At 43.1% G+C, this 144,179-nt stretch overlaps 1 protein-coding gene across 1 annotated transcript; it reads right to left on the bottom strand.

The window, feature by feature from the left end:
* Positions 1-23,489: 23,489 nt before the first annotated feature.
* Positions 23,490-84,376, bottom strand: SLC1A1 (solute carrier family 1 member 1). Its single transcript, XM_032206289.1, has 12 exons — positions 84,245-84,376; positions 67,417-67,557; positions 47,344-47,436; positions 45,962-46,076; positions 43,925-43,967; positions 42,470-42,577; positions 40,973-41,157; positions 38,888-38,995; positions 30,811-30,933; positions 30,086-30,280; positions 29,409-29,543; positions 23,490-25,432 (listed from the first exon to the last, which is right to left on the bottom strand). Exons 1-12 carry the CDS (start codon positions 84,333-84,335, stop codon positions 25,186-25,188), a joined length of 1,584 nt encoding a protein of 527 aa, XP_032062180.1. The 5' UTR covers positions 84,336-84,376; the 3' UTR covers positions 23,490-25,185.
* Between the last annotated feature and the right edge of the window lie 59,803 nt (positions 84,377-144,179).

Here is a 144,179-nt window from a genome sequence, read left to right as displayed (position 1 = left end):
GTGGCCTGCGCATCGTGACTGTGCTTATGGGGTATGAAGCTGTGGGGCACTGATGGCTCGTGCATGCTTCTTCACATGCGCCTTCTTTTCTCGGTGAGGGATACAAGTCAGCTGCGAGTTTGCAAGTATGTCAGCAGGGATGCGGGAGGCGTTGCCTTGCCTTCCGTGCCTTAAAGCCACACAGAATACTGAAGATGCCGGGCCAAACTTGCGCAAGCGTCCACAGCATCAGAGAGCGTGCAGCAACCTAACAACAGGGCTCAAAGGCCCCGACTCTGCAGGGGCTCTTCCGATGGGACATTTGCTAGAAAGAAACTCCAAAGCTGCCAGAACTGCAGGCAGTTGAAGACGGCTTGCTTTACCCATGCACGGTGCCCTGCAGGCTCTTGTGCGTGCTCTCTGGGGCCTGCAGCTTCCCTCAGCACACATCGACCCGCGCCGGCGTGCTCTCTTGCAAGGGTTGCGCTGCATTAGAATTTTGATTCTGGCGCCAGAACCACCCCCTGCTCTTCCTCCTCCTCCTGCTCCTCCTCCCGTTCCTCCTCCTGCTCCTCCTCTTGCTCGTCCTGACCCCCCAAAGCCTTCCTCCCCCTCCTTACTCCCGCTCCGACTCTCACCTTGGCCTTTGCACAGCTGTTTCTCACACTTTCTCCTCCTCACTCCCCACTGCTGAGCAGCATGTTGCCCTGTTTGGCGGTCCTTTCCAAGCATGCTTTCTCCTAAGGCACCGCCTTCCTGGCTGCCAGGCTCTGCCCTGTCCTGCGGCAGTGCCGCTAGAACCGGCATTGTCACAATGCATGGGGCCGATACCGGCTTCTTCTCAGAGGCCACCAGCTGCCCTTGGTGCCAGCACGTGGGCAAAGAAACCAGCACGGCTCTAGAGAAACATAAACATTTCCTACACGTGAGACCTTCCCGGTCTGGAAGCAGGCAGCCAATCAGAGGGAGGAATGAGAAGATGACAGGGTTTTATAAACAAAGCTGGCTAAGCCAATCAGGGAGCGGCGCGGCAACAGGTGGGCTGGGCGCTTTCACAAAATGGCGGCTCCTCACTGTAGAATGCGGCATGAAACAAAATGGTGCCCGCCACTGCAGGGTGGTGGGAGGGATTGCCTGTCCTGGCCCATCCCAAATCCAGGAGGGCCACTCAGCAGCGTAGTCCTGCCCTTGATAAATGGCCCTTTCCCCGCCCTGCCATGCGGTGTATGCCCAGCGCCTCCAGCTGGTGGCCGGGAAGAGCTTCAGGCTGCAGCCGTGGCGCTGTGGAGCTGTGCTAGCAGCAGAAGCGGCACCTGTGCCTGCTGCAGTGCTCGCCATCTGACAGGCCAGGTGGTAGCAGGTGCTGCACAGGACACCACGCAGAAGCAAAGGGTCCTGCAACTGTGAATTTGGGGTGTGGAAAGGCTTTAGGTGTCAGTTTTGGGGACGGGGTGTGTGCGCATTTCAAGACAACCAGGCGGACTGTTCCTGCTCTTCGCAGGGAATGTGAGAGAAGAGGTGGCCTGCGCATCGTGACTGTGCTTATGGGGTATGAAGCTGTGGGGCACTGATGGCTCGTGCATGCTTCTTCACATGCGCCTTCTTTACTCGGTGAGGGATACAAGTCAGCTGCGAGTTTGCAAGTATGTCAGCAGGGATGCGGGAGGCGTTGCCTTGCCTTCCGTGCCTTAAAGCCACACAGAATACTGAAGATGCCGGGCCAAACTTGCGCAAGCGTCCACAGCATCAGAGAGCGTGCAGCAACCTAACAACAGGGCTCAAAGGCCCCGACTCTGCAGGGGCTCTTCCGATGGGACATTTGCTAAAAAGAAACTCCAAAGCTGCCAGAACTGCAGGCAGTTGAAGACGGCTTGCTTTACCCATGCACGGTGCCCTGCAGGCTCTTGTGCGTGCTCTCTGGGGCCTGCAGCTTCCCTCAGCACACATCGACCCGCGCCGGCGTGCTCTCTTGCAAGGGTTGCGCTGCATTAGAATTTTGATTCTGGCGCCAGAACCACCCCCTGCTCTTCCTCCTCCTCCTGCTCCTCCTCCCGTTCCTCCTCCTGCTCCTCCTCTTGCTCGTCCTGACCCCCCAAAGCCTTCCTCCCCCTCCTTACTCCCGCTCCGACTCTCACCTTGGCCTTTGCACAGCTGTTTCTCACACTTTCTCCTCCTCACTCCCCACTGCTGAGCAGCATGTTGCCCTGTTTGGCGGTCCTTTCCAAGCATGCTTTCTCCTAAGGCACCGCCTTCCTGGCTGCCAGGCTCTGCCCTGTCCTGCGGCAGTGCCGCTAGAACCGGCATTGTCACAATGCATGGGGCCGATACCGGCTTCTTCTCAGAGGCCACCAGCTGCCCTTGGTGCCAGCACGTGGGCAAAGAAACCAGCACGGCTCTAGAGAAACATAAACATTTCCTACACGTGAGACCTTCCCGGTCTGGAAGCAGGCAGCCAATCAGAGGGAGGAATGAGAAGATGACAGGGTTTTATAAACAAAGCTGGCTAAGCCAATCAGGGAGCGGCACGGCAACAGGTGGGCTGGGCGCTTTCACAAAATGGCGGCTCCTCACTGTAGAATGCGGCATGAAACAAAATGGTGCCCGCCACTGCAGGGTGGTGGGAGGGATTGCCTGTCCTGGCCCATCCCAAATCCAGGAGGGCCACTCAGCAGCGTAGTCCTGCCCTTGATAAATGGCCCTTTCCCCGCCCTGCCATGCGGTGTATGCCCAGCGCCTCCAGCTGGTGGCCGGGAAGAGCTTCAGGCTGCAGCCGTGGCGCTGTGGAGCTGTGCTAGCAGCAGAAGCGGCACCTGTGCCTGCTGCAGTGCTCGCCATCTGACAGGCCAGGTGGTAGCAGGTGCTGCACAGGACACCACGCAGAAGCAAAGGGTCCTGCAACTGTGAATTTGGGGTGTGGAAAGGCTTTAGGTGTCAGTTTTGGGGACGGGGTGTGTGCGCATTTCAAGACAACCAGGCGGACTGTTCCTGCTCTTCGCAGGGAATGTGAGAGAAGAGGTGGCCTGCGCATCGTGACTGTGCTTATGGGGTATGAAGCTGTGGGGCACTGATGGCTCGTGCATGCTGCTTCACATGCGCCTTCTTTTCTCGGTGAGGGATACAAGTCAGCTGCGAGTTTGCAAGTATGTCAGCAGGGATGCGGGAGGCGTTGCCTTGCCTTCCGTGCCTTAAAGCCACACAGAATACTGAAGATGCCGGGCCAAACTTGCGCAAGCGTCCACAGCATCAGAGAGCGTGCAGCAACCTAACAACAGGGCTCAAAGGCCCCGACTCTGCAGGGGCTCTTCCGATGGGACATTTGCTAAAAGAAACTCCAAAGCTGCCAGAACTGCAGGCAGTTGAAGACGGCTTGCTTTACCCATGCACGGTGCCCTGCAGGCTCTTGTGCGTGCTCTCTGGGGCCTGCAGCTTCCCTCAGCACACATCGACCCGCGCCGGCGTGCTCTCTTGCAAGGGTTGCGCTGCATTAGAATTTTGATTCTGGCGCCAGAACCACCCCCTGCTCTTCCTCCTCCTCCTGCTCCTCCTCCCGTTCCTCCTCCTGCTCCTCCTCTTGCTCGTCCTGACCCCCCAAAGCCTTCCTCCCCCTCCTTACTCCCGCTCCGACTCTCACCTTGGCCTTTGCACAGCTGTTTCTCACACTTTCTCCTCCTCACTCCCCACTGCTGAGCAGCATGTTGCCCTGTTTGGCGGTCCTTTCCAAGCATGCTTTCTCCTAAGGCACCGCCTTCCTGGCTGCCAGGCTCTGCCCTGTCCTGCGGCAGTGCCGCTAGAACCGGCATTGTCACAATGCATGGGGCCGATACCGGCTTCTTCTCAGAGGCCACCAGCTGCCCTTGGTGCCAGCACGTGGGCAAAGAAACCAGCACGGCTCTAGAGAAACATAAACATTTCCTACACGTGAGACCTTCCCGGTCTGGAAGCAGGCAGCCAATCAGAGGGAGGAATGAGAAGATGACAGGGTTTTATAAACAAAGCTGGCTAAGCCAATCAGGGAGCGGCACGGCAACAGGTGGGCTGGGCGCTTTCACAAAATGGCGGCTCCTCACTGTAGAATGCGGCATGAAACAAAATGGTGCCCGCCACTGCAGGGTGGTGGGAGGGATTGCCTGTCCTGGCCCATCCCAAATCCAGGAGGGCCACTCAGCAGCGTAGTCCTGCCCTTGATAAATGGCCCTTTCCCCGCCCTGCCATGCGGTGTATGCCCAGCGCCTCCAGCTGGTGGCCGGGAAGAGCTTCAGGCTGCAGCCGTGGCGCTGTGGAGCTGTGCTAGCAGCAGAAGCGGCACCTGTGCCTGCTGCAGTGCTCGCCATCTGACAGGCCAGGTGGTAGCAGGTGCTGCACAGGACACCACGCAGAAGCAAAGGGTCCTGCAACTGTGAATTTGGGGTGTGGAAAGGCTTTAGGTGTCAGTTTTGGGGACGGGGTGTGTGCGCATTTCAAGACAACCAGGCGGACTGTTCCTGCTCTTCGCAGGGAATGTGAGAGAAGAGGTGGCCTGCGCATCGTGACTGTGCTTATGGGGTATGAAGCTGTGGGGCACTGATGGCTCGTGCATGCTGCTTCACATGCGCCTTCTTTTCTCGGTGAGGGATACAAGTCAGCTGCGAGTTTGCAAGTATGTCAGCAGGGATGCGGGAGGCGTTGCCTTGCCTTCCGTGCCTTAAAGCCACACAGAATACTGAAGATGCCGGGCCAAACTTGCGCAAGCGTCCACAGCATCAGAGAGCGTGCAGCAACCTAACAACAGGGCTCAAAGGCCCCGACTCTGCAGGGGCTCTTCCGATGGGACATTTGCTAAAAGAAACTCCAAAGCTGCCAGAACTGCAGGCAGTTGAAGACGGCTTGCTTTACCCATGCACGGTGCCCTGCAGGCTCTTGTGCGTGCTCTCTGGGGCCTGCAGCTTCCCTCAGCACACATCGACCCGCGCCGGCGTGCTCTCTTGCAAGGGTTGCGCTGCATTAGAATTTTGATTCTGGCGCCAGAACCACCCCCTGCTCTTCCTCCTCCTCCTGCTCCTCCTCCCGTTCCTCCTCCTGCTCCTCCTCTTGCTCGTCCTGACCCCCCAAAGCCTTCCTCCCCCTCCTTACTCCCGCTCCGACTCTCACCTTGGCCTTTGCACAGCTGTTTCTCACACTTTCTCCTCCTCACTCCCCACTGCTGAGCAGCATGTTGCCCTGTTTGGCGGTCCTTTCCAAGCATGCTTTCTCCTAAGGCACCGCCTTCCTGGCTGCCAGGCTCTGCCCTGTCCTGCGGCAGTGCCGCTAGAACCGGCATTGTCACAATGCATGGGGCCGATACCGGCTTCTTCTCAGAGGCCACCAGCTGCCCTTGGTGCCAGCACGTGGGCAAAGAAACCAGCACGGCTCTAGAGAAACATAAACATTTCCTACACGTGAGACCTTCCCGGTCTGGAAGCAGGCAGCCAATCAGAGGGAGGAATGAGAAGATGACAGGGTTTTATAAACAAAGCTGGCTAAGCCAATCAGGGAGCGGCGCGGCAACAGGTGGGCTGGGCGCTTTCACAAAATGGCGGCTCCTCACTGTAGAATGCGGCATGAAACAAAATGGTGCCCGCCACTGCAGGGTGGTGGGAGGGATTGCCTGTCCTGGCCCATCCCAAATCCAGGAGGGCCACTCAGCAGCGTAGTCCTGCCCTTGATAAATGGCCCTTTCCCCGCCCTGCCATGCGGTGTATGCCCAGCGCCTCCAGCTGGTGGCCGGGAAGAGCTTCAGGCTGCAGCCGTGGCGCTGTGGAGCTGTGCTAGCAGCAGAAGCGGCACCTGTGCCTGCTGCAGTGCTCGCCATCTGACAGGCCAGGTGGTAGCAGGTGCTGCACAGGACACCACGCAGAAGCAAAGGGTCCTGCAACTGTGAATTTGGGGTGTGGAAAGGCTTTAGGTGTCAGTTTTGGGGACGGGGTGTGTGCGCATTTCAAGACAACCAGGCGGACTGTTCCTGCTCTTCGCAGGGAATGTGAGAGAAGAGGTGGCCTGCGCATCGTGACTGTGCTTATGGGGTATGAAGCTGTGGGGCACTGATGGCTCGTGCATGCTTCTTCACATGCGCCTTCTTTACTCGGTGAGGGATACAAGTCAGCTGCGAGTTTGCAAGTATGTCAGCAGGGATGCGGGAGGCGTTGCCTTGCCTTCCGTGCCTTAAAGCCACACAGAATACTGAAGATGCCGGGCCAAACTTGCACAAGCGTCCACAGCATCAGAGAGCGTGCAGCAACCTAACAACAGGGCTCAAAGGCCCCGACTCTGCAGGGGCTCTTCCGATGGGACATTTGCTAAAAGAAACTCCAAAGCTGCCAGAACTGCAGGCAGTTGAAGACGGCTTGCTTTACCCATGCACGGTGCCCTGCAGGCTCTTGTGCGTGCTCTCTGGGGCCTGCAGCTTCCCTCAGCACACATCGACCCGCGCCGGCGTGCTCTCTTGCAAGGGTTGCGCTGCATTAGAATTTTGATTCTGGCGCCAGAACCACCCCCTGCTCTTCCTCCTCCTCCTGCTCCTCCTCCCGTTCCTCCTCCTGCTCCTCCTCTTGCTCGTCCTGACCCCCCAAAGCCTTCCTCCCCCTCCTTACTCCCGCTCCGACTCTCACCTTGGCCTTTGCACAGCTGTTTCTCACACTTTCTCCTCCTCACTCCCCACTGCTGAGCAGCATGTTGCCCTGTTTGGCGGTCCTTTCCAAGCATGCTTTCTCCTAAGGCACCGCCTTCCTGGCTGCCAGGCTCTGCCCTGTCCTGCGGCAGTGCCGCTAGAACCGGCATTGTCACAATGCATGGGGCCGATACCGGCTTCTTCTCAGAGGCCACCAGCTGCCCTTGGTGCCAGCACGTGGGCAAAGAAACCAGCACGGCTCTAGAGAAACATAAACATTTCCTACACGTGAGACCTTCCCGGTCTGGAAGCAGGCAGCCAATCAGAGGGAGGAATGAGAAGATGACAGGGTTTTATAAACAAAGCTGGCTAAGCCAATCAGGGAGCGGCGCGGCAACAGGTGGGCTGGGCGCTTTCACAAAATGGCGGCTCCTCACTGTAGAATGCGGCATGAAACAAAATGGTGCCCGCCACTGCAGGGTGGTGGGAGGGATTGCCTGTCCTGGCCCATCCCAAATCCAGGAGGGCCACTCAGCAGCGTAGTCCTGCCCTTGATAAATGGCCCTTTCCCCGCCCTGCCATGCGGTGTATGCCCAGCGCCTCCAGCTGGTGGCCGGGAAGAGCTTCAGGCTGCAGCCGTGGCGCTGTGGAGCTGTGCTAGCAGCAGAAGCGGCACCTGTGCCTGCTGCAGTGCTCGCCATCTGACAGGCCAGGTGGTAGCAGGTGCTGCACAGGACACCACGCAGAAGCAAAGGGTCCTGCAACTGTGAATTTGGGGTGTGGAAAGGCTTTAGGTGTCAGTTTTGGGGACGGGGTGTGTGCGCATTTCAAGACAACCAGGCGGACTGTTCCTGCTCTTCGCAGGGAATGTGAGAGAAGAGGTGGCCTGCGCATCGTGACTGTGCTTATGGGGTATGAAGCTGTGGGGCACTGATGGCTCGTGCATGCTTCTTCACATGCGCCTTCTTTACTCGGTGAGGGATACAAGTCAGCTGCGAGTTTGCAAGTATGTCAGCAGGGATGCGGGAGGCGTTGCCTTGCCTTCCGTGCCTTAAAGCCACACAGAATACTGAAGATGCCGGGCCAAACTTGCACAAGCGTCCACAGCATCAGAGAGCGTGCAGCAACCTAACAACAGGGCTCAAAGGCCCCGACTCTGCAGGGGCTCTTCCGATGGGACATTTGCTAAAAGAAACTCCAAAGCTGCCAGAACTGCAGGCAGTTGAAGACGGCTTGCTTTACCCATGCACGGTGCCCTGCAGGCTCTTGTGCGTGCTCTCTGGGGCCTGCAGCTTCCCTCAGCACACATCGACCCGCGCCGGCGTGCTCTCTTGCAAGGGTTGCGCTGCATTAGAATTTTGATTCTGGCGCCAGAACCACCCCCTGCTCTTCCTCCTCCTCCTGCTCCTCCTCCCGTTCCTCCTCCTGCTCCTCCTCTTGCTCGTCCTGACCCCCCAAAGCCTTCCTCCCCCTCCTTACTCCCGCTCCGACTCTCACCTTGGCCTTTGCACAGCTGTTTCTCACACTTTCTCCTCCTCACTCCCCACTGCTGAGCAGCATGTTGCCCTGTTTGGCGGTCCTTTCCAAGCATGCTTTCTCCTAAGGCACCGCCTTCCTGGCTGCCAGGCTCTGCCCTGTCCTGCGGCAGTGCCGCTAGAACCGGCATTGTCACAATGCATGGGGCCGATACCGGCTTCTTCTCAGAGGCCACCAGCTGCCCTTGGTGCCAGCACGTGGGCAAAGAAACCAGCACGGCTCTAGAGAAACATAAACATTTCCTACACGTGAGACCTTCCCGGTCTGGAAGCAGGCAGCCAATCAGAGGGAGGAATGAGAAGATGACAGGGTTTTATAAACAAAGCTGGCTAAGCCAATCAGGGAGCGGCGCGGCAACAGGTGGGCTGGGCGCTTTCACAAAATGGCGGCTCCTCACTGTAGAATGCGGCATGAAACAAAATGGTGCCCGCCACTGCAGGGTGGTGGGAGGGATTGCCTGTCCTGGCCCATCCCAAATCCAGGAGGGCCACTCAGCAGCGTAGTCCTGCCCTTGATAAATGGCCCTTTCCCCGCCCTGCCATGCGGTGTATGCCCAGCGCCTCCAGCTGGTGGCCGGGAAGAGCTTCAGGCTGCAGCCGTGGCGCTGTGGAGCTGTGCTAGCAGCAGAAGCGGCACCTGTGCCTGCTGCAGTGCTCGCCATCTGACAGGCCAGGTGGTAGCAGGTGCTGCACAGGACACCACGCAGAAGCAAAGGGTCCTGCAACTGTGAATTTGGGGTGTGGAAAGGCTTTAGGTGTCAGTTTTGGGGACGGGGTGTGTGCGCATTTCAAGACAACCAGGCGGACTGTTCCTGCTCTTCGCAGGGAATGTGAGAGAAGAGGTGGCCTGCGCATCGTGACTGTGCTTATGGGGTATGAAGCTGTGGGGCACTGATGGCTCGTGCATGCTTCTTCACATGCGCCTTCTTTACTCGGTGAGGGATACAAGTCAGCTGCGAGTTTGCAAGTATGTCAGCAGGGATGCGGGAGGCGTTGCCTTGCCTTCCGTGCCTTAAAGCCACACAGAATACTGAAGATGCCGGGCCAAACTTGCGCAAGCGTCCACAGCATCAGAGAGCGTGCAGCAACCTAACAACAGGGCTCAAAGGCCCCGACTCTGCAGGGGCTCTTCCGATGGGACATTTGCTAAAAAGAAACTCCAAAGCTGCCAGAACTGCAGGCAGTTGAAGACGGCTTGCTTTACCCATGCACGGTGCCCTGCAGGCTCTTGTGCGTGCTCTCTGGGGCCTGCAGCTTCCCTCAGCACACATCGACCCGCGCCGGCGTGCTCTCTTGCAAGGGTTGCGCTGCATTAGAATTTTGATTCTGGCGCCAGAACCACCCCCTGCTCTTCCTCCTCCTCCTGCTCCTCCTCCCGTTCCTCCTCCTGCTCCTCCTCTTGCTCGTCCTGACCCCCCAAAGCCTTCCTCCCCCTCCTTACTCCCGCTCCGACTCTCACCTTGGCCTTTGCACAGCTGTTTCTCACACTTTCTCCTCCTCACTCCCCACTGCTGAGCAGCATGTTGCCCTGTTTGGCGGTCCTTTCCAAGCATGCTTTCTCCTAAGGCACCGCCTTCCTGGCTGCCAGGCTCTGCCCTGTCCTGCGGCAGTGCCGCTAGAACCGGCATTGTCACAATGCATGGGGCCGATACCGGCTTCTTCTCAGAGGCCACCAGCTGCCCTTGGTGCCAGCACGTGGGCAAAGAAACCAGCACGGCTCTAGAGAAACATAAACATTTCCTACACGTGAGACCTTCCCGGTCTGGAAGCAGGCAGCCAATCAGAGGGAGGAATGAGAAGATGACAGGGTTTTATAAACAAAGCTGGCTAAGCCAATCAGGGAGCGGCACGGCAACAGGTGGGCTGGGCGCTTTCACAAAATGGCGGCTCCTCACTGTAGAATGCGGCATGAAACAAAATGGTGCCCGCCACTGCAGGGTGGTGGGAGGGATTGCCTGTCCTGGCCCATCCCAAATCCAGGAGGGCCACTCAGCAGCGTAGTCCTGCCCTTGATAAATGGCCCTTTCCCCGCCCTGCCATGCGGTGTATGCCCAGCGCCTCCAGCTGGTGGCCGGGAAGAGCTTCAGGCTGCAGCCGTGGCGCTGTGGAGCTGTGCTAGCAGCAGAAGCGGCACCTGTGCCTGCTGCAGTGCTCGCCATCTGACAGGCCAGGTGGTAGCAGGTGCTGCACAGGACACCACGCAGAAGCAAAGGGTCCTGCAACTGTGAATTTGGGGTGTGGAAAGGCTTTAGGTGTCAGTTTTGGGGACGGGGTGTGTGCGCATTTCAAGACAACCAGGCGGACTGTTCCTGCTCTTCGCAGGGAATGTGAGAGAAGAGGTGGCCTGCGCATCGTGACTGTGCTTATGGGGTATGAAGCTGTGGGGCACTGATGGCTCATGCATGCTTCTTCACATGCGCCTTCTTTACTCGGTGAGGGATACAAGTCAGCTGCGAGTTTGCAAGTATGTCAGCAGGGATGCGGGAGGCGTTGCCTTGCCTTCCGTGCCTTAAAGCCACACAGAATACTGAAGATGCCGGGCCAAACTTGCGCAAGCGTCCACAGCATCAGAGAGCGTGCAGCAACCTAACAACAGGGCTCAAAGGCCCCGACTCTGCAGGGGCTCTTGTGATGGGACATTTGCTAGAAAGAAACTCCAAAGCTGCCAGAACTGCAGGCAGTTGAAGACGGCTTGCTTTACCCATGCACGGTGCCCTGCAGGCTCTTGTGCGTGCTCTCTGGGGCCTGCAGCTTCCCTCAGCACACATCGACCCGCGCCGGCGTGCTCTCTTGCAAGGGTTGCGCTGCATTAGAATTTTGATTCTGGCGCCAGAACCACCCCCTGCTCTTCCTCCTCCTCCTGCTCCTCCTCCCGTTCCTCCTCCTGCTCCTCCTCTTGCTCGTCCTGACCCCCCAAAGCCTTCCTCCCCCTCCTTACTCCCGCTCCGACTCTCACCTTGGCCTTTGCACAGCTGTTTCTCACACTTTCTCCTCCTCACTCCCCACTGCTGAGCAGCATGTTGCCCTGTTTGGCGGTCCTTTCCAAGCATGCTTTCTCCTAAGGCACCGCCTTCCTGGCTGCCAGGCTCTGCCCTGTCCTGCGGCAGTGCCGCTAGAACCGGCATTGTCACAATGCATGGGGCCGATACCGGCTTCTTCTCAGAGGCCACCAGCTGCCCTTGGTGCCAGCACGTGGGCAAAGAAACCAGCACGGCTCTAGAGAAACATAAACATTTCCTACACGTGAGACCTTCCCGGTCTGGAAGCAGGCAGCCAATCAGAGGGAGGAATGAGAAGATGACAGGGTTTTATAAACAAAGCTGGCTAAGCCAATCAGGGAGCGGCACGGCAACAGGTGGGCTGGGCGCTTTCACAAAATGGCGGCTCCTCACTGTAGAATGCGGCATGAAACAAAATGGTGCCCGCCACTGCAGGGTGGTGGGAGGGATTGCCTGTCCTGGCCCATCCCAAATCCAGGAGGGCCACTCAGCAGCGTAGTCCTGCCCTTGATAAATGGCCCTTTCCCCGCCCTGCCATGCGGTGTATGCCCAGCGCCTCCAGCTGGTGGCCGGGAAGAGCTTCAGGCTGCAGCCGTGGCGCTGTGGAGCTGTGCTAGCAGCAGAAGCGGCACCTGTGCCTGCTGCAGTGCTCGCCATCTGACAGGCCAGGTGGTAGCAGGTGCTGCACAGGACACCACGCAGAAGCAAAGGGTCCTGCAACTGTGAATTTGGGGTGTGGAAAGGCTTTAGGTGTCAGTTTTGGGGACGGGGTGTGTGCGCATTTCAAGACAACCAGGCGGACTGTTCCTGCTCTTCGCAGGGAATGTGAGAGAAGAGGTGGCCTGCGCATCGTGACTGTGCTTATGGGGTATGAAGCTGTGGGGCACTGATGGCTCGTGCATGCTTCTTCACATGCGCCTTCTTTCTCGGTGAGGGATACAAGTCAGCTGCGAGTTTGCAAGTATGTCAGCAGGGATGCGGGAGGCGTTGCCTTGCCTTCCGTGCCTTAAAGCCACACAGAATACTGAAGATGCCGGGCCAAACTTGCGCAAGCGTCCACAGCATCAGAGAGCGTGCAGCAACCTAACAACAGGGCTCAAAGGCCCCGACTCTGCAGGGGCTCTTCGATGGGACATTTGCTAGAAAGAAACTCCAAAGCTGCCAGAACTGCAGGCAGTTGAAGACGGCTTGCTTTACCCATGCACGGTGCCCTGCAGGCTCTTGTGCGTGCTCTCTGGGGCCTGCAGCTTCCCTCAGCACACATCGACCCGCGCCGGCGTGCTCTCTTGCAAGGGTTGCGCTGCATTAGAATTTTGATTCTGGCGCCAGAACCACCCCCTGCTCTTCCTCCTCCTCCTGCTCCTCCTCCCGTTCCTCCTCCTGCTCCTCCTCTTGCTCGTCCTGACCCCCCAAAGCCTTCCTCCCCCTCCTTACTCCCGCTCCGACTCTCACCTTGGCCTTTGCACAGCTGTTTCTCACACTTTCTCCTCCTCACTCCCCACTGCTGAGCAGCATGTTGCCCTGTTTGGCGGTCCTTTCCAAGCATGCTTTCTCCTAAGGCACCGCCTTCCTGGCTGCCAGGCTCTGCCCTGTCCTGCGGCAGTGCCGCTAGAACCGGCATTGTCACAATGCATGGGGCCGATACCGGCTTCTTCTCAGAGGCCACCAGCTGCCCTTGGTGCCAGCACGTGGGCAAAGAAACCAGCACGGCTCTAGAGAAACATAAACATTTCCTACACGTGAGACCTTCCCGGTCTGGAAGCAGGCAGCCAATCAGAGGGAGGAATGAGAAGATGACAGGGTTTTATAAACAAAGCTGGCTAAGCCAATCAGGGAGCGGCGCGGCAACAGGTGGGCTGGGCGCTTTCACAAAATGGCGGCTCCTCACTGTAGAATGCGGCATGAAACAAAATGGTGCCCGCCACTGCAGGGTGGTGGGAGGGATTGCCTGTCCTGGCCCATCCCAAATCCAGGAGGGCCACTCAGCAGCGTAGTCCTGCCCTTGATAAATGGCCCTTTCCCCGCCCTGCCATGCGGTGTATGCCCAGCGCCTCCAGCTGGTGGCCGGGAAGAGCTTCAGGCTGCAGCCGTGGCGCTGTGGAGCTGTGCTAGCAGCAGAAGCGGCACCTGTGCCTGCTGCAGTGCTCGCCATCTGACAGGCCAGGTGGTAGCAGGTGCTGCACAGGACACCACGCAGAAGCAAAGGGTCCTGCAACTGTGAATTTGGGGTGTGGAAAGGCTTTAGGTGTCAGTTTTGGGGACGGGGTGTGTGCGCATTTCAAGACAACCAGGCGGACTGTTCCTGCTCTTCGCAGGGAATGTGAGAGAAGAGGTGGCCTGCGCATCGTGACTGTGCTTATGGGGTATGAAGCTGTGGGGCACTGATGGCTCGTGCATGCTTCTTCACATGCGCCTTCTTTTACTCGGTGAGGGATACAAGTCAGCTGCGAGTTTGCAAGTATGTCAGCAGGGATGCGGGAGGCGTTGCCTTGCCTTCCGTGCCTTAAAGCCACACAGAATACTGAAGATGCCGGGCCAAACTTGCGCAAGCGTCCACAGCATCAGAGAGCGTGCAGCAACCTAACAACAGGGCTCAAAGGCCCCGACTCTGCAGGGGCTCTTCGATGGGACATTTGCTAGAAAGAAACTCCAAAGCTGCCAGAACTGCAGGCAGTTGAAGACGGCTTGCTTTACCCATGCACGGTGCCCTGCAGGCTCTTGTGCGTGCTCTCTGGGGCCTGCAGCTTCCCTCAGCACACATCGACCCGCGCCGGCGTGCTCTCTTGCAAGGGTTGCGCTGCATTAGAATTTTGATTCTGGCGCCAGAACCACCCCCTGCTCTTCCTCCTCCTCCTGCTCCTCCTCCCGTTCCTCCTCCTGCTCCTCCTCTTGCTCGTCCTGACCCCCCAAAGCCTTCCTCCCCCTCCTTACTCCCGCTCCGACTCTCACCTTGGCCTTTGCACAGCTGTTTCTCACACTTTCTCCTCCTCACTCCCCACTGCTGAGCAGCATGTTGCCCTGTTTGGCGGTCCTTTCCAAGCATGCTTTCTCCTAAGGCACCGCCTTCCTGGCTGCCAGGCTCTGCCCTGTCCTGCGGCAGTGCCGCTAGAACCGGCATTGTCACAATGCATGGGGCCGATACCGGCTTCTTCTCAGAGGCCACCAGCTGCCCTTGGTGCCAGCACGTGGGCAAAGAAACCAGCACGGCTCTAGAGAAACATAAACATTTCCTACACGTGAGACCTTCCCGGTCTGGAAGCAGGCAGCCAATCAGAGGGAGGAATGAGAAGATGACAGGGTTTTATAAACAAAGCTGGCTAAGCCAATCAGGGAGCGGCACGGCAACAGGTGGGCTGGGCGCTTTCACAAAATGGCGGCTCCTCACTGTAGAATGCGGCATGAAACCAAATGGTTCCCGCCACTGCAGGGTGGTGGGAGGGATTGCCTGTCCTGGCCCATCCCAAATCCAGGAGGGCCACTCAGCAGCGTAGTCCTGCCCTTGATAAATGGCCCTTTCCCCGCCCTGCCATGCGGTGTATGCCCAGCGCCTCCAGCTGGTGGCCGGGAAGAGCTTCAGGCTGCAGCCGTGGCGCTGTGGAGCTGTGCTAGCAGCAGAAGCGGCACCTGTGCCTGCTGCAGTGCTCGCCATCTGACAGGCCAGGTGGTAGCAGGTGCTGCACAGGACACCACGCAGAAGCAAAGGGTCCTGCAACTGTGAATTTGGGGTGTGGAAAGGCTTTAGGTGTCAGTTTTGGGGACGGGGTGTGTGCGCATTTCAAGACAACCAGGCGGACTGTTCCTGCTCTTCGCAGGGAATGTGAGAGAAGAGGTGGCCTGCGCATCGTGACTGTGCTTATGGGGTATGAAGCTGTGGGGCACTGATGGCTCGTGCATGCTTCTTCACATGCGCCTTCTTTACTCGGTGAGGGATACAAGTCAGCTGCGAGTTTGCAAGTATGTCAGCAGGGATGCGGGAGGCGTTGCCTTGCCTTCCGTGCCTTAAAGCCACACAGAATACTGAAGATGCCGGGCCAAACTTGCGCAAGCGTCCACAGCATCAGAGAGCGTGCAGCAACCTAACAACAGGGCTCAAAGGCCCTGACTCTGCAGGGGCTCTTCCGATGGGACATTTGCTAAAAAGAAACTCCAAAGCTGCCAGAACTGCAGGCAGTTGAAGACGGCTTGCTTTACCCATGCACGGTGCCCTGCAGGCTCTTGTGCGTGCTCTCTGGGGCCTGCAGCTTCCCTCAGCACACATCGACCCGCGCCGGCGTGCTCTCTTGCAAGGGTTGCGCTGCATTAGAATTTTGATTCTGGCGCCAGAACCACCCCCTGCTCTTCCTCCTCCTCCTGCTCCTCCTCCCGTTCCTCCTCCTGCTCCTCCTCTTGCTCGTCCTGACCCCCCAAAGCCTTCCTCCCCCTCCTTACTCCCGCTCCGACTCTCACCTTGGCCTTTGCACAGCTGTTTCTCACACTTTCTCCTCCTCACTCCCCACTGCTGAGCAGCATGTTGCCCTGTTTGGCGGTCCTTTCCAAGCATGCTTTCTCCTAAGGCACCGCCTTCCTGGCTGCCAGGCTCTGCCCTGTCCTGCGGCAGTGCCGCTAGAACCGGCATTGTCACAATGCATGGGGCCGATACCGGCTTCTTCTCAGAGGCCACCAGCTGCCCTTGGTGCCAGCACGTGGGCAAAGAAACCAGCACGGCTCTAGAGAAACATAAACATTTCCTACACGTGAGACCTTCCCAGTCTGGAAGCAGGCAGCCAATCAGAGGGAGGAATGAGAAGATGACAGGGTTTTATAAACAAAGCTGGCTAAGCCAATCAGGGAGCGGCACGGCAACAGGTGGGCTGGGCGCTTTCACAAAATGGCGGCTCCTCACTGTAGAATGCGGCATGAAACCAAATGGTTCCCGCCACTGCAGGGTGGTGGGAGGGATTGCCTGTCCTGGCCCATCCCAAATCCAGGAGGGCCACTCAGCAGCGTAGTCCTGCCCTTGATAAATGGCCCTTTCCCCGCCCTGCCATGCGGTGTATGCCCAGCGCCTCCAGCTGGTGGCCGGGAAGAGCTTCAGGCTGCAGCCGTGGCGCTGTGGAGCTGTGCTAGCAGCAGAAGCGGCACCTGTGCCTGCTGCAGTGCTCGCCATCTGACAGGCCAGGTGGTAGCAGGTGCTGCACAGGACACCACGCAGAAGCAAAGGGTCCTGCAACTGTGAATTTGGGGTGTGGAAAGGCTTTAGGTGTCAGTTTTGGGGACGGGGTGTGTGCGCATTTCAAGACAACCAGGCGGACTGTTCCTGCTCTTCGCAGGGAATGTGAGAGAAGAGGTGGCCTGCGCATCGTGACTGTGCTTATGGGGTATGAAGCTGTGGGGCACTGATGGCTCGTGCATGCTTCTTCACATGCGCCTTCTTTACTCGGTGAGGGATACAAGTCAGCTGCGAGTTTGCAAGTATGTCAGCAGGGATGCGGGAGGCGTTGCCTTGCCTTCCGTGCCTTAAAGCCACACAGAATACTGAAGATGCCGGGCCAAACTTGCACAAGCGTCCACAGCATCAGAGAGCGTGCAGCAACCTAACAACAGGGCTCAAAGGCCCTGACTCTGCAGGGGCTCTTCCGATGGGACATTTGCTAAAAAGAAACTCCAAAGCTGCCAGAACTGCAGGCAGTTGAAGACGGCTTGCTTTACCCATGCACGGTGCCCTGCAGGCTCTTGTGCGTGCTCTCTGGGGCCTGCAGCTTCCCTCAGCACACATCGACCCGCGCCGGCGTGCTCTCTTGCAAGGGTTGCGCTGCATTAGAATTTTGATTCTGGCGCCAGAACCACCCCCTGCTCTTCCTCCTCCTCCTGCTCCTCCTCCCGTTCCTCCTCCTGCTCCTCCTCTTGCTCGTCCTGACCCCCCAAAGCCTTCCTCCCCCTCCTTACTCCCGCTCCGACTCTCACCTTGGCCTTTGCACAGCTGTTTCTCACACTTTCTCCTCCTCACTCCCCACTGCTGAGCAGCATGTTGCCCTGTTTGGCGGTCCTTTCCAAGCATGCTTTCTCCTAAGGCACCGCCTTCCTGGCTGCCAGGCTCTGCCCTGTCCTGCGGCAGTGCCGCTAGAACCGGCATTGTCACAATGCATAGGGCCGATACCGGCGCCGTGGCGCTGTGGAGCTGTGCTAGCAGGAGAAGCGGCACTTTTTCCTGCTGCAGTGCTCGCAACCTAATGTTTCAATGCCTAGAGTGTTAGTGAAAATTATCTCTAAATTAATTAGTCTATCTCTTAAAAAATTTAAATTCTTTCCAAATATACAACTGGCTACATTATGAATATAATAGAGTCCTACTCTGTGCTGGTCTGGCGTCACCTCGAGTACTGTGTGCAGTTCTTGGCACCACAGTAGAAATAGGACATTAAACTGTTGGAGGTGTCCAGAGGAGTGTGATGAATATGGTGAGGGACCTAGAGGGGTAGACGTATGAGGATCGGCTGAGGACACTTGGCCTGTTTAGCCTGGAGAAGAGGAGATTGAGGGGGGACCTTACTGTGGTCTACAACCTCCCGCAAGGTGGCAGGTGACCTATTCTCTAAACACCAGTGATAGGATCCGTGGGAATGGTGTTAAGCTGAGTCAGGGGAAGTTTAGGCTTGACATCAGGAAGAGGTTCTTCACTGAGAGCTGGTTGCGCACTGGAACAGGCTCCCCAGGGTTGTAGTCACTGCACCAAACCTGTGTGAATTTTAAAAGCAATTGGACTATGCACTTAGTCACATGGTCTAAACTTTTGGGCAGACCTGTGCGGTGACAGGAGTTGGACTTGGTGATCCTTGTTTCCCTTCCATCTGAAGATATTCTATGATTCTATGATGATGATAACTTTGGTGGTTTACTGTGTTGGGAAGATGATCTTCATCGTAGCCATCTCTTTCCCCCTCCTCCAAGGAAAAGTGGGAGAAAACATGATGGAAGTGGCCCAAGGGTTGAGATAAGGACAGCAGATTTGTTCACCACTTATCGTTCTTGGTCAGAAAGTCTCAAAATAGGTAGATTAATATAATTTATTGCCTATTAGTAGTGTACTAGAACAGTGATAAACTAAAACCATACTAAAAACATCTTCCATCCCACCCATCATCTTCTGTGTCTGCCCCATCATCTTCTATGTCTGCCCCTCAAGCAGCACAGAAGAATAGGAAATGGGGGTTGTGCTCTGTCCATAATTCTTTGTCTCCACCACTTGTCCGTAGTCACTGTCTTCCCCTCCTCCAGGATGAGGCCTCTCCCAAAGGATGTCATCATTCCTGAAGTGATCCTATACGGGCTTCCCACACACAGCAGCTCTTCAACAACTGCTCTAGTGTGGGTCTGTACCATGGGGTCCATCCACCAGGAGCAGACTGCTCCAGCATTGGTCCCCCATGGGTGGCAGCTCTTGACAGGTCCTCTGCTCCTGAGTGGCTTCTTCTCCACAGTCTGCAGACTCGGCCTGGGGTATAAGCATAGAATCACAGAATTGAAGGGGTTGTAAGTGACTTCGAAAGATCATCGGATCCAATCCCCCACCACAGCAGGTTCTTTAGAGCAGGCTGCCCAGCTACGCATCCAGATGGGCCTTAAATATCTCCAGAGAAGGAGACTCCACAACCTCCCTGGGCAGCCTGTTCCAGTGCTCCGTCATCCTCACCGTGAAGAAGTTCTTTCACATGTTAATGTGGAACTTCCTGTGCTCTATCTTGTAACCATTACTCCTTGTCCTGTCCCCGCAAACCACTGAAAAGAGGTTGGCTACATCCTTCTGTCTCCCACACTTCAGGTTTTTATACACATTGATGAAATTCCCTCTCAGTCTTCTTTTCTTCAGGCTGAACAGACCCAGGTCTCTCAGCCTTTTCTCCTAAGGAAGATGCTCCAGGCCCCATATCATTTTTGTGGCCCTCCACCTGACTCTTTCGAGGAGAACCCTGTCTTTTTTGTACCAGGGAGCCCAGAACTGGACACAGTACTCCAGGTGAGGCCTGACCAGGGCAGAATAGAGGGGGAGGATCACCTCCCTTGACCTGCTGGCCACGCTCCTTTTAATGCATGCCAGGATCCCGTTGGCCCTCTTGGCCATGAGGGCACAGTCCTGGCTCATGGTCAACCTGTCGTCCACCAGGACCTCCAGATCCTTCTCGTCAGAGCTCCTCTCCAGCAGGTCATCCCCCAGCCTGTACTGATACATGTGGTTGTTCCTTCCCAGGTGCAGGACTCTCTACACTTGGTCTTATTAAACCTCATTTGGTTTCTTCTTACCCATCTCTCTAGCCTGTCCTGGTCTTGTTGAATGGCAGCACAGCCTTCTGGCATGTCAGTCACTCCTCCCAGCTTTGTGTCATCAGCGTACTTGCTGCAGGCAGACACTATTCCCTCATCAAGGTCGTCAATGAAGATGTTGAACAAGACTGGACCCAGCACCAACCCCTGGGGAACACCGCTAGTCACAGGTCTCCAGCTGGACTCTGCGCTGCCGATCACCATCCTCTGAGCTCAGCCAGTCAGCGAGTTCTCAATTCACCTTACTGTCCACTCCTCTATCCCACACTTTCTCAGCTTTGCTATCAGAATGTCATGGGAGAAAGTATCAAAAGCCTTGCTAAAGTCAAGGTAGCTGACATCCATTGCTCTCTCCTTATCTACCCAGCTGGTGATACCATTATAGAAGGCAACAAGGTTGGTTGAGCACAACTTTCCCTTGCTGAATCCATGCTGACTACTCCTCATAACCTTCTTCTCTTCCAATTGCTTGGAGATGGCATCCAGAACAAGCTGTTCCAACACCTTTCCAGGGACAGTCACCTCTGACTGGCCTGTAGTTTCCTGGATTTTCATTCTTGCCCTTCTTGAAGACCGGAGTGACATAGGCTATCCTCCAATCTTCAGGCACCTCTCCTGTTCTCCAGGACCTTTCAAAGATGATAGAGAGTGGTTCAGCAATCACCTCTGCCCTTAGCACATGCAGATGCATCCCATCAGGACCCATGGATTTGAGTGCATTGAGCCCACTCAGATGCCCCTGAACCACTCCCTTGTCAACAAGGGGGGAGATCTCCACTTCCCAGACTCTTTCTTCTCCCTCCAGGATCGAGGAGTCCTGGGGGGGAAGTCCTTCAAGCAAAGACTGAAGCAAAGAAAGCATTCAGTATCTCTGTCGTCTCAGCATCTCCCATTACCAGGAAACCCCCCTTGTTCAGCAAAGGACCCACATTATCCCTAGTCTTCCTTTTACTGTTTACATACTTTAAGAAAAAAACACCCTTCTTCTTATCTTTGATCTCTTTTGCAAGCCTCATCTCTAGGTGGGCTTTAGCCTTCCTTGTCGCGTCCCTGCAGACCCTGACAACACTTCCTTGCAAGAGGACAGGCCCTTTTTCCACATTTCATAAACCTTCCTCTTCCTTTTGATCTTATTGATGAGCTCCTTGCTCATCCACGGAGGTTTCCTGCCCCTCTTCCCCAATTTCCTACTCTTAGTGATGCACAGATACTGAGCTTGGAAGCAGTGCTGTTTAAATGTAGCCCAGCTGTCACATGCACACTTGCCTTCTAGCAACATAGCCCATGAGATACTCCCAAGTAGTTCCTGGAAGAGGTCGAAGTTGGCTCTCCAAAAGTCCAGGGTTGCTATCCTGGTTTTAGCCTTATAATCCTGCAGGGGCTCTCCATGGGCTGCATACTCCTCCAGGCCACATCCAACTGCTCCACTGGGGGCTCCTCCATGGGCTGCATCATGGCGATCTGCTCTGCCGTGGCACCCATGGGCTGTACAGGGACAGCCTGCTCCACCATGGGCCTCTCCACAGGCTGTGGGGGAACTTCTGCTCCAGTGCCTGGCACACCTCTTCCCCATCATTCTTCACTAACCTGGGTTGCTTCTGACTCCTCTCTCTCCCTGCTGCTGGTGCACAGCAGAATTTTCTCTTTCTTAAATATGCTCTCACAGAGGTGGAACCAGCATCGCTCAGTGGCTTGGCTCTGGCCATCAGCGGGTCCCTTTTTAACTGACTCCTATCTCACATGGGGCAGCTTCTGGAGTCTTCTCACAGAAGCCACCCCTGCAGCTCTTCTGCTACCAAACCCTTTCCACATACACCCAAGACAGTTAATTAAATTATAATCTCATCCAGTTTTTCTCACTATAGCTAAAGGAACACAGCGGGTAAAGGAGGCTACAGCAAGAGCAAAGGAGAGAAATTTCTGATATAGAGCATGTTAGGAACACAAGTCAGAGTGCATCAAAACAGGGTGAGTACATAAATGGGTATGGGTGATAGTAAAAGGGCAACTTAAGCAACGGAAAGACAGAACACTTATAGAGTCCTTTCTATATTTCTAGTATATATAAATTGTATATATAGTTGTGACTGTCTAACCTTGGACAGTAGCCAATGTGCACCCAACCACTCTCCCTCTGTCCTCAGCAAGATGACAAAAAAAAAAAAAAAAAAAAAAAAAAAAAAAAAAAAAAAAGGGGGGGAAGTCACAGGCAAATCAGACTCAACGTGGTTAAAGTTAATTTATTTTATTGCAAAGTAAAAACGTACACTTTCCCAGTCCAGCCCCTCCCTCCCCCAACTTCTCCCCTCATCCCTTCATCTCAAACTCAGTTACACTCCTTCATCCATGACTCTTCAATTTCCCTCCACCCCAAACTGTCTCACAGGCCTGGGAGTTTGCAGTCACCCTATCACTGCTCCGCTTGGAAACTCTTTCCTCCTCAGACTTCTCCCCTGCTCTACTGCAGGCTCCCTTAAAGCTGCAGCTTCCCTTTGGACACATTCACCTGCAATGTCATGGTCCCCTCCAGGGTTTGTGCTGCAGGGGAATCTATTCTATGGTACCTACAGCACCTCCTCTTAACCTTCTTGCTCGTCCTCTAGCTTTTGCTACTACTACTCTTACATCTCATCTTTTGCAGGGCCGTTTCTCATAGCAGCATCTCAGCATCTAAATGCAATACAGTTGTATAGAAACATATGTGTTCTTACATGTAAGCACTTGCTCAGCTTAAGGAAATGGACAGCCAATCAGTTAGACACCTGAGATGGGATTTCCTGTCCTGGCCAATCGCAGCTGCAGGCAGGCCTATGGGCCATGTAGCCCTGCCCTTCACCCATGGCCCTTTCCCCACCCCAGCAGGTGGTCTGCCCAGCACTGCCATCTGGTGGCTTGGTAGAGCCACAGGCTGGAGGCGTGGCTCTGCGGAGCAACAGCAGTGGCAGCAGTTGCACCTGTTGTGGTGCTTGGCATTTTACCGGCCATGTGGTGTCAGCAGGTACTCTGCTGCACATCATGTGTAGTCAAACAGGCCTGAAATTGTAAATTCAAGGAGAAGGAGAGGGTCTAGCCATCATTTTTTTTTTTTTTTGAGTGTAATAAGGATTGTTCCTGTTCTTGACAGAGAAGATGAGAGAACAGGTGACCTGCATATAGTGGCTGTGTTTCTGTGGTTTAAACTCTTGTGGGGCTGCTACAGATACATACATGTATATACAGTGTACAGTTACACACATAATACTGTAGATTCAGAGCCAAACTTGCGTGAGCTTCCACAGCCTCAAAGAGTGTATAGCAACCTAACAACAGGGCTCAAAGACCCAGAATCTGCAGGGCATATTCCAGTGGCACATTCTCTAAAAAAAATCTCCAAGGCTGCCAGAGTAGCAGGCTGTGGAGAAGAGAACGCTTTGCTTATGTACAATGTTTCCACCTATGCAGAATATAAATAGTTTGAACGGGATGTCAGGAAAAGCATCCTTGGACTGAAGCAACCAACATCCTTGGACTGAAGCAACCTTGTGGTTGGGTGTCTTGGTGGTAGGTGGATGTCAACACAGCACCATCAACCCTGAATCCGATCAATATAAATAAATAATCTGCTACTTAGCATGTGTTTAAAAGTATACCACCAACCCAAATCCTCCATATTTAAAGGGTTTTATTGTAGTCTCACTGCCATATTATTGTGAGAGCAATATTTTTATTTTATTGTAAGAACAGATTAATTCTTGCCAAAGCTACAGCTAGATCAATAGTGAAGGGAACCTAAATCATAAACTCACACAGTTTTGCTTTTCCTGCCATAGCTAATGGAACTCAATATTCTACAGTGAGGAGAGGATGGGAAGCTACAACAAGAACTAAGGAGAGAATTTATTTATTTAGAATATATTAGGAACATTATTCACAGTACATCATAGTAGGGTGGTTACATAATGGGGTAATGGTAAATAGGTAACGAAAAAAAAAAAGCAAAGGAAAGACAAGACATAGATCATAAGCTAATTATGGGAAACTGGTGGGTTTTTTTGTTTGTTTGTTTTGTTTTTGTTTTTGTTTTTTTTTCGTTTCATAAGCAAAGCCATAAAAATGTTTCATACTATTTCAGCACAGGTAAAAGATTGACTTATTCAATCTGTACATTTTCCTTATTATGGATAAACATAATTATATTTGGATTAACATTATCACATATGTTACAATGTTTAATTTAAACATGGTATTATGTTTCATTGACTTGTTGGTTTAAGGTGCAATTTATCAAATTCTACAGTAAATATGTTCTTCTTAATTGTTGTTCTTTGGCACGCTTCTGGTTTATTTAAATAAAAAAGTGTAGGCCTGACTCAAGTATAGTACACTGCCACGAACAGCAGAATCTGCAGGGTTTTTTGTTAACATATGAGTGCAATTTTAGGTTTCCTATAATCTTACTTACAAACAACTCTATATGAATTTCAGTTTACAAGTAAAATGGCTAATGAATGGCAAAATGCAAGGGAAAAAAAAAATTTACAGCAATCCCTCCCTGGGGAGAGTGATTTCGCACCACAAAAATCTTGTATAAAATGTTTTAGACAATGGAGATTTCTTATTAGGAAATTCTTGTTGCTTCTTATCCTACAGCAAGCCAACAGAATACATGACTTTCTGGGTCCAGAAATGCTTCATGAGATACAATGTAGCTGATAATATATGTTGGCACTCTAAGTGGTGTCACAGCTACAAACTTGCATGCTTACACAGCCAGTCTGTGCAAAGAGCTTAGTGACAGTGGCATCTGTCTACAAAGAGGCATGCCTCCTACTCTTCATACCATACCTGTTTTTGTTCTAAGGAGGAAAGTTTTAGTTTGCATTATGTGTTGCTTTATAGCCTGTTTTCATCTTCCTGACCTCTGGCTACTTATGGGCTGATTAATATTTGGTTAGAATCAAGGGTGGACAAGAGTAAAGTACCATTTCTCCGTCTGCTGTCTATGTATCAGGATGCCACTGAAGTGGACCAAAACTGGTGAAGTTTCACTTTATCAAAACTCTTCAAATGCCAGAAGCCAAAATCCACAGCAATGTGTTTCACATTGGAAGGCCAGCAGCTGGCATTCACAGGGAACACAAGGGGAAGTCTAGCAATGTAAGCAATGGCAGCTCTTCCATGCCCAATTATTTCACAATTAAAGAAAAATGAAACCCCATTCACACTAGAATATTTACTACAAGGCCTTGTTCTGTTCCTTTCTGACTCAATTTGCCCTAGAGGTGATCTCTCAGCTGCAGAAAGGAGTATTTTGGCACATGATCAAGTTACAGTAGGTTTCTGGTACAGTGCAATGTGTTTAGAAGGCAAAGATGTTAAAAGAGATTTTGTAAAGGTGTTTTGTAATGCAGGTGAGATGTGGAATGCTGTGCTACTCCTGAGAAAAACACGTTTGGCTGTTCCAGCTATTGATCCCCATATATGAGCAAGCTGATTCCAGAGAGGCAATTCATAGCCTCACCAAGCGTGTATACCACCAAGTATTTTACAAATGTCTTTTTCTTCAACATATCAGCAAGGAGCAAAAGTGGTGAGTTCAAATTGTTGACAGAGGTGATTAGTAGGGGCCAGAACCAGTGAAGAGAATCAGTCTGTGCAGTAAATCAAATATATGTGAGATGTAATTCATTTTCAGTTACCCTTTAACTTTTTAAGAATGCATATGGCCACGTCCTTTAGTGCTCCTGTTTCATCTGAAAGCTACTTACTGGCTTTAGAACTGAGATGTCTGCGTGAAGGATATGGTGTCAGACTTATCCACAGCAAAGCCTCCATTGACATACGATTTCTTGGTCTCTGTTTCATCATTATCAAGTGTTGTTGTTTCCAAGGCAAAAGGGTTGACTATATTAACTTCAGAATTGACATCCATCTGCTCCAGCTCCTTTTTAGAGAGCTTCTCCACTATCCCTGTACCAAAGGCATCTCCCAAGACATTAACCATTGTTCTGAATCGATCCCTGTGGAATAAAAATGTCAGAGAAATCATTCAATATGTTACCTAGAAAATCCTTTTAGTAAACATAAGTGATGTCACCAAATGGCGAGCTCATGTTTTTTTTCCCAGTGTGGATTCTAGGCCATTCTGGCCTTAAAGGCAAAAGTGCGGGAGGACAAGGGATCAAAGGGGAGAATTTTTCCCATGTGAATTTGAACAAACCTAGTGTGACTTCCAAAATGAATGCCTTTGTACTGAATGAATGAAGCTCTAAGTCACATAACTGGTCAGTTAACAGCAGAAATCAAACTGCTGTGCAGAGACTTTAAGAAGTCTTATGGAGAGCACTTCTCAGGCCCTGGAGTATGCTACACAGCTGGCTTTCTTTGCGATGAGACCACTTTTGGAGGAGTGGGAGGAGAGACTGTGGGGCACAGCCCCAAAGTGTTTGCCTTTTGCCTTTTTGATAGTTATTTCCTCAACTATAGAAGTGCCTAGCCCAGTATTTTGGCCTAAACTCTTGTTAAAGAATTGATGTACAAAGTTGTGTTAAGTCACATTAAGAAACACGATGCTTCTGTGCTGCAAATTTTTCTCCCAAGAGAAATGTGACCTGCAGGCCTTAAAAATATGCCACTGCTTGGCAGAAAAGCAGGAATACCATGCAAAACGTGAAAACTGGCATGGGAGACTTCAAAAACAATAATGCAGTGAATCAGTTCCCAAACATAATTCTACAACAGCTGCTGAACTCTAGCATGAACACGTGGCTATGGATTCTTCATGTGGGAGGGGTAGGAAAAGGAAGAGGGAAGGATGTAGTAAATGTCCAGTATGATCAGTAGAATGAGTGAATCACACATTAAACTCATTTTTCATAATAATCATATTCTACTTCTTAATTATGAACATGGAAAATCTCCTCAAGCCTACATAAAAAAAAAAAAAGAAAACCTTGATGAGTTCAGAATTAACTAGAAGATTGTTAATAAGCACAACTAGCAGGTTACAAAATAATACATTTTAGGCAGTAAGTACAAAAGGCAAAAATGTTAATCTACATGTCATCATGATGTGCATCCCATCTGCTGAAGTGCAAAATGCACTGCCAATGATCCCTTGTTCATGAAATTAATCTTTAATTTTCTTTACACAGCAAGACACCTTCATCTGAAACATATGTCAATTAGAATCAAAGACAGTTCTCTGTTTCATGGTGGAACAGGTATCTTCTATGTACTATTATTGTGCCTAAGAATCACCTAAATTGCAGATTGAAGAAAAGACAGAAAGGCCCTGCAGAGGGAACTGGTTGGGTCAATGGGCTGAGGCCAACGGGACGAGGTTCAACACGGCTAAGTGCTGGCTCCAGCGTTTTGGTCGCAATCCCGTGGAGCGCTACACATTTGGGGCAGAGAGGCTCAAATGCTGGGCAGAGGAAAAGGATCCGAGGGTGTTGGTCGATGCTTGCCTGAACATGAGCCAGCAGTGTGCCTATATGGCCAAGAAGGCCAACAGCGTCCTGGCTTGTATCAGGAATAGTGCGGCCAGCAGGACCAGGGAGGTGATCGTTCCCCTGTACTTTGCTCTAGTGAGACCACACTTTGAGTACTATGTTCAGTTTTGGGCCCCTCGAGAAGGACATCGAGGCCCTGAAACATGTCCAGAGAAGGGCTACAAAGCTGGTGAAGGGTCTGGAACACAAGTCCTATGAGGAATGGCTGAAAGAACTTTTTTTATTTTTTATTTTTTTATTTTTATTTCTTGTTTTTTAGTCTGGAGAAGAGGAGGCTCAGGGGAGACCTTATTGCTCTCTACAACTACCTGAAAGGAAGTTGTGGGGAGCTGGAGGTCAGCCTCTTCTCACAGAAAAGTAGAGATAGGATTAGAGGGAATGTCCTGAAGTTGTACCAGGTGTGGTTGACGTTGGAAATTAGGAGAAATTTCTTCTCAGATAGAGTAATTAGGCACTGGAACAGGTTGCCCAGAGAAGTGGTGGAGTCACCATCCCTGGAGGTGTTTAAGGAAAGGTAGCATGGGGTGCTTGGAGACATGGTTTAGTGGGTGATATTGGAGGTGGGGGAATAGTTGGACCAGATGATCGTGGAGGTCTTTTCCAACCTTGATGATTTTATGATTCTATGATAGAGTGCATTAAATTATGATTACCATAGTAAGTACAGAATGACTGTTCTCTTTCTGTCTCATTCTCATGAAGAAATTAGAGGAAATCAAGTAAAAGGATTATGAGATGGGTTAAAAAAAAAGTATTTTGTGCAGCACATTGTTAGGTTGTGGAATTCCTTTTCACAGGACATCTGGATGCTAGAAGTTGATATGGGTTCCAAAAGAAACGAGGCAAGTTCATGTCAGAAGAAATCTGTTGAGCACTGTTAAAACAAAAATCACTTCTAATGTGGGAACTTTTTGAGTTGCCACTTCCTGAAGGCTAAGAAAGCACTTTGGGAAAAGTAACAATATACATTTGTTTTGCTCTTACATTCTTCTTTAGATACCTGCTCTGAGACAATGATTTGGACAGATCTTCACCACCCTTAACAAAACTAAATGAGCACTGGTAAAATAGCTGGAGAAAACAAAATGGTTGTGGAGCACAGCAAACAAACCTATTAGACACTGTTGCAGACAGCTGATGGGGGAAATGTACACTGTTTGGTGATGGTTTTTTTTGAAGGTATGATGTTTATACTGAAATTTAATTGATTCTTGGATCCATTCAATGGCCTTGCTTTTCTGAAGAACAGTTTCTCTACAGATAGAAAAATTGAGTTAAATAATCAAATAAATTAAGTGTATCTGTGAAATACATAGGTTGCTGCCAAGAAATCCTTCAAGAAAATCATTGAAAAAGGTGGGCAAGGAAAAGGAATGAACTTATTTCGAGGGTAAATATAAGCCTAAGAAAATGAAATGCAGAGTCTATGAAATGATTAGTATCTGTGGATTGGTACCAGTAAAGTATCACCCATGATGAGTTAATGCTGGTGATTAAGACCTCAGTCTGAGCATGACAAGCTGAGTGCCCAGTCTGATAAGCTAAGTGTCCAGTCTGAGCTTGGACACTTTAGGAGGCAGAAAAAAGCTGTATTATAAACTAAAGTTATACTCCTTTACTTGGGAATCTTGTTATCCTTTCCCAGTGAATCATGGGACAAAACTGAACACCTATTCCTTTTTGAACTCCAGAATACATGATGTCATTCTTTGGGGTTGTTGCAGAAGTTTCTTAGAAATGTCTTGTTTGAACAGAAGACTTCTTGTTAAGTGCTTCTTTCCAGAAGGTGATGCTTAATGGGACTGAGGTTTTTATGTGCTCTAAGGTGAAGTGGTTGGAATCAGGGATAAGTAGTGCTTTCTGAATTTGCATGCGTGCTTGCTGGTCATGGGGCTGTATCCTTAAGAAACTGTCTCACTGAAAAGCAGCTCAAGCAAACTGATGCTGGCAGAATGTACCCTTGTAGAGCCTGTCATGTGTGTGCATATAGAATCAAGGTCCAACTTTGCTTAGTTCATGTGCTGCACTCCATCTTCACCAGCGTATGGCATTTATGTACTTTGTTAAAATCAGCTGAGATGATTCTGCTTGTGGCTGCATTTGATTTTTGTGAATGGTGTATCTATTTAGTAAAATATGGTAGCAGTTGAGAAACTCCAAAGGTGCTCCTTAGTACTGTGAAACATGCCTTTCCTGAGCGTTACACTAACAATTTAACAATGTTGTGCCCACTGGCTGAACAGAATCTCTGGATGTGAGGTTATTAACTTCCATCCCACACTGTAGGACTTCTCATAGAATTATAGCCATGGCTACATCCAATTCTATATTGAACAAGGCCGGCCACAAAAAGAATCTTTGCCCAATTCCTGCAGCATTCCTGCATGATTTTGTTCTTTCACAGGCCCACATGTTGCTGAAAAGCTTGTGTAAGAATTAAACATAATAATAAATAAATAAATATCAAGTGCCTTAAACTTACAGGAGCCAGTCAACTGCAATGATCAGAGTAACATCTTCGGCTGGCAGGCCAACAGCACTCAGTACAATCACCATGGTGACTAGTCCAGCTTGGGGGACACCAGCAGCTCCAATGCTGGCTGCTGTAGCTGTGACACTAAATCCCAAATAAAGACAGAAAAATGCATTCAGGATACATTCTGCTCACAGTAGCTCTATTTTCTGGCACAAATGGGCGTATTTCACTGCAAGGAAGAAATCCAAATGTTCCAGTTTTCCTGTTGAGTAGTATCTACTCAGCATGTGGGGACAAGTCAATTGGACAAGTTTGAAACAGTGCCATCACAGTTCCTAACACTTGAAGCAGAGTCCATTGCTCCTTGAGCAAGCAAACAACTGTTAGGATTACAATGCAGAATAAATAGATAAATGCATGTCCAACATACAACTTAGATCAAATGAAGATGTTGAGTTGGGTTTGCAAGTGCTTACTGTGAGATGATAACAGCAATTTCCCAATATACCTTGGCCTAGCCCACCTTCTCACCTGGATAAATAGGCTCTGGAACAAGATATGAGAATTATTCTGTTTTCTTCTGTGCTGTGAATGATAGCTTCAACTCTCCCATAAGGTATTCAAAGTAAAATCATTCATTAAGAAAAACACCAACAAAATGCGTGTCTTGGCTTTAGTCTTACCTAATGGTAACTATTTGGCCGATGTCCAGTTCCAAGTCATTCAGTTGTGCAATAAATACAGCTGCTACTGCTTCGTAGAGAGCTGTGCCATCCATGTTGATGGTAGCTCCAACTGGAAGTACAAACCTGGTAATTCTTTTATCAATGAAGTTTTTTTCTTCTGCACAGCGGAAGGTGACAGGCAAAGTTGCTGAACTGGCACACAGATAGACACAGAAAGTAAGCACAGGTGATATACCATTTCCTTTATCTTTCCTTTCCCTTACAGCCTGATTTGCAGACAGGAAGGCTGCAATATGAAAGTGAAGAGTTGGGTTTTAAAGCAAAACTATCTTTGCTCTTTCTTCAAATTACAGGAAGAGATAACAAAGTCTTGGTTATCCTCAAAAATACACATTAAAATTTTCAGAATGTATATAACACTGAAACAGCCTAAACTCTAACAAGTCCATGAGTAATTAACTGAATGGCAAAAAAATGTTTCCTGAATTTGTATCTGGAAGACCAGACTCTACTTTGGAGAAAGGCCAGCACAGCTTCACTACAATCTATACTTCCCTTTTGGGTACTGCAGAAATAACCTCAAAAGTAATATTTCAACCCTCCAAGGTATTTACAATTGTCCAGGTGAAACAGATATGTAACAAAGTGACAATAAAATCAGAGCACAAACAATGCAATTACTACTATAAACATTACAGAAAATAAATGTTACTTTTGTTTACCTGGAAGAAATCATGAGGGCTGTCAGAAGTGCCTGAGCCATCCCCATGGCAAAACGAAAAGGATTTTTCCTTACTATTATTAAGTAGATCAGTGGCAGAATTACAGTGGAATGGATTGCAAGGCTGCAAAAGAAAATGGAATAGTTAAATTGATGGATAGATTTCATTGCCTTGTTTCAATGATAAGACGGTCATAAATGACATCTAATTCTGTCTTCAAATACAATTGTGAAACTCTCAGAGACTTTAGTTACATCTATCTTTAATATTTAGAGAACAATATTCTATTTAAAAGTCCACATCTATTTTGTGGAAAATTGTGTAAGCCGAGGTCTACAATTCAGACGTCTACAATTCAAACATGGCTATTTTACATTGATTCTATATATTAAACTGAGATATTTCAGACTGTACAAATGCCATATATGTAGTCTTACGTATATCTTTCATGTTGTAAGGTGCTGAAATACTGTGTTTTGAAACTATTACTTTTTAAAATTAAGTGTGTAGACATGCAATGATGAAATTGTCCTGACTTTACACACTGCTCAGGTACCTTTGTTTGGATATTTGAGTGTGTTTCAGGGACATAGTCATCCTTCGAACATTGTGCATTAATCCTGAATGCATATGCTGTAGAGTTTTGTGGCCATTAAGATTATAGGCAAACAGTCTACTATGGGTATATTTGAAATTAAATATATGTGAATAGTCTGTGAAATATTTCCTATATTCCAAAATCAAAAGCCATCATGGCAACGTCAGCTTTTTTGAAAAGAAATTATCACAGCATGGAAACACAAAACCCAGAAGTGTTGCATATATGACCTTGGTATTTTTATTCTGTCCTCACAAGATATTCTTGCAAATGTTACTGTGCTGTAACAGTGCTTCATGATTTAGAGTACTTGATAAAGATGACAATAAATCATAGTGCCATTTGTTCCGCCAAAGCCAGGCAATTAAGAGCAAGAGCCACAGCACAGAAATTTACAAAACCAGTAAAAAGGCCCTGACATCTAGCTACTTGTTTCCTTGGAAAAATGATCTTGTTAAAGACAATGGGAATTAAGTTTTCACTCTTAATGTGAAAAATGTTTTATTTATTGGAATGTAAAAGAGAGCACACAACATGTATCAAAAAAAATCTATAAAGAACTCTAGAAAGAAACATAAAAATTCATAAAACAGTGCCTGAGAACAAACTGAATTACGCAGAACATGTAGAAAAAATATAAAAACTTGGATATTGTTGGGTGTCTTAACCAAAGTGTTGATGCGAGTAAACTTTTCAAGTAATGTCTACATCTACAAACATAATGACTTCCAAATAAAGTTATTTTGAAAATTTTAGATCTGCACTTTGCAGCATAAACATGGCATTATCCAAAATAGCATTTGTGCATATCTATTTTGTTACTACTGATTTTCATGAAACAAATTTGAAGAAATATTTATTTGCATGTATTAAACACAACACATAACAAGCAGCAATTTTTATTTCTCAAAATAGCATTCTTTCAGCATTCATGTAACTGTCTTGCTGCTTTCAGAATAGACAAAGGCAAAGACATGGCCAGACGGCTTGCTGCAGCTTCCTTTCTCTTTTAGGCTGAGAGTTCTCTGGTAATTGCATTATGCCTCCTATTTTGATTTTTCTCCTCTGTATCTGCTAACATATCCTAATCCTGACACTGCTGCTCTAAAAAGTGATGGGATGAAGATATTTTCTGGGCAACTGGAGCAGAGGTATTAGGGGAAGATTATTGCTTTGTGTTGACCTAAATAGAGGCTGAGATATGTCGCAGACAATGGTGGGAAAGAGCTGGTAGGGTCAAGGATGTAAAAGGTCATGAATAAGAAAGTTGGGAAGAAAGTGAGGTGTATAATGAGTTGGAGAGGGAAGAAAACGGAAAGGAAGAAGAGGATAAGACATACAAGCTCTTGTGATCTTGCACACTTTTCTTGCTAGTGAAAACAAGGAGTATGTTTGAGACATCCTGTAACTCTTAAGAGTTACCTTAAAGGAAGGATAATAGAGAAATGGCTACAAAAGATGTACATGAACAGAAAAAAAACACAAACATGAGGCAAATAATGATGAAACCTAAAATGATGGTGGGAAGAGAATCCAAAACAAAGAAAAAGCACAACTCCTACGGTTTGAAGAGCGATGGAAAAAAGGGCATTCCTGAAGGCCAGAAAATATAGAATGGCTTAGACTGGAGGGACCTTAAAGATCATATAATTCCAACACCCCTGCCAACACACAACCTCACACTAAAATAGGTTGCTTGAAGCCCCATCCAATCTGGCTTTGAACACTTCCAGGGATGGGGCATCCACAACTTCTCTCAGCAACCTGTTCCAGTGCCCCACCACCCTCACGGGAAAAAATGTCCTCCTTATATAATCTAAACTTAACCTCTGTTAGGTTAAAGCCATTACTCCTTGTCCTCTCACTACACTCCCTGACAAAGAGTCCCTCTCCAGCTTTCCTGTAGATCCCCTTTAGGTATGGGAAGGTTGGTATAAGGTTTTCCTGGAGCCTTCTCTTCTCCAGGCTGAATAACCCCAACTTTTTCAGCCTGTCTTCATAGAAAAGGTGCTCCAGCCTCTTGATCATGTTTGTGACTCTATCCTCTCAACTCCTTTTAATACATCCATGCCCTCCTTGTGTTGGGGACCCCAAAGCTGAATGCAGTATTCCAACTGGAGTCTCAGGAGAGCAGACTAAAGGGGCAGAATCACCTCCTTCAACTTGCTGGCCACGCTGCTTCTGATGCAGCCCAGCATATGGTTGGCTTTCTAGGCTGTAAGCGCACACTGATGGCTCATGTCAAGCTTCTTGTCAACCAGTACCCCTAGATCATTCTCATCAGAGCTGTTCTCGATCCATTCTCCCCCCAGCCTGTATTTGTATTTGGGATTGCCCTGACCCAGACACAGAACCTTGCACTTGGCCTTGTTGAACCTCCTGAGGTTCGCACAGGCCTACCTCTTAGGCTTGTCCAGGTCCCCCCGGATGGCATCTCTTCCCTCCAGTGTATTGACTACAGCTTGGTGTCATTGGCAAAATTGTTGAGGGTGCACTCAATCTCACTCTCTGTGTCACCAACAAAGATGTTAAATAGTGCTGGTCCCATTACTGACCCCTGAGGAACAACACTCATCAATGATCTCCACCTGGACATTGAGCCATTGACCACAACTTTTTGTGTGCAACCATCCAGCCAAAGCCTTACCCACCAAGTGGTCCATCTGTCAAAGCCATGTCTCTCCAATTTAGAGACAAGGATATCATGGGGGATACTTTGCGCAAGTCCAGGTAGATGATGTCAGTTGCTCTTCCCGTATCCACCAATACTGTAAGCCCCTCTTATAAGGTCATCAGATTTGTCAGGCACAATCTGCCCTTAGTGAAGCCATGCTGGGTGTAACCAATCATGTCCTTATTTTCCATGTGTCTTAGCATAGTTTCCAGGAGGATCTTCTCCATGATCTTGCTGGACACAGAAGTGAGACTGACTGGCCTGTAGTTCTCCAGGTCCTCCTTTTTTCCCTTTTTGAAAGTGCCACGACTTCTCATATATGATGGGGAGAGGCTTAGCAGCTGCATCTGCCAGTTCCCTCAGGACCCTTGGATGCATCTCATCAGATTCCATAGGCTTGTACACCTTACAGTTCCATAGATGGTCTTAAACCAGATCTTCTCCAACACTGGGTGGCTCATCATACTTCCTGTCTCTGCCTTTGCCTTCTGGGGCCTAGGCCTTGTGCCTGGTGCTCTTGTCTGTGAAGACTGAGACAAAATATTCATTAAGTAGCTTAGCCTTCTCCATATCCTGGCTGACCAGGTCTCCTGTTTCCTCCTGGAGAGGGCCCACAATTTCCCTCATCTTCCTTTTATCACCACTTCATCTACAGAACCCTTTCTTATTGCCCTTGATGTCTCTAGCCAAATTTAATTCTAAAAGAGCTTTGGCATTCCTAACCTTATCCCTGGCTGCTCAAGGTCTCTGTATCCCTCCCAGGTTATTTATACTTGTTTCCACTCTCTGTAGGCCTTCTTTTTGAGCTTGGTCAGGAGCTCCTTGTTCATCCATGCAGCTATCCCGGCATTTTTGCCCAATTTCCTCTTTGTCAGGATGCATTGCTCCTGAATTTGAAGGCGGTGGTACTTGAATATTAACCAGCTTTCTTGAGTTCCTCTTCCCTCCAGGGCTTTGTCCCATGGTACTCTACCAAGCAGATTCCTGAACAGAGCAAAGTCTGCTCTCACAAAGTCCAGGATAGAGAGTTTGCTGTGCTCCCTCCTCGCTGCCCTCTGAATGCAAAACTGCACCATTTCACGATCACTGCAGCCAAGGCTGCCCTTGAGTTTCACATTCCCTACCAGATCCTGCCTGTTGATGAGAATGAGATCCAGCACTGCACCTCTCTTCTTTGGCTCTTCTGTCATTTGGAGAAGGAAGTTGTCATCAATGTATTCCAGGAACCTCTTGGTTTGCCTCTGCCCTATTGTGTTGTCACTCCAACAGATATCGGGGTTGTTAAAGTCCCCCATGAGAATCAGGGCTTGTGAATGTGAGGCTGCTTTTATCTGTCTATAGTGAGCTTCATCCGCTTGGTCTCCCTGATCAGGTGGCTTGTAGCAGACCCCCACTAGGATGTCCCCTGCCCCTGCCCTCCCTTTAATCCTGACCCATATGCTCTCTGTCAGCTCCTCTCCCATCCCCTGGCAGAGTTCTATGCACTCCAGCTGCTCATTGACAGAAAGGGCAACACCGCCTCCTCACCTCCCTTGCCTATATCCTTCCATCCTAACACTCCAGTCCTGGGAGCCATCCCACCATGTCTCTGTAATATCAATAAGATCATAGCACTGCAGGTATGCAAACACCCCTAACTTCTCTTGTTTATTTCCCATGCTATGTGTGTTAGTATAGAGATATTTGAGTTGGGCCCCTGATGAAACTAACTTACTGGCTAGAGTGGCTGGAATTACTTTGTGCTGCTCTTCAGGTGCTTTCCTGCTGACCCATGATCCTTCTTCAGGCTCTGGACATCTATTGCTGACACTGGCATCAAACTGGGAGAAGCAGGTTCGAGGTTCCTGTCACCTGGCAACTGTAGTTTGAAGCCTTCTTCACCAGCTTGGAAAGTCTATGACCAAAGATGCTCTTCCCCTTCTCTGAGAGGTGGATCCCATCAGCCCCCAGCAGACAAGGTTTCTCAAAATGAGTCCCACAGTCTAAGTAGCCAAACCCCTGTCTGTGGCACCAGTCCTACAACCATCTCTTGATTTGCCAGAATCCATTGGCCCTATCAGTCCCCTTGCCTTTGACCAGCAGGGCTGATGAAAAAAACTACCTGCATTCCTGTGTCTTTTACTGCTGCTCCCAGGGTTCTGCAATCCCTCTTGACACTCCTCAGACTGCTCTTGGCTGCATCATTGGTGCCCACGTGAAACAGCAGCAGTGGATAATAGTCCTTATGCTGTATGAGGCTTGGCAGATAGGACAGGCACCTTTTTCCTGCAGCCTACAACCTTGTGAGTACAGAGTCATCTTTGCTTCTATGATTTAATATACCCTTCTTGCTGGTCAGTTTTGCAGGGAATGTTTGCCATTCTCTACAACACCCTGATTATCAACCTCTGTAGGCCTTCCCATAAGAGACAGAAATGCTGTACTAGCAGCCATCAGGGAAAACTGTGACCTGCGTAATGGAGTTCAGTGGAACACATACTTTTTCTTGCCAAGGATATAATGGTGGGCACCCTTGCTGCATGCATTGTTGCTTGGTTGTTACCAGGTAAACAGGTGTCTTTATGTGGTGATACTTAGCAAAGTATCTGGAGAAGGTACTGTGTCTTCACGCACATCCTAAGGAAGACATGTCCTGTTACAGTGCAAACAGTAACAATTAATAGGTAAGCAACCATAAAGTTTGCTATCTGATCTAAAATTGAAGCCGAATGGTAGTCAAAATCCATCTAACATATTCCTCCTCTGAATTAACAGGCTTTAATAACATAGAAAACCTGCAGAAGTTATACAGTGTCATTCTATGAATGACTTCTGGCTAATTTCTGGTCACGATCTCATTTATAGTTTATAAAGAAAGTATTAGACTCATGATTTATAGTCTCCTGGTAAACATCAACGTGTGCATCCTTTAAAAATTAGATTTATTTTCCAAGATGAAACAGAAAATAAGAAAGAACCAGCGTAGAAAATAAGAAAAAAACTTTATGTATTAGACAAACACAACTATCACTCATCTCTATACCATTTTTGAAAGTGATAATTCACTGCTATTTCTGCAGCTGTAATTTTTATTTCGAAAGTCATTACTTCTCAAATAAGTTTTGAACAGCTAGTCCAAACGTGCTGGCTTATACACAAAACAACACAAAAACTCTGAAATAAATATTATCTAGAAAAAAATCATGCAAAAAAGAGATCCTTCCTGATTCTTTATAAAGAATTTTGCAATTAAGACTAAAATATTACCCTACTCTTTGCTTGTTAGTCAGAAAGCGTGTGAATAACATTTGAAGAAAATATCACGGATATGTATAAAGCAGTGGGAAAGAAGCTCTTGAACAACTTTGGATCTAGCCTCTAGACAAAATATGAATAAATCCATAGCATACTGAAGGAATTATAGGAGTGAATGAATGAATGAAGCAATGAACCAAGACAGCCTAGAAGTTATGTTTCACTGAAATGGAAATATAAATTTAAATGCATTTAATGTATTAGGACCATAAAATCTTTTTATCTTTCCAAAGGTTTCTTTGTAATAATTTTCTTCAGAGATGTATAATGATCTAGTATTACGACAAATACCATTTGAAGCAGTTAAGTTGCCCTTTCTAAGGTTCTATACCTGCAAAAGAATTTCTGCAGGTGTAACTGCTTCAGCCTCAGACTGTTCTACACAGTCAAGCGTATACAAAAAAAAAATAGCAAAAATGTTTTGGTGCTTGTTTATGTTATGCAGATAGCAACTGCTACTTTTCCAGCTTTACCAGCTATTTTTGTGCTGATGGAACAGTGTGATCCCCAGAGCTACTCTCAGTGTTAGCTGCCTTCTCTGTGTTGGAGTGGGATAGGATTGATTTCCTCTCTGGCATCATTTCTCATGTAGTGCATTTACTTTGCATTTGTATTGGGCAGTGCAACTGATATAAATTGGTCCCAGAGGTCCCATAGATATTTTCAGCTTTATACAGATGCTCATGTATGTTCATTGGCCTGGAAATGCCCTCTAAGTCATGATTCACCTTACCCTTACCCTTTTCCAATTTTTTCTAGTTTTTAAAAGAAGCAATGTGACTTTCAAAAATCATAGAATCATAGAATATCCCGAGTTGGAAGGGACCCATGAGGATCATCAACTCCAACTCCTGGCACCACACAGGTCTACCCAAAACTGTAGACCATATGACTAAGTGCACAGTCCAAACCCTTCTTAAATTCAGACAGGCTTGGTGCTGGGGAGCCTGTTCCAGTGTGCAACCACTGAAACTTCTTGGTGAAGAACTTCTTCCTGATGTCTAGCCTAAACCTCTCCTGCCTCAGCTTGACACCATTCCCCTAGGTTCTATCATTAGTGACTAAAGAGAATAGATCAGTGCCTTCCCCTCCACTCCGTCTTGTGAGGAAGCTGTAGACCGCGATGAGGTCTCCCCTCAGTCTCCTCTTTTCCAGGCTTAGCAGGCCAAGTGACCTCAGCTGCTCCTCGTATGTCTTCCCCTCTAGGCCAGTCACCATCTTCGTAGCCCTCAAATACAGTGATATTATCTGTTTCAGCATCACGTTGAGAAGATGAAATAGTGAATACAAGAACAGCCTTTTTTTTTTTTCCTAAGAATTCAAGGCACTTAGATTTTAAAACAAATCATACATTCAACAAAACGTGTATTCAAAACATTCTCATACAATTTGCATTGACAGGATTTTTTGTCTCTGACCTAGGAGACACTGGTTGCTGTAGATAATTACGTTGTAATCAACTAAGCACCAAAATTGATTACATTTAATTTAATCTTTACAATTTGACATACCCACTTAACACTGTAGCCATATAAAGACCCAGTTTACGAAAGATTTCCCAGTCCTCAACTTCTATTATCTTCCCAGCAATTAAAAACACAATACCGATTGGCATATACCTAGAAAGCAAAAGTAAAGCAATTAAAAAGGAATTCTCCAAAATACTGCATGCTCAACAAGTCACAATTTCTTGTACAGTAAAGGTTTTTGCAACAGATTGAATGATTTGCTTTGATGTTCTGTTACATAATTGATCGTACTCACTTGCAGCAAAGTTACATTACAGGTAAAAAAAAAAAGACTAGGAAATAAGAATAAATTTTAACTTTAACACAGAATTTGGGAATGGGTGTGGGTTTTGCCCTGCTGCAGTAAATGTTTATGAGTGGCTATAACCTTACTTGAAGGTGGAAATTTGAAGGGATGAGACCAAGATTTTGTGCTCTGATCACACAGAGATGGGAAAGGTCTCCTGCACTTTCAGGAACTGCCCTGTAGCACTGGGAACTGTATGTGAATCACCTACACAAAAGAGTCATTTTAATGTTGGGATAGCACAGTCATCAGTTCGTTGTTTGATGGAAGGGTCCCCATCCAAATAGCTGCATTGGCTGCTGCCTACAGCAGACAAATTCAAGGCAAAATTCAGGGCTTATGCTAGCACCAGTTCCTCTGCATTCCTTTTACTACCACAGAACAGGCTGTGACACAGACAAGATGCCAATTTTCAGCTTTGATAAATGTTATATAGATTCATTTATAAATTTGTGAGTTTATGAAATTTATACATTTTAAAATATTAACTTATAAAAATGTGTGTGTGTTATCTCACAAACACAGTAGTACTTTCCTCTGGTGCAAAGTAGAGGGTCCTAGTTCCTGCTGAATGCTGAACTTGGCGAAAGGAAAACTAATTCCTCATACTGCCAGTGTCCATCTTTACCTTATACAAAGCAACAGCTCCCACATCTCTAGAGATACAAGGAGCCAGAAGCCAGACTCAGGCACATGCAAAACAAAGGGTAGCTTATGGGTAGGATCCTGTATTTGTAGCACATGCTAATTCTGGGGTCTCTTTAGTGGTAACTTGCTGCAAAGGGATGCAGCCTACATGTATTCCATGGGACTTTAACTCAGTTAGGCACCAGATTTGTAGTGTCTAGCACAGTACAAACTGCAGAGACTAAGGTATCTCTAAGGCAGCAAGAAGCGTGCAGCTAAGCCCTGGACAGGTTTACTGGTTTGCAGACATCTCAGTGTGCTGAAATGGAGGGAAAATAAATGGAAGGGAAGGATCTGCTAAGCTACTGTTAGTGTGAAACAAGCAAGGTGGATACAGGCAGAGTACACAGCAAATGGCACAATGCATTCTCCATGTAGGATCAAACTCTGGAAAATATTGGATGTGCTTGTAGTGCTGATCCTGTAATTGCAATCTGCACAACTACTGACTGCACAGACACAAGCTTTGTGAATAGCTCCGAAGTCCAACTAAACACCACCAAATGTGTTACTACTTTCTATTTTTTTCCCATCTGGGAATATTATGTGAGAATATTGTGAGGATGGTATCTCACAAAGCCTATTAGCACAAGGAAAATGATGCCAAGTTGTATCTTGCATATCATTTTGGATTTTGCTCTATATTGTGGCTGGTATATTAAATTTTATTACTAAAGGAACTCAGCTCCTAGGACAGCTACCCTGTGAACATAACGGCTATCAGGGAATAGTGTTCAAGACTGAGAAAGGTATGTGGGTGATTCTTCTACAGTCCTCAAATCACTAGCACAGTTGTACTGGTTTGATATAAACTTCTAGTGACAATGTCTGAAAAAATCAAGATTCTTACGTACCAATGGGATTGTTCCTTTAGTTTGTAGTAAGTGGAAGCCTTGTCTCCAGTTTCCTCTAAGTGATCAAATTCTGTATAAATGAAACTGTTTACAAGCCTTCCTTTAAAGCTGTTTGCTGAAGAGCACACATACAAAAGCAAACATCTGAGTCAGTGTGAGTCTGAGTCTGCTCTTACTTTTTCAATGACAAAACCCTGTTAAAGAATTAATTAGAAAATGCCAGTATACCCTTGGACTTACCACATAATTATCTGAACTATTCTCATTGTAGCTTCATTCAGTGCATTGAAAAAATCCACAAGCACTTGGCCTTTCTCTCCCATTTTCCCAATAACCATTCCAAAAACAAGACAAAAGACGATCAACCCAAGCACATTGATGCCATCAGAATACGAGCCCACGATCTTGTATTCTTGGGTTTTGTTCTATAGATCAGAGTCAAGGGAAAAAAGTTACAATCTGAAAACACAGAGTTTACTTTAATGAGTTCTAAAATGAAAGCATAATTATATCTTTCTTTGGAAAGATATGGAGCTCTTCCCCAGATACTCCATTTCCTTTTGGGCATTGCTGCATGGGCAAGGTCAGGAATGAAGATAGAATTAAAACTGCCTTTAAAAGCTTTGCATTTTAAGGCTATGCAATGATTTGATCACATCCTAGGGGAGAGTAAAGCACCCCTTAATTTATGTTGGCCTTTACAGACTTCTGACACAAAGAATGGCAAGGTCCAGGTATCCTCAGTCATGCCTTCATTGTACTCAATACTTACTCCCTACTGTGGTGAACAAATCTCAGGTGATATAGAATCCCTGTGGTCATTTCTAAGCAGCTCAAGAGCTTTTGTTCAGATATAAGATATATACTCCATTGTGTAAGAGCTGGGATGATGCTGTTCAATTTTGCCCCCATTTAAAAATCTACTTTTCAGCTGAAGTCAGTGAAATTGCATAATTTATACTAGAGTTTGAAGCACATCAAATAAAAATCCTACTAAGTAGGTAGTTATTCACACATTCCTCTGGGTTTGTACAGTATTAATATATGATGGGTGCATTTCCTCACTGAATCCTGCTTCAGGATTTAATTCATGCCCTTGCACATAGCTCATATTCCCATGCTCTCATTATTATGTGATGAAATTTGGAAGGAGTACAGTAAAAGGAATATTGAACTTTTACTGTTCATAGTTTTGTGTTCATTGACTAATTAATTCCTTTCTTACTATTCTCCAGTGTAATTATAGACTTAACACACTGTCAATACCCATAAGCTTTCCAGACCTCTACTCAGAGGTTTGTTAAACATCTTTACTTTGGTCTCTTAACATTTTTTTACAGAATAACAAACTATTAAGTAACAAATACTTTTTATTATTTGTTTTCCACTTCAAAAAACAAAACAAAACAAAAAAAACCAACAATTTTCTATTTCTAATTGACAATTCACTCGCATACACATTTACTGGAGTATACGAATTCATTATTTTCCTACACAATCTATAATCTTTGTACTGTTTATAGCACTAGAGCCATGAGGTTTTCTTAAACTTACTTGAAAATCCTCATAATCAGCTCTAGCATTTATTAAATTTTTGTGGCCTCCCTAAATTATATATATGTACCATTTCCATATTTCTCTCAATCATTAAGTGCAGCGTCAACTAAATCAAATTTAATCTATGTTCTTCCTTCGCACTTCATATATTATAATGGAATATAACAATAAAGGTCGCACCTCTGAAACCTCTGGTGTCGTAGCAGATGTAACAGATTCTTCTGTAAATACGGAGCTATTTTTATCCATGACAGTTGTAGCTTCCACTTTTTCACGTTTGGTTTTATACTGAAAAAGTTTTAAAAAAACACAGAACATCTTATTTAGAAATATGGGGAAACTGAAGAATGAACAAAGGCATAAACGCCCCCTAAAAATAACAGGAAAATAAACCGATCTGATACACAAACACATTATTTCCCAATTAAAATGAGCCAACATTGCTCTGTTCTTCAGATAACTGTAATTCAAACAAGTGATTCAGAGGTAATGTACTATGAATTCTGCTCTCCAGACTCCCAGGTACTTTGCGGACCTGGGTGCAGTCTTGCAGTGGATGAGATATTGCTCCTGACAAAGGCAAAGGGATTTTTTTTTACTGGAACAGTCTAGAGAGAATCACCAACAGACACCCCAGGAGAGGTCTGTTGTGCCAATGCACTTGATACAAACAGAATGCTTGAACATGCTACACTGTTGGAGAAGGTGTGTCAGTCTCATCATCTACAGAGGATGCTGTAGCATCCTGCTCTAAGGATAATTACATCAATATTGTTTTATATGGCCCACAAAAAGAGGGACTTGTCTACCTTCATTCTTTCTATGAAGTTTAGTACAGGACTGTATACTTCCCACAAGGCAGAAGAGTTGCCTCTGAAGTCAATGACAGATGAAAAAAATCTACAGGGAGAAGTTTTATAAACTGGAAATATGTTCAGTGTTCTACACAGCAGGACAGTTAACATCATTTTCTAATGGGAATAGTAAACTACCCCATTAAAAAACTTCAGAGCAACTGGTAGGCAGCCACTGAAGGAGATAAAAAGGGAGAGACCATCACAAAATACAGTTTGATATATTTATGGATAAAGATGACTGAATCTGAAGTAAGACTGAGACAGGGGGTTCCTTTTTCAACTTCCAAATGTCACTGCTTCTGAGAAGAGATGTCTCAAATAGACTCTAACATCTGGCTACCTTTTCCTAAAGATGAACCAGCATCACTGGTAATGGACATTTGATGTGAGACATAGCGGGGTGAAGGCTGAGGTATGCAAACTTCATTAGACATGGAGGGATTTAAAGAATGTGGGAGTACATCCTCATGACATTTTCCTTGTAACACTGCCTGTCCCAAAAGTGAAAAACTTAAATATTAATACATTGCTTGATTTCTGCATCCAGCTTCTAAACAGAGTCTTTTTGCAAGGGATGATCAAAAGCTGACAACAAAGTATTTTTCATAATGGAAACAAAACCAAAATGCCTTAAAAGAAGTCTTTTTATGGGGGAATAAAATACTCAGGAGCTTCTATGAAATTATTCTAAAATGACATAGTTTAGGGGTAATAAAGTAACAATAATTTGTAGTTAGCAATGAAAACTACAGTAACAAAGAAGGGTGTTCAAACTCACCTGTTGAAAACAGGCTTGGACAAGGTTTTCTGGGAACATATTCCTGTTAAAGAAGTAGAGGCATTTCAACACTATACTAAGAACAAATTGTTTATCTGAATAAAATGATAAAATTCACTTCTTAAAAAATAGATCAGTTTGTGTTCCTTTACCCAGAGAACAATGTGGTTAGCACTGACAGAGCTGAAGTCCAGAAAAATCAAAGGTTCGGGACTCCTAAGGTCCAGTACACTGTCCCCATAAGGTAGAATCCTTGGGCTTATTTTTCAGTATTTGCTTGTTAGCTACTAAAGTTTTTTGTTTGTTTTTTTTTGTTTTTCCTACTGCATCATTTCCTTGGAAGGAAAGTACAGGAGTACAAGGAGTACAGGAGACAGTCTGAAGTCTTTTACAGAACTTCTAAAATATATGCTGGAAATAAAGAATAACTCTTACAAACACCCTGCTGGAAGCACCAGATATGTGGTATGTTCTATTGCAGTTCTGAAATATTAAATTAATCTTGGCTTATGGAAGATTCGCCTGTGTTATTCCAGGGTAAAGGGCTGCTTTCATGAACTGAAAAATTAGGAAATTAGGTCAGAAGAAGTACAATCCAGTTGTGTCTCTCCTTTCCTATGGCCAATTTCACAATCAAACAATTCCACAAAACAGCATTAATTAAGTATTTATTGAATATTCAACCTATTTTCTAGAGAAAGATAGTTTCTATAATGAAGCAGAATTTGTTATGTCCCTTCCATATCTTGTACACACTTCTGTCATTATTTTTCAAGTTTTTAAAGCAAAATTTCATTTAAGACAAGAGTAGTTTGTAGAAGCCTGGGATTTGCACTACTCTTTACAAGACTGTCTGGATTTGTATCATAAATCTGATGAATACACAGAAAAAAGTGACAATAAATCTTTTAAATCAGAGTTTCAGACCTCAACTGTAATTCCTAATTTACAGACTTATATTTGTTTACAAGAAATTGAGCCATGAAGCGTAAAACCCAGAGTAGTCGAAATTATGGTTCTTATTATATTAAAAAAAAAAGGTTTTGTACATGGAGTTTCATCATCTGTGTGAATATGTATGTACATATTCATGTGGAAGTTAGTGGTAAATGCACTATTTTTATTATGTGGCTTATCACGGTGCCCTGCTGTTTATACCTGGGGCAAGCAACCATGTGTAATGAGATGAATACTCCACAGAGCTGCCATTTTGGTCATGCACAAGCAGGAAAGAACAGCTGTGGATTGTTGAATGTGAGGTTGTGGGGTTGAGGACTGTTCACACCAAAGAGGGCTACCTTGATCTGGGCTGGGGCAGAGATGTGCCAGATGACAACAGACATTTGCTATTAAATAGGATACATATGCAGATACATACATACATTATATATATATATGTATATTAAATAAATGGCAAAGAACTGTGGATCTGGAGTTACATCTGCAAATGTCAGTCACATTTCATGAAATGAAGAATGCTGAGAAAGCCACTTTTAGATACATAGTTGAATCTTACATGATAGATTAAGTAAAACTTCTAGGAAAAAAAAACAGTGGCCATGAACAATGATATGGAACAGAGACTAACTGCAGCTGAAGAAAAAAAATACGCAGAAACATTTGTGAGGGAACTATTTAGCTACTATTGGAAATGCAGCCTTGTTTTTCTGGATTTTGCCTAATTCCTAAACATGTCAAAATTTATTCAATTCCTATCAATTCTGAAAACCCACTCAAGTCTTTTGCAGACTTTGCAGGGGCTGCTTTCTTCTAGCCACTTTACATACCTATCATTTACCAGGATGCTATTGGAGATAGACTCATGATAAGGCTGTCTTCCAAAACATTGATGCAATATTTTTAAGGAAACCACTTGGAATACGCTAAAAAATGTCTAGCCTCTTGGAATACATATTACTTTCTACTTGTTGATTCCAAAAATATTGGAAAGTGTTTTCATTGTATTACATATTACAGTTTTATTATTTTCAGAATTTATTCTGCAAAAAGAGAATGGAAACAAAAAAAAAATCTCACCTGATCAGATCCAGCATGGCATCAACAGTACTGACTTCTGGGGTGCTGCCCACTCTGTCAATCTCATCTGCTGTTTGAGGTACTCCAGGTTTAATAGTCACAACTAAGACAATCCCTTAAGAAGGAGAACCAGGAAAACAGTTCACAGTGCAAGCAGAGGTATTGCACATCCTGTCTGTGTAATGCATCTTGTGTAATTAAAATCTTCATGAGCTAAACTCATCAAATGTTCTTTGCTTTGGTAAAACTAGCTTACAGCAATAAAGCAACATAAGTACCGTCAGAAACAAATAAAAATCTGGGGGCAGGAAATGTTAGGTCTAAACTTGTGACTACTGAAATCAGTAGCTAATTTTCCACTGACTTTAGTGGCTTCATTTTAGGCATTTTTAATATTACACAGAAATGCTAGCCCTTTCCAAATATACACTTTTGATTTTCAAAATCCAAACTGCATTTATGTAACTGCACAATGAAACAAGAAATATCATAGTATCATGCAACATCTTATATTAACCTCTTAGATTAACCTCTGGGGGTTCTCTGGTTTAATCCCTCTTTTAGGACAGGGACAATTTCAAAGCTGGATCCAGATAAAATATGTCAGTTTTTATTAAGTCTTCCTCACTGTGTATTCATTGAAAATTCCCAGACAGATGAGATGTTATCCTACACAGCGTAACTGCAGTGATACATTATTACTCTCCATAATGCAACCTCTAGGAATGACTCTAGCCTCATATGTCTGTATGTGATACTTTATTGTTAAATATTGCTTTGGTTTATAAGTAGGCTACATACAATGCACATTTCAGACTTCAAATAAATATATAATAGTTTATTTTTAGTGGGTGATACCTGTACTTTGTATTAACTTGAACTCAACAAAACACAAAGGCAATCCACAAATGACATGACAGCTGACAGCACAGGGCGTAATTTTATTTCTCTTTAAGAACACAGACTGAAGATTTCTGTTCAAGCAAATACGTGAGATTTCAACGCTGTTTGTAGGGAATGAACTTTCTGCAAGAGGAGATGTGAACTTCTGAGTAGCAGGAGTGGAGCCTGGTAGTGTCATAAGGGATATAAAACTTACAGGAAGGGAACTGGATGACACAGAAAGCCATGTTTTCTCCCACTCTTTCAGGTGAAATAGGTAATACATTCTTGCATCTGAGAATTTATCATCGTACTATTGAATAGCAGGACTAACTTTCCCCTGCATCTAGCTACAAGTGTGTATAATGGTGTTTGTATGATTCCTGAATCTCCTCTCCATACTTTCTTGGCAAATTAGTATTGCCATAGTGCTGTATACATGTACTTCTAATTAGGCAATGATATGGATTTTAATAGCATTTTAACTTTTCACAGAGTACCTAGTATTACGGCAATGACTGTAGTGCAGAAATAATATATGACTGCTCGCAAACCAATCTTCCCAGAAACGCTGGAATCCAAAGCAGCAACACCTGCAAAAAGAACCACAAAAACAAAATGCTAAAAAATAGTCTTTAAAGAAACTAGATATTTTTGTAGAGGCTTAACTCTATGCAGGAAATACTTCATTATTCTAGATATTTCTAAACACTTCATTAGCAGTTGCACTTCCAAAAAATTTCTGTAGCAGACCAATGTATTTGCTTTTTCTTCTTTACACTGTTTCACCTGGGTTTTTCTAGTAAAAAAAGTAATTGATCTCTTTCTGATTTCTTGGTGTAGGTGATAAATTAGACTTCTTGCGTTCAATGAAAGCATGTTAGAATCTATTCCTATAATCACTTAACCACTTCACTTTCATCAGATCTATAACATTTTGGTTTTAAAAGTAAGGACAGTGGGAAGGGAGTTACTCAGGTCTTTTATCCCAGGTTGCTCAAAGGCATACACAGACAAGCCAGGCTCATTCCTAGCAGGCTTGCTTTTGTTAACAAGTTTTGTTGTTGTTGTTGTTGTTTTGTTTTGGATGAAAGCTATTCTGCAGGGGCTGGGTTGTACCCATTACTCTGCCTGTATCTGTCATTACCAGAAACTGAGGGCTGCTTTTGTCAAAGAGGTGGGGAAAGTTCTGAGGAATGTGTTGTTCTGTGGTTAACTTAGCATCTGGCAGCAATATAATATCAAACTCATCAGGAAGTGTTTTGTAATTGTTTAAAATATTTACAGTTGTGTCTATAGGCATACAATTCAGTAACCAGGATAAAATGAGCATTGTGACTGTAAAACTTGACTGTCTATAACGACACTGGTTAACAATTCACTGTTATCTATTATACATTTGTGATCCGTTTATATTTTTATGTTTGCTGAGTCAGATTATCAAAGTCTGGCCAGATTCCCTTACCATGAGGATATTTAGGCCCAGAGAAACGTGATTTTGCAGAAAGAATTGTTTCAAAAACAAAGGAAAAAAAATCAAAGATTTCTGACACTACTGAACTTACTGATCTTTGAGCTCAGTAAGGAATGTAGCAAGCATACTTTAACCAGGTGTTGACCAAGTGTTTAACCAAGTATCTTCTTTCAGAAGATACTCTAACAGCAGTAACAACTTGTGCCTAGAGTATTCACATAATGCCTTACTTGCTCTGTTAATTGTTATTCAAAATGCAAACAACCCTGTTAGGGGAGAATGAAGGTTATTTTATTTCATCATCTATTCGATTACATTGGGGTCTTCCACAAAACAGCATATTATCAGATCGATTGCAGAAGAACTATACACAAATGCAGAAATCATTACATAAAGACTATTTCACTTTACAGCAAATAATGGTAATAAAAATCTCTCCATATTGCAAGGTAGTAGAGACATGCACAGAAAAAAAAAAAACAGTGCCACAGTAATTACAGGAGGCTTGCAGCACTGAGGTGGTTGTTTGAGGAGCAAACAAGAGAATGGACATAGAATCTGGGCTATGATTTTCATTTCTCGCCTTGGCAACTGGGTAAAACACAGTGGAAAGGAGCCTGTTTGCAATGCTGTAGGATAAACTGTGGCAACTATGGCAGTAAGAACTCCTGAGATGGACAATAATAAGTAATGGCTTCTGTGGACAATGGAAGACTCCGTTTCAGTGGCTGTCAGTGCTAAAACTTACACACCTGCCATACTGACTTGGAAGATTTAACATCACTTTTTTTTTTTTTTTTTTTTTTTTAAAGTGAACTGGTATTACCAAAGTTCCATGTTTTTTAGCAAAAAGTTCATAAAAATTATAAATCACTGAATTATATAATGAAGCTTGCTTTATAGACTGTCAATAGCAGTCAGATGGCCAGTGGAGGTAAGATAGGATGGTAACATTCTCATGGGATGGAGTTCTTCACAAAACTTGTTTTATGATCTTTTTTTGCTTGACAGTCTTGCTGAGCCACCATACAGCTCAATACACATGCAAGGTTATTTCCACAGAGTACTCAGTTATAAAGATTCTACAATTAGTACGACACAAAATTCCTATGACAGCAATTCTGCTGGCTCCAAATAAAATCCCTTTCCAAACTGCTATGTTCACTAAAGTTATAGAGGCATAATAAAAGGCAAACTTTGCCCTTGCATTTTTAAACTGAATAATGATCCTGTTAAAGAGTGAGCTGTGCCAGAATCTAGATTGTGCTTCTACTGCAATGTTGGTGCTGCTTTCCTAGGAACTGTAACAACTTGCAAATAAGTCAGGCAGACATGATTAAGTAAGTACAAGTATGCTCTAGCATGACCCATGACAAGCGTTTTTTTTTGTGTTTGTTTGTTTGTTTGTTTTCCTGAAAACAGCTGTACTCTGAAACAAAATTGGATTCAGGATTATGCTTCCTTTTGAGAATGAAGTAGCATCCACTAGAAGTTCCACAGATAGGTTTACACAGGTCTATATTGTGATATGTAGGAAAACACTATATATAAAAGTAGGTTTTTTTTTTTTTTTTCCTGATACATCCCACTGTCATCAGTGAGTAAGTCATAGTATTTTATAATTGAAAGCTATGGGCTTCTCAAGCCAACTGAGAAAAAAATTTCCACTGAAATAACACCACAAGTCTGTAATTTCTTTGCACACAACTGAAAGATTTAATGGAAGATGCACTAAACAAAGCATACAGCTTACTCTAGCTCATAAGAAAATTTGTTTCTCAAACTAAGATGGCACATATGCTACTCAAAACAGAAAGCCTGCAATGTTGTAAATAAAGATAAGAACAGAAAAACACTGTAGTTAAACTTGTGTATCTCCTGTGGATTACCACTACATCTAGTTTATTTGCACTTTCCCTCCATTGACCAAATCCCAAGTTTTATACTGTTTGAACATGTTTAAGCAGATTGACTGCAAATGAAGCTTATAGAATTTTATTAGGCATGATGGATTCTCCTCCATACTTGAGCATTTCACATTTCAAAATTCATGTATTTCAAATTAGTCCCTTAGATTTTTTTTCAAGTGATATTCTAAATGAATCACAAACACAGAACCTCAAAAGAACAGCACAGACACACACTTTGGCGTAAGATATGCTTCTGTATCTGGTCCTTTTTTATTTGAATATTTTGGTTGGTGCTGTGCCAGGAAGCCTTTCAATTTAATTTTCTTTCATTTTCAAAGCTGATATTTTTGCTTTATTACCAGAGGATTTTCAGGACTTTCCATTTTGAAAAAGGAACCAAAAAGAAAAATGAACCAAAAGGGGTACAATATGAAACTTGCAAAAATCAAGAATGGTAAAACTGAATTATTACAGGTGATTAAACCTGTCTGTTTTTGTCCTATGTTGTGCTCTGCTACTGATTTTTGCACTTGGAATATGCCATGTTGCCTAAGTTAGAGAAAAGAAACACAGCTCTCCAACTCTCTTTAGAAGCCCTGTCTACATGGTGAAATGCATCAAACTAAGAGTTGTATTATAACTGAATGATATTCATCTGCAATTTCTGAAGTCCATTTGAAATTTCTTAGGAAATCCTGTATATATTTAGAACTGCTTTCCTAAAATGTTCATGTATAAAGAAAGCTCCTTACAAAAAGGCATAGTGTGATTTAGGAAAAGATGGACCTAAACAGTACACATGATGTTTCTGAAATTTTTACTGGTAGGCACTGATGGAAGTACAAATCATTCTTTTATGGGGAGCGGTGTTCCCCAGGGGTAAGTGCTGGGTCCAGTCTTGTTCAACATCTTCATCGATGACCTTGATGAGGGAATAGTGTCTGCCTGCAGCAAGTATGCCGATGACACAAAGCTGTGAGGAGTGGCTCACATGCCAGAAGGCTGTGCTGCCATTAAGCGAGACCTGGACTGGCTGGAGAGATGGGTAGGAAGAAACCAAATGAGGTTTAATAAGACCAAGTGTAGAGTCCTGCACCTGGGAAGGAACAACCACATGTATCAGTACAGGCTGGGGGATGACCTGCTGGAGAGGAGCTCTGACGAGAAAGATCTGGAGGTCCTGGTGGACGACAGGTTGACCATGAGCCAGGACTGTGCCCTCATGGCCAAGAGGGCCAACGGGATCCTGGCATGCATTAAAAGGAGCGTGGCCAGCAGGTCAAGGGAGGTGACCCTCCCCGTCTATTCTGCCCTGGTCAGGCCTCACCTGGAGTACTGTGTCCAGTTCTGGGCTCCCTGGTACAAAAAAGACAGGGATCTCCTCGAAAGAGTCAGGCGGAGGGCCACAAAGATGATACGGGGCCTGGAGCATCTTCCCTATGAAAAACAGCTGAGAGACCTGGGTCTGTTCAGCCTGGAGAAGACTGAGAGGGGATCTTCTCAGTGTATATAAATATCTGAAGGATGGGGGCCAGACGCATGTAGCCAACCTCTTCTCAGTGGTTTGCAGGGACAGGACAGGGAGTAATGGTCACAAGACAGAGCACTGGAAGTTATGCACCAACATGCGAAAGAACTTCTTCACGGTGAGGGTGACGGAGCACTGGAACAGGCTGCCCAGGGAGATTGTGGAGTCTCCTTCTCTGGAGATATTTAAGGCCTGTCTGGACGCCTAGCTGGGCAGCCTGCTCTGAGGAGCCTGCTTTGGCAGTGGGGTTGGACCGATGATCTTTCGAGGTCCCTTCCGACCCCTACAGTTCTGTGATTCTGTGATTTTAGTTTCTGACTTAGGGAAAATTACACATTAGTGTAACATAAGATTGCAACTTCGATTAAGACCAATATTTACTAATATTTACTACTTTCTCTCTGAAAAGACTGTTGGTGTTTTTTTTTTCCCTTTTTTGATGTCACAGGAACAGAGAACATTCCTAAACAAAACTGAACTTTGAAAGTTCTGGAAAAGTTGTAATTAAGGCTTGAAAAATCATTGAATTGAATGCTTCAATAGTAGTGACAACACAGAAAGACTCTTGAGAAACCCAATTATTTTCTGCATTTTTTGTAACACTTCTCTTTGTTTGCCTTGCTGCTTAGAAAGGTTGTTTTGGAACACTATGAACTGAAAACAGTTCTTACATTTTCTTGTTTTTTCCATCAGCTGATGACGATTCCACTCCCAGTAAACATAGGAGTGCCTCTGCTCAGCTGCCAACAGAGTCAACCTCTTCTGAAGCCTGAAGGTTGGTCTACAGCTTTCTTACTGTTTCTTAGTAAATGCAACAAGATTCTCAATTATTTCTGTACTTCTTTTTCAGTTTTCAAAAAGAGTTACTTAGATTTTTCAGAATAAAAATAAAGCTTAATCATACAATCAGAATCACAGAGTACCCCAAGTTAGAAGGGACCCACAAGGATCACCAAGTCCAACTTCTGTCTCCACATGGGACTACCCAAAAACCAAACCATATGTCTGACAGTGCTGTCCAAACACTTCTTGAATTACAGCACACGTGGTGTCACAACCACTTCCCTGAAGAACCTGTATCATTGCCTAACCACATTCTTCTTAGTGAAGAACTTTTTCCTAATATCCAATATGTATATCCAATATTATATCCAATAATACATTCCCTGAAACAGCGTTGTGCCATTCTCTTGGGTCCAATATGTATATCCAATATTATATCCAATAATATATTTCCTGAAATAGCCTCATGCCATTCTCTTGGGTCCTATCCCTGGTTGCTAGAAATTTGCTGGGTCTCCAGGAAAAAAAAAAAAGATCAGAGAGTGCGGCAGTCCTGCATGGGGATTACAGTTTGAGGTGATATACCTTGACACTGCAGCCCATCCTATCCCATGTTGGTACCACCAGGATCATGCGCAGTGCTGAGGTGAAGCTCTGAAAAGGGCCAGAGACTCCCAGCAGGCACTCAGCAATGACAGTGCAAGACACCCCATCTTCAACAGCACAGTTTCAGGGAGTCAAAATTGGCAAAAGGCAGGGTCAGCAGATACCCATCTCAAGAAGTCCCACTGGACAACAGTATCCAGTAAAATATATGACAAAGTGATGCTCATGGCAGCACAGAATCACTACTGCGCCACCTTGCTGACCTGCCTATGCAGTTGCTTTATTTCTATCCAGATCCAGAGGAACTCTGTGAAATTACAATCTGAAAGACCTGTCCTGTAGACAACTTATCTAAGCAGGTGTGGGTGACAGGCACATTCTGTCATTACCAGATATAAAATGAAGTAGAGAAGGGAGGCCAATTGTTTGTAGACTTGTTTGGAATAACAAGACTCTGGGGCAATTAGGACACTTTCCAATCTTTCATGTAAAAGAAACCAATCACCTAATAAAAATTATTGTTATTATTATTATTTAATAACGTATAACATAATACATAAGGAATATAAATATATAATTGTCCTGGTTTCAGTTAGAACAGAGTTGATTTTCTTCCTAGTGGCTGGTAGATTGCTGTGTTTTGGCTTAGGATGAAAAGAGTGCTGATAACACCCGGATGTTTTAATTGTTGCAGAGCAGTGCTTATACCAAGCCAAGGACATCTCAGCTTCTTGCTCTGTCCTGCCAACAGGCAGGCTGGGGGTGCAGTAAGAGCTGGGAGGGGACAGACCCAGGACAGGTGACCCAAACTAGCCAAAGGGGTATTCCATACCACCTGATGTCATGCTAAACAATATATAGGGGTGGCTACCCGGGGGAGGGGGCCGGACTGCTCGGGGTTAGGCTGGGCATCGGTCAGCGGGTGGTGAGCAATTGCATTGTGCATCACTTGTTTGTACATATTATTAGTAGTAGTACTATTATCATCATTGTATTATTATTATTATTATTATTATTATTATTATTATTATTGTTATTGTTATTGTTATTATTATTTTCCTGTCTTATTAAACTGTCTTTATCTCAACTCACGGGCTTCACTTTCCATTTCTCTCCCCCGTCCCAGAGAGGGAGGGGGGAGGGTGAGCGAATGGCTGCGTGGTGTTTAGCTGCCGGCCGGGTTAAACCACGACCATAATTTAAATATATATTAATATATACTCCATTATATATAAATATGTATACTTATACAAATACTATATAGTGTCATACATAAATATATTATATAATAAATATTTAATATAACGATTAATAATGTTTATTATTAATATTATTATATTATAATATATAATGTATATATATAATTAATAATAACTGCAAGTTTTGTACTCAGGAAAATTATTCAGACAAATTAATGCAGTTGGTAGACAAACCAGCCTTGCCCCCTGTGACTAACCCATAAAATCACACAAATTAAATATTCATTAATATTCTCATTGTACTTATTATTTTGGTTGGAATAAAAATGTGTTTTTAAGAGAGGCAACCTTGTATAGTACATTTACAAATAGTTGGAACTATATGATCTATAAGGTCCCTTTCAACCCAATCCATTCTGTGATTAACGAAACCTCCAAAAATATTGGACCCCACTAGTCCTTCCATGTTGTTCCTTCATGTTGAAATGACCTTCTACACTGCCCACTTAAAATAGAAATTTTATGCCAGTATTAACATTTGGCAACCTTATAAAAAAAACATTATATAACTACATTTTGTATAGTCTGTAGTTGATCACCAAGTAATTGACTAAGTTGCTATCATAACCAAAAAATTATCAACACAAGAGGGATCTACTCTCTGGGCAGAGCATTTCCTCTGTGCTATGAGTGCCAACACTGGTAAAAAAATGAAACTGCGTAATTCATGATTTATAGATTTTGTGTACAGTTTAGATAAATATTTTAAATGGAAACAAGCAAATCAGTGCCTGACATGCTTAAAAGTCAAGTAAACAAAATGATCTCCATAGAAGATGGTATTGCACAATGTTTTTGTGTGGTTTGTATCAGTGTTTACTTTGGAGGCATATATGAAATGCAAATGTATCCAAATGGCTTTGGTATTAGGTATAACACTGTTGTTCCAGAGTTATTCACTGTGCTTCATTAATATTGTGGTATCTGTGAGATCTAGGAGTGAAAAGGGTTGCATTAAAGAGTAGAAACAGTCACAAGGATGTGGCTTCTAGTGATCATATCTTACCAGCTGCCTAGTGGACAACACCTATATCCACAGAGTTTGCCATACCATTCTACAGAGTTGTCCTAACTGAGCACAAGGGTTTATGTTTCCAGGTATTCTTTTCCTATACATCATAAGAAACTGAATCTTTAATTTGGTGTTGTGATTGTCTAGCAGCAGCAATCACACCTAGACCCTTCAGCATTTTTTTTTGCTGCTCTGCAAATTCTAGTGTCATCAAGTGCATCATCTCCTGCAGTACTTCTTATCTGTTCTCAAAGCTTGTAATAATACCAGAAGAAATCAAATTAAGTTCAGAAGAAGCTAACAGGATCTTTTCCTTCCATCATCTAAATTCATCTGCAAATGATATAATGGTGTAATCAGCAAGAGGCTGGGCTGTTTACCTGCCTTTGCCAACAGCATGACACTTGAGGATCACGATGTAAGTTTTCTCTGTAGAGATTGATGCCACTTATCCAGCTCCATAGCACTGGTGGTTGGCTTTTTTCCTTACATGTCCATAAGTGGCAGAGGGAAAAGTCCAGTTCAAGGGCTTTCCACATTCAAACAATTGCCATCCACAACATAGCTTCTTCCTTGACACTTACAATTTTTCTCTTTCGTAGCTAATTACATTTTTGTGGAGAAATAACTGTAAATCAGCACACATCAACAATTCTCTTAGTTTTCTGATATTTAATTCACAATTGTGACAAAAATATAGCATCAAATGTTCCTAATGAATAGAATACTATGGCTTTTACACCTTCTCATACATGACTCAGATGTTGACTGAAGAACAAAACGCAGTTCTGAAACTGCTCCAAACTGCCATCAGTCTTACAGCTTTAATTGAGAAAATTCAGTAGATTCTAGAGGAATCATTAAAGAATTTTTAACATCTTCAAAGCTTCCACTTTTAATTCTCCCCCTCCTCCTGCCCTTACCTTCCATTTTGGCTATTCTGGCTGCAATGCGCATGCACTAAGTCATAGGAATGATACTACGAACATCTAGCATTGTCATGTTTAAAACTTTTTCATAGGATATTGCAACCAACATAAGAAAATAGGAAAAACATGGGGGATTCTTAAAATGCATATACAGTATTTCAGTAAGCAATCCTTCTAAAGGAACCATAATGGTTTATACAAAAAAAGCAGTGTTGTTTCATTCCAATGGGTGTGCTATGCTATATGTTATTGAAAAAAATTACTCTTAGAAAAATACTAGGAAAAAAATAAAAGAATGAAGGAATGCAGAAACAGCCCCCTTGATAAATGGAGATCTGTCTGAAATGCATGAAGTTACTTGACTTTAAAAGATGGAACTGGGAGTATTCTTAATATAAGACACGAACAGTATCAATATGCATCAATATTTCAACTGCACCTGATGTGGTATGACCTGATCTCTCCGTCTGGTTTGTTTTTCAGAATGCCATTTACCTCCTACTGACTGTTCTCACTTAATTCTCTAATCTTCACAGAAGCAGTGGTTAAGTCACAATCACAATCTTTCTTAGAGGCATGTAAGCATTTTGAGTTAGCTGCCTTTCCTTCTTTTGCAAGAGAAAACACATAAAACCAGCATTTGGCCTGTATCTTCAGAATTGAGAAAGTATTTTTGCTTGAGGAACCACGCACCAAATTCTAGCTCTACTGTTGACTTTTATAGCAAGCTTATTGCTTATTTTCTTATCCCTTTATGTGTCTAAGAGAATCCAAATTTGAGTTCTTACTCCATAGCTCACTGCCAGTTGTAATCAGCTCAAAAATCGCAAATTCCAGGAAAGAAAGAAATCTCATATATGTAAGCAAAGATTTTATCTTATTTCCATGTAAATTTTATTATCATTTGATAGTTGGTTCACGTATGTTAAGTGGGAAAGTCTCACATCAGTGAAAGGTCTTCTCTGTTGTCCTAAACATGAAGTCAGGTTTGGAGAGATCTTTGAGTCCAAATTGCCTGGCATTATGTGCACAATCTCCCTTGTGACTAAGCAGATCACAGTGATTCTTCCTTCACAGGGACACATGTTGGAGTCACACTTCCTGAGACTCAGAAGGGGTATAAAGAGACTGAATGTTAAATTTGTCAACTAATCTAAAGGTTTTTTTCACCCAGCCAGTCTCTTCCTGATGAAGCTCTGTATCCTTGTTTTTGCAAGGCCTCTTCATTTCCTGTATAAAGAATGTTCTCCTCCGATCTTCTGAAAACAAGGGTGCCAAAGACATCTGTCCTCTGTCCTTTTGCCCTTGGCATAGTATTTCACATGGTGACCTTTTGAATGGAAGGCCCTATTATATGAACTTCAGGCAGTAACAGCTGCAGGAGAAATCACCATATCAGCAGTGAAATCAGAGCTTACACTTTATTGAAGCCATCCTTGACTCACTTGTCATTTTCCCTCTTTTCAAGGGAGTTTCTGAGTCTTTTCTCGCCTTTTCTGCCCATTTAGTTGGAATGAACTTTTAGTACAAGTTTACCCTGACTTTAATAAATCTCCTGAAAGCTCATTTTCTCCATATTCCCCCTGAGCTGTAAGTTTACTAATTAGGTTCAAAAGGAATTACTGTTCTTTCCTTCCAAGGGCTAAACAGTCTGTCTTCTGCTCTTTTTCACTTTGCTCTCTGGAATTCTCTAGGAAATGTAGTATAGCATCCCTTGCAAATGAACAAGACTGTCAGGACCAAACAAGCAATTCACGTGTCTATTCAAATGCATAGGCATTAAGTCAGTGACATTAAGTCTGACACTTCAGACTGCACGATTCTATTCACTAATTAATCATTCAGCTAAGACACAGGACTCAGATGCTGTTATCTGTATTAACCATAGATCTTTTCTCAACAATCTTTCACTTGATATGCAACTCCAAGAAATTTTGTTTCTTCCCTGTGTTTACTATGTCATGGGGCTCTGCATTCCTCTTTGTGTCTACCCTTCCAGTAGCTAACTGAATGACATATATAGCTAAGTCATGTTAGGAGGACAGTTCTCACCCAGATGTTGCCTGAGAAGATCAGGTAATGAAGATTTGCCATGGCAAACAGAAGACCCGGTCACTGTGGTATGTAATCACTCGAACCACATTTTTGGTGACCTACCATCTCTGTCTTTAGTGTTTGTTACCAAAAGTCTTCAATTCGTATTCTGTCAGTCCCTCCATAGCGGCAGTTTTCCTATCTGTTCAGATTTCATTGTTGCTGAAAAGGAAAAGCATATAACAGCTTGTAGCTATTATGGTTTCAGTAAACTTGATAGCATCTCCTTTTCTTTGAAGAAAATGTTTATTCTTCTACTAGTACAGTTCTGTAAATGCAACATAAGAAGGTCTTACAAATGAGTTGATGAAAGCTTGCAAATTAGTGGTTGGGAAGGAGGAAAGGGGGCAAATGTGATGAATAAGCATCTGTTAGTTCTATTTAAATACCACAAAAACATTTTAAAACAGAAAATTTTCAAATCCTACTTATATGATCTAATGAGACTAACACTGGGTTAGCAAGATAAATACTGGTCTTCTGACTTTGAAGAGGCACTGAAAAAAGCAGATTTTTTTTTTTTTTTTTTTTTTCTGAAGAAACAGAATAGAGCATGGAATGTATTAAGAGTTACAAAGAATACTCAATACTGACAGGGAGTGTCCTGGATGATTCAGGAAGCTTTTGAAAAAGTAATTGTTACAAACCTTCTAAATACCAGATAGAAAGGGATAAATAAATGGGAGATTAATAGTTTATGGAAATCAAAGCGATTAAATCATTATAAAATGGTACGGTTCAGGTAACATGTCCAGAAAAATGTCTGACCCCAGATGTCAGTTCATTAACAGGTTGCTGTGCTGGTCTGTGAGCAGTTGGCAAAATCACCATTGCAGTGTTGTATTATGATCTTTCCCTATAGACCTGATTGGACTACATGCATAGAAAGAAGATATTAGTACTGACTTTCATTCGTCTTATTTGCAAATAGTATCACTTGTACAAAAAAACGTGTTTTTCCTCTAGAAAGCTTTTAGAGGCTACAAAAACATGTTAGCACCTTTTCAGAAGATTCAATGTTCCTTGGGTGGAATATAATAAGAGCCTACAAGGAATGAAGATGACATCAATCTGCCAAGCTGGACAGGCTAGGAAAATGCATAGGAGAAATCACATTCGGTTCATGAATACAGCAGAAACAGCTTCTGCATTGTTGCAGGAGAAATATGTATGGAGGGAATACAGAAAACTCAAGAGTACTGAAACTAGCTGAATTACTCCAGAATTACAGGTGGTAGAAGGTATAGGTGTACAAGTTTTAGCTTCCAGATTGTCATAAAGAAAACTTTAACACGACATATTTTTTAATTGATCATGAAGTCCACAGATACAGAAATGGAGTAAAAAAGTGAATGCAGTTGGTTTTACTTAGTGGAATTGTTGCTTTACGTGCTGAGCTCCAGAACAGAAGAGCTGAGGACACCAACTCACTTCACATCCACACACACTGGTGTCACCAGCAGACCCACAGTGATATGGCTGGGATGGGAGGCAGTGGCTGCCAATGCTGCAGAACAGCTGCTGTACTGGGGCTCTTTGCCCTTGAGAGCTGGTGGTAATCATGCTCCATGAACCAGAAGTCCATTTCAAAGTTTTATTACTGTAATTTAAAGCCTTAAATAATATAGGGGCTGTCTCAGTTGCATGAGATCACTAATATTGATGGGTAAGAAGAAAATGATTGTTATAGGAGTAATCCAATGGGGATGAGCACAAAACTTTGTCCAGTAGCCCATGACTACGCAGTCTTCCCTGCCTCAATGACTGCACATGGACAGTGGGACAGGACCTTCAGTATCCCTCAGTACAACTGAAGGTAAAACTCATTAACAGTAGTCTACCAGTTCTCGCCCTTTGTCCAATGTACATGATAGAAAGGGACAAGGTGAATTCCCTGCCTGAGCTCTGGTAACAATGTTATTACTGCTGTACTATGGATTTGCTTTCTTGCTGGTTCTTGTGACATCTGAAACATAGAAATGCAACTGGAGAGTGCAAATATTGCAAGAGAGAGTCTCTGAGTATGTTAAGCCAGATCAGGGCTTATCCAGTGGGTGGAAACTAGTGCACTTGTTCATGATGCACAGGGCCTGTTAACAACGCCTCGATAGCAGAGCATCTCTCAATAGAGAATGCAGGAATGGAAACTGTTGATGCAGCTATTACCCACGTCAGGAATGCTGATACCAAAAGAAAAGTTATTTTGAAGCTTTCAGGAGATTCGGGCTGGATGTTGGGAAAAGGTTCTTCACTGAGTGGGTGGTCGGGCAATGGAACAGGCTCCCCAGGTAAGCAGTCATGATACCAAGCCTGTCAGAGGACAAGAAGCATTTGGACAATGCTCTCAGACATACGGTCTGATTTTCAGGTGGTCCTGTGTGAAGCCAGAAGTTGGACTTAATGATGGGTCCCTTCCAACTCGGGATATTTTAGGATTCTATACATTTAGAGAAAACAAAATAGTTTTGTTCTATCACCTTCCTATGCCCATTCACAGTACTTTAAATTTGTGGACTTTTTATACCTGATAGAGCTAGTAGATCTACTCCTAAGCATAGACACAGTGCATTCGGCTGTGTGTTCTAACTGTAATTATTAATACAGTGGGGGGGGGAGTTGTTTGTCTGAGCTCTTCTGAATTTTGAAGATAAACTACATGAGAAATAAGAACAACCTGATTAATACTCTGATTTTTCGCATTGCATTCCGAGTCTTTTGTCTCCCATTTTGTATTCTTTGCCACAAAATATGGTTTTGTGATATAGCAATTTAGTAAATTCCCCAAAGTAGACCAAGGAAGGAAACTGCCTCTTTAGTTTTGAACAATGGGAAAGAACAAATAATTTGAGATACCCTTCCATCAGCCATGAATCAAGATCCTCTTCCCATAGGGAAAACAACGGTCTCCACAAATGGGAAAACTCATTGGCCTCCATACTTCACTGGGACATATTTCTCCGTCACATAGCTGTAAAATCCTAGTCAGATAGACTTGAGTAAAATAATCTTTATACTATGACAAAGAAGTGCAAAGAAAAAAGTGTGCAGTTGGTACTGGGAAAGGTGAAACTAGCAGGATGCTTCAGACAGTACTGCAGCAATAACCAACACAGGCCCTCAAGCAGGAAGAATTTATTTCTATAGTCATGGAAACCTAGCGGATTGGAGCCTCACCAGACTCACAGTAAGGCAGATATTTTATTTACAGCTCACACAGAGCTGCCCTCAGAAAGGCGGTTCATACTTTTTTTCATTGTTTCTGAGGTTTGCTGCGTGTAGGCTACACACCACATCAGTTTTTCTGAGAAATTTTAGTTTTCCTCATAACAAATACTCTATAACAAGTTCAGTTTCAGAGCTGGGAAACTCCCATGCATGTGTCCTAGCCTCTTTGGAGCTGCCTATGAGGACTGGAAATGCAGGGAGGGCCAGAAACACACAGAAAAGTTTTAATAATGTTTTACTAGGCAGAAAATAGGAGAAATGATGGAAAGACTATTTCAGGCATTAAAACAGATGTTGAATAGCTGATAAAATCATGTCCTCAAGATTGAGATCTGTGACATGTACCTGGTGTGTTGTGTGTTGCAATTTTTAACCCAACACATGATATGGAAAACAGAACAGGCACTATTGTGACAGAGCTAAGATTACTGGCATTTATGAATGACCCTGAAAATTTAATTAAAAGTCATTTATCAGACATGTGATTCCAGTTTTTAGAGGAAGTTACTGTTAGAGAACAGTCTATCCCTAAAGAAAGGCATTCACATAACGGTTTGTAGTTTGAAAGTCAATGAGGCAGGCAGACTGAAGTATCACCAACTTAGAAGGACTGACTGAAGAGGGATGGGAATCAAAGCCCATTTTAGTACCTGAAGGGCTGGAGTTGTTGGTTACGCTGGCTACTAACACATGACATGTGCAAGAAAGAAGGCCAGAAACCTTGTGCTGATTAGCTAGTTACAGGCTTGGTCATGTAAGTTCACTGAACTTGTACCCAAACATGGAGCATAACAGCCCAGAAAACTGGACAGTTGTCTCCACCCTAAGCTCTGTTGTGATCCTGACAGGAAATAGATTTGCAAACAGTTACTGCCATTATACTGGGGAACAGCTTACACAGTGAACCTCAATCCATGAAAAAGAAAGCTAAAATTGATTAAAGGGGCTAGTCTGCTCAGTGTGCAGACATACATGTATGATGAGATATTCTGCAAAATTCTAAAGAATTTTCATTCTCTCAAAATCAGAATTGTGAGTTTCCATTACTTGCAAAGATAGTTTACAGGCTTTGAAGTACTGCACAGTTACTTAGATTTAGATTTAAGCCCCAAACTCCCAGGAAGCATGCCAGAAATTTCCCCTACTCCTTCTCCATACAGGGTACCTAAAATAATCTATTTTTGGTACTTGTCAAAACATGTCTTCTTTTAGAGCAGTACTTTAAAGAAGCTGATTTGGCTTGTTGAGTGTTACATTCAACATACATGGTATGTTACTATGACATACATGGTTCTGTATGTCATAGCAACTGTCGTTAAGTAACAGGTTAGGCTTCTGATTTTTGTTTTCAAATTTTCCTATGACAATACAGGAGGAAATATTAAAGACAAACAATTCCTTCACATGTATGGTGCATTATTGTACAAATAATGACTTTGAATAACAGCAGTCTAGGGAGATTAAAAAGAACTAAGTACTTGGGACTTTATTATTAGTGGTGGGCTTATGGATCAGAGTATTCACTAAAATAATTATGAGAAGAAGATAATTATTACAAGCTGGTCTCTGAGGCTAACTAATTTAAAAGAACATAGCATTACTCAGACTCATCTGCCTCTTATTATTTTCACTTTTTTCCAGTAAATAAATGCTTATTGTTTATGTCAGTTTTTTATTAGCCCACGGTTCAGCCTCCAGGCAGTTAAGTGGAAAAAATCCATAAGTTTCAGATTGCACACTATGCAAAATAAATATGCAAGTATCTTTTCCCTTTTTTACACTCTGAGGAACTGAATTTGTGAAGGAAAATCACTTTGTGTAAAGCTCTCTATTTAACCACAAGAGGGAGAATTTTGCCTTCAGTTTGAAAAGAGACTGTGCGTTCTTGCTCTAACTGAAGAAGTCTGTGAGAGCTTTTTCCACTAAGACAGGAATTGCTCTAACATGTTAAAGTTACTAATACTTTAAATTTTGCAGAAATTCCTGAAATATCAGTAAGGAATAATTTCCATCACTGTCTTTGCTCTACACTTGATTTACATCATTATGTCCAAATGGACAGAAATCTGGTCTCTGCAGTTATATGTAGCTCTCTATCTCAAAAGCATATGTATAAAGTGATGTTCGTCAGGATGTGAAACTATCAAACTATGACATTATAATTTTTTAAAAATATAAAACTCTGGATTACCTTTTCAGTAACATTTTCTGAAAAAAAAAATAATAATAATATACATATATATGTTACTGGTCATCAAAATCCTGTATTTTGAAATGATTTATATTCACAAAATACATTTCTGCTATTTTAGGCATCAAAACTTTCTAGATGCCTCTGGACCCACCTATGTGGTCTGGTAACAAATATGCACCAAATGTGCCACTACAATTGTTTCTGTGCGCACTTTTAGCCTGCTGCAGAGGCATAACATCACGATAACATTTAACCTCCTGTCATGGTGAGCTAACTGGAATCCTCTTAGCTTGTGAGCTAGAAATGTGTGTACAGAAGGCTGGCATTCAGACTCAATCAATATCACTAGTTTTTACTGCAGTAGCTTCTTGTTTCGGGTCCCTAAATGTCTGCCACTGAGCACATGAACATGTACATAGATCTGACAGCTGTGAACATCAGATATACACTCTACAGGGGTCTGAAAACTGACATTCTCTATCCTGAAAAATACACAGATCCTGAAGAAGTGGATGTACTCAGATGACCTCTGATCCCAGCAATGACAGCCAACTTGCAGGTTGTATATTCTGTGCTTAGTCAATAATTATGAAATTCCTTCTAAAGAAAATACTTTTGTGTCTCATTCCAAGGAAGGTTCACAGCCAAATGCAGAGAGATGTGCTGTTGACATTAACTTGACACTACCTTGTTTACAGATATAGCTGAAGATAGACCCTGCATCTTCCTTTAAATTTTTATTCCTCTCCTTGTTCTATTCCATACAGCATGTTTTGAAAGTGTGAATCTTGCTTTGGCACTAAAATTCTGAACTGCAAAGAGGTCATGTTGTCTACCTTTACTTTATTTATTTTTTCACACAGTGCCTCATAAAAACCTTGAAGACAAGCTTACAGAATAGAGGTTAGATGAGTGCACAGTGAAGTGTAGTGAACACTGGCTCAATGGCTAGGCTCAGAGGGTTACAACCACTTGCAAAAATCTAGTTGGATGCTAGTCACCCCAGGGTAAAAATGGGGACAGATACTTTTTGTTGTTTTCATTGCTAAGCCAGATGAGGAGGCAGAATGCATCATCAGTAAGTTCAGAGATGATACAAAACTGGGAGAAGTGACAGACAAGCTGGTTGTGTTGACATTCATAGGTACCTGAATAAGCTGGAGAATTTGTCTGAGAGACATCTCATGAAGACGAACAATGAGAAATGCAAAATGCTGCATCTGGGGAGGAATAAAGCCAGGCACCACTACATTCTGGAGGCCAGCTGGCTGGAGAACAGCTCTGCAAAGAAGAATCTGAAGACCGTGTTGGACAACAAGCTGCCCATGAGCCAGCAATGTAACTTCATGACCAAAGTTGCCAACAGCCTTCTGGGCTGCATTAGCAAGCCCACTGAAAGCATATGGAGGGAGCTGATCTTTACTCAGCACTGATGAGGACACACCTGGAGTAATGTGTCCAGCTCTGGGTTCCCCAGTAGAAAAAAGCTAGGGACTTACTTGAACCAATGCAGGAAAGGGCTGTAAAGGCAACAATGGGACTGGAACATCTCTCACATGGGGAGAACCTGAGAGCTTGGGCTATTCAGCCTGGTGGATAGAAGGCTTAGGGATATCTTATTCACATGCACAATATGAATATGAATATGAACATACCTGATGGGAGGGAATGAAAAAGACAGAGCTAGGCTCTTCTCAGGGGTGCCCAAAGACAGGGCAAAAGGTAACAGGGCATGAGTTAAGAAACATGAGATTTCATCTGAACACAAGAAAACACTGTTTTACTGGGCAGATGGTCAAACAGGTTGTCCAAAGGGGTTGTAGACTTTCCATCCTGTAAGATATTCATAACATAGTCAGACATAGTCCAAGACAACTTGCTCTAGTTGACCCTGTTTTGAGCAAGGGGCATGGACTAGATGGTGTCAAAAGTTCCCTTGAAACCTCAACCATTCTGTGAGGTTCTATATGAAAGACAAATAATGACTACTGTGCTTTATGACTATACACAGCCTTCTTTTAATCAAGAAAATTTATCAATTTTACCTCTTCTTCCTTGCCTAAAACCTTAACATGTAAGTGTAAAAAATAAGCTCCGCTTTTCTATGTATATGCTAAGGTCAGAAGTAAAGTGTCTCACTGTCATCATTTTATATGAGTTCAATTCTAGTAATCTGCAATCTTTAAAATCCAAGTTAATGCTAGTAGTTAAAAATGCAGTTTACTCCTACTTGAATGCCAAGCATCAAATAGCTGCATAATATTTTTAACAGCATGATTCCTGTTTCCCCCCAGAAGTGCTGGACAGGGATCGATCATTTCATTGTTATCCTAATTATATCATTTACTTCTGAAAACACAGGCCCAACTTTACCCACAAATCAACATTTGTTTGAAAAATGAAATGTATTAGTCTTTTAGCATTTTTTCCTAGGTCTCCTGACACAGACTCAATTTCAGTATGATAAAAATAGAGCTTAGTTTTCCTTTGCTTTCTGTGTCATTCCTTCCTCTCTGTAAAAATGCTGCTACCCTTTCTATTGATTATAACACCAAGCCCTTTTTATGCCTCCTCTGTTCTTCACTCCTTTTCTTAAACCAACAACAGTTTCACAGCAGGATCTAAATTCCCCTTCCATTCCCTGACCATAACAAGCTTTCCACAGTCAAATATCTGATATATTTCCATGACCATCCAACTAAATGACAAACACCAAGGCATGAATGCAGTCCTAAAGTACAGGATTTGTGGAAACAAAAGAAAACAGGGTAGCGACAAATGTCTGGCTTCCTTTACCTTGTCAGAAAGATTACTTGACTTCCAGTTCTATCTCTTTGCTTTGGGTTTGCTCCTGATCTTTCCAAATATCTCCTAATGAGCGAGCTGTTAGCAAATTCTACCATGCCAAGGCTTGGGTTCCAAACAAGAGCTTGCTTACTCTCTTGCACTTCTGCAAAATTCCTTTGAATAACACATACCAAACAGAAAAAAATATTTTATTCATTTTTTTTTTTTTTGTGCGTGTGTATGTGCTAATTTATAGCATTCTGCCAGGTGAGTAAATTAAATGGCTCCACAGAGGGATTCAGCAAATGCCAAATTGCACCAAACCTCATGCAAGGAACCTCATAGGAGTTTGCAGAGACTAGGGTAAGTTAGGTAAGGAATCACCTTTCTTTGACAGTAAAATATGAAATCACCTCTCCTTTTCTTACAAAATAGTGGCATGAGACTATTTATAATAGTTAACTCTTGAGAATATTCAGTTGCAGCTTTGAGCTTGCAATTTGCAACTGTTTGGTTAAACAGTTGGGAAGGAATCTATACACATGGAAGTTATTATCTCATGGCTTTTTATAACTTCATTACTAAATATCAGTGATAATCCTTCCAAACTCATTCTCATTGTAAATAGAAAATTGTAATCTAAATGTATGCATCTGTATTTTTTATGATATAGTTCCATCAAGTTGTTTTTGAAGGTTATTTCTTTTAGAAAGAAAAGCTAAACCACACTGAAAATCACAACAGCAAACTGCACAGTTCCAGTCATACATACCTGTGATCATACTTGATATGATTAATGGCAGAATGATGAGTTTGAGCATTCTCATCAGCACCTCCCCAGGAAAGGAAAAGTAGAATTTATCCAAGTTAGACAGCTTGCCGTATTCCCGTACCAGCATGCCAACTCCAATACCTAAAAGACATATTAAAAATGCAACATGACTTAGCTGTAATTTATAAGGGAGATGTGGAGAAGAAGGAAGAAAAAGAGAAGGTAAATAAATCAAAAAAAGTGAACATTAAACACATTTTTATCACTGTGGTGGAACTTCTAAAACAAATCCTTTAGGTATTCCTTTTCTGTTCTATATATTGTGATAGTAACAGTAATAAACACCACAAATAATTGTGAATTTGGAAGATTTCTTAGATGTGTCTTTGGAAATATCTTGATTATGCCTTCTGATTATCAGTCCAGTCCAGTGGTGACTTTTTACCTGTTTACACTAGCATCTGAAGATCCCAAGCTGTCATTAATAAATTAATATAATAAATAAGCACTGTCGCACATTAAAAAGGAAGTGGTATGATAGAGTACTTTGGATGCATTGTTGAAAATATATCTATGCAGCAGCAATAGTTTCAGTATTTACCACTGTACATAACCAGAAAAGAGCATGACTACAATTAATAACTACTAAATTAATTTAATGATTTCAAGGAAACTGATCAAATAAAATAATATTCTGCATATTTCACGCTCATTCTTCTACATGACCAATCTACAAAATATTAGACTACGAGTATAATCAGTAATTCAGCCATGATGCAAAGCACTTTGTATTCTTATTATCTTTGGATTCAATGAATTATTAAATAATTCTAGCTTCTGAACAAAATAAATCATAGGCTGAAAGACAAATTTCTTCATTTTGATGTGCATTATGATCATTTTCTATTTTAACATGAGGTAAAAAGTGAAAATCACTGGTATAGGAAATGTGTTCATCAGTGTTTTCAGAAAGCAGTACAAATGTTGTTTTCTTAAGCAACTGCAGACTCATAATTTGAATATACTCTTGAATTCATTATTTTGCGTTGCACTTTCATAAATTATATTTTACTTGCTTACTCTTTATCCTTTCTTTTCATTTTCCCAGTCTGGGTTCACAGAAATAAGTAAAACATTACACAAGTGTTTCCCATAAGTGTCTTAAATACCATCTCTACTACAGACATTGTTTTAAAAGGAAACATCATTATCATACATGAACTTTGAACTGTATTAGTCCTGGCTAGTTGGAACATTGAGAGACCCAAATTCTAACTAGATTTGATATGAGACAAGGCCACTCAAAAGCTTTCACTACCCATTGAGTGGTGAAAGGTTTTTTTCATATTAATAGCCTCAATGAAGTTATTAACAGACTCACTGAAGTTAATGGAATTGCTTAAATCCCTTTGGGTTTTGGTGACGTCAGTGATGTATATTTTGCAACACAAAAGCAAAAAAAGGTGCATCCAGCTTACTTTTACCATCCTCATTGACTCATGTAAACTTGCAGCATCCCAGGAAAGCTAGTAGGGCCCAAGCCAAACTTGCCTCTTCCCTCAGTTTTATTTTTGATGGTACACAAGGCATTTAAGTTAGATATTGTAACATGACTAAAGAGGCTGATAAGACAGGCCCCTCATTTTAAGTGATTGAAACTGTAGAAGCAAACAACACCAGCAGGTTCAAAAACAGATTTAGGCAAATCCACAGACAACTGGTCTGTACTGTTGGTACTGAAAAAAATAGATAGGGATCCCATATTCAGTAGTGTACTATAGTAGAAACTCATTAATGTTCTCATATAGAAAGCAGGAAATTTTGAAAAAAATCTTCCCTAAAGATTCACCATGGGGGTGGTTTGTGATAGTTCTGTTGTCTAACTGGATGTTAGTTGACACAAAAATGTAAACTAGCTACTTTCACAGAATTTTCCTCTGATAGCACAGAAAGACAATGAACTGTCCTCTGTTCTGCACTTGCAGAAGCAAAATGAAGGAAAATAGAAGCAGATTATAAATTCCAACCAAGTCTTTACTGCTAATAAGGAAAATGAACATGTTAACATGTTTCCAGGCAAATGGGAGCAACTATTAAGATTTTTGATTGGTGTGTTCTTTTCCAGTGAACAAAGACAGCTTAAACTCCTTGCAACACATTGAATCTTAATAGTCTTGAAGATATTTGCAATATTATGTAAATGCCCTTGATCTACGAACGATAAGACACAATGCTCTCTACTTCTAACCTAGTGCTAAGCTAAAAGTGTTGAAAATAATTAATCAGCACTCTGAGATAAGCCCAAGAAAGATTACTCAGCTTGTAAAATGGTTACATGTTTTGAAGTAAGTTACTAAGGTTTTGATCCTGCAAATACCAGTGTAAACAGCTGAACATAAGCATATAAGTATTCTCCCTGACTTCAGACTATTCACACAATTAAGACAGACATATGCTTAAATTGCAGCAATACTAAATTGTATTATTATAAGAAGTTGTTCAATTACATTTTATGATAAGATACGGGGCATTCTACTTTACATACTGGATACAGCTGTCAGGTTGATGTACAGCTGATTCTGCATTTCTGAAGCTTGCAAGAGATTTACAACAGTGAGGAAGTATGTGCCTTTCCCTAGATGCTGCTCCCTTCTTCATCACACAGCACAGTGGAAGACATCTTCCTTTTGCATACCTTGACACAAGGTAAAGAGTATTCCCATGCCAAACAAGATTACAGACATGTACCTGTAGCAACCTCCATTTTAACCAGACTCCCCCACTCCTGCTCTGATCCTACCAAGCTGGTGTTGCAAATGGCTCTTGATGCTAGACATATTCCTCACAGAGTCTTAATAAAGATGGACATACACAATGTATTATCCGTGACAGAAATAGGCAAACCTTGCCCAGAGTAGTCAGAAATGTGCCTTCAAATGAAGCGTTAGCCTACAGGAAGGAATATCACAAGCACTGTGCAGATGCGCACACTGAAGATGTCTAGCACTAACTCAGGTGATTCTGAGTTGTGTCTATCTTCAGGTTATACCCTAGATGTTTTAAAGGAAAAAAAAAAAAAAAAAAAAAAAGATAATTATGATACAAAGAAAGGGGGATACTTGTGATCCACTGCATTTTGAAATAAAGTTGATGAAAACATATTTTGCCTCCTTCTCCTGATCAGGAGTGACCAAGACATTTTGTAACTACGTGCCAAGTGGCAACTGTAATATTGGACCAGCTGGAAAGTTTGATCATTATACATTTAGTAGGATTACTATAAGGTAGAACGATTCACCCTCATGTTCATTCTTCAGAGGTCGCTTTTCTACTTCTTTGAATTTTACTACGAAAACCTTTCAGGTCCTCTCAAAAATTTACCAGAGTTTCCTTATGCTTTTTTGCTTGTATACCTGTAATAGTGTTTTTTGTTGTTGTTGTTGTTGTTTGTTGTTTTGTTTGTATTGTTTTGTTGAGGGTATTACTTATCTAGTGACAATAATTGCATTGTTGCTTTCACTTCCATGTTCACACTATTATTTTTTATCAGACACGGCAACCATATCCATATTAACTTCTGCACAATAACAAAACACAGTAAAATGCAGCTACCATTTAAGTGGAAATAGCACCTACCATCTGCTGTTAGAATTTAGCATGGGAAAACAGGAAGAATTTTTTTTGGTAGCAGTAACAAGAGTTGGTTAGTAAGCAGAATAAATTTGCTTACGTACTGGAACTGGATGATTATAGAACTTTTTGATCCTCATCTCAATAACCAACTCGCTGGAATTTTCTTCCTGGGAATTCTAACACACAAAAAGAAGTGTGACCCAGCAGGAATATACTTCACGTGGTCACTACTGTTATTAACATCACACCAATTACAGCAACCCTGAACAAGTATAAATGAAAGTCTTGTAAAATGTTATTTTCTCTATATGAATGCTACTCATACTCCACTATTTGTGAAAATAATTCTTACATGTGTAATTACATCTCAAAACTACAAACTCTACAGTAGGCAATGCCTCTACTATTTGTTTTTTCCTGTCTTTTTATCTGTTTAACATTTATGTAATATTTTACTTCTTCCTTTCTAAAGTGCTGAACATCATTTTTCCCCAATTTCCCTCTTCCTCCTTCCTCAGTTTCAGCCACTCTTCTTCTCCACAATAAACTGTTTTTATTTCCTTTCTACCTTCTCTCCTTGCTTTTCCTTCTTGCACATGTGGCTAACTTAGGTTAAGATTATTACTGTAATAGTAATCCTCTACTTACTGCTTAATTGCACACACCGTTTAGGGTCCAGACTTCTGCAACAGCAGGCATAAGGGAATGAAGGTGCGTAAACAGTACAATCCCATGGCTTTAATTTTCTGAGGAAAATTTACCCTTTCAACTGTGCATCAACACTACATACTGTATAACATGGTATCTACACTTTCCCTCCCAGAAAATACTAACGCAGAAAGTGAAAGCTGTAGTTTGCGTCCTCGTGACTGCAAAGCATGAAGCAGCCAGAGAAGGTCACATCTGTCTGACCCCATAAGCAACAACAAATGCCCTGGCATTACTCACCCAAGTAGCAGAGTCTTTCAGCAAACTTGGTAACAGACAGAAAAATATTCAAAAAGGGTTAAAAATGCAAACTAAGAGAAGATAGGGGTGAGGAAGAAAAAAGGATCTGAAGAAAACCACAAAAACTGAGTACACCAAAAGAAATCTGTTACTACCCATCTTCCAGACAGTCCCATGAGTTACAGCATAAAAATCTAGAGGGAATATACTTTTCTTTGTCGGATGACCCAATTCTTCTGTTGTGTTACCAAAGAAAAGGGGAGCAGTACCTGGAGCTGACTGCACTGCAGGTAGCACTTGGTCAATCGATCACACCTACCAGCCCTTAAGCTTTTCAGAACCTGAAAGATGATGGCTATATGAGAACATGACAGAACCAGTCAGCCTTGCGTACGCCTATGTAGTGTGTAAACCACAGAAATCAGTCAAAATGTGTCCTGGGAGACTACTAAGTTGTAGGTTCTGCAGAGCTGCAAAGGTACCTGTGACGTTTGGGCATCTGGTGAAAAATCATTAATCAGCACCTAACTAGTAAAAGTATGTCTTTTTCCATATTGCTGTGGTTTTTGTTTGGTTTTGTTTTTTCCTTCCCTGAAACTTTCTCTATGGAAAATGGCATATTATTTGCATGGGAATGACTACAGAATTATTACATTTCTCTTATAGTAGTATGCTGCAGTTCATGACATAGATTTGGAAATGAGTAAGAAAAGAAACACCCCCTTGTTTAAACAAATTTCATAATCTCTGGGCTTATCTGTACTAGCTTACATGGGGAATGTCACAGATAATACTACAGTTACTGTAAACTTGCCAAAACATGCTGTCCTCAGCAGCCATGTGAGCCACCGCATGTAGAGACTACTTGCAATTTTTTCTGTATCGTAGACAGTGATACAGAAAAAAACTTAAGGACTTAGCCATAACAACTTGGGATTCAACACAAGTCAGATCTCAAATTTAAAAACTCAGAACCACTAGAGTAGTTGAATTCAGTCAGGACATGCAGTATGAAGTGACTGTAGTTAACTGTTTTATGTTATTATCATTGTGGCTTAAACACTCTGAAGAACATGGTATCTTGGAGAACAAGATGACAAGACATTTTGTGGCTTGACTTTCTTTACTTTCACTCACAGGCCAAAAACTCAGAATTTAGAAATAAGTAAGCAAAGCCCATGCAAAGACATGCCTGGTTCTACATCTGATTGGAAGAGAACATAAGCCAAAATTCAATACTTAACAGGTAGGACTCCCTATTATGTTATTTGCACTTACGGATGACAACACTGACACAGGGCTGCATGATGTTAATTGAGAGGATTTCTCACTCCACCAGTGTGCATGACACCACAGAAACTGCAAATCATCTCCAACTCTCACTGCGTTATCATTGGAAGGATCCTTAAGAATGAGCTATGAAGAAGATGAGGGAATAAATAAATAAATCCAGTGTATATTTCTGGAGAACAACCAGTCATTTTGTAAATGACTGAATTACACCATGCCCCTCTCTGAAAAAAAAAAACACAACATGGTACTTCTTTTTCCTGTTTGCCTGTAATTTCGGCATGTAGAAACTCTTTTTCAATGGAGCAGAGATAGAGATTCTGTCTGATGCTGATAGACAGTGGGAGAATTATTCAACTCTGACAATGGTTAAAAGAAAGATTAAAAAATGTGGGTGTGGTTCAATTCTGATATTATTTAATTGTACTGTAGCAACAAAGTGATAAAACTCTTTATATTTTCATATGCTGTTCACATGACAGACTAAAATACTTGTGGGTCTTAATTGTGTTATCTTTATAGCAGATGATTCACAAGACAGATAAAGCTGGCAAACAAAGTTCACTGACTTAGTCTGAAACACAATACAAAACATTCAATATAAACATGACAAATTGCAGCGCAATATATTTGGAATCTGTGATACTGACAGAGTCTTTTAGCAATATTTTATAATATCTGTTTTGTTTCTGCTCTCTCTAAAGTTACTGTAATATTACTGGCTGTTTCTTAACTACAAAGGAGTACAAAGTACCTAACCTCAAAACAGTCAAATGGAGGGTGTAGAATATTACAGTAAAACTATTAATGTAACTCTTTGGATTAATTTTAACCCTTTGTAACATTATGCATTTCACACTGTTTCACATTTTACTTGACAGTTAATATTCTTTCTAATAAACAAAGTGATGTTGGCTGAAGAAAAAACAAGATTCTTAGAAAACTGTAGGCAACTACTAAGGTAGGATTTAGAGTTACCAGGTTTAATTGTATGGCAACAGAGCTTAACTCTTCATATGCTGGTGTTGCCCAGGCTATCGTCTTAATTGCAAAGATGAGTAAAGAAAAGTCCTCTCGCAAAACCTTCCAGAAGAATACAGTCCCTAAGTCAGACCATGGTCTACTGAAAAATGTTTAGCCGGAATGTACTGAGGAAGGTATGCTCATTCCTCACCTGCGGTGAGACCCCCTGGGTCTTCTTGGTGATTAACCTGCTGTGGGTTGTAAATTCCTTTACACAAGCAACACAATGTCAACTGATTGCAGAGTGAAGAAAGTTCAGGTGGGCAATGACTCCCTGTGATGGACCTGTAGGAATGAAGGCAAGGTGGAGTACTGGCCAGAGGAGAATAACCAGCTTCTCCAGTGTGGCATATCCCCCCAACTGCTCACAGCAGGTATGAAGGGTTTTGCAACCATTAAAATCGTGTAATTTCTACTTTCTGTGCTGCAGGAGCCTGCGGCAGTGTCATTGATTAGGTGGACCAGCCACTCTCACTGAAGCCCTGCACAAGAGCCACTCCACCTGTAGTCAAACCAAGGGTGGTTATATTAAGAATGTATTTCACTCAGCCAGGAAAAGGGAAATAACAGGTAGTCTTGTCTTCTGCAATTTCAACTGATCACAGTTATGCAGAACCAGTGATCCCAAAGAACTGCAATGCACAAACTGAAAAACAGTATGATAACCTAAAAATCTTTCCTATTGGAGTCTAAGTTTCTTTCATTTTATTTCTGTGTACTGTAGGTGAACTTCATGGATAAGTATGTTCCAAATGTTTTCAGTATGCAGATGTAGTTTCTATCTGAGAAAGTCATAATAAAAGAATAGTTGAAGAAAAAAACTTTAGTGTTTTATCTCTATATACATATCAGTGCTCTAGTAAGAACTGCCTTACAGAACTTAACTACACGGTCCATTAAAATACTGAAGAAATACAGAGAAGTGTGAATAATCCATTCCTCAGTTAGTCCTTAACTCTCTTCAGATAAGTGAAGCTGCATCAGATATACAATTTGGCTCTTTCATAGTTTTTCCAGAAACTCAGTATAAGACTGAAGTATAAGACTCACAAATCTAGCATAATAAATATCATACTATAAAGATTATGTTATAAATTAATTGATCTGGGGAAGAAATACAATTGTTTCCCAGCAGCTATACAACCTACATTTCCTAATGCGCTTGGATGTATTTTGGTGAAGGTACTGTTCTGTTGGCGAATACTGTGAAAATACAGATCTACACTTAATGTGTACATATTGAACCTCAATACATTTTTTAAGCTCAAAATTGCAACAATCAGATGACAAACCTATCTTCCCAAAACTAAATGCAGCACCAGGAAACCCATCCATCTTTAAAGTAGAGTATGATATGGAGTAGAAAGTCTATAAAAAATGATGTGACCTGAAGCAGCAGCAGACAAGATGTGGTAACGCAAGAGGTATCTTTCAGTCTCACATTCCCATGTTTACTGTAAAAGTGAAATGCAATGTGACAATGGTAACTTGCTCTTCTTCTTCTGCAGACCTTCCCCATGACTCTTTTTAACTGTCACTTCAAAAAACAATACCATTCTCCTCCACCCCAGCCATCTATAATTTGGGAGCCCTCTTTGACTATGGACTCTCTCTTCTGCAGTCATCTAGAAACATCCAGATCTTCTTTCTTCCTCAATGTATCCAAATCCACAATTTCATATAGCAGTGCTATGTGTTTCACTTGGACCCCTTCTACAACTCATTTCAGACATTGTCATGTACTCACTTCTGGCATTCCTGGTGCCTAACACATTGCTTATGTGGCCTAGCATATTACCCTGCAAACAATATCATTCCAATACCACCCAATAAATTACAAATCCTCACTCCTTCCTGTAAAAACCCAGTGATCATCTGTTCTCTTTCTATAATATTTACATACTCTGCTAAAACTGTTTCAGCACCTTCATATATCTGGTTTATTAGCTCAATAGAACACATCAGAAAAAACTTATCTTCAGTTAAGACCACTGAAACACACAAGAAACTAAATGGTTAGCCGTGGTATGAGAAAGGTGAAAGGCTAGTAATTGGAAAGACTCGCCAGATTCTGCCCCTTGTTACAGCTTCTGTTTTAAACTATGATGAGAGGAAAGGACAGTAAACAGGACAGACTGTTCTAGCTGTCCCCTTGCTGGAAGGACAGTGGAAAGATTCTGACTGTAATAAATTGAGATAAGCAGCCCGAAAGGCAATTTAGTGGTATCTAAAGAGAGATTGATAGTGACATGCAGAAACATCGTTATTCTGAAACTAATTTAGACATCACAATGTTAAGAAATCAGAGATACGACCTAGAAAATTAGTTCAGATTAAGCAAGGCCAGGTTGGTTGTCATTCCAAAAGCATTAAAGGAACAAGAATGGCTATTTTGAAACATATTGTGAGAATAGTGTTAGATTACCTATAACCCTGGAAAATTTTCATCATATGTCACATTTAATCTAACATGCTATCAGGTTCTCATGGAATGTGCAATACTTGGAAGGTAGACAGAAAAATGAATCTGGAACATCAAGTCCAATACAGCCCAGATCTTCACCTTAATATATGATACAGTGATGGTCTTCAGCACTTCTAAACACTATAGACAAACAAATATGTATGCTCACAGCATGAGATACTGACTGGGGGAGGGGGGGGGGGGAGGAGGAAGAAACCCTTCCACAGGCTCTCAGAGGCTTCTATAAGATTTATAAACAGTACATATATTGTCTGTGAGTAATCTCAACCTCAACATTGCCTGTATTTAGAATGTATTACGAAAAAGTGTCTTTATACTTAATTAAGATGTAATGGAAAACAAAAAATATTTTTGTATGTACATCTCAGTATTTTCCCTTAAATAATATTAAAAAAAAAAAAACAGAAACTGAAATATTTAGCTGATATTAGTAATGGTGTTATTGTTTCAAATAGGACGGTGTATTTCACTTATTTGTTAGCTTTACTGGCTAAGTGCAAAGAACCCAGAAGCTAACTCCTTCTAAAGCTTCGTTTGTTTAAAGGCTCAGATTTTAGTGACTGTTTCATTTCACTCACATAAAGGGAAAAATAAGTTTTATGTTAAAACACATATTTTTCTATGTTAAAGAAAAAAAAGGGACACAAAACCCATGGACAAGAGGAAAACACCTTATATGCTAAAAGAAGGAAAAAATGTTGGATTTAATTTGCTTAAAAGCAGTTCAAGAGTTATTAGTTTACAGAAGGGACAATGCATTGCTTCGGCTTTCTTGTATTTGTTAACTGATTTTCTGGTCTCAGCACATTTTGATCATCAGAAATATGTGAAACTCAGATGAAGCCACTGGCTATTCTGCATTTTACTTTCTATACTGAAGTCAGACATTCTTTCAGAGTTGGAGGGCTTCTCACATTTCTGAGCAGAACCCGTCCTGTGTCAAACTACAAAGTGTGATAGAGAAGAACAGGCATTAAAAAAGCATTAAAGCAGATCCTCCTAGAAGCTATGCTAAAACACATGGAAAATAAGGACATGATTGGTTACACCCAGCATGGCTTCACTAAGGGCAGATTGTGCCTGACAAAGCTGGTGGCCTTCTACAATGGGGTTACAGTGTTGGTTGATACGGGAAGAGCAACTGACATCATCTACCTGGACTTGCACAAAGCATTTGACACTGTCCCCCATAATATCCTTGTTTCTAAATTGGAGAGACATGGCTTTGACAGATGGACCACTTGGTGGGTAAGGCTTTGGCTGGATGGTTGCACACAAAAAGTTGTGGTCAATGGCTCAATGTCCAGGTGGAGATTATTGATGAGTGTTGTTCCTCAGGGGTCAGTAATGGGACCAGCACTATTTAACATCTTTGTTGGTGACACAGAGAGTGAGATTGAGTGCACCCTCAACAATTTTGCCAATGACACCAAGCTGTAGTCAATACACTGGAGGGAAGAGATGCTATCCGGGGGGACCTGGACAAGCCCAAGAGGTAGGCCTCTGCAAACCTCAGGAGGTTCAACAAGGCCAAGTGCAAGGGTCTGGGTCAGGGCAATCCCAAATACAGATACACGCTGGGGGGGAGAATGGATGGAGAGTAGCCAGTGAGAAGGATCTGGAGGTGTTGCTCAACAAGAAGCTTAACATGAGCCATCAATGTGCGCATGCAGCCCAGAAAGCCAACCATATGCTGGGCTGCATCAGAAGCAGTGTGGCCAGAAGGTTGAAGGAGGTGATTCTCCCCCTTTGCTCTCCTGAGACCTCACCTGGAATAATGCATTCAGCTCTGGGGCCTTCAGTATAAGAAGGACACGGATGTATTAGAATTAAGTCCAGTTGATAGAGCCACAAAAATGATCAAGGGGCTGGAGCACCTCTCCTACAAAGACAGGCTGAAAAAGTTGGGGTTGTTCAGCCTGGAGAAGAGAAGGCTCCAGGGACGCCTTATAGCAGCCTTCCCATACCTAAAGGGGATCTACAGGAAAGCTGGAGAGGGACTTTTTGTCAGGGAGTGTAGTGAGAGGACAAGGAGTAATGGCTTTAAACTAAAATAGGTTAGGTTTAGATTAGATATAAGGAGGAAATTTCTTACTATGAGGGTGGTGGGGCACTGGAACAGGTTGTCCAGAGAAGCTGTGGATGCCCCATTCCTGTAAGTGTTCAAAGCTAGGTTGGATGGTGCTTTGAGCAACCTGGCCTAGTGGAAGGCATCCATCCCCATGGCAGGAGTGCTGGAATTATATGATCTTTAATGTCCCTCACAACCCAAGCAATTCTATGATTATATGAAATCACAGCAGGAAAGCAGTCTTCTGAATTTTCATGCTACCACAGTTGATACTGGATGTCATCCTCACCTGTTATTCAATTCGAATTAATAAAATGCTATGCTTCAGAATTCAAGAAAGAAAACAGATATTTGCAGTACGCTCATACTCCTCGGAAATCACCAGGATAATAATTCTCTTGTTTTAGTAAATACCATTTTTTTTCTGCTATGAATAAAAGAGCCCAATGAGCTAGTGTACTTCAAGGGTCAATTAATCTGCTTCATTGTTTATAACACTGACACTGTATTATTTAAGCAAAGACAAATGCTACAGGAGCCACTTTTTTTGTAAAGGTATGAGGGGGTGGAAATAGAATGAGTGAAGCATTAATCTATTTTCAGAATGGGCTCTTAATTTTTAAATTGCTCCTGTCAGGGACAGAAATAACTTATGGGAAGAACCTGAAAAATATTACAGGTTTATGAGGTTGAGATTCTGGGCTACATTTGTACAAGAAACTTTTCACCCTGAGAAGTACGTTGTGGTCCCTGGACTCAAGGCAGTCTCTCACCTGCAAGACGTCATCAACAGTCATATGTTACTGTTTCCCTTGTTGTCTTCAACCTGTAAGGCATTCATCCTTGTAAGAATGCACTTCCAGTAATGCCAGTATGTGCAGACCCTGCTCTGATATGGGTGAATTTTAAAAGAACCACTGCTTTTAAAGGAAGCAGTCACATTCTCTTGTATCTGATTGTAGGAGGAGCTAAGCTTTTCTAGCTACAGTTGAATACACCAGAATTTATTTTTTTATTTTAAACAGAGACCTTTGAAGGACCAAAAATATTACTATAGGAAGATGCTACAACTCAGTACTGTAAAAGAATACAACAATTTTAATTAAAATTAAAAAGAGCAAGTTTTTAGCATATAGACTGCTATGGTGATATCATAAAGCACATAAGAAAAGCTCTGACGGATGCTGCATTCATCAAATCCTGAAAAAAAAATGTACAGTTGCACTGCTCAAATTTTCTGCAACACTTATGTTGCAGATGGGAACTATGTATATTTTATACACCTCCTTCCTCTCTCAGGCACCTCATCTCTACCTGACGCCAATGTTTCAAAATTCCTAATTTCTTTAGCTCTGCATTTCACCCATTCTCTGGCTGCCCCTTCCCCAGGGCTGTGCCCATTAGCCACCTTGGACAGCTCCTAGAGCTCTCCTGCATCAGCCACAGCTCTGTCGTCCTCCCTCCCATCAGCACCACACGTCTCCCTCCACATAGCAATGACAAAAAATCCTGTTTTTTCTTAAAATCTGAAGCATGAAGTATGACTGCTGCGAGCTATATATATATATATGAACAGAAGAACAAAGAAGAACAAAGGAGGAAGTTAATGGCAGAGTACAAAAAGATTCTTTGTTGCCTTCAACATAAATAGCTCTTAAACACCTTTGATAAACATGATTCTTTGACTGGCTGTAGAAAGGATACCTGTCATTCACAGCTCCTCTTGATTAATGGATCTAGCAAACTAGATATTGTATTTACTGTATCTGTTTTAGGATTATTTGAAGAATTTCTTAGCCCATACATGCTGTTGAAAATAAACCTTCAGCTATAGGCAAGCTCACAGGTACCTCAAGATCCAAATTTGTTTCAAAAGCCACACTCACCACACACATACAAAAAGCAAATTTATGAAAGCCAAATCCCTCAGTCATATATTCCAACCGAAGAAGTATTGCAAAAAGATACTGTCCTAGCAGATGTGATTAATACTTGCATTAGGGAAAAAAAAAGAAAAAAAAAAAAAAAGAAAAAAAAAAAGAAAAAAAAAGAAAAAGCAACCTATTTGTGAATCTATTTGTGTTTTAGTTCGGAGTATGGAGAAAGACCTTTGCAGATTGCTATTGCAACTCAAGGTCTACTACCACATCCACTCAATCACTTACACTTTTCACTATAAGAAAAGAAAACCTGTTCTGCAGAAGAATTGCTCAGGAATACATGCTATTAGGCTATGACCCACAGACTAATCAATGAGTAAGTATTTACACATCACCAGCTGTTTACCTTCATGACTGGTTTGGCGGTATTGCAGCAGTGGCCTCTCAGAGATGAAGTAATGATTAAAAATAGATGCTCTCTGAGAATCCTATGAAGTGTGACTTAAACCCTCTCTTTTCAATTGTCCTTTGGAAACCTGTTTCAGGGTGAGTAACTTTCAGGGATATTTCTGGTTTACCGTGACTTGATTGTGCAAACTCAAAGCAATATAACTTTCTTTATTAAAGGCAGAAGGAACACTTGAAGTAAGCTGACTTCTAAATTGCTTTTGTTAGCTCAGCTGCTTTGGGTTCAATAAGGTCAGTGGAGCAAGAAGATGTAAGACATCCCTCCTGCAGTTATCTACACGAGGCTGCTACTGTCCTGCACCTCTTCTTCTGCTTCCTAGAAAAGCGCAGTGAGTCAGAGGAGGCACAGATGCATCCAACCCTCATCTCTGAGTCAGTGGTCTGCACAGAGGATCCAGTGCATGCCTCCAGTATGTGCTAAGAACTAATGAACAATGAACTTCCGAGACCAAATATTCTGCCAAATCTCTCACTGTATTTATACAATCCCTAAGTCTCAGAATTAGCCCCAAATCTGAAATTCAGTTAATTTTAGACTCCAAATCTGAGTTCAGAGGTTTCTCTGCATCAGTTTGGTGGTCTGAAACAGAATCTCTGTGAAGGTATGACATAAGCTTTCAAGTATCAAGTGGTGTTTTCTTTGAGAATTATACATAAACAGGTATTTTCACCAAAAAGACATTGCATTGTTAAGATACTTTCTGTACAGACTTTAAATCATTCCCCCACTGTCGACTGCTTTGTAAAAGAAAGTCCAATGTTTTCAAAAATGTAAACCGCAACATACAGTTGAAAGCTTCAAATGCAACACACAAAGTAATTACCCTCAAAGGAAGAAGTGCTTGAAGTTCTGAGGGGGTCTCCCTGCCTCTTCAGAGATGAGCACAAAAAGCAATCAGGAAAAAATTTCAGCATAACAAGGCTATGAGCAAAGACAGGCATACCTTGCTAGGATGCTGACTACAGCTTTGATAGTAATAAGCAAAACTCCTGATTTCATGATAGTGATGGAATATCAGATACTTTCCAATACAGCTGGACAACTTTTACATTAGGTTTCTACAACATGCTTCTTTTGGTATTTCCAGTCCTCACTCATGCATACTTTTTAAGAATTGTCTGAACATATTTTCTGCCTTCAAAATCATGTGATATTCTTCTGCTTATGAATGTTGATCCTCCAGACTAAGTCAATAAATAAGCCTCAAAGCAATTTTTGAGAGTATATTAAAAAAGAATAAATACATGAGTTTGATTACAAAGTATTTGTGGACTCCAGGTATCTTAGAAATATTCCCAAACCTGTAAAAGATGACATGCAACGTAATTAAAGCCATCCTAACAGGTGTTTCACTATTCTCCTTGTATAATTTATTTCACCTTCTAGACATATTGAAAATACAACTGACACATAGCTTGTTGCATGTCATTTGGTCCAAAAATCAAGGATTATTTATAGAGACTAATTCTGTCATATTATAGAGCTCCCCTGAGTTCACGACTGTTAATTATAGTATAGCAGGCAGAGAAGTTCAAAGACACCAGAGGGATCTGTGTGTCTGTCACACTCTCTCAAGGTGCAAGCCCATTGGGTATTAAGGGAACTAAGGGAAAATTGTTCCCATAGTTCACACATTGCCAGGCTCTGGCTCTGTGGTACTCAGTTAGGGAAATCACATTTCAGTATGATCAGCCTGTAGGATCATACCACACATTTCAGTTCTACCAACATTCATTGAAAATGGTGAAAGGGAACTTTTTTGTCCGCTTCTATAATTGGGAAATAAGTTTGACAGCTTGAAGAAGTGTACCTGAGAAAGTGACTGTACACAGATAAACAGGGACACAAATACACAGTCCTCCAGTTGTGATGAACAGATTTTCAATGTTAGCTCTTGGCAATTGGTATACAGCACTCAGAGAAATCTTTCCACACATTACAGAGGTGGAAAAGAAGTCTTTCAAATACTGAACATGTATACATATGTATACCTCTGATCACAGCTTATAAATAGCTGAGTAGAATTCCTAAAGGCTAATTCTCTCCTGAACAAGCATGCGCGGAAATGGATACATTCCAATCACAATGCAAATCAGAAGAAATGTCACCTGAAAGAGAAGTATCAAACAGCAAATGCCACTAATGAAGCCGTGCAAGCAGCCCTTCCCTACAGAAGCAATGATGCAAAGGAAGGTCTCTTTGCTTAGTGTGAAAATAATCTCCAGAAGGAAACAAAGAAGGTGTGTGGCTAGGATGAAAATTATGTTCTACGGAAAAGTGTCTCTGGCCGAGTCATTTAACAGCTTCTCTTGGCCATTCTGCCCCCCTGTTCATCAGATGGCATTTAACTCATTCATTCCTCAGCAACTTGCCCAGCAAGCAGTGGAGCAATCTCATCTTTAAAATGGCACCCCAGAAACCCTCACTGAAAGAGGCGTGCCACTGCCAAACTTTCCTGGTCTTCTAGGCCACTGCAAGCACCCCAGAGCTGCTACAACGCTCTCCTGCAGCGGCCTCAGCCGCAACCAGGCTCCCACCTTCAGCCTAAGAGCAGGCACCAGGACCCCGGCTAGGTCCCCGTGGGGACCCCGGTCGAGCACGCCGTGCCCCCCGAGCTGCGCAAAGGCAGCCCTGGGCTGACCAGGGCGCCCTGCACCAAGGGCTCCCGTTTGTCCGGCGGCGCGGTGCTCCCGCAGATTCTCTCCTACGGCGGCTTTACCCCGCTAATGATCCCCTCGTTGTGACAAGCGCTAACGACGACAGGTGGCGGCGCGGGGCCGGGCCGGGCCAAGCCCCGAAGCCTGCCGCCGCGGCGCCCTGTCCCTGCAGACCCGCTCTCGGCAGCCGGGGCTGCGCCGCACCCCGGCCCCACCGTCCCCCTCCCCACCTCCTCGCTGGCGCTGATCGGGCGCCGGCCTGACCCTGCAGTAGCCCTAAGGCAGGCAGGGCCGTGCCGTGCCGTGCCGGGCGGGGGGCGACAGCGCCGCGCTCCCTCCCTTTTTCCCGTTTTCCCTCTCTCCCTCACTCACCCAGCAGCACGGCGGCCACCGTGCTGAGCAGCAGCCAGTTCTTCCTCAGGAAGCCTGGGCAGCTGCATCCCTTCCTGCCCGCTTTCGCCATAGCAGCGGAGGGGCCTGGGGTGCGCCGAGAAGCGCCGAGCCGAGGGGCGCTGCCTGCTCGCTCGCTCGCCCGCCCGCTCGCCTGCCTCCGTGCGCTCCGCGCCGCTGCGCGCTTTCAGAGGGGCGGCGCAGCCGGGGCGCTCACCTGGCAACGGGAAAGCCCGGCCCTCCGCCCGCCCCGAGCCTTCCCAGCTCCTCTGCCCGCCCCTTGCCGAACCGAGCCGCCCCGACCGCACCGCGGCCCCCCCCCCGCGCTGCCCCGTCGGCTTGCAGCCCCCTCCTGGCGGCCTGGGGTGCGGGGAGGGCTGGGTTCTCCCCTCTGACACCCTCCCAAGCCTCGCAGGGCTAGGCGAGGTGAGGAAAGGGTAAAGAGAGGAGCGAGGTGGCCCCCGCGTTTCGTGGCAGACCCCCCGGCAGAGGGGAGGTTGTCTCGCGGCACGGCTTGGAGCTCTGCAAGGGAGCTGGAAGAGGCCCTGCATCTCAGGGCAGAAGAGGTGGTGCAGGGTGTTGGTGGCTGCTGGCAAGCCAGCAGCACTTGCACCGGGGATAGCCTCTGATTAAATATCCAGGTGGAATATTCTGCCCTGTACTCCTGGTGGGAAAATCGAGGGAAGGGATTAGAGAAATGCTTCACAGGCTTTCCCACTGGGATTTTCCCCGGTGAGTTTAAGTATCTTACATGCAGAGAAGCATTAATTTCTCCATGTAGCTTCTTGGCAATGACATCCTTTCCCCTCACCCTGTAAGAACTACCAAAGCTTATATTATAGTGGGACCAGTTCCCTGTGGGGTTATAGCAGGGTTTTCAATACTTCTTTATATACGTGTGGATTCTAATTTTCGAGCATTAAAATCAATTGGTAAATAAAAGCCAACAGGAAAAAAACAAAAAGGCTGTAAGACTGCCGTTGTCTTACAGAAATTATGTGAGGGGCTAATAAGTACAAGGCTAGTGGAGAAAGAAAGTTTAATTTATCTTTATTACACTTGACACTACACATTCCAAAAAACATGCAAGTGAAGCTTGTGAGATTTCTGTTTATGATGACTTGGTAACTACAGCCTGAGGGAGGTCGACAGAAAATGCTATTGAAATGCCTGCACGTTGCCTCTTCACATGGATCTGGTGGTTCTGAGTGACAGCCTGGGGAAAGACCCTGCTGAGACAAGGAAGAGCACTGAAATCCACCTGGCTGAGAAGCAAGTGCCATCAGCTGTTCCAAGTAATAAAACCTAGAGTCAGCTGCATAAATTTCTATTAAGACTTCTAAAAAGGTGGCCTTATTTTTCTAATGTGTTGAGCACCTGCAGTAATTTGTCTGCTTCTGTCACTATTAGGCAAATTTAATTAAAAAAGTAAAAGGAAGCCTAGAGGTAGAAGGAAGCAGATGATTAAGTATCATTTTAGCTTAATTAAATCATAAAAGGTTGAAGACCACTTAAAAGAAAAGCTGGCATATTACCATGATACAAAGAAAAAGAAAGAGTGAAACAAAAATAATTAATGCAAGGAAACAGTAAGAAATAGCGTGTTGGCACCTAGAATGCAGTAAAGAAATGTAGCAAAGTATTACTGGCATCAATGAAACGTAGGAAGAAAAAGGCATCTGGTTTCAGGGTGAGTAGGGCCAGGCTAACCCAGTGCAGAAGAGCTGTGGTCCTGGTCCTCAGTGCCACACAGTCCATATTTTTTTGGTTTGAACATGACCTTGAAGAAAAGGAGCTGATAACTCTGAAGAAACTGGAAGAAACATTATAAAAATAAAAATAGGTGAAGCAAAGTTTTTTTTTAAAACATTCTGATGTGCAAACTGTTTTTTACTTGATGCTTCCTATTATAAAATGACAGACATTGGCTTTGATCCTGGATATAGAGTCAAGTTGGCAGTTTAAGTATGGGAAGCTAAAAAAAAAAAAACTAATAAAAATGTCCCAATAAAATGGAAAAGAATCAAATGTACCCAAGCGCATGGATCACTCTTGAAATGTTGAAGTTATGTGAGACTTTGTGAGACTAGCTGTTCATATAGTTACTGAGCATACTACAGTAGCAAAAAAAAAAAAATCTAATTTAAATGTTTTTTAGCATTTTATTATTTCAAGGCATATAACTATGCAATACTTCATATGCAATAACTATGAAGTGGGTAGGATATACGTGTGAAAAAATGTCAATGCACTTCAAGAATGTAGATGATAGAATATAGTCTTTAACTAGATTGCTGTTACAAAGTCCTCAGAGTATACTGTGGGTAAATCTGTATGATTGACAATATGGTTTTGGTTTTTGTATTATTTTATTTTATTTTATTTTATTTATTTATTTATTTATTTATTTTTTTTCTGATGGAAGGTACAGAGGAATAAGACCTGGAAATTACAGCCTCTTTCTGGGAGTTGCATGTGTGATTCTTGATGGTTAAACTAATCCAGGTTACTTTGTTGTAGACCTAGGATCATACAGAAGTGCATGAATAGCTGTTATTTCATCGGTTATTACCACTTGTGTTGACCTGGTATGTATTTATCTCTGGGTCTCAGCATTCATTTCCAATCTGTAAAACTGTCTGAACAGCATCTTAAGTGAATTACTTAGGAACACAAGTAATTTCATGGCTAGGAATATTTTCAACATTTTGAGGCATTTGAAAGTTCCGGTTCTGGGAAAGGCAGGGAGGTCCTACATAAACATATAGAGCACAATGTAATGCACAGCATAGCAAGATTGCCTCTACATACACCTTAGAAATTACATATATGAAATTGCGTAATGAAAAAATGCTGAATTTATGGGGAGCCCTTTCACTGTTGTTTGTATTGCATTTTTCAAATGCATTGATATAACAAAAATATTTAGCAAAGAATTCTAAAAATCAGTGCTAATATTCTATGTAGAGTGCAGGTAGTCTAACTGGGTTGTTTTCTGTTTGTTTGTTGGTTTGGTTGGTTGGTTGTTTTTGTTTTTGTTTTTGTTTTTGTTTTAACTTGGGACAAACCCACCAGATGGAAAGTTTGCAACTGCTTTTTTAATACCATAAAGCCAGGGAGCACATAGGAAATTTCAAAATAACAGACTAATTGTTTTTTGTCTAATACATATAGTCTTAATAAGAAAATTATGCAATTCAAAGGATGATATTTATAAGTACCATAAACATGTCCGGTTGTCATCCTATGGCACTGGACCAACTTGCTGCACTACCTTCTTTTATCATTAGAGTAACTGAAATTCTTTTGTCTTTGAAATACAATAACTTGAAGGCTATGATCTTTGTGCAGTTAGCTAAGCATAATCCACCAAGCATAGTGCTTTTTTCTCCAAAGTCCAGAATTGGGCTACTGACAAAGTTGCCTTGCTTTGGTTCCATTCTTTAGCTTTCTAGCCAGATGCAAAGGCTGTAATTACAGATAGAAATGAAAAGTGTGTTACTGGACAAAGTTCAGGGAAGAGCCAAATGAGGCTCCAGGAAGTGCACAAAGCTTTACCTTACATGTTTAAGAATGCTTTACTATAACTAAGCGCTCAACATTGCAGGATCTTTCCTTATATCTTGGCATCTGCACCTCATGACATCTGGCCTCAAAGCTTAACTGCCATGTTTACTATTTAATATAGCTGGATCAGCCAAAATAATTCTGGTGCTGAGCTGACCTTTAAAATAGGTAGATAAACAAGACTTCTTTGACAGATGCTTTGACTGTAGCCAGGGGCAGAGCTGCTCCAGAGCTGTTGTTTTTTTTTTGGTTGGTTGGTTGTTTTTTTTTAGGGTACAGGTTTCATGGCACTACTATCTTTGCACACAGAGAACTTGTTTAATCCAATGCAGGTTATATCTGAGGTACCAAATCTCCTATTGGTGTAGCTGGTTCTGAATACACAGAACGGTCCATGTTATCTACTTATAACTTCCAGCAAGATTGCCAGTAGCTGCTTTATCTTCCATTTACTTATTTTTTTCTAATATTTTCCAAACATACACTAAACCTTATCAGGGTGATGGGTGAAGTGGTGATAAGTGGCTGCCCTGGCCATAGCAACCATGAGGTAGTTGAATTCAAAATCTTTGGTGATAGGAGGAAAACTGCCACCAAAACTTCAGCCCTGGATTTGGGGAGAGCTGACTTCAGACTGCTCAAGGAACTAGTTAGTATGGTTCCCTGGAAAACTGCTTTTAAAGATATTGGGGTCCATCAGTGCTGGTCAGTTTTTAAGCACCACCTCCTAAGAGCACAGGATCAGGCAATTCCCAAGTATCAGAAGTCAAGCAGGAGAGGAAAAAGTCTGGCTTGGCTGAGCAGGGATCTTCTTCAAGAGCTTAGGTGGAAAGAGAAAGCGTATGGCTGCTGGAAGCAAGGTTGGGTGACATGGGAGGACTACAGGGATGCTGCTCACATTTGTAGAGAGAGAATCCAGGCTGCCAAAACTCATTTAGGGTTGAAGCTGGCCAGAAGTTTGTGGGACAATAAAAAATGTTTTTTTTTAAGTATGTTAATGAAAAAGGAGGACCAGAGCAAACATTGATCCGATAGTCCAATACTTGATGAGGATGGTCACCTCACAAACAGGGATATAGACAAAGCAGAGAAGTTTAATGTGTTCTTCACCTCTGTCTTTAACACTAGTGATTGTCCCTGGTATCCCAGCTGCCCTGATTTGGAGGACCATGTCTGCAGGAATAATAAACTCCCGGTTAACTCTGAACTTGTGTGGAACTTTTTGCTCCACCTGAATGTGTACCAGTCCATGGAGCCTGATTGGACTTATCCCAGAGTACTTAGAGAGCTGGCTGATGTCATTGCAAGACCTCTCTCAATTATTTTTCAATGGTCTTGGGAATCTGGACAGGTCTCAGTTGACTAGAAGCTGGCAAACGTGCTCACAATTTTCAAGAAGGGCAAGAAAGAAGATCCTAGCAATTACAGGCCTGTCAGTCTCACTTCAGTGCCTGGTAAAATTATGGAGAAGATTATTCTGTGAGTTATTGAAAAACAACTAAAGGACAATGCAGTCATTGGTCAGAGCCAACATGAGTTCAGTAGGGGAAGGTCACGTCTAACAAACTTAATTTCCTTATACAACAAGCTCACCCAGCAAGTTGACTAAATGAAACCAGTCAATGTAATCTTTCTGAATTTCAATAAAGCTTTCAATACTGGCTCTCACGGTATCCTTCTGGACAAAATGACCAAAATACAGTTAGATAAAAGCATAATAAGATTGAACAATTTAATAAGGTGAACAATTGGCTGATGGGTCAGGCCCAGAGGGTTCTTGTAAATGGGGTTACATCGGGCTGGCTACCTGTCAGTAGTGAGGGTCCCCAGGGCTTCATTTTAGGACCAGTCCTCTTCAAAGTTTTCAAAAACAATTTAGGTGAAGGACCCAAAAATTTCTGGAATACATTCATGGATGATACGAAATTGGGTGGAGCTGTTGACTCCATCGAAGATGGTGAGGCCTTTCAGAGAGAGTAACTTCAGTTACTACTCAAAATAAATTCTGTTTAGGTAAAATGTCAGGGATTTGGCCTAAAATCAACAAATAGAGGAGGGCTCATTAACTAAAACACTATGCCAATGCAATGGGATTATTTAAATTTTTGGAGACAATGGGGTCCTAGCTGGGAGGAAGATGGCTACTGAAGATGGAATTTCTACGTGTCAGTGTATAGCCATCTAATACAGAATATGTTTTCTCTACCAAAACCAAGTTTAATTCCATCTCAACTAAACGTTAGTGTTTTATCAGCCACTTTTCACTGGGACCTCAGAAGAACTCACCCATGTCTGACTAGCATAAATGAGTAATGATGAAAACATATTAAAATTGTGTGATAGTAGTGCACCTGCTACACTTTTAGAACCTTGGGTCTGGAACACTATGTTCCAGATCACTTTTATTTTATTTTCTGTTTATATTTTCTGTGAATATTATCAAAGATTTTGATGAAAACTGGAAAAGACCCTCATCATGTGATAATTACAGGAATTTCTATCAATGAGAGATGCTTTGAAACTTTTCTTTTTTGTTTTAATTGCAAACAATTCACACGGTACATACATGTTTGCCTGGCTGCACACCTTCTATGTTGTAAGAAGGTAGGGATGCAGAGTGAGAAGGTGGCATGAAAATGTGTTTCACAAATTGAGATTTAAAAAGTAGCTATGTGCTATTTACATAGGGTTGAGGAAAGCTGTACTCTGAAAGTCAACAAGTGCAGATAGGTTTTATAAAATGCAATAGTTCTCACTTGCCTAGATAGTATTATGAGATAGCTGTTAAGTGCTCATGAGCAAGCAGCTATGTAATTCCAGGTTCAAGTTTTGTAATGATTTTCAAAACAGTTCTTCCTTTTTCTTAATGATTCCATCAATTAAGTGTGTCAAAAGAGCTAGACCAGCATGGCTGAAAGTAATTTTCCTTACTAGTTACACAGTAAATTAAGGATGGAAATGAACAAGATGTATTTCTCATCACATTCTGTTTTATCCTCATGTGAGAAGGAGCTCTGATAGTAATAAGAAATTAATTCACTTCGTATGCTGATTAAATACTTCTGAGTTCCCCCAAAGCATTTAAAAATGCCTGGCAGATAATATCAGCACGGTAGGGATGAGGTTTATGTGCAATGGAGATCTATTAATGGCAACATTGTTTTCAGAAAACAAATTTCAAATGTTTATAGAAATTCATAAAAATTCATTCCTCAGCTGATGGGCAGTTCCAGATGTGAATAAGACTGGATCAGACAGAGAAGACAAATGAATCTGTTGTCTGAGATTGAGGCTGAACTTTTGATTTCTGCAATAATTTTCCACTTGATGACTTAGGAATGTGTACTACTGATAGCAAATACGTAACAGGAATTTGAGCTGGGCCTAGTACATGTTTCCAAAATCTTTGAGAAGATGACCAGACATTAGTGTTTGCAGACATGACTTGCTATTGAGTCTTGTAAAGGGAAAAAAAAATCATTTAACATTGCTCTTTGGCATTCTAGTACGTATGAGGCACCTCAGCACAAAAGTCACTTCACAGTAACACTGGCGTCTGACCTCAGGGACCACATGAGAAGGCAGAATCCTAACTGTACTGGCACTCAGCTCTTATCTTCTGGAAAAAAAAAAGTAAAAGTATGTTAAACAAATATCATTTTGTTAGTGGTGTAATAAATTGTTCTCCAAACAAAGATGAATTACCCTGCCGTGTTGGGAGTAATACTATTTTATCTCTATGGTGTGTGAAGTGCGTATGCATTAATATATGGTGACTGAACAAAGGGTGAAGTACGGGATAATATTCTAGTGCTGCTCCAGCAATTCTGCAGAATGACTCATTATGTGATATATCATACATGTCGCTACTCTAATATATATGTAACTCTAAAATTATTGATTCCTGCAGACAGTTTCTCTTTACCAGTCTTCACAAATGGCACTGATAGAATTGGAGGTCTTTGTTAACCCACATGCTATTTGAAGATTTATTTTAATGATGACATAATGAAGCAGAGCACTTCTTTGATAGAAGATACTGATAGCAAATAAGAAAATGATTTTAAAGTTCAAGTCTCTTGGAAACACATTGAAATGGATGAGAGGGTGATAACTAATTTGGAAAATGTTGGGCAAGTTTGAGAAAATAGGTTAACTTATAGAACAAAAGATCCGGTGTTTGAAGTGGAGAAAGGCATTCAGATTTATTGGTTCTGCAGCTCACCAAAATGAATTACAGATACATTATATGACCTTTTGCTTTTTTCAGGAACTTGTAAATGCTCACTGCCCTTGACATCTGTTCTAGCCAGAGTTAAACTATCATTGTATTGCCAATTTTTCACCAGGAGCTTTATCAAAAGATTAAGAATCTTTGAGACTTTGTCTAAGCCTCAGTTTTTTTAGTTGCCTGAACACATTAGAATATTAGCATCCAATTGTACTCTAAGATTCTAGCCCAAAAAAAGTGTTAAGAAAAAGTTTAAAAACATGATAGCAATAAACTAAAAGCTCTGAAGGCAAGCAGAAATCATCCTTTATATATATATATATATATATATATATATTGAATTTCATGATCTTTAAGTCAGGATCACCATTTTCTGAGGAATGACTCAGAAAATGATTTTAAATCTCAAGTCTCTTGGAAATACATTGAATTGGATGAGAGGGTGATAACTAATTTAGAAAATGTTGGGCAAGTTTGAAAAAACAGGTTAACTTATAGAACAAAAGATCCAGTGTTTGAAGTGGAGAAAGGCATTCAGAGTTAGTGTCATGTTTTGACACTTTTGGTTGTCAGTCCAACCTGTACAGAAGGAGAAGAGGAAAGGGAAGTAGGAAGGATAGGGGAAGGGGAAAGAGAAGAAGGGAACAACAACAGCAACAACTACTTATATAAAAAATATTGTTGTTATTGTTATTATTGTAGTTATTATAGCAATCTCTAAATGCCAAGGGCCATTTGCACTGGCTTTTATGCCCTAAATACTAGCTTATTTAATGTTATCAAAATAACAAATTGGAAGGAGGACGGGGTGGGGATAAGAAAACCTACATCTTGCAATGATTTTGCAGCTGTTATTTGTCTTTTGGTTCTCCAGGTTGTTAGTGGCAAGAGATGTAAGGGGAAAATTACATTCTTTTCTGTGACCAAAGCTGGGTGTTGGGTATTTGAAAGGGTGATAATATTATTTTTCTGTCAGGCAATTTGGTCTGCAGTATTGGAGGGAAATATGCAGCTGGCGCTGATGTTTGGATAGACAAGACCTGACTGATGACAGAAGTGGGGGAATCAGACAGAACATGAAGATATATCCACAATATAAAAAAAGATTTTAAGTTACTTGAAAGCATTCAGAGGAGGGCAACAAAGCTGGTAGAAGTGCCGCAGGGCATGTCCTGTGAGGAGAGGTTGAGGACACTTGGATTATCTAGTCTGGAGAGGGAAGGTAAGAGGCAACTTCACCACTCTCTGCAACTTCCTGACCTGGGGAAAGGGAGAGGGATGTGCTGGTCTCTGCTTCCTGGTAACCAATGACAGGACACGCAGGAAAGTAACAAAGCTGCAGCAGGGGAGGTTCCAAACTGGAAAAAAAATTATTTACTTTGAAAGTGGTCAAACACTGGAACAGGCTTCCTAGATGTGATTGAAGCCCCATGTCTACCAGTGTTAAAGAGACATTTGGATAATGCCCTCAGTAACAAGCTTTAAATTTTGATTAGCTTTTAAGTAGTCAGGCAGTTCATAGAATCACAGAACATCTTGAGTTGGAAGAAACCTTAAAGATCATCTAGTTCCAACCTCCCTGTCATAGGCACGGATGCTGCCCACTAGATAAGGTTGCCCAGGGCTTCATCCAGCCTGTTCTTTAGCACTTCTATGGATGGGGCATCCACAACTTCTCTGGGCACTGTTCCAGTACCTCGCCACCCTCTGAGTGAAGAATTTCCTCCTAACATCTAATCTAAATATCACTGCTTTTAGTTTAAAACCATTCCTCCCTGTCCTATCATTATCTGACTGAAGAGAAAGTTGCTCTCCATCTTTTTATACGTCTGCTTTAAGTACTACAGCTGAGTGTCCTCCAGTTGGACTAGATTATCTTTGAATGTCCCTTCCAACTGAACTATTCTACTCTATTCTATTTTGTTCAATTCGATTTGATTCAACTTGGTTCTGTTCTGTTCTGTTCTACTCTACTCTACTCTGCTCTACTCTACTCCTATCTATCTTGGTGGGAAAAAAAAAAAAAAAAAAAAAAAAAAAAAGAAAAAAAAAAAAGAAAAAGGGAAGCAGAAGAAGAGAAATAATGCTGAATTAATCCAGCAGTATTGAGATTCCAGCTTGCACTGCAAAATCATATTGCAATTCAATTTACAGAATTGCTTTTGTTGTCTGGGTGATTATATACGTGGAAGGGCCCAAATGCAACGGACAGAAAGTTAGGAGATTTGGGAAAAATTATGTCACTGTGTTCCGACAATTAGGTCCTGCAGTATACTCAATACTATGTTTGATGCTGGAGTTACTGTGGGTCTTCAAAATTAAAGGTAAACATAGGTGGAGTATAACGTGTTACAATGTAACTGTGTCTTTGAGTCATACTTGTTTACCTTTTTCAGAAAGACCATGAAACAAAGTATGTCTATAAGGATTGGTAAAACAGTGAAAGAGCATTACCTGGCAGTTCGGGTCGGAAATTAATTAATAAAAGTCTTCTTATATAATATGATATGGATGCATGATTGTGAAACACAGAGTTTGATTACAGTTGAGGATCTGAAACAGATTTATTTTTCTTTGACATTTGTGGATAAAGTGTTTTTTTGACCATGTGTTAATCTGACAACTGGTATTCAGCAAGTAGTACCCTTCCACTGGGGCAATATGACTGTGGCTCTGGAAGTGGCAGAAATATGTTTGGCAGAAACAAAGGAGACTGATGAGTGGGAACATTAAATTAGCTTTTCTGTCTTAGGAGAAGACCTCTGTCCTCTTCTAAAGACTTTTGAAGCATAAGAGAGGTCTTTTCTACCCACCATCCCAAAATTGTGAAGCATTGCTGACGGGAGATAAACCTGACCCTTACAGTTTTCATTCTGTGTATCCTGTCTCCATGCTTTGAAATGTCTTCTGAGAAAGACAGAATTTCTGTAAAGTGCTGGGGGAGGAAAATCTGGATGAATCAGCCCAGAAGGAACAGAGCAGACACCATGTGCAGTATATCTCAACAAACTTCAGTGAGGGGATGGCTGACAAGTTTCAGACCTCCTTGAATGGGGACAACATGAACATCACCAAATGTATCTGTCAGGAATTAGCTGATATTTATTTATTTATTTTTTTTTTTCTGTGGTTTGGAGGTGGTATTATTTTAAGACTTGATACCTAACCATTGAACTTTCATTCAGTGGCACCAGAAGTGATGGGCCAATTTTCCATGTGTGTAGGCTAAGCCCAAAATGGACAAACATCTGTCTCAATGTCTTAGCTGCAGAAAAAGCCTGATAGGAACAAGGAGGATAAATGAATGCAGTGTAGCTCAGAAGAGCCAGGTAAATGCTCAGTCAGCGTGGTAAGTAAATCTACACACAGCTGCCTTGTGTACAAGAGACCATATTCTAATGCTAGTTGTGCAAGTAGTTTGTACTGTGATAAGGTCATTGTTTCAGTATAACACATGGTTTTTATTGCTGATGTTAGTTCACAAGCCACAAAGTACTTAATTATCATCCTTAGAATCTTCTTTTCTACCTTTGAAATATTTCAGTCATTTTTATGCCTGCTTCAGTTCTCAGACCAGTGAAATGAGGATGATGAGGTTTGTTTCTCACCAAAGGTCCAGCTAGCTCTAGTAACTGAACAGGCAAGTATTTCTGGTTTATTTATTAGTTACACTAGCTCTAGGAGAAGTCTCAAGACTTTGTCTTGGGTCTTAAGTCTACCTGCAATTAGCTTCTAAGAACTTTTTTAGCTAGAGATCACTAAATTATAAAGTAGAAAATAGAAAAGAGAACATAAGAAATGACTTTTTTTATTTTATGGAAAGTTAAAATACATGTTTTATAATACCATGTTGTCATGAAAATGTTATTAGGCTTGAAGCAACTAATTTTTCTAGACAGAAACTTGTAGTCACTGGCGGGAAGTAGGACTTCAACATGTGCTTTCAGCAAGGTTTATAATTAAGTTTATTCATGGCAGGTTAAGCACATTTTCACAGTTTTGACAGAAATGTCCTGTGAGAACAAACAAATGTTTCTGAAAATAGCTTTTATAGAAGCAAAGCACTTTAGGGAAGTAACAGTGGAGGTTATTCTTCATCCAACAGGATATAAAGTCCCTCCATGCATCAGAACTTAATCGCAGTTCAGCAAATTTGCATGATAAGGTTTTCAATTGACTGAAATACAAAAACATTTTAACAAGTGAGAAGTTGATTTTGTCCTGTGCTAGCAAAAGAACTGCATGAAAGTGATCCCACACTGCTGCTTGGAGTTAATGCTGTCGGTTCAGAATCCTGGAGAAGCCATACCCTTTCCATGACAGCAGCAGCGAAGTGTTCAAGAAGGTCTTTGCTGCTAGGCTTACAGCTTTATCCTAATTTTCCTTTAAGTGTATATAAATGCATGTATATATATATATATATATACACACCTCAGTGAACACTGAACTCAGGCTCTGTATCTCAACCCAATTTGTGAGGAGACCTCTGTGCTAGCATTTTCCCCTTATTTTGTACTCTTTTCAACTGCTAAAGAGCATAGAAGAACCTGGGACCAAGTGTGTAGCAGAATATTATACTTCAAGTTTTTAATGGTAGGTTTTCTTCAGAATTTTCACAGAGGTGTCTCTAGCTCCCAGACCACAGTTCTCTGGATCTGGTGATCACATAGAGGTATGACTGCAGCAGTAATCTCTCATATTCTCATGCAAGCTAACAGCAGGAAGAGGTAAAACATATTCTTTGTCAAAGGAGGAATCACATCAATGGAATCCCAGCATTGTATATTCCTCACAAGGTATGTTGCTGTGAGGCAAGTCCTGTTCATCAAATGCATCTGTGGAATAGTCCAGCTACATCAGTCTAAAGAAATTCTTATTGACTTTGAAGGCAGTTATTTACATATTGAAATGATGTGGTTTCTTGAAAATAAAAGAGCCATCTGCATTGTGAATGAAAATGTATCAGGGATAGTGACAGTTGTAACACTGAATTGCCTAGTCTGGGATTTTGTGAATGTGAAGGTCGACAGTATGACCCTGAAATAGAGCTTATAGTCAGCTCTACTGTCACGTCATATCAAGGACAAGCCAATGAATCATATGTGTAATTTTTGTAAGAGGCTGTGTGTTAAAGATAACAATCTAATCATTATGTATTTTGTTATGAATAAGTATGTGGATAATAAGGGGTTTATAATCCTTTCTACTGGCTTGTTATTTCAGCTTTTACAGGAAGCTTAAGGAGGACATTCTGATACATACCAGGTGAGGTTTCTTTCACTAGCAGGTTGGTCACTTAGTTTTCAGATGCTGTTGTACTATGAGGAATCTCAAACTGCAACAAACAACAAAGAATACAACCTGGACAAAGCAAGGCAGAAAATCTCAAAACATGGGTTTTATGGACATATAAAGTGGGAGAAAAAAATTAGACATGATGGTCTAAAAGAATAGGTTAAGTTCTGAAGATCTGTATGCAGATGTTACTACTGAAATTATCCTAAGGGTGCAGTTTGCAAGAACTCAAGAACTCTTCTATTAATGAAGCATCTACTTGAATGAGTCTTTTTGTTTGTTTGTTTGTTTGTTTGTTTGTTTCTTTTCTCATTGCCTAGGTTTTTCCTGATTGGAAAAAATAATCTATAAATATAGAGTAGATGCTATTTTTTTTATGAGGAGTTTTGCAATTCATTGTTTAAAGTGCTTTTCTGTTTACTACTATGTACCACTTCAGCTGTGAGTATGATGCTAGAAATTTATTATTGCAGTTTTTCTGAGTTCTGAAAGAGACAGGACCTGAACATTCAATAGAAACAGCTGGAGCAAACCAATGTGTTCCTGAGAATCAAACAACCATGCATGCATTCTGAGCTTGAGAGTGCACAATATGCATATACCATCCTAGACATAGAACTACTGCTACATGGCAGCCTGGTTGATTGTACTGAACCCTTTTTCTTCTATGTTATTCCTTCAATACATGTAGGAAGTGAGATAAACTTTTTGGTTGGGAGTAAGTCAACAACAATTGATATCATTATTAGTATACTCAGTTTGGAATACTTGGTCCTAATTTCCTCAAAATCTTGGGAAAATCACATATGCATAACCAGGGAATCATTATGGCATAGACTTAACAGTACCAGAAGGCTTGTTGTGAACAGATCTTTTCTAGACTGTTTCACTGTAACACTGCAGGAGTTCCCTCTCTAAATTATTTTGAAAAACTACAGCCTTCTTCAGACTCACCTGCTCATCACTTACCTATTGGAAAACCTTTACAAATGACATCATTCTCTTTCATGGCATTTACGTGTAAAGAATGACTTTTATCTTCTTTGACGTTTAATATTATCTGCTAGTGGAATGAGGAAATGCTTTGAATGGCCAATGTAGCAAACTGGAAATCTAAAAATATGCTAGTATCTCTATTTTTTCTTGTGAAGCCATTGTATGTAATTAGTATTGTTTTTCTTTTATTTTATCTTTATTTTTTCAAGACCCATCTGGACACTTACCTGGGCAACCTGCTGTAGCGAACAAGCTTTGGCAGGGGGGTTGGACCCAATGATCTCTTGCGGTCCCTTCCAACCCCTACAATTCTGTGATCCTGTGAATTCTGTGAAATTCTGTCTCCCTGTCTCCCTTTCTCCCCCTGTCTCCCCCTGTCTCCCCCTCTTTCCCCCTCTCTCCCCCTCTTTTCCCCCTCTCTCTTTCTCTCTCTTTCTCTCTCTTTCTCTCTCTTTCTCCCTCTCTCCCTCTCTTTCTTTCTCTTTGAAGATGCCTTTCAGGTAATAGCAATAGTGCTGGCATTCTGAAGATTCTTTAGCTGCATGCTGCATTTACTTTATCAGTAAATGCTTTATGAGTTTGGCAGGTCTGCTGCAGGATGACAAGTCAATTTCAGAATCCAGTCACTGAGGCTATCAGTATGGAGTCTATGAATTGGTAGCCCTTCTGTTTCTCTAGGCTATGGGTTCAGCTGGTTATCTGCCATTGCATATATTGACACCTCAATTCGTTTTTCACATTTTCATGCATCCAGTAGGCTTCAGCAGACAAATGCTGTGTTCCGTAAGAAGGTGGCAATAAAAGCTGATGAAGAGTAAATTAAAGGAATACAAGCTTAAACAAGATTTAAAAAACTGAAAAATATGTCCCTTCAGCTCCTTCACTGCAGGCAAAATGGTATTACTTTTTCCTTTGTTGTTTTCTTGATGAGAGGCCAGACTCACTGAACATATGTATGTGTATTTACTAAGATGTATGAACTACGTACATTTACCTTTGCATTGTTATAGTGTATTATTACAAGGTGTATATTAGTATATATTAACATATATTTTGTTATGGTTTAATTTTGTTGTATTTCACTTTCTTAGATTTTATTTCTGCATCCTAAGGGACGAATTCTACTTATCTGATTTCCTTTGTTTTAACACAGGTCTAGTCTCATTGCTTTCAGTGGGATTATTGGAATTCACAGAATCACAGAATTTCTAGGTTGGAAGAGACCTCAAGATCATCGAGTCCAACCTCTGACCTAACGCTAACAGTCCCCACTAAACCATATCCCTAAGCTCTACATCTAAACGTCTTTTAAAGACTTCCAGGGATGGTGACTCCACCACTTCCCTGGGCAGCCTGTTCCAATGCCTAACAACCCTTTCGGTAAAGAAGTTCTTCCTAAGATCCAACCTAAAACTTCCCTGGGGCAACTTTAGCCAATTCCCCCTCGTCCTGTCACCAGGCACGTGGGAGAACAGGCCAACCCCCACCTCACTACAGCCTCCTTTAAGGTATCTGTAAAGAGCGATAAGGTCGCCCCTGAGCCTCCTCTTCTCCAGGCTGAACAAGCCCAGCTCCCTCAGCCGCTCCTCGTAGGACTTGTTCTCCAGACCCCTCACCAGCTTCGTCGCCCTTCTCTGGACCCGCTCAAGCACCTCGATGTCCTTCTTGTAGCGAGGGGCCCAAAACTGAACATAGTACTCGAGGTGCGGCCTCACCAGAGCCGAGTACAGGGGGACGATCACCTCCCTAGCCCTGCTGGTCACACTGTTTCTGATACAAGCCAGGATGCCATTGGCCTTCTTGGCCACCTCAGCACACTGCTGGCTCATATTCAACTGACTATCCACCATCACTCCCAGGTCCTTCTCTGCCTGGCAGCTCTCCAACCACTCATCTCCCAGCCTGTAGCTCTGCTTGGGGTTATTGTGCCCCAGGTGCAGGACCATGCACTTGGCCTTGTTGAACTTCATAGAGTTGGCCTCAGCCCATCGGTGCAGCCTATCCAGATCCTCCTGCAGAGCTTTCCTACCCTCGAGCAGATCGACAAACGCGCATAGCTTGGTGTCATCTGCAAACTTACTGAAGGTGCACTCGATGCCCTCGTCCAGATCATCGATGAAGATATTAAAGAGGACCGGCCCCAGCACTGAGCCCTGGGGAACGCCACTAGTGACTGGCCTCCAACTGGACTTCACTCCATTTACCATGACTCTTTGGGCCCGGCTATCCAGCCAGTTTCTAACCCAATGAAGCATGCACCAGTCCAAGTCAAGAGCAGCCAGTTTCTTGAGGAGAATGCTGTGGGAGACGGTGTCAAAAGCCTTACTGAAGTCAAGGTAGACCACATCCACAGCCTTTCCCACGTCCACCCAGCGTGTCACTTTGTCACAGAAGGAGATCAGGTTCGTCAAGCAGGACCTTTCATAAACCCATGCTGACTGGGCCTGATCGCCTGCTTGCCCTGCAAGTGCTGCGTGATGACTCTCAAGAGGATCTGCTCCATGAGCTTCCCTGGTACTGAGGTCAAACTGACAGGCCTGTAGTTTCCCCGGTCTGCCCTCCGGCCCTTCTTGTAGATGGGCGTCACGTTTGCTAGCCACCAGTACTGGGACCTCCTCCAATAGCCAGGACTGCTGATAAATGATGGACAGTGGCTTGGCCAGCTCCTCTGCCAGTTCTCTCAGTACCCTTGGGTGGATCCCATCCGGCCCCATCAACTTGTTCACATCCAAGTGTCGTAGCAGGTCACCAACCATTTCTTCGTGGATAGTGAGGGCAACATCCTGCTCCCCATCCCCTTCCACCAGCTCAGGGTACTGAGTATCCAGAGAACAACAGGTATTGCCGCTATAGACTGAGGCAAAGAAGGCATTGAGCACCTCAGTCTTTTCCTCATCTCTTGTAACTAAGTTTCCCCCCGCATCTAGTAAAGGATGGAGATTCTCCTTAGTCCTCCTTTTTGTGTTGATGTATTTATAAAAACGTTTTTTGTTATCTTTAATGGCAGTAGCCAGATTGAGCTCCAGATGAGCTTTGGCCTTCCTAATTTTGTCCCTGCACAGCCTCGCTACATCCTTAAAGTCCTCCCTAGTGGCCTGCCCACTTTTTCAAAGATTATAAACCCTCTTTTTCCTCCTAAGATCAAGCCACAGTTCTCTGTTGAGCCAGGCTGGTCTTCTTCCCCGCCAGCTCGTCTTTGGGCACGTGGGGACAGACCGTTCCTGCGCCATTAAGATTTCCCTCTTGAAGAGCGCACAGCCTTCCTGGACCCCTCTGCCCTTCAGAACCACCTCCCAAGGGACTCCACCAACCAGTGTCCCGAGCAGCTCAAAGTCAGCCCTCCGAAAGTCCAATACAGCGGTTTTACTGGTCCCCTTCCTGGCCTCGCCAAGAATAGTGAACTCCACCATTGCGTGGTCACCCTGCCCAAGACAGCTCCCGACAATCACATCCTCCACCAGTCCTTCTCTGTTTGTGAAGAGAAGGTCTAGCGGGGCACCATCCCTGGTAGGTTCACTAACCAGCTGCGTCAGGAAGCTATCTTCCACGCTCTCCAGAAACCTCCTAGACTGCTTTCTCTGGGCTGTGTTGTGCTTCCAGGATATGTCAGGGAAGTTGAAGTCCCCCACGAGAACAAGTGCTGAAGATTTCGCAACTTCTGTCAGTTGCCTGTAGAACTCCTCATCCATCTCCTCATCCTGGTTCGGCAGTCTATAGCAGACCCCAACCAGGACACTAGCCTTGTTGTCCCCGCCGATCCTAACCCAAAGGGACTCGACCTTGTCATTCCCAGCCTCGAGTTCTACAACCTCGAAAGACTCTCTAATATAGAGAGCCACACCACCACCCCTTCTGTGCTGCCTGGCCCTTCTGAAGAGCTTATAGCCAGGCATTGCAGCACTCCAGTCATGAGACTGGTCCCACCACGTCTCCGTGATGGCAACCAAGTCGTAGCCTGCCTGCTGCACGATGGCTTCCAGCTCCTCCTGTTTGTTACCCATGCTGCGTGCATTGGTGTAGATGCACTTCAGCTGGGCCATTACCTTATCCCCCAGCCTTGCCATTGTTCCCCCTGGCACAGCCCCAACAATCCTTGCTTCAGCCCCATCCCCCTTCCTACCTAGTTTAAAGCCCTCTCAATGAGCCCTGCCAGCTCCTGACCCAGGATCCTTTTTCCCCTAAAAGATAGGGACCCATCTGCGGCCATCAGGCCAGGTGCTGAGTAAAGTGCCCCATGGTCGAAAAACCCAAGATTTCTGCGTTGGCACCAGTCCCGGAGCCACGTGTTTAACAGGTGGGCTTTCCGTGTCCTCTCTGTACCCGTCCCTGCCACCATAGGGATGGATGAAAACACCACCTGCACTCCCGCTCCATCCACTAACCGTCCCAGCCCCCTAAAGTCTCGTTTGATAGCCTTCAGGCTTCTCTCTTCAATGTTGTCACTGCCCGCCTGGACTATCAAAAGAGGATAATAATCAGAGGGGTGTACCAGGCTGGGAAGCTTCCTGGCAATGTCCCTGACCCTGGCCCCAGGGAGGCAGCAGACTTCCCTACGGGTAGGGTCAGGCCGACAAATAGGGCCCTCTGTTCCCCTAAGAATAGAGTCTCCAACAACAATAACCCTCCTGTCTTTCTTGATGGAGGCAGTCCTGAGGCGTGGAGTCGACCTCCTTGCCCTAGGCATCCTCCTGGAATTGTACTAGAGGAACTTCTGTGTTCTGTATACTAGGCCCAATACATTTTTATCATTCATATTTAAGCCTGCACACACAGACACACATACACACACAAAAAGATTTTAAATACTTGTTTTTCCATGCTTATTCATTTCTCATTTTTGACATAGCATTGTCTAGTTTCTTTAATTTTTCTGTAGAAATCATAGTATAACGATCATCGTAATAACAACTGGTAAAGTGAGTCCAATACTTTTCTGCAAGAATGGGATTAGTAGCAACATTTTCCTTAGGAACTTTCATTTTAAAATTGGGCAGTTGCTTCTGAATGCTACTCTATTCCACTTAATATAGTCCTTATTGGAGCTCTAATAATTCACTTCCTTGGGTATTTAAGTAGTAGAAAAATGGAGACTCCACCGGAAATATCTCAAAATTGCTTCAGATTTGTGTTCTCAGCTGTAGATAATTTGGCTTGATTTTTGTTTGTTTGTTTGTTTTGCTTGTCATGCTATGCCTGCCTTAGACTTACTTCTTTTCAGCACTTTGAAATCTGGGCTTCAAATATCCCCAGATGGATGCTCAACATCAGTTTTTGTTTTGAAAGTGCTAGTTTGGTCATTATGTTGTTATGACCCAACTCATTCCTGAGAGCAGTAAAGATTATCTTTAAAGCTGTATGTATTTTTCCTGCTTTTTCCCACAATGTATATCCATTGTACTTCCATTTGTGGTTTTATTTGCATGTGTAGCTTTTTTGTTTTGTTTTGTTTTGTTTTTCTACATCCTTTGCTTTGTGTACTTGGATCTGTAGACGAAGCATGCTGGATTTGCCTGTCTTAATATCTCTTTGTGTTCGTTGAGGGTGTCCTTGTACCATTAGGCACTTGTTTCATCTCACTAAATTGCAAGAGAGCTTATGCAAGCAATCACAGTACCGATGATGTTCTAATAAATAATAATGATAATAAAGACTGTCCTACTCTAAAAGCTGTACCAATCTTTGCCTTGCACCCTTTGAAGTCTCTGGCTTCATCAAGTTGGACTGTGCTATAATATTACTAGTATTCTCATATCTTTATGAGCCTGATTGAGAGGTTTATTTTTGTAAAGCATAGAAAGCCTTCAGTACTTATAATGTAAAATTCTTTCACTTTATTGAGAGACTCAGGAAGGATTTCCACTCTTCCTCTGTATTATAAACCATGTTTAAAATTATTTAAGGTCATATGGGGCAGCTTGCATTTGGCAAGGTAGGAACCTTACAAAGAGATTGAATTACATCATGCGAGTTTATTTTCATGGAGTGATGTTTTCTTGCTTTTTTTTTTTTTTTTAAGAGAGAGGAGGGCCTGATTGTGAATTGTCTGTGGGCTAAATTACAAAGTACTTGAAAACAGTCTCTGATTTCAGCAGAAGGCCTGGTATCCTCTATATTTTTGCTGGACTTGAAGAAGGAGGACCAATGAGAAGAAATGCTGCTGTGGCTAATGTGTCAGTCATAATGCTGTTTTTAGACATATGAACTGCCATCTTTCTCAAAAGACATTGTCTATTAGGGTGGCATTAACTGCAAAGTCATTACTGTATCTGCAACCTGCATATATTACAACCATGCTCGTTGCACAGTCTTCTGTTTTCCATCCATTAGAAACACATTCCACATTTTTCATATATGGAAATGTTGCCAGATTTCAGGAATAGTTCTCTTTGTAGAAATACACAGTGCACAATTAAGAAAAATTATGCCCTTTGCCTCATCCCAGATTTCTGTGCTGTGTTCCTCTCCACAGTGAGAAAATATTAGATTCAGTCAAAGCTAGTTTTTGTTTTGTTTTGGTTTGTTTTGTTTTCCCCCGGAGAACTGCTCAGAGAGACTATATATGCTCAGAGAGTCCATATATTCTGAGTAAGGCAGAGGTTGTGAGTGGGTTGACGATCACTGCTCCTCAACCCTCTATGGAATTCTAGGCAATTTCCTCAAAAAGAATAAATTATGCGTGTGTGTGTAACCTGCATAAAGAAGCACAGTCTTGCAAAAACAGTTTTAAGATTTTTTTTTTTCTTTTGTTGAGCATATTTATCAGATTCTTCTTTAGGCTTAGCCTAAACTAACTACAGCTGTACTACATAGAATCATAGAATGGCTTGGGTTGAAAAGGACCTTAAAGATCACCTAATTCCAACTCCGCTGCCGTAGGCAGGGATGCCACCAACTAAATCATGTTGCCCAGGGCCTTGTCCAACCTGGCCTTGAACACCTCCAGGAATGGAAGGGGCATCCACAATATTTCTTGGCACCATGTTCCAGTGCCTCACCACCGTCATAGTAAAGGATTTCTTCCTAATCTCTAATCTAAATCTATCCTCTTTTAGTTTAAAACCATTCCCCCTTGTTCTATCATTATCTATCCAAGTGAAGAGTCCTTCCCCATCCTTTTTATAAGACCCATTTAAGTACTGAAAAGCCACAATGAGGTCTCCCTGGAGCCTTCTCTTCTCCAGCCTGAACATCCCCATCTCCCTCAGTCTTTCTTCATATGAGAGTGCTCCAACCCTCTGATCATCTTTTGTAGCCCTTGTCTGGGCTCATTCTAACAGGTCCACATCTTTCTTGTGTTGGGGGACCCAAACCTGGATGCATTGCTCCAGGTGGGGCTTCACAAGGGCAGAGTAGAGGGAGACTGTCACCTCCCTTGACCTGCTGTTGATGTGGCTGAGGATGCAGTTTGCCTTCTGAGCTGCAAGCACACACTGCTGGCTCATGCTGAGCCTTTCATCTGCCAGAAACCCCAAGTCTCTCTCCACATGGCTGCTCTCAATGAGTTCTCCCAGTCTGTGCTCATGTCTGGGATTGCCTTGACCCAGGTGCAGCACCTTGCACTTGGACTTCTTGAACTTCATTTGGTTCACATGGGCTCACTTCTCCAGCCTATCTAGGCCCCTTTGAATAGCATCTCTTCCTTCTTTGGTATCAACTGCACCATGTAGCTTGATGTCACGTGCAAACTTGCTGAGGTGCACTCAATCCAATTGTCTGTGTCATTGATTAAAATTTTAAAAAGCACCAGTCTCAAGACAGACTCCTGAGGGATATCACTCATCACTGGCCTCTACCTGGACATAGAGCCATTGACCACAACTCTCTGCATGGAGACATTGAGCCAATTCCTTATCCACTGGATAGACTACGCTTCAAATCCACATCTTTCCAATTTAGAAATCAGGATGTCATGTGGGACCATGTCAAAAGCCTTACAGAAGTCCATCAGTTGGTCTGGTGAGAAAAGGAAGTGTGTGCTTAACAATGATATTATCAGTACTTTAAATAGTTCTGCTTTTGCTGAAAACAGGTAATCCTCTCCTCTCCTCTCCTCTCCTCTCCTCTCCTCTCCTCTCCTCTCCTCTCCTCTCCTCTCCTCTCCTCTCCTCTCCTCTCCTCTCCTCTCCTCTCCTCTCCTCTCCTCTCCTCTCCTCTCCTCTCCTCTCCTCTCCTCTCCTCTCCTCTCCTCTCCTCTCCTCTCCTCTCCTCTCCTCTCCTCTCCTCTCCTCTCCTCTCCTCTCCTCTCCTCTCCTCTCCTCTCCTCTCCTCTCCTCTCCTCTCCTCTCCTCTCCTCTCCTCTCCTCTCCTCTCCCTATCATCATAGCAAAGTGTTGCTTCACCAAAGAAAAGAATAAGAGCTTTTAAAATAAAGACACATGAAGGACACAGTAAGTTAGTAGAGAGATGCATCTATTGTTGTTCTATGGAAGTAGTGTTGTAAAGGTAGGCATGTGATCAGGGTGCAGTCAGGAATCTGTGAATCCAAATCATCTTGCAGGATGCCATTAAATAGCTGGCCATCACAGAGCAGATTCCTCACAAAAATAAATAAATAAATAATAATTTAGTGCAACAAGCTTATCCAGGAATGAATTCAGGCTCTGATTAGATGAGGCAAGGGAATAAGAATTAATTGAAAGAGTATTGTGTCACAAAGCATATAGATTTCAAGGGTGGACCTAGGTTAAAAGATCTGTTCTTAGTGCTGTTAATACGTTATGTAAGCTGATAAAGGAAGTGTGTGTGTGTTCATCACTAACAGGAAAAACTGTAGTTTCTACAGATGCAATTAATAAAACAGAGCGGTGTGAATTTGTATGTATGTATGCACGTATACACAAATGCACATGCACACATTCAAATGCCATACTTCCAAATGAAAACCATACTTCCAAATTGTCAATTATAACTGTGTAATCTCAACCTACCTGTGTAATCAAAACCTGTAATACTTTTGTTAGGGTTGCATAATGATTCTCCAGTTTCCACTAGAGTTTGATTCCTTTCTCTATTTCACATGCATTGTTACATAGCTTTTAATTACAGTGTCACATAATATTTTCTTACACAGTATCAGAGCATTGATTTCACAGAAGTAAACAGATCCAAAAAGTCACAGGTAATAAAGTGATGCTGTCCCAGTACAGCATTAGCAGTCATGCATTCAGGCCTGCATTACAAGCACTGGCCTGCTCCAACCCAAGTCACTTTTTGCTTTTTCTGAATTTTGCATTTATGATTCATAAAAAGTAGGAAAAATAGCATGGAAGCACTGGTAAGTGTTTTAAAAGGCTTTAATTTTATCAGCTGTATTTATTCCCTGTTCTCTTTGGCCATTTTCCATCTGGAAGAAACAGTTTTACTGATCTCTTGGAGTGTAAGAAGAACCTGTTGACATTCTTACAGATCCTCAGTCTAATCTCTGTGCTTACAGTTTGGTCTGGCTCTTCAGCAGCAGTTGTGAGAAGCCCTTGCTTCATCTTGGGTGCCTTCAGGACTATGAAACAGTAGTTCTGTTATCTGCCCTTACTTCTGATGTCCGTACACCCCACAACATATTAAGTTTTTATCCAGTTTAAGGGGGATGTCAAAGTTTCTCAGGGGTATGTTGCTAGCATTTTTTAACTTTGGGAAAACAATATATTCCCTAGTCCTGCTCTTATAAATTAGAGTAATCTTTTGACAAAACATTTTCATTCTATTTAAAGGAAATTATCAGGTCTTGGCAGACACCTGGTATATATACTGTTTCAGCTTGTGTAGTTGAACTTGAAAAGATTTAGAAAATCTGAAAGTCAGGCCAGAACTGGAACAGAATGGGAAAAGACAGGTAGTGTCCCCCAGCATATAATTTTGGCTCAAATATTTTTAAAGCATATTTGAAATACATTTTAGGGAACAAGTTTGTAGTAAGAATGAACTTCCTAGCTTAGCTGTAAAGTGTTATAAAATGTAACAAGTAACAGCTAAGACATGCTTTTTGAACCAGCTAGTGATTTGCCAGAAAAGAATACTGGGTCAAAGTGGCGTAAAAGATAGCTGGAGACAGATATGTTGGACTTTGCTAAGACATTTTCTGAAGGTTAGAGGATACCTATACTCTTTTTCCCTGGCACAGCAGTGGCGTCTGCTCACTTTGCTACACCAATTACTCTTAATCTAGTAAGAAAACAATGTACTAGAGAATGGTGTGCATGGCTGACTTTGGCTCAAGCTCAAATATAAATTAATATTTCTTTTACTGCCATAGGAGCATTTATTTCAGGTAAACTTTCCTCATATTTATAGATACCAATAAAAATTCCATGGATGAGAAAGCGGGAGAAAAGGTACATCTTTAAAGAGATGGACCAATGTAAAAGAGACATAATGCTTAGTAAAACTCTGTCTAAGCATTTATAAGCCTTTTGCACAGCTAGGCATATAGTTTGGGAATGAAGGAGGATCTACAGCATTCTTTCTGCAACCCCAACCATCTTCGTATGGTTTCCATAAGGTCAAGGCAGAATTGCTGTCCATTTACATGTAGAAGAATAGTGGATAGTACCTCAAAGATGTTCAGATGTCACCTGCCATCCATAATGGCTTAGAGTGAGCAGGCAGGCCTACTCTGTGTACTGGAGCATTTAGAAAGAGGTTCAGCCTTACAACATGCTGTTTTGTCTGAAGGCTGTAATTTAGTTTGTGTGAGGAGGGAGGTATTAATGTCCTGGCTGGGTTTCTGACCCCCTTAATCCAGCAGAATGATAATTTATGGATTGGAAAGAGATTTCTCTCTCTTATTTGTAAATACAATAATTTCAGGAAGATGTAGAAGAGGAAACAGCAGCAGAAGAAAATAAAGTGTAGCCAAATCAGATGACCTTTCTGTGGAAAAACTGATTTGTGTACATATTCTTTGTCTGCCACCTCCTAAGTCTTATGGCCTCTGTTACCAAGTCAGCTGAATAGGACTCCGGGGTGAGGCACTCCATTATAAATATATCCCTTGCTTCATTAGAAGGAAAAAAAAAAAGAAAAAAGAAAAAAAAAAAAAAAAAGCATAGAGCAGCAGTGCTAAATCTGGGAGGGACAAATATATTCTGCTGTCTGTTTCTAGTGCAGGTCTCTGAGAACAAGTTGGACTGAGTAAAGGTATTTTCAGCACTGAAACTGCAAATATTGGAAAGAAAAATTTCCACTTACGGCTCTTTTCCTAGGATATGCTTATCTTGATCTTTACTGATTCATTAATATATCATGCAGAAATGACTTTTAGCTGTCTTGACAGGAAAACCAGTCCAGAAATCCTACGTAGATTCCTCTGATGTTTCCACTGAGCTGAAATTCCAGCATGCTGACTATAAGACCAGCAAGAGCTCTTCAAAGTCTTAAAGTCTTTGAAGTGTTAAAATCATTATTTTGAGGTGATTACCTGTTTGCAGTCCTTTGGAAGAAACTATTTTGCAAATATTTAGCCCTTCATTTAAATATAAATTATTTTAAAAATTATAAATGCCAGCTGAAACTCATGAAACATTTTCTATATAATAATAAACTGATTCTTCCCCAGTGAGGAAGAGCATAAGAAGTGTTTGCCTGAGAAGTTTAAACTCCTGTGATGTGCATGCTCAGCACTAGCAAGTACATCCTGTGCTTCAATCATGTTGTAAAGTTCAGCATGCAGTTGTCTCTGGTGGAGGACTGGCTTAGACCTCTCCAGTTATGCCGTTTAAGGGGATCAAAGCTTTGTTGTTAACATAGCTGGCCAGTGATTCAGTGCTCAAGGTCTGTTAGTACTTCTTACATATAGGGAACAGGAAGTGATTAAGAAGGCTGTTTATTTTCTTCTTGTTCCAGGACTGTATTGTTGATTTCTGATGTATGAAGCATAAACAAAGCATGTCAGAACAAGTCAGTAAGCTCCTCCAAAGATCTAAAGACCCAAGATCCAAATTTTTGGATCTGAAGAAATATTGTCAATTATCTAGTGGAAGGACAGGACTATGAATTAGTCTTTTGAGTGTAGGTCATTATAAAGGATGGCATTGATTTCAGAAGAAATTCCTCACTGTGAAGTTGGTGAGACACTGGAGCAGGTTGCCCAGAGAAGCTGTAGATGCCCCATCCCTGGAGGTGTCTAAGATGTGTGTATCGATCTGCTCAAGGGTCGGAAGGCTCTGCAGGACAATCTGGATAGGCTGGACCAATGGGTTGAGGCGAACTGTATGAGGTCCAACAAGGCCAAGTGCCAGGTCCTATACATGGGGCACAATAACCCCAAGCAGCGCTACAGGCTGGGAGAGGAGTGGCTGGAAAGCTGCCAGGCAGAGAAGGACCTAGGAGTATTGGTTGATATGTGGCTGAATATGAGCCAGCAGTGTGCTGAGGTGGCCAAGAAGGCCAACAGCATCCTGGCTTGTCTCAGACACAGTGTGGCCAGCAGGGCTAGGGAAGTGATTGTCCCCCTGTACTCGGCTCTGGTGAGGCCGCACCTCGAGTACTATGTTCAGTTTTGGGCCCCTCGCTACAAGAAGGACATCGAGGTGCTTGAGCAAGTCCAGAGAAGGGCGACGAAGCTGGTGAAGGCTCTGGAGAACAAGTCTTATGAGGAGCAGCTGAGGGAGCTGGGATTGTTCAGCCTGGAGAAGAGGAGGCTCAGGGGCGACCTTATCGCTCTTTACAGATACCTTAAAGGAGGCTATAGCGAGGTGGGGGTTGGCCTGTTCTCCCATGTGCCTGGTGACAGGACGAGGGAGAATGGGCTTAAGTTGTGCCAGGGGAGTTTTAGATTGGATATTAGGAAGAACTTCTTTACCAAAAGGGTTATGAGGCCTTGGAATAGGCTGCCTGGGAAGTGGTTGACCATCTCTGGAGGTCTTCAAAAGATGTTTAGATGTAGAGCTTAGTGATATGGTTTAGTGGAGGACTGCTTATTGTTAGGTCACAGGCTGGACTAGGTGATCATGGAGGTCTCTTCCAACCTAGATGATTCTGTGTTTCTGTCAGATCATGCTGGGTGTGTTTGAGCAACCTGGTCTAGTGGAAAATGTCCCTCCCTGTGACAAGGGGGTTGGAATTAGATGCCTTCCAATCCAAAACTTAGTATGATTCTGCAATCTTTACACCCATTTAGCTCTGTCCCATTGAGGTCTATTTTTGTCTCAGCTTAAGATACTGATGTCACAAGACTTTTTAATAGGAAAGCGTTGCTTATTTTTAAAGAAAAATAGAGGTATCTCAGCTTCTAGCTCTGCTGTTCTGAACAGTATCATACAACTTTGAACAATTCAGCTCCAGCACACTCAGGCATGCAAGCAAAATAGTATGGGAGGTACTGTTTTGATAGTTTGGTTCCAGAAAAAAAGAGCAGATCCCTGAAAGAAGGTTTTCTTTGAGATTTTCAGCTTTTTATGTCACAGAGCAACTTAAAAAAGGCATGAAAACTTTCAAGTTCCTGTTTCTTTTCATTAACGATTGTTCTATTCCATCTGAAGTCAATCTCTAATGTGCCTTTGTAATTGAAAAGACACTCAAGTCTGGAAGTAGAGCTCTCAAGGCGTTTTCCTTTATATTGTTTTTATTAGCTTTACAGAGAAACAGAGAAACAGTTTCTACAGAGAAACCATTTATAAGTGTTAATTTTACTCCTGCACCCCCAAAAACACAGGTAAAGGCATCTTTAAAAGAAAAAAAAGTAAGAAAACAAGTTGTCTGAAGTCAACATGACATTAATCTACAGGTCCCAATTTTGATGCATTGTATTAAGGGACCTGGTGTTCAAAGAGACTACTGGCAGCTCTCCTCCCTTGCATGTGCCAGGTGCTCTGGCTAGTCTGTGTTTCTTACTTGCAGGCTGGAGCAGGATAGATGCTGGAGTCCTGGCAGATGTCACTGCTGGTGAAGAAGAGTTTAGGTTCCAGAAGAGAATGACAAAGCCCCTGTTTGGGACAGAGGGCTGACCTGACACAAACACATCTCTGTAGGAATCTGCTGTAAAACAGCAGATGTTCAGTCATTTCTGACTCACAGTGCTTTGCTATAAAAGTAACTTACAACTTCAAATTTTGATTCCTGCCAGAAGCTGATTTCAATATTTTTCAAGTGGTAGAATTTCAGTTTTAATGCTCAGCTGTGTTCAGAATGAACATCCAGTGTCACAAAGGGAAGTGGTTAAGTGATGGGACTAATCCCATCACTTAATCAGTATCAGTATCAGTAATCCTAATCAGTAGGTCAGGCTGAAGGTTGAACTTGATGATCTTGAAGGTCTTTTCCAACCTTAATGATTCCATTCCATTCCATTCCATTCCATTCCATTCCATTCCATTCCATTCTAACCCTATGATGTTCCATGGTACTGTTCCTCTTAATACAGAGATACATTTAAAGATCAAGGGAACATATTCTCCAGCAGTCATATCCTACCCTTTGATGTAATCCCATTGTCCTGAGGGTCTTGAGCATGAACATCTGAAAGCAGGATCTGGATCCTACTGACTAAGACTAAATATTGAAGTAGTAAGTAGTGTTGATCAGGTTGTTTATGGGGCATATTCCAAATTCCTCGCACACTCATAACCTAAAACCGGGTTCATTTAATACAGGGGACTGAAAGAACATATTAGCCCAATCAAGTTAATATTAGAACTAATTTGTCAGGGCACTAGAGTAGCAAAAATATAAGTCCAGTGGAAAGAGGGTTGAGTGGTTTCAAGAAGTTTACAGCATAAGAGAAAATAGTGATAGGAGGGACCTTAAGAAATAATTTAGTCTATTTCCCTTTTCTGGTTATAGCTGTCATTGCTATTGGCATTGTTACTATCTAAGCCATTGCTAAAAATCTCCAGTGATGCCAAGTACATAGTCATATGCAAATATCAAAACTATGATGTTTAGCCATTGTTGCATTTAATGAAAGCTTTAACAGCATCAGATGAGAAATGTGTTGTGTTAGATTTTTCTGCCCTGGAAGCACATTCTGATCTTGAACTCAACCAGGAAAGGATCTCTGAAATTTACAGAGGTCATCTGTTGTGAGATCATATACTAATCTCTCTGCCACTTTACTGGGGAGAAGTGAGGGACAGTTACCGCTTTCTGTTGAATTTTTGTGCTTGATTGAATCTGTCAAAATTTATGTACACCTCTCACTTGGTTCAGAGCAGTCCACTATTAGCTAAACACAGAGATTACTCCTACTCTAAGGAGCTCAAATGCGTGTTTTTGCTGAGATAGCTAAGAATCTGGGGTTCTGTGTTTCTGCTTTCCTTAAAATATTTCTGCTTTCCTTAAATCAAATGCCTTTTTTTTTTTTTTCCTTTTGAATGTTAAATGCAAGAAAATGAAAAGATTTTTCTTCATTCAGCTAATTGAAAATAAAATGTAACTGGAATATCACAAACCAGCTCTTGATCCATTTCTGCTCTTACTGAAATCTATGGCAAAATTCCCATTGACTTCACTGGAGCAAGAAAGCACATCTGATCTGTATAACTGATGATTCCATGGTTAAACTTTCCCACTTGACTCAAAAGGTACAAATTATTTTTATCTCTTACCCACTATAAAAAACTTAATGCTTGCAAATGTGCTTTTTTTTTTTTTTTTTTTTTTTTTTCTCACTCCATGCAGTCCTGTCATCAAGATTTTCTAAAGGATCTCATATTTGGAAAAATAGGTGTCCTGTTCCCAGATAGTATAGCAGTCCATTCATATTCATTAGGACTGATGGTTTTTTTTTCTTTCCTTCTTATTCTTGAAAATTCACCATTAAAGTGATCATGTCCCTGGTCTTGGTTTAGAAATTACTCTTGCTGTGTGTCCTTTCATTCCTCTTGTAGAAATGAATCTTCCTCTGTACTGACTATGAGTGGTTGTGCTTGACATGGGAATTACCATGCTGGGTCATATCTGAGGTCCCTTTACGCTTGTATCCACTCTCCAGTAATAAACTGTACTGAAACTTGTTATTAACTTACCATCTTTTCGTTTTAATCCTAATTTGGTTTTGACCACACTAATGCCTTTTGACAATGAGCTGATTTCTCAATAGAAAAGTCTGAGAATATGTGAATTTTGCTATCATGCATGTTGGTCTCTGAAAAATAATATGGTAACTGAGATTCTGCTAGTAATGGTCTGCTGGTGATGTCAATGGTAAGAAAATGAGAAGACAAATAGAAGCACAGATCCCGAGGCAGTATAAATAAGAACATAATTTTATGTCCTTCAGAGATATTTTTTTGAAAAGTGCAAGTGCAAAAGTGTAGATATGCCTGTGATCACAAGGACTTTCTAGAGGTACCAGAGCAGTGCAAGGACAAGGGGAAATAGGTGGAAGTAGAAGCATCTTTCCTCTCTTTGCTCCTTATATGCTACTGCTCATTCTTTACAGCTAGGGCTGAGAAGATGCCATTTTGGTGATAAGCAGTTCATTTTGCTCAGTCCAGTTCTGCCTTCTTGAAAGATACCAGGAAGATGGTTTTGGAAGCTGAAGCTCTCTACCTTTAATAACAAAAAGTCTAGCATACACATCAGTGTGTCATCAACCCATCAGGCAGCAAAGTCTGACATATTGGGGTAAAGAGCAACTCAGTTTTTGTTCCACTGATTTTCTGTCCTTTCTGTCATACCTACTAACATGACACCTATTGCAGCTTTTGAAGCTCAGCATCCACTGTTCAGTAAGAATGGCCTGGAGACTACCAAATGGATAACATGTCTAGTTTTTACCAAAGTTTGACTAGAAAAGCTCATCTGTTTAATTTATTTAAAATAAATAAAAATCTGTGGAGCTTATCACTAGATCTTTTTTTTTTGTTTTTGTTTTTGTTTTTTTTTTTGTTATTCTGTTTCCCAGAGGATGAGGCTTATCTACTTCTGCATTCTTTTCTGTGAACATTTTTGCATGTGTCTATAGTTCTGTTTCATGTTCTCCTTTGAATGACTTTTTTACCCTGGGATCCCATATGCATGCCCAGATAGTCTCAAAATTTCTGCAAGAGTCATGATGCTATATGGCCAGATAAAAGACAGACACCATCAGAGATCTGCTGAGGAAACAAAGTAAGACACAAATCCATGCAAACTGAGGATTCATTTGTTCCTCAGGTCATTGAACTCCTTGGTTTTGGATGTCAATTGCATCTTTTCCTCTCTTTTGATATACTCTTCTAAGAGGAATATCTTTGGTATGTAGCATCACCTTGGTGTCTTCCTTTCACAGTCATTGAAAACATGAACAACTTTGCATGATCTCAGAGTGGGGTGCACCTTTTCCCTGCAAGCAGTTTCTACTATGACAGTTTTGCCTTAAGCATTTTCCTTGTTTCTAGCACTATTTTTGTTTTTGTGAAGTATTTCAATTATTTTGGCTGATGATGAAAACATCAACTAAAACAGATCTGATATGTAAAGACATTTTCACCATAAACCTGCAAAACTCTAATATGTGGTAACTTAAGTCTTTAGAAAATACATCAGTGAAACAGAGTTCTTTGGGTAGACGGCAAAAATGTTCATCTGTGGAGTTTTATGTTACAGTGTGTTGGCTCTGCCCTACCTTACAAAGCATTTTGTTTCATAAATATTGGTTTGATGTAAGGAACGTTCATTACAGTTCATATGCTATTATCATGTAAATAATATAACTCATCAACATTTCTAAATCATAATACAGTCCCGGAAAAAATGTGCTTGCAGTTAAGATCACATAGAAGTCTTTCTTTTCTTCATTGACTTGCAGAGTCCCAGACAAGAGACATACCTGCAGGAAGACCTCTGTATAACATACTTCTGCAAAGTGGCAGAATGCAGGACAGAGAAGCAGGAGACTGCATTACAACTTTCATCCAAGCTATTTAGATGGGGATTTTTGCCTAAGTACAGACTGAATAACCAGGCCCTTAAATATGCAGAATATAGCTCTCTTGATGCAGCATCAGAAGAATTGTGAACAGAAGGGAGGAAACCCTATTTTATTTTTAATTGGAGAGATGATGCCAGCATAAAATCTCAATGTAATGTTAGAAAATGAATAGTTTGCTGTTAAGTGAGGGCAAGATCCCTGTTTGTGTGCAAACTGGGCTGTATGGCTTTATCTGATGAAGTCACAAGGCAAGGTGGTGTAGGGGAAAAAACATAGGTAGAGATGATGTGCAGTGTAGGAGATGGTCACTGTAAAAATATCTTAGGGAAGAAAGCAGTGACAGATAGTGAGGATCAAGTTAACAGACATTTTCTAAATTGAGTGTCCAGCAGGGTTAGTAAACACTAGATTTCAGATTTGTTGTCAGTAGTCTAAACATTATTTTAATTCACGGATTTTTTTTTTTTTTTTCTGACAGTGATTGCATACTTGCCATGAATTAAAACCAGAGTATTAAGAACATATAAACATTGACTTCATATGATGAGCTTCAGTCTTTTTCATAACGGACAGTTCATAATAAAGCAGTGTTATGATCTAAGAAAGGCATGTGCCGTCTATTTTAAAGTGGTGATTAGATGTTTACTAAATATTCAATGTAGAAACTAAAAGCATTTTTCATTCACCAGAGCAACTCTGCTGTTTAATAAGGGCCTGCTTCCACTGTGATGAGCACACTCTGATTGATGCCTTTCCTGTCAGCTACTCAGCTAGTCTGTACTCTATGCCCCATATCCAGACAGGCTCTTTTTGCATACAATTTGCCCTGAGTATGGGACATATTATCATAGAATCAGACTCATAAAATGGCTTGTGTTGGAAGGGACCTTAAAGATCATCTAGTTCCACCACCCCTGCCATTAGCAGAGATGCCACTCACTAGATAAGGTTGCCCAAGTGCATCATCCAATCTGGGTGTGGCACCTTGCAGTTAGATTTGTTGACTTGTTAGGTTCACATGGGCCAACTTCGCAAGCTTGTCCAGATCCCTCTGGATGGCACCCCTTCCTTCTGTTGTATCAACTGTACCTCTCCGTTTGGTGTCATCTGCAAACTTGCTGAGGTGCAGTTGATCCCACTGCCTGTTATTGATAAAGATATTAAACAGATAAAGATATTAAACAGGGGTCCCAAGACAAACCCCTGAGGGACACTGTTCATCACCAGCCTCTACCTTGGACATAGAACCATTGACCACAGCTTGCTGGGTGTGGCCTTAAAGCCAATTCCTTATCCACTGAATGGCCCACCCTTCAAATCCGTATCTCTCCAACGTAGAGATAAGGATGTCATATGGGACTGTGTCAAAGACCTTAGAGATGTTCAGAAAGATGGCATCTGTTGGTCTTCACTTGTCGTCTGATGCACTCACTTCATCATAGAAGACCACCAGATCAGTCAGGTGTGATTTACCTTTGACAAAGCTGTGATGGCTGTCTCAGATTACCTCCTTGCACAATATTCAATACTGCATGTTCCTTGACATTGCTTTCAGGAGGACCTGTTCCATAATCTTTCCAGGCACAGAGGGGAGGCTCACCAGTCTGTAGCTCCCCATGTTTTCCTTTCTATTCTTTTTAAAAATGAGAGTAATGTTTTTTTCCTTTTTACCAGTTACCAGGGACTTCACTTGACTGCCAGGACTTTTCAAATAAATATAACTCCATCAGCCAGTACTCTCAGCACCCTGACATGCATGTCATCAGGTCCTATAGACTTGTACCAGTTCAGTTTCATCAGCTGGACTCGAACTTGCTCTTTGCTTACAGTGGAAGGACTTTGCTCTCCCAGCCCTTGCCTAGAGGTTCAGGGAAACGAGAAGTCTGACTGGAAGTGAAGACTGAGGCAAAGAATGTAATGAGTACCTCAGCCTTCTCCATGTCTGTCATTAACTGTTCTTCTTTCTCATTTATCATAGGGGGTTCACTCTCCTTGGCCTTTGGAATGTGCTTTGAAACTGAATAATGCCCCTATTACACTGGACTTTATAAAGATCAGTTTTGCCCTCAAATTGCAAAGGGAGAAGATCTTTTCTATGGTGACTTATTGTGTCCATTCCTTCTGCTCTACCAGGGAGCCCTGCAAGCAGCTGAGAACCTTGCTGCGGAAGTTTTCAAGGAAGGGGTGTTGAGAAACAGTCAGCAACATACTCCCTGAAAGACCTCTTGAGTCAAAAGCCAGTGAAAGACATAGGTATTCTTTGACCATGAGGAAATTGTTCATGGGCAGTCTTGTAAAATGTCCATGCCTGGATACGTCACACGGTCCTAAAACTACTCAAGTGTACTTCCGTGGTACACCCATCTAGCAAAAGTACTTCAGGCAAGCCCCTGAAATGTACTGGTATTGAAAAAGCCTGGGAGCTCAGATGAATATTGTGCAAGTACCTAGGGAGATATAAGTTTGTCTGATCTCTGCTCTGTATCTGCTTGGCAATGTCCCAGCTGTACCTCCAAAAAGCTGCCATCTGTACCACCAATCAGTTTGAGACTGTACTAAAAAGGGGCAGAGGTTTTGACTTTGGAAAACATAGCAAGAGAACACAGCTATTAGGTGTGCAGTAAAAGGGTAGAATGTTTTTCTTTCTGATGATTTTTGCTGTCTTGCTGTCTGCCTCCTCCTTATCCCCCATCAGTGAAATTGTTTCAAAAGCTACAGTGAGCACCCCTTTCCATTTCACCAGGTCATTGTGCCTGGAAATAACATCAGCAACATGAAATTACCCAAGTATATCTTTGCACAAGAGAAGGTTTGAGTGGGAATACAGCCTTGTAGCAAGTCAGCCTGGCAGTCTGCATACCTTTTGGTCATATAATTCTTCCTCTGTTCAGTGTTCCACAGATGCCCAGGAAGCAGAGCTGTCCCACTACAGTCCTTCCCAGGGCAGTTGCACAGAGCTCAGCAGATGGCCAAACCACAACCATGTAGGGCGGTCTGTCAGGCACTGCTCCCATGTGGGCAGGGATCATGACAGTTCAATGTTGAGCACAATAGGAATATAGAAACAAATAATGTGTGGTCAGCCATGGATCTTATTGCACTACCACCAGCTGAAACAAATGTGTTTCTCAACTGCTGTCACCTCTTTCCTTGGCTTGTGAACTTTGTTTAATGCTACTCTTGAAATAAAACACTTCTCACCATCAAAGTAATGAACAGCTCCACTATCTCCATGTGATTCTTCCCCGACATATCTTTTAAGACCAAATAAAAACAAAAAGTCTTCTGTGTTACAGTTACTGTGAAAACTCTGAAAGCCAGATTTCAGATGAGACTGTACCATATTGTGAAAATTCAGGAAGTGATTGGTTCTTCTTAACTCTTTGTGTAAGTTCCAGTGATATGCTGAATGAGAAGAGGATAAAGCTGTACTCTCAGCCGTGATATGGTTGTGAAACTAATTGGAAGCGCAGTGTCACCCTCCTCACAATCTTAAGCATCCATCTTTCTCTATTCTTGACTTACTGATCTTGGCTTTGGGCACAAGGGGGATTGCATGACCTCCTGCCAGTCCCTGGATTCTGTCACACCTCTAGGCTAGTACTACAAAGTGCAGAACACTGCCCAGCTCTTCCTGGATTCTTCTGCAGCAGACAATACAGCAGGTTTATTATCTGAAAGCAAACTCCCCTTTTTTACACAGCTTTGTGGTCATTTCCTGCTGGCATTAGACACCAGCCTTCCTTTATAGTCTGTCAGTGCAAGGAGTGATATAGACAGTTTTGTAATTCTCCTGAGATGGCTGAGAATGGGGAGGGTCATATGGAACTGACATTTCCAATATAATGTTAGTTTTGGATAATCCCCCACCTCCTGCATTGGTCTGCAAACCAGTTATGTAAATGAGAGAAACCATGACAGCTGAAGAGAACTAGAAGGGTTTTTCCATGCCAGACTCAATTCTGGGACCAGGAAGCAGCATGAGGGCTGATTATTTTTCCAACCTTTTGTAATAAAGCTATGCATGGGTCTGGAGTCTTAGCAACTCTTCCACGCTGGTGTGTTTTGTGTTCTGTCCAGTGTGAAAGAAGGCAATAAAATAGTGAATCCATAAAATTCAGTCAAAACTAAAATCTATTTATCTTTAGAAGTGGTACATTTAATGAAGCTGCAAAGCCAGTGGTATCTTGTGATTTTAAACATTGAGTAACTGTTAATTCAACATAATGACAACTCTCAGAATATCTACAAAGCTTATAGAAAAACAAGACCAAGAAGTTGACAGTGTCAAGGTTTGCTTATTTGTCAAAGTTGTTGATTGTGGTTCATTGCACACAGTGCACATTAAAACACACAATGGATTTGGTATGCAGGGCCACTTCCACAACCACATGGACTAGCATGCAGGGCTTGAAAGGAGGCTGCAGCCAGGGGGTGAAGGCTAGGTATATTTGTGCTTTCAATCACACTGCAGATGTGGTGCTTTTTGTTACAGTGTGGACACTGTAAGCAAATGGAATCAGACCATGCGCGTAACTTTAATCAGGGCATTTCCTGACTCCTGAGTGCTTGAGATTTACATCTTAAAATCTTTTTGATGCAACATTTCATTTTATTTTCTGTATTGTGGCATGCAGTTCAGTGATTGAAATAGTCTATAATGCCACATGGTTTAAACAAAGAGACACACTGTCACCATTTAAAAAAAAAAAAAAAAAAAAAAAAAAAAAACCAGGACAGAACAGTAATGTGCTTTGCTATGCCACTACTAACACTGTGTTTAGATATTCATATCAGTACCTTTGAAGTTCCATCTTTATAGCTGATCATAGTACAAAACTGTCTGGAACATGACAGTTTACTCTAATTCTTTATCTTTGTGCTGATTAGGATAAAGGTAGGGCAATAGCAAAGCCCTAATCCATGAGTTCTGTATCCCAGAACTGTTTATCCACAATATTCATGCTTCATATTGCAGCACATAGACTTCCAAATTACATTATTGACATATTTTCTCAGGTATTATAAAAAATTCCACAAGATTTAACTCTGCATGCGACCGGTGAATGACTATGATACAAAAAACAAAGCGGGCACGACAGTTTTGGCCCAAGGCAAAGCTACTCTTCACCATGGGAGGCTGCATACAAGCAGCCTGGCATCAACTCAGCATCCACTCAAAACTTTTTCACCACTGTTTTCAGAAAATGGCTGCCAGGCTGCCAATGCTACGAACCTGAATGTAGTTATTCTTTTCCTTGCTTCTGAGAGGTTGACTAAATGACTTTGATTTTTTTTCTTTTTTTCTTGTAGTTCTGTGTGTGATGTCACTCCAGTACAAAACAGCAGGGTACTTGAGGACTGGGAAAAAAAATAGTTCTTTAAACAAAGTCATTTCTTTGAAAAGGTTGGATATGCAACTGAGTTTACTGAACTAGAAGTTCATAAAAGCTTAATGAACATCTCTTTCTCTAGTTTTTATAATAAGTTATATAATGTAGTATAAATATAAAATAATAGAAATATAATACAAATATTATTTAAAATATAAAAAGCTGTACTGTCACTTAATGGTGTACTGTCACTTAACGGTGTGCAACTTCAAAGACTAGTATGTTATCTACATTTCATTTCCTCAGGGAATCCCTGTACTACAGAGTCTTCATCCAACCTGAAATAAGTGTGTTATAATTGCTGAAATGAATGGGGTAGAATTAAAAATGAGAGCTGACCAAGGAGCTCACCTGTGGACTGTAAGGTCTGTAAGATATGCCTTCTATTTTGGTGGGTCTGCCTGCATTGTAGATCTTGAAGTTTCCCAGCAGCATGTTCCAGCCAGCTGGTGGAATGCAGAAGGAAAAAGCTTTAATTATGAGATGTGGTGGCACAGCTGGGGACCCTCCATGGAGATTATTTGTGCCTTGGCTTGAGCTCATTTATTTTGTCCTGGAAGGGTGGCTGCAAAATCACTTTACTTTCTCAGGGTTTGTGACAAAACCGCAACACAACCTGCACCAAACTTGGGTTGTGATGCCTCTGAATGCCCTTCTCATTCATTGGAAAGGAGTTTAGGTTGATCATTATAAATACAGATACCTTCAGTGTGAATAAAAGGATAAAAGATGTCAATACTGATATTTATTAAGAAACAGATATTTTAAAATCTCTCCACAATCAACATTATTTAAAACCTCTGTCACAGGGCACACTGTAAGTTGCAGTGAATGACCAAATGGTAATGGAGTGTTGTGCAGATGATAGTGCTGTTTGCTATCTCAATATACAGATAAAGCTGGAAGGTGAAAAGTCTCGTTAGAGAATATATGGTCACCAAGAAGGAAGTTTGTGCTTTGTCCCAGAGTTTGCTGCAGGAATAACTTTTTCCAAGCGACTATTTTCCAAGTGACTGCTCACACAGATAACCCAAATTAAGAGTCTGGAAAGATTTGATCCATTTTTGGTGCTGGATCATCTAGACAGTGATCTCAAGTAATTGTCTCAAAGGGTCTACTGTGCAGTTCAGCCTCTGTGTTCAGATAGAAGTATGCTGTCCTGCATTGCTGAACAGGGCAGGTGACAATCCTATTCAAGGTTTTTGTTTACTCATTTTCCTTCCATCTGCATTTTTTTTTGGTTTTGTTTTGTTATATACTGAAAACCTGATGCACTCTGAAAGAAGATTACAGCAGGAGAGCCTGCAACAGTATGATGTAAATGTGTAAATGGGATTTTGGGCCATTTCATATCATGTTGTTTCACATCCTTTACTGCTCTGAAATCTAAGACAATATTAGGGGAGACAAGGAGGGTTTTAGAACTGAGACGTTTCTTTTTTTTTTTCTGAAAATCTGTGGTTGTGGTATGACCTGGTTTATCTGTTTGAGACAGAGACTCATCTCTCCAAATGACTAGTTTTAAAATGCCGTTGCCATAAACATCAGCAGGCAGCATGGTTATTTTGTCCAATAAAACATTCGAATTCATTACCCAGTGTGCAATAAACCAAATGCACACACTAGGTTGAAATATTTTTTTTAATTTCAGGATTGCACAAGTCTGGGCACCAGGTGGTTTTCCACAAAGGTGGCCCGACTCTGGACTTTCCATGTTATTTTTTACTCAATTCTACACAGCCACTACCATATTAATACATCCTGTTAAATTCTAACTGGCTAGTAATTTTACATATAGTTGCACAATCTTATCTAGAAAATCTCATCATGCTCAGGGGAAGGGCGTTAACCTGGGCTGGGGTCATCCCAACCAGTGGGTGTGTTTTTTAGCATTATAAAGACATTGTAATGAGAAAAGTTTACCTTCAGACATTACTGTTCCTCTTCGTTTGCCAGCTTGGCCCAATTCCTCTTGGCATGTTGATTACCACATTCAAGTTCCTTATATTCCAGGATATTCTACACAATAGATAATGCTAGTTCTACACTCTTATAATCCAGGTTATGGAATAGCGACTGGACGTGGCAATAGCTGCCCTAGTAACAGTTATACCACTGCCTGTATTCCTTTTCTTAGAATGCAGCTTGTGAAGTAGCACTGTGTTTTTTGGCAAGTATTTTGGACAAGAGTAATTTTGAAAGAGATGGGGCTATACTGTTAGAGAATTTGTCCTCCTTGTCACAAGTGTTTATGAGAACAGAGCTATGATACAGACGTGGATATTGATGCTGGGTGAGAAGGGATTGCTGCAGGTGCTTGTAACCCTTTTATACAGGGACATGCAAATTATAAATTAAAATACCTTTATATTGAAGTAAGCCAGACTCAACAACTCTGATTCCTCCCAGGTTGATAAATTGACCTGGGGACAGGGGGCGTTCTTTACAGTTCTGCTGCCATGGGCTCATAATAGGAGTTGAGGGAAGAAATAATTTTGTATTCAAAGTAATTTTCACTTTCTGCACTCATGTCTCATGGTAGCACTGGTGTCATGGAACAGTAACTACCCCCATCTCATTTGTGAAACCTCCAGCAGATGGCTGCTGCAACGCCCATGACTGCTTCCTGAAACCAACTAACAGCACTGTCTGTATGGCTGCTGCAAGCTGGGGGAGAGCTGTGGGGTACCTTGTCTCTTCCTCTGTCACAATTCTTTTCTCCAGAAAATGAAGAAAAGGGCCACAGCAGCAGGGGTATCCTGACTTTTGGATATACTCTGGCACTCCTGTGAAGAGCAGCTTGGCAGCACTAACTTGTCTCCTTCCTCAAGCTACTTTCTAGATCATAGTGCCCCTTCCCCATATAACACCTGCCAAGGAGGATACCTTCAGTGCTGTGAATTCACCAGGTAAAACAGAAACACTTTCAGATGTAGTTTATTCCAAATGGTATAAACTTTGTCAGTTTTTCCTGAATCATGTGTGTATTATGGATTTGTGTCTTGTTTGGTTTGTTTGGCCTCACAGGTTCTTTACACATTCAGACTCCGTTATTGTTGAATTATAAAACGGTAGGACTGGTGGAGACTGCAAGAGGCTATGTGTAGTCTTTTGCCATGGTTCAAATCATCACCTGTTCTGACAATAGTTGGTTAGCAGGTCTTGAAGACCTCACAGAATATCAATGCATCAACCCTCTTAGGGGATGAACACCACTGGTTAGCTGACCTTACTGTAAGATTTTCCTTGCTGTCTACACCAAAGTTTCCTTCCTATTTATTTCACTTGAAAACCAAATGTGTCTTTGCTATTCACCATTTGAGGGAACTTCTTGGCAAGTATTCCCAGAAAGGCAATTAAAGCCTTTAAAGCCTCAGCTAAAGTTGTCTGACCAAGTAAAGGTAAAGATAGTAAAATACAGCCTGGTGGTCACACTACGATAAGACAATTAAGAGAATCAGACACTTTCTGTGCAATAGAAACACTGCAGCATCCAACAAGAGAAATCTGCTAGTCATATCAGATTACTTGTCATTCATAGATTTACTGCCTCTGGTGGTCACTTGTCCAGCATTTTACCTGGAAATGTAGTAATTTTGAAGGCATATGTGAAAATGTTTAACAGTTTCAACCTAGCGGAAGGTCAGGGGGTAATTTATGCTCAGAAATGACAAGCTCTTCTCCAGGCAATGGAGAGTTTTACCCTACTACTTAAACTTCAATTACCTGTGTTTTCTCTTTCCAGTAAAGAAACAGCATCTTGGATAATCTTAGACAAAGTATTGTGCAATAGGTCCTGAGATCAACAGGAATTTTGCTTGAGTAAGTTAAAAGAGAGGGGTGATGAAAGAAAAGCTATTAGTCAAAAAATTGAGACAATAACAGAAAGATTATTTCTAGTGAGAAATAATCAAGATAAAGGACAACTTTAAAAACTACAGAAATGCTACTATGGTGAAGATTAGTTTCTAAAATAATAGTGAAATTCTTAATAAGAAAGAGCCCTGAGACCATAAGGACCTCCCCAGGGATAGTAGGGATAAGCAGGCTCTGTGCAGGTGGGCAGCCCTCTCGGTCCCACTGTGCCCACTGGTGAGGGTGACTTCTAGTGTCCTCATTTGTCTATCTATCTATCTGTCTAGTTATTTATTTCCCTTTGAGTAAGAAGAAATATTCAGTAATCCATTATGGTAATGACTACCTTTCACTGTGCTGCCTCCATTTGTGCCTGCAGGCTCTGAGTGTTTCTTGTTGATTTCCCAGAGAAACAGTTAGCCCAAGGACTACCAGACTGCTGTGAGCAGCTACTTCTGGGAAAGGAGACAGTACACTGCTGATGAGAGTTGCCTCCATTTCTACAACCTTGTCTTATCTGAGAGGAACAATTACACTATCCTCAGAGATTTCTTTTACTAGTGGGAAGAATTAGCCCTATTATGTCTTGTTTGATGCATCACGTAACTTATAAAGGCCATGTGACTTCATTACTTTACCTGGGTAATGATTGTCTCTCTACCCCACCTTTCAGAAGACGGTATCTTTTTTAGCTGTTTGGTGTTCTGGCTTTCTGATGTATTGGCGGAAAAGATGGTGTCTTGGTGGTGTGGGGGTTTGTGCAGAGTGCATGTCTAAAAGGGTGTGGTCAGTCCTGTGCATTAGCTGCCGCAAAACAGCACTAAGTACTGGTTAAAGCATTGCACTTCAGAGGAGGCAGCTGGTCCTTTTTCCAGTCTGGACTGTACTGTCCTTATGTAACTGCTGGCTTTCACTGACAGTACTGGTGATCCTCAGACAGAAGAATGAAGGTTAGCTTCTCTTTGGGGTCTCCCATGGCAAATGGAGATGGTTCTCTTTTTAGAAAAATATGTGCAGAACAGGCCAGCAACCGTGCTAGTGAAATTTGAAGCTTTCCTGTTCTCAGTTTGATGCCTGTGCTCAATTTTATGGGATGCTGGAGTACTGTGTCCATAATGGCATGAAGTGGTTGTGAAACCCATGGCTGCAGGCTTCCTTTTTGCAATGAGGCAAGCTTGGCCTGGCCTGGCCTGGCCTGAACCTTTAACAAACAGAAATGGGGCATGAGAATAATTTTTCTTATAAATCCAATCTTTAAAGCAAAACTCTTGTAAAATGTTATGTTATGTTGTTATGCTATAGCTAAAATAAAATAAAATAAAACAAAAGGTAAGCAAGTAAAAATTTATGGTAATTTAGCTGTGATGTTATTTCAACATTCTTGCAAATGTTGAGTGAATGAAACAGAGTTTAATAAATGTGAATAATCTGAACTAAGTTTCTGTTCAGAAGTGAGTATGCTTAATTGAAAGATGGTACTGTGTAAATGAATATATTGGTTGTATGAGAAAATGTTCATTGTGCTCTCTTTGATTCCATGTGGAGGTGTTATGGTTTAACCAGGCAGGCATCTAAGCACTACACTGCCGTTCGCTCACTACCTCTACCTTCTCCCAGTGGAATGGGAGAGAGAGAGTATCAGAAACAAATAAACAAACAAAGAAAGAAACAAAATCAACAGGTAAAACTCATGGGCTGAGATAAAGGCAGTTTAACAGGACAGGAAAAAAAAAAAAAAAAAAAAAAAAAAGGAAATAATGATAAAGGAATATACCAAGAAAGTGATGCACAATGCAATTGCTCACCACCAGCTGACCAATGCTCAGCCAGACCCCAAGCAGCTGCTGCAACCTCTGGCCAATTTCCCTAGTTTCATTGTTCAGCATGACATCATATAGTAGGGGATATCCCTTTGGCCAGTTCAGGTGAGCTGTCCTGGTTCTGTCCCCTGCCAGATTCTAGTGCACCCCCAGCCTCCTGGCTGGTAGGGCAGTATGAGAAGCTGTAAAGTCCTCTCCTTAGTGTAAGCACTGCTCAGCAACAACTAAAACATCAGTGTGTTATCAACATTATTTGCATCCTAAACCCAAAACAGAGCACCATACCATCTACTAGGATGAAAATTAACTCTATCCCTGACAAAATCAGGGCAGGAGGACAGAATTTTAGAGATGGGAGAAGATGCTACACCCCTAAAAGGTGAACCTAGTGGATACCACTAGTGGTTAAATGCCCATTTCCTTCTCCACCCAAGAAGGCTAGAACTGCTGCTGCTTTATCAATTGTATTAATGAGCCGCTGTATTAATGAGCATATGTTTGTAACTCTTCAGTTGTGTGACTTCAAATTTCTGCTGTACAGTGGAATAGTCAGTCCTACAGAAGGATCTGTCCTAGCTGCAGGAGCTGCCTAAATCAGAGTAAAATTCCAGAATACTACAGTGTTGGGGTGGATTGAAAATGGGCAGAATGGCTGGGTCCAGAAGGTGGTGATCAGAGGCAAAAAGTCTAGTTGGAGGCAGATAAATGAGGATCCTGTCACATCTGGAGGAAGACTGAAGCCAAGTATGGTGACCTGATCTGCTCCCCATGTAACAAGCACAACTAAGAAAAAGGTTGAGTGACAGTAGTAGACACCACTCTTTTCTGAGTGGTAAGGAGGGACCCATTTGCTGATCTGACCCACTCTTAAGAGAAATGCTGTTTATGGGGAGTTTGTATCAGGGATATCACCAAGACACTACCAAGCCTTGTACAGTCCACTGACTACTGTCCACTGCTGTTGTTTCATGTGGGCACCAATGATACAGCCAGGAGCAGTCTGAGAATTATCAAGAGGGATTACAGAGCCCTGGGAGAAACACTAAGGAACTCAGGAGCATGGGTAGTTTTTCATCAGTCCTCCCAGTTATAGGGAAAGGGTTTGAAAGGGCTAGTTGGATCTCGCAAATCAACAAATGGTTACAGGACTGGTGACTCAGCCAAGAGTTTGGTTACTTGCACCATGGAAATTGCTTTGAGAGACCTGGCCTGCTGGGGGCTAATGCGGTCCACATACCAGAGAAAAGGAAGAGCATCTTTGGTCATAGGTTTGCCAAGCTGGTGAAGAGAGCTTTAAACTAAAGTTGCCAGGGGACAGAAACCTCAACCCATCCTGCTCCTCCCAGTTTGATGCCAGTGTCAGCAATAGATGTCCAAAGCCTGGATCATGAGTCAGAAGGAAAGCACCTGAAGAACAGCATAAAGAAATCCAAGCCACTCCAGCCTGTAAATCAGCTTTACTGTAGTCCGAACTTAAACACCTCTATATTAACACACATTGCATGGGAAATAAACAAAAGGAGCTAGAGATGCACACATGCCTTCAGGGCTAAGACCTCCTTGGCATTACAGAGACATGGTGGGTTGGCTTCCATGAATGGAGTGTTGGGACGGAATAATACAGACTCTTTAGGAAGGACAGAGAGAGGAGATGAGGAGGAGTTGCCCTCTCTGTCAATGAGCAGCAGACTGCATAGAGCTCTGCCTGGGGATGGATGAGGAACTGACCAAGAGATTATGGGCCAGGATTAAAGGGAGGGCAGGGACAGGTGACATGGTAGTGTGAGTCTGCTAAAGGCCACCTGATCAGGAAGATCAGGTCAATGAGACCCTCTACAGGTAGAGAGGAATAGCCTCATACTCAGAAGTCCTGGTCCTCATGGGGGACTTCAACCATCCCATTGTCGGTTGGGGTGACAGCACAGCAGGGCACAGGCATCCAGGAGATTACTGGAATGCACTGATGATAACTTCCTTCTTCAAATGACAGAGGAGCCAACAAGGAGAGGTGCTATACTGGACTTCATTCTCACAAACAAGAAGGGGCTGGTGGGGAATGTGAAGCTCAGGAGCAGCCTTGTCTGCAGTGATCATGAAATGGTGTTTAGGATCCTGAGTATCACAAAGAGGCACGTAGCAAGCTCGCTACTCTACATAAACTAGCCTTATGTTCTTGCTATTGTTACAAGTGCAGTGAGTTAGGATGATTAGGCACACCCTAACTGTACCTGGAACTCTGCTACCTGGATACCAGAACTGTAGAATCCGGAAGGTACTGGAACTGTACAGTTGGTAGAAAACACCAGAATTACCCAACCTGAATCATGGCCAGGATGGAAACATACTGACAAAAGCCAATCATCTTGCAGTACTATAAATATTGGTCCTAAGCAGAGAGACCCCTGGAGCCCTCCAGGACCAGAGTGGGCTGTAACATAAGATCTCCCCTTGATGTGGGACATCTCTTGGGGCAGACTCCTTGAGGTTCAAAGACTATCTGTTGAATATGCCAACGGAGAGAAGAGTGAATAATTCACCAAAGTCTGACTTCTCGAGGTTCAAAGATCACCCACTGAATATACCAAGACAGAGAAGGGTAATTCAACAAAAGAGAAGAAGTTCTTGACTGTGCAACTGAGTTTAGAAATAGCAAATACCTTGCTGTATAGAAATCCAATATAGAAATCCCATTATGTTGCTGTGTAGGAATCCCCATTACCTTGCCGTAAGTCTTATGTGAACCTTGACATTTATGAATCTTTAACTAAGTCACTATTTTGATTGTAGCAAACACTATTGAATTATTGTGTTAAATAGGCTAATGATTAACTGATGATTAAGTGCTGGTAAGGAAAAAAATCACACAATCTAATATATGTTTTACCATGAAGTTATTAATAAATCTTAAATTACTGCTATATTAGACTTGCATAATTAGACTTGCATAATTAGACTTGCACAACACCTGGATTTCAGGGGAAAAGACTTTGGCCTCTTCCAGCATCTGTTTGGTAGAGTATCATGGGACAAAGCCCTGGGAGGAATAGGGGCCTAAGAAAGTTAATATTCAAGGGTCACCTCCTCTATGCTCAGGAGTGATGCATCCTGACAAAAAGGAAGTCAGGCAAAAAAGCCAGGAGACCTGCATGGGTGAACAAGGAGCTCCTGTCCAAACAGAAGAAGGAGGCCAACAGAAGGTGGAAGCAAGGACCGGTAGCCTGGGAGGAATACAGAGAAATCACCCAAGCAGCCAGGGATCAGGTTAGGAACGCTAAAGCTCTGTTAGAATTAAATTTGACCAGGGATGTCAAGGGCAACAATAGGGCTTATATAGGTACATCAGTCATAAAAGGAAGAGTAGGGAGATTGTGGGAAATCTCCAGAAGGAAATAGGAAACTTGTTACCTGGGATATGATTACTCAGTGACTTTTTTGCTTTGGTCTTCATCAGTAAGAGCACTAGCCACACTGCACAAGTCACAGAAAGCAAATGCTGGGGCTGGGAGAATGATGAACTGATGGGACCTGATAAGATGCATGCATGGGTCCTGAGGGAACTGGTGGATGAAAAAGCTAATCCACTATCTATCATATTTGAGAAGTCATGGCAGACTGAAGTTCCCCCTGACTGATAACTCCAATTTTTAAAGAGGGAAAAAAGGAAGACCCAGGAATTCAGCCAGTCTCACCTCTGAGCCCAACAAGACCATGGAGCATCCTCCTGGAAGCTATGCTAAAACACACGGAAATGAAAGAAATGATTGTTGACAGCCAACATGGCTTCAGTAAGGGCAGATGATATCTGACAAATATGGTGGCCTTCTCTGATGGGGTTACAGAATTGGTGGAGAAAGGAAGAGCAACTGACATCATCTACCTGAACTTGTGCAAAGCATTTGACGTTATCCCACACGATATCCTTGTCCCCAAATTGGAGAGATATGGATTTGATGGATGGACCAATTGGTGGGTAAGGAATTGGCTAGATGGTTGTACTCAAGGAGTTGTAGTCAATGCCTCAATGTCCACGTAGAAACCAGTGATGAATGGCACTTCTTGGGGGTTGTGTTTGGAACCCGAGCTATTTAACAACTTTGTCAGCAGAGTGTACAGTGGGATTGAGTGCGGCCCCAGGAATAACACCAAGCTGTGTGAAGTGGTCAACACACTGGAGGAAAGGGACGCCATCCAGAGGGACCTGGATAGCCTTGAAAGGTGGACATGTGTGAACCTCATGAAGTTGAACAAGGCCAAGTGAAAGGTCCTGCACCTGGCATGGGGCAATCCAAAGCACTAATAGAAGCTAGGCGGAGAATGGATTGAAAGAAGCCCTAACAATAGGGATTCCTGTGTTGTGGGGTCTCTTCAGGAAGACCATGGCCACAGCCAGATACTGGTCATTCCTGTGGCAAAGCCTTCCCCAACAGAGGTACCATCCTGGCTGCAAGCACTAGGCTACATTGATGTCACCTCTCCAGCAGCAGAGGTGTCAGCCAACACCCATGTGTGGGAGTAGGACTGTCCAGGAGACCAGTGACCACCACAGCCCTGGCAGTGCCAGAGCTGCGGCCAGTAGGAGACATGGCCTCCTGGTGGGAAGCACCCTCAGCATTCACCTGTTTTCCCTGACCTCCCAGCAGCCCAAATTCTGGGTCCACACTGGACCCAGGTTGTACTCACGGCGTGGAGTTGCCTGTGTCATGGCATCTCTGGAGGATGAGCATGGCCATGCCGCACTGTAGAACAAGCCTGGGAAAAGAAACTGCAGGAAAGCCTGAGAACCCTCCTGGAGGATGCCCATCAGGGCACATGTGAGAGCCCTGCAGGGAGGTAGGTGCCAGTCTACCCACAGCCTCCCTGGGTCAGGGCCTGGGTGTGAAACTATTGGAGTGTCCAGAGAAGGGCTATAAAGATGGTGAAGGGCCTAGAGGGGAAGACGTATGCGGAGCGGCTGAGGTCACTTGGCCTGTTCAGCCTGGAAAAGAAGAGGCTGAGGGGAGACCTAATTGTGTTCTACAACTTCCTCACAAGGGGAAGTGGAGGGGCAGGTGCCCCTGGTCACTATTCTCTATAGTTACCAGTAATAGGACCCAAGGAAATGGAGTCAAGCTGTGACAGGGGAGGTTCAGGCTGGATATCAGGAAGAGGTTCTTCACTGAGAGGGTTCTCGTGCACTGGAAAAGGCTCTCCAGGGAAGTAGTCATGGCACCAAGCCTGTTGGAGTTTAAGAAGCTCTTAGTCATATGGTCTGAATTTTTGGGAAGACCTGTGTGGTGCCAGGAGTTGGACTCAATGATCCTTATGGATCCCTTCCAGCTTGGGATATTCTATGATTCTACATGTATTATAATATGTAATAGAAATTATTAAAGTTAAAACAAAACAAAACAAAACAGTAGAAGAAGTCTTACCTGTGCACTGTCATAGGATGAGTGCAGTGTGCCTCATGGCAACTCCTTCATCATATACAAAGTAACTGTCTTGAGAGTCTTTGGGCCATTTTTATTCATGAAATTTCATCTCTCTTATATATAAATACACCCAGGGAGCAGGTGCACCCAGACAGGCAGGAGGGATGGGGAGGATCTCAAGCTTTCTGGGACAGCTGGCTGCCATGTGATCAGGCCCTGGCAGCCTGTGGGCACTTGCCCTCTTCATTCAGCCTATCAGCAAACCATTGTGCAGAAGAGTCATTCCCGGAGCAAGGCAGCCTGCAGTGCCCTGTGGAGACGCAGGCACAGTTGCAGCAGTGTCATCTCCTCTAGCTCTGGCACTGAGGAGCTCTCGCTGTGCCTTCCTGAGGACTGGACTGGGCAAAGCAGCACTGGACTTATTCTTACTTCCTCCAGCTTGCAGGTCTTTGCTGAGATATGCCCTGACCTGCCTCAGTGTGGATACACCTACAAGAAGAAAAAGAAATAAAATAATACAAGCCTGTGGTGTCTCAATGTCACGGGAACTAGAGAACATAAAATCATAGAATGGCTTCAATGCCCCTTGTCCTGTCTTTATCTGACTGAGCAAAATGTTGTTCTCCATTTTTTTAATACGTCCCCTTTCAGTACTGAAATGCTGCAATTAAGTCACCCCAGAGCCTTCTCTTTAGGCCAAACATTCCCAGCTCTCTCAGCCTTTCTTCATAGGAGAGGTGCTCCAGACATATTCTCAACTTCGCAGTCTTCCCCTGGACCTGTTCTAACAGATCAACATACTTTTTGTGCTGTGGGCCCCAGACTTGGATGCAGTTCTCCAAGTGAGGCCTCACAAGGGGCAGAGTATAGGGGGAAAATCACCTCCCTTGACCTCCTGGCCACTCCTCTGTTGATGCAGCCCAGTATGCAGTTGGCTTTCTGGGCTGCAAGTGTGCACTGTCGGCTCATGTTGAGCTTTTCTTCCACCAGAACCCCCAAGTCCTTCTCTGCAGGGGTGCTTTCAGTGAGTTCTTCTCCCAGTCTGTACTCTTATCTGGGATTGCCCCAACCCTGGTGCAGCACCTTGCACTTGGACTTGTTGAACCTCATATGTGTGCCAGCATATCTGGGTAACAGAATCATAGAACCAATAAGGTTGGAAAAGACCTCCAAGATCATCTGGTCCAACCATTACCCTACTACCAATGTCACCCACTAAACCATGTCCCTAAGCATGACATACAACTTTTCCTTAAACATCCCTAAGAGATGGTGTCTCCATCACTTCCCTGAGCAACCTGTTCCAATGCCTGACTACTCTTTCTGAGAAGAAATTTCTCCTAATTTCCAACCTCATCCTCCCCTGGTGCAACTTTAGGACATTCCCTCTAATCCCATCACTAGTTATCTCTGAAAAGAGGCTGATCTCCAGCTCCCCACTTCCTTTCAGGTAGCTGTAAAGAGCAATAAGGTCTCCCCTAAGCCTCTTCCAGATTAAACAACCCCAGTTTCCTCAGCCACTCCTCACAGGACTTGTGTTCCAGGCCCTTCACCAGCTTCATAGCCCTTCTCTGGACACATTCCAGGACCTTGATGTCCTTCTTGTACTGAGGGGCCCAAAACTGAACACAGTACCCAAGGTGCGGCCTCACCAGAGCTGAGTGCAAGGGGTTGATCACCTACCTCCCTGGTCCTGCTGGCTGCGCTATTTCTGATACAAGCCAGGATACCATTGGCCTTCTTGGCCAGCTGGGCACACTGCTGGCTCATGTTCAGGCAAGCATCAATCAGCACCCCCAGATCGCTTTCCTCTGCACAGCTTTCGAGCTACTCTGCCCCAAGCCTGAAGCATTGCATGGGGTTGTTGTGGCCAAAGTGCAGGACCTGGCACTCAGCCATGTTGAACCTCATCCCATTGGCCTCTACCCACCGACACAACCTGTCTGGGTCCCTCTGCAGGGCCTTCCTACTCTCCGGCAGATCAACACTTCCCCCCAGTTTGGTGTCATCTGCAAACTTACTGAGGGTGCACTCAGTTCCTTAATCCAAATAATCAATAAGGACATTTCCCCAAAACTGACCCCTGAGGAGCACCACTGGTGCCTGGTCGCCAGCTGGATTTCACTCTGCTCATACCTACTCTCTGGGCCTAGCCTTCCAGGCAGTTTTTAACTCAGGAAAGAGTGTACAGGTCCAAGCCATGGGCTGCCAGCTTCTCCGGGAGAATACAATTGGAGACTGTGTCAGAGGCCTTGCTAAAGTCTAGGCAGATTACATCAACAGCCTTTCCTTTATCCAGCAGGTTGGTCACCTGGTCATAGAAGGAGATGAGGTTGGTCAGGCAGGACTTGCCTTTCATGAACCCTTGCCGACTGGGCCTGATCCCCGAGTTGTCCCACATGTACTGCATGGTTACATGCAGGATGACCTGGTCCATCACCTTCCCTGGCACTGAGGTCAAGCTGACAGGCCTGTAGTTCCCCAGATCCTCCTTATGGTCCTTCTCATAGATGGGCATCACATTAGCAAGTCTCCATTCAGCTGGGACATCTCTGGTTGACCATGACCACTGATAGATGAGGGAAAGCAGCTCAACTTTCATGTCTACCAGCTCCCTCAGCACCCTCGGGTATATCCCATCTGGCCCCATGGACTGGTAACAGTCCAGGTGGAGCAGCAGGTCTCTTAACTGTTTCCACCTGAATTGTGGGGGGTTTCTTCTGCTCTCCATCCCAGACTTCCAGGTCAGAAGGCTAAGTACCTCAAGGATAAGTGGGGTACTTATTAAAGACAGACGAAAAGAAGGCATTAAGAAACTCAGCCTTTTCCTTATCCCCAATAGTCATGTTCCCCACTGCACCCAGTAAAGGATGGAGAATATCCTTGGCCCTCCTCTTGCCATTAATGCACTTATAAAAACATCTGTTAATATATTTATAAAAACATTTTTTCTTATCCTTAACCAGTGTGGCCTTGTGCCAAGCGCCGCTCATCATGTCCATGGGCAAGGCACATGGTGACAAAGGCAGCTTGGTGTCTCTATGTGGCGCAGCATTTATTTCAGCCATGCTGATTCTTCCTCGCCTCCGTAGAGCCCTGTGTCCCAGGCCTGGGCCTGGCTGAAATAGGTTGACTTCCTCGGTAGCAGCCTTTCTGGATGGTGCTATGCTTTGTACTTGTGATTAGACCATGTTGATAAGTCTCCAATGGTGTAAAGTACCACTGAGCACTGCTTGTGTCAAGGGTTTCTGTTTCTCAGTCTTCCCTGCTGAGCAAATAGGTTGAGACTGGGCCAGGGTTTTGGAGGGGACACAGTTGTGACAGCTGACTCAAATGGACTAGAGGTCTATCTCATACCATGTAGCATGGGCTTTGATCTTTCCAAAGCAGCCATGGCACGGAGACTGGATGGAGATCAGTCTCCTTGTAGGGGGAGGTGAACATCTGCCATTGTACCCACTGGGATACAAGGGAGCAACCTTGTTCTTAGTTGCTAGCCAGGGTCAACCCACTGCATCCTGTTTAGAAAAAGGGGAGCATTTATTGTATGTTTTGTACACTCATGAGGGACAAGGAGAGTCCCTGTGTAGGGGCACAGGATGCAAGGAGGGTGCTGTGCAGCCAGTCCAGTAGTATGGGTGATACAAGGCATACTGAGCATGGTCCCTTTGTTCTTCTTTGCCTGGGCAGTGCCAAGCCTGGGGGCCAGGGTGTTCCCATGGGGCCACGGGGTTGTGTCAGCTCTGGGTGACACCTGGCTGGGGTTGCATGTAGCTCTGGCCTTACGTCATCAGGACGGAGTTCCAGTAGGGAGCTCCAGTGACCAGTGTGACCCCTAGCATGTTCCATGGGGCCACTGTTCATCCCCATCCTCACTGGGACACATGAGCACCAAGGACACTGCAGCAGTTCCTTGTGCTGTGGCCTGTGAGAAAAAATCTCAAATAATTTTCTTCAGACAGGATCTCTGTGAAGCTATTTGTGGACTCAGATGAGTGTGGAAAGGCCTTGCAGAGAGACCTGGACAGACTGGAGGGCTGGGTGATCACCAACCGCATGAAGTTTAACAAAAGCAAATGCCAGGTCCTGCACCTGGGACGGGGCAACCCTGGCTTTACATACAGACTGGGCAACAAGACACTGGAGAGCAGCCTAGAAGAGAGGGATCTGGGGGTCGTGGTAGACAGCAAGTTGAATATGAGCCAGCAGTGTGCCCTGGCAGTCAGGAGGGCCAACCATATCCTGGGGTGCATCAAGCACGGCATTACTAGTCGGTTGAGGGAGGTGATTGTCCCGCTCTACTCTGCCCTGGTGCGGCCTCACCTCAAGTATTGTGTGCAGTTCTGGGCACCACAGTACAAAAATGACGTGAAACTCTTGGAGAGTGTCCAGAGGAGGGCTACGAAGATGGTGAAAGGCCTAGAGGGGAAGACATAAGAGGAGCGGCTGATGTCACTGGGCCTGTCCAGCCTGGAGAAGAGGAGGCTGAGGGGGGACGTCATCGCAGTCTACAACTTCCTTGTGGGAGGGAGTGGAGAGGCAGGTGACCTATTCTCTGTAAACACCAGTGATAGGACCTGTGGGAATGGTGTTAAGCTGAGGCAGGGTAAGTTTAGGCTTCACATCAGGAAGAGGTTCTACACCGAGAGGGTGGTCGCAGCACTGGAACAGGCTCCCCAGTGAAGTAGTCACTGCACCAAGCCTGTCTGAATTTAAAAAGCGATCGGACTATGCACTTACGTGGTCTAAACTTTTGGGTAGATCTGTGTGGTGCCAGGAGTTGGACTTGATGATCCTTATGGATCCCTTCCAACTTGGGATATTCTATGATTCTATGTGGGACTGGACTGGTTGCAGTGCCTGTGAAACTCTGCCAGGAGCCTTGTGGCGGAGGGTGGAGAAGGCTGTCCCCCTGCAGCCCGTGGGTCACATGGAGCAGATCTCCACGCTGCAGCCTGTGGAGAAGACCCTGGTGGAGCAGGTGGATGTGGCCTGCAGGAGGCTGAAGCCCATGGCAGGAGCAGGCCCCGGGCCAGAGTTGCAGCCCGTGGAGAGGAGCCCATGCAGGAGCAGGGAATCTGGGGGGAGCTGCTGGACACAGAGGGGGATCCGTGGATCATGGGGGACCTGTGCTGGGACAGTTTGCTCCTGACAGACAGACTCCATGGTACATAGCCATGTTGGAACAGTTCTTGAAGAGGTGCTGGCTCTGGAAGTCCACACAGGATCAGTTTGGGAAGGACGGCATCCAGTGGGACGGACTCCACATGCAGCAGGGGCAGAGAGTGACCGTGATGGAGACAATCCATTAGGGACTGACCATAGCCCCCATTCTCTGCTGCTCTGAACTGCACACACAGAGGAGGTAGAACAGGGCAGATGGTGGGGAAGGTGTTTTAAGTTTGCTTTTAGGTTCTCACTATTGTAGTCTGCTACTGATAGGCAATAAATTATATTGATCTCCCTACACTGAGCCTTTTTGGCCCATGACAATAATTGGTGTGTGATCTCCCTGTCCTTACCTCAAACACCTGAGCCCTTTCCTTTGTATTTTCTCCCCCTTTTCCTTTGAGGAGGTGTAATGAGAGACCGGTTGTGGTGAAGTTCAGCTGCCCACCCGGGTAAAACCATCACACTAGCCCAGGCGATGTGCCCCGGTCGGGCGCGTTCCGCGGCAGAGCCGCACATGGGGTTTTCCGCAGCTTGGGAAGCCCCAAGGGATCGCCGAGAGCACCCGGAGGCCGCCACCCCGACTGCGAGCAGCTGCCGCGGCGTGGGCGGGGCGAGCAGGAGTAGCGGCCACCCCCCACTCTTCCATAGGCAGCCCCAAGGCAGCGAGAGCCACCAGCGTGTGGGGCAGCAAGCAGGGGGCGGTGCGGCACTGCGCGTCGGGGGCCCCCCCGGTAGGGAGGGACGGTCCGCGGGCCAAGCCGGAGGCAGCAAGTACACCGAGTTCACCTTAAACACGGATCTCCACAAGCCATTGGTGCGCACCTTTCCTGATTCTTAAGGCAGAATGGTGGGCACTTGTCTCAGGGAAAAAAGGTTATGGCTTTGGCTGCTCAGTCTATCCCGGTGGTTGCTGATGCCTCCACCCAGACGGAGCTACTGAGGGGTGAAGGTGCAGTGCAGGCTTCTGACTGCTGGAAGTGCCTAAATCTTTTGCCTGGTACAGGCAGTGGACTTGCTTGCCAAAGGTGTGCTCAGGTGGAAGACCTCCTGCAGATAGTGGCTGAGCAGCAAGAGGCAGTGAGAAGGCTGCACAGCATCAGGGAGGCTGAGGAGGAGTTAGCTGGATTCTAACAGTCTGCAAGGGACCCACAGCCTGTGGCCAAGCAGCCCAAAACTCTTTCACCACCACTTAGAGAAGGGAGGGGGACCAGTAACACTGGAGGGTGGAAGATGGCAACAAGGACCAGCAGGAGAGAATCGTCCCCCAAGGCAAGAGGCACCCTTACAGAAATGCTTCACCCCTTTGCAGACTGAAAAGGAAAGATCCGCTGCAGGCAGGGTGAAGCTGAGTAAAACAGTCCAGTCTGCTCCCCACATAACTAGTCCAACTAAGAAAAGGCAACAGGTGATAGTAGTAGGAGACTCTCTTTTGAGAGTTATGGAGGTGCCCATATGCCAAACTGATCTGCTCTTGAGGGAAGTTTGCTGCTTATCAGGGGCTCATATCAGGGATGTTACCAGGAGACTGCCAAGTCATGTACAGCCTAAGGACTATTATCTGCCTATCATGTTTCACATGGGCACCAGTGATACATCCAGAAGCACTCTGACGAGTGTCAAGAGGGATAAGCCCCTGGGTGCAGCAGTTAAAGGACTCAGGAGCACAGGTAGTTTTTTTATCAGTGGGTCTGGCTGGCATGGAGTTAACATTCCCTGCAGCAGCATATACAAGTGCTGTGCTCTGCACCTATAGCTAGAACAGCATAGGTATCACACCAATGCTTTTTGTATTGCTGAGAAGTGCTGGCACAGCATCAAGACTCCCTCTAAACTCTCTCAGAGCCAGTAGGCTGAAAGTGGGAGTGGGCAAGAGGTGGGGAGGGTATATCACTAGGACAGCTGACCTAAACCAACCAAAGAGATATTCCTTACCTTTTGGTGTCACACTCAGCAACAAAAGGTGGGAAAGGAGAAGGAAGAGGGGTGGCTCTCGTTAGGAAGATGTTCTCCCAAAAAATTGCTACACATATTGAGGCCCCGCTTCCTGGGATGTGGCCAAACATTGCTTGTTGATGGCAAGTAGAGAGTAATTTTTCTTCTCTCTGTGCTTCCACATGGCCTTTGTTTGTTTTTCCCCTCTTTTCCCTTTAATTAAATTAATTAAATTATTCTTAGCTCAACCTGTGAGTTTTTTTTTTTGTTTTTTTTTTTTTTTTTTCTTTCCAGCATTCTTTCTTCTCCCTCTCTTCTTTTAAGGAAGAGGACTGAGAGAGTGTTTCTGGTCATCATCATGGAATGGCTTGGGTTGGAAGGGACCTCAAAGATCATCTTGTTCCAGCCCCCTTGCCATGGTTGGGTTGGCTATAATTGGCTACTGTGGAATACAATAGTATTTTACAGTTATTTTGTTGAAGAAAGAGAAAATAAGATGAAATACCTTATGTGGAATTGTTTGTTTGTTTGTTTGTTTTGTTTTTTTTTGTTGTTTTTTTTGGGTTTCTTTATGAAATGACCATAAGATTAGAAAGAATGCGAATTATTAATTAAAGATAGTAATGTGATAGTTATGACATCTGCACTGGTGTTGTTCAGCATTTTGTGAAATGTTATGCTGAAGCAGCTAGAAAATGGACAGATATGAATCCAGATGATGAGGCAAATAAGGCAATCAGTCAGCTGCCAATATCCAGAAAAAGAGGGTAGATGGACTTTCAGGATGTCCACTTCTAAAGTAATTGAGATAGCTTATAAGGCATATATCAATAGAAGTGAAATAGGGAAAAAGAGGAGACAAAAGGAAAAACGGAAAAACACAACGATGGAGGCAAGTTTACTTACAACAGCCATGGTCAAAGCACAGATGTCATCCTGAGGGAGCAGAACAGTAGGAAACTCAGCAGAGAGAAGGGAAGGCTAAAATATGTGACATCTAATCCCCACCCCTCTGATTTGCAGTATCATATCATAGAATCATAGAATGGTTCGGGTTAGAAGGGACATTCAAGATCATCTAATTCCATGCCCCCTGCCATAGGCAGGGATGCCAATGACTTGACCAGGTTTGAGCTCAGAGCCTCATGCGACCAGTTCTTGAACACTTCTAGAGATGGGGAATCCACAACCTCTCTGGGCAACTTATTACAGTGCCTCAGCATTCTCTGTGTGAAGAACTTCCTCCTAACATCTAATCTAAATCTCCCCTCTTTTAGTTTAAAACCATCCCTGTGTCCTATCAATATCTCACCAAGCAAAAAGTTGCTCTTCGTCTTTTTTATAAGCCCCCTTTAGGTATTGAAAAGGTGCAGTGATGTCTCCCTGGAGCCTTCCCTTCTTCAGGCTGAACATCCCCATCTCTCTCAGCCTTTCTTCATAGAAAATGTGCTCCAGCCATTTGATCATTTTCATGGCCCTTCTAAAAGTTTTGCTCTTACAGGTCCACATGCTTTTTGTGCTTGGAGACTTAGATCACGATGCAGTACTCCAGGTGGGGCCTCACAATTGCAGAGAAGGGTAGAATCACCTCCCTTGACCTGCTGGCTGCTCCTCTGTTGATGCAGCCCAGGATACAGTTGACCTTCTGGGCTACAAGCACACACTCCTGGCTCATGTCAAGCTTTTTATCCACCAGAGCTCCCCAGGTCCGTCTCTGCAGGGCTGCTCCCAATGAGTTCTTCTCCCAGTCTGCGTGGGATTGCCCCAACCCAGTTGCAGCAGTTTGCACTTAGACTTGTTGACTCTCATTAGGTTCACATGGGCACAGTTTTCTAGCTTGTCCAGGTCCCTTTGGTCCCTTCCTTTTGTTATATCAACTGTACCACTCTGCTTGGTGTCATCTGCAAATTTGGTGAGGGTGCCGTTGATGTCATTGTCTACATCATTGATAAAGATATTAAACAGTACCAGTCCCAAGACAGACTCCTGAAGGGCACCACTTGTATCCAGCCTCTACCTGGGCGTAGAGCCATTGGCCACAATTTGCTTGGTATGGCCAATTCCTTATCCACTGAATGGCCCACCCTTCAAATCCATCTCTCTTCAATTTACAGATAAGGATATCATGTGGGACTGTATCAAAGGCCTTAGAACTGTCCAGAAAGATGACATCTGTTGGTTTTCCCTTGTCATTTGATGCAGTCACTTTATCATAGAAGACCACCAGATCAGTCAGGCACAATTTCCCCTTAGTAAAGCCATGCTGTCTCTCTCAGATCACCTCCTTGTACTGCACGTTCCTTAATATTGCTTCCAAGAGGATCTGTTCCATAATCTTTCCAGGCACAGAGGCGAGGCTCACTGGGCTATAGCTCCCCATGTCCTCTTCTCTACCACTTTTAAAAATGGGAGTAATGTCTCCATTTTTCCAGTTGCCAGGGGCTTCACCTGCCTGCCAGGAGTTTTCAAAGATGGTGGAGAGAGGCTTGGCAACTACACCAGCTAGTTCTCTCAGAAAGCTGCAATACATGTCATTGGGTCCTGTAGACTTGTATCTGTTCAGTTTCATCAGGTGGTCTCCAACCTGCTCTCTGCTTGCAGTGGAAAGGACTTTCCTTCCCCAGCCCTCACCAACAGATTCTGGAGAATGAAAGACATAGCAAGCCTGACTGGCAGTGAAGACTGAGGCGAGGGAGTTGTTGCATATTAAAGCCTTCTCCATGTCTGTTGTTATCAGTTCTCCCTTCTTGCTTATCAGAAAGGGAACACCCTCCTTGGCCTTTCTTTTCTAGCCAATGTTTCTGTAGTACCCCTTCTTGTTATTTTTTTGCATCCCTTGCCAAGCTCAGTTCCATCTGTGCCTTGGCTTTCTTGATCCTATCCCTGTACATCCAGATGGCATCCCTGTACTCCTCCCAGGGCACATGTCCCTGCTTGCACTGCCTGTGCTCTTCCTTCTTCCTCCTCAGTTTAACAAACAAGTCCTTGCACAGCCATCTCAGGTTTCTGCGCCCCGTTTGCTTTCTTACACATGGAAATGGAGAGTTTTTGTGCTCTGAGAAAAAACATCCTTAAAGAGTTGCCAGCTCTGTTCATCTCCTTTGGCCCTAAGGACATTGTTCCAGGGGATCTTGCCCACTAGGACTTTAAATAGCTGGAGAACTCTTCAGAAGTTCGGGGTCCTGCCTTTACTCTTTGCCAGGCCCATATTCCTCAAGATCACAAACCCAACCAGGGCATGGTCACTGCAGCACAGACCCCTTCCAGTCTTAACCTCTTTAAAGAGTTCATCTGCATGGTAAGCATTGGGTCTAGTAACGCTCCTCCTCTGGTTGGTTTGTCTAATACCTGGACCAGGGTGTTATCCTCAATGCACTCTGGAAGTCTCCTGGATTGCTTACAGCCTGCTGTAGAGATTTTCGAGCAGACATCCAAAGTGTTTGAAGTCCCCTATCAGGATGAGAGTGTGCAAGCATGATGCTTCTTGTAATTGAAACAGGAAGGCCTCATCCACTGGCTCCCCTTGATCAAGTGGCCTGTAGTAGACCCTGACCACAAGGAGTCCTTTATTGGTCAGGTCCTTAACTTCTACACACAAACTCTCAACATGTCCATGGCTGTTTCTCAGAGGCATCTCTTCGCAATCAACTTCTCATTCTGTCATTTTAGAACATCCTGCAAACTTGTTCAGCCAGAGTATATATATTCCTGTACATACATATTTCCATAGCACAGTGTCGCACATTGCTTGAATTCCCCAATGACCCTCTTGACGTAAAACAGTTAATATTTGTCTCTTTTGTACTTTATCCAGCATTTCTCTCCCATCAGGGCGTATCTGTTTTCCTTTGGACTTCATGACTCCTAATTCCTTAAAAACTTCTTTCTCTTAAAGCTTTTTACTTCTTTTTGGGTACGGAATCCCTGGTTTGATTCCTGGAGGGGTCGCTCAGCAATTCCCTGAATCCTCTCTGGATTTATTTGTTGTTTTCCCTCAGACACTAGATGCCCTAAATACTTGTCTTCTCTTTCTACATATTGTAATGTATTTTTCAATCCTTTCAAGCCCTGTTTTACCAGAAAGGGTAATAGCTTGTTAGTGGCTTCCTTCACAACTGTTTTCTCCTGTCCTGACAATAAAAGATCATCCACATATTGTAACAGTAACACCCTCTCTGGAGGTTGGAATTGCTCCAAAATTTGTCCTAGTACTTGCCCAAATAAACTGGTGGCCCTGTAAACCCCTTAGGTAAAATTGTCCATCTGTATTGCTGCTTCTGCCCCATTCCAGGGTCTTTCCAAGCAAAGACAAATATATCTTTGCTCTCAGGGTCTGAGAGCACCCCATGAATAACACCATTATTCTATCCTTACAATTTACTATTTGAGTGCCCAGT

This window comes from Aythya fuligula, chromosome Z (assembly GCF_009819795.1).
Source record: "Aythya fuligula isolate bAytFul2 chromosome Z, bAytFul2.pri, whole genome shotgun sequence".
NCBI classification, from domain to species: domain Eukaryota; kingdom Metazoa; phylum Chordata; class Aves; order Anseriformes; family Anatidae; genus Aythya; species Aythya fuligula.
This window is presented reverse-complemented; position numbering and strand designations above follow the sequence as displayed.

Excerpts from the sequence above, each read along its gene's own strand:
- SLC1A1 (XM_032206289.1), bottom strand. The coding sequence starts at position 84,335 with ATGGCGAAAGCGGGCAGGAAGGGATGCAGCTGCCCAGGCTTCCTGAGG. Across the intron at positions 47,437-67,416 it reads CATATCAAGTATGATCACAG|GTGTTGCTGCTTTGGATTCC; the intron begins GTATGTATGACT and ends TTCTTTTTGCAG. Across the intron at positions 25,433-29,408 it reads ATTGCAGTTGACTGGCTCCT|GGATCGATTCAGAACAATGG; the intron begins GTAAGTTTAAGG and ends TTTATTCCACAG.